The following is a 144,179-nucleotide window of genomic DNA, read 5'->3' on the forward strand; positions in this document are numbered from 1 at the left end:
CGGGTTGCGTAATTAAAAAAAGATTTTCTAAGCGATTGATTTTAAAAAGTAAACTTAGATGTAAAACGTTTTAAAAAAATGGCGAGTATTATTATTTTCAATTTCATGTTTTACTTTTAATGTTATTATCAATGTTGATTTATGATTCTGAACAACTGTTCAGTTTGTTTTAAATTTGTTTTGCTTCATAAAAACTTGCTTTTATCTGAGCATCCCCAGCAAGCACACAACGAGGAAACAACGTTGAAATAACGTTGATCAACGTTATTTCAACGTTGTGTGCTTGCTGGGTCTGATACTGAGAATAAATCTCTAACAAACCATTAATATATTACAGTAGTATATTTTATATATAACTAATATATTTTTTATTATCAAAAAAAGTAATTACTGATAAAAATTGGATATTATAGTTAGTTTATAGTGTTTTCGTTTTTTTAGAGTTATTATAAACATAAAGTTAACCTAAGATGTTTTGATTAATGTGGATAACAAAATATATAAACAATAATACATTCTTTGGGCAAAGTCAACTTTAATTAAATAAAAATTTGTTTCTATTGATAAAAAAAGTAATTTCTGTTAGAAAATAATTTATTTCTAGCTGAATAAAAAGTAGTTGCAAGAATAAAAATGTTTCTTAAAGGTTTGTTTGTTTTGATTTTATAGGGATTTTACTTTTTTAATGGCCTTCTATTTTTTCGGCAAAATTAAATTGCGGAATATTAGGCCGTATACTTTAAGTAGGCCATGGCTCATACTATGTCAGCGTATGAAAGATGACTATGAACAAGCTAAAGTACAGCATTTTTCTTGATTTGACTCCTATTACAGAGTAAATTTTTTTTTGTTTCTGTTTGATGGTTTTTCCATGATAAATGTTCATCAAGTAAAATTCCTAAAACGTTTGGATAATTTTCTCAAAGTATTACTTTTTATTGATAACAGTTTATTGGCCCTAAACCAGAGGTTTAGGGCCAATAAACATACAGGTATTGAAAGTTTAAATTATGTTGCGTACAGATTGGAAAATAGGGTGCAGACTCTTGGAGTGTATGTAGTTGACTCTAGAAGTTTCTAAGAGTAAAAAGCAAAACCTCCTTTAAACAATTAGGATTTTCTTTCATAAAGTTATCTTCTACAATACAATTTTGCTAATTCACAAACTTTTATCTCTTGATTTTGGTTGAATTTGGTTCTTAATTTTTCAACCAGATAAGTGAGAATCTTAAAAAGAAGATCAATTCAAATCTTGATTGAGTTTGTCGAATGAAATGATCAAGTATAACGTTGAAGATATTTATCGCAAATTATGGTTTCGGGCAATTCATTTGCAGCTTCATTGTGATATTGTTTTGCTCTCTTCTTCTGTTATGTCAGAAATTTTGTTTAAAAGTCAATAAGTTCTGGAACAGTTTTTGCTTTAGACAAAACATCGATCCAAGATGATCGAATGCGGTCGAAATCGCTAATTTACTGTTAAATGAAAGTAATTCATCATTGACTGTTTTTGAAGTTGACTAGAACAAACAACTTTCTTCGTCGATAACTTGGCGAATATTGCATCAAAAGGTTACAAACACAACAATTTCAAACAATTTTAAACTTTATTAAAGCTTGATTTTTTATATGTTATCTCCCATTTCATCTCCCATTTCTAAACAGAAAAAGTGAAACAATAATAATCATATTATATTTAAAAACTGGTGTTACTCCTTTGATCATAATTCTGTTTGAGTGACACCATCCTTATCAATCATTTAGTTATCATTATTAAATACTTATAATTAATTTACCCATTATTATATTATTTTATATTATTATTATTTATATATATATATATATATATATATATATATATATATATATATATATATATATATTTTATTAATCAATTATTTTTATTTACTACAATCAAAAGAATTATGATTTTTTTTATTTTTATTATTATTATTATTATTATTATTATTATTGTTATTATTATTATTACTATTATTATTATTATTATTATTATTATTTGCCGTATATTAAAATTTACAATGAAATAAATCGTGTTAATAAATAAAAGAGCTGGAGCAAGCAGAAGACAGAAACTGTCTTATCATCGAACCCCATTTACATTGAAAAAATTGTCAGTTTATATACAAAAAAGAATAGTAGCCAGGTACATAATAAGAATTTTACACATGTTAGTTACAATATAAATATTAATATAATATAAATATTAGTGTTGAAATATAACTCAATATATCAAAGATTAACAACAATATAAAAGTATCAAAGTTTTTTAACAAAAAAAAAAAAAAATTAAAAAAATTATTAAGTACTATCATAAAAAAATTTAAAGTATAGATAATATCTATATCCAGGAGCGGATCAAGTGTAGCAACTCCTACAGTCAGTTTTTTTTTCTCTTTTTTTTTTTTTTTTACATACATTTTTTTTTCATGCAAAAGAGAGAATAATTTAAATAGGATATGGAGGTTACAAGTAATCAAAATGCGGCGCTTCAAAAATTTATTCAAAACGTATCTGAGCCAAGTTGACTATGATACGGAAATATTTCATTTGGAAAAATGAAATGCTTCACTTAAAAACCCATGTTTTAACGGGTTTTGTCTCACATCCCCATAAATTTTTGAAAGAATCTCAAACAATTCGCATCGTATCAACTTGAATTGAACTGGGAGTTAAATAAAATGGCAAACCGGCTGTAGCAACTGCAAGAAAAGTCAATTTGTCATATTTTGAAACAACTCTATATATTAGGGCGAGTCAAATTTTTTTTTTTAAGAAGCAGCATATTGTGGGGGGTTCCCATATATGTGTATAGGATGTATACCAATTTTTAGGTCTGTGCTAGCCTCCGTAGGGGTCGCACACGAAATCTGATTTTTAAGCATTTTAAAGAAAAAGGGGGGTATAAGAAACTTTTATATATATTTATTTTATAATTATTTCACTTTATTTTATATAGTTGTAATGATTTAGATATACTACAAAAATGTTCTACTAAAATACTGTTTATGTATTTTATTAGAATAGGGGATTCAAGATGTTTACAAAGGATATAAGCTTTAAAATGCTTTCTGTTCATATATATTACCTTTTCTAAGCAAAATAACCAGCTACAAAAAAATGTATTTTTTTAAAAATGACTAATTTCCATTGCGCTTTCCAATCAAATTTAGGCATTTTTCCCCTAGACTCCAACAGGTTTATTACGCATTTGTGACGTTTTTTGTAGCCATATCTATTTTCTGATGACTCTGTGACTACTCCAACTATTCTTTCCATATTCTGACTATAACAAGGATACTTTGGGATACTTAATAAAGTGTCATTGGCTTTCAAAACATCTTCATTTGAATCGTCATACAGTAAAGGTGGTGAATGAACTTCCTCGATGTCCCAATTTATTAATTCACAGTAATCTATGGCTCAAGGGATTTAATGTTGTAGGAAGTTTGAAATGTCTATTGGATTCGCTAGTAAACCTGGATTTAAGTATCCTTTGAATGGCTGTAGTTCTAACTTGTTTTCTTTCATCACTTATCATCGCCAATAAAATGTTCTCTGGGTTAGCGAAATATGAGTTTTGCTTCAAAACTTGCTCCATTACCTCCTTATATTTTACATCAATAGTTATAATCAACAACTAGTTGAGCAATATACCAAATTTTGAGCACCATTGATTGCCAAATAATTTGATTTGATTTGGAACCATCCTGGTGCATAGCATTGCATAATTATTGTAACCAAGTCAATAAGTTCTTTTGCTGGCTTTTCTGTAGAAATGTATAAGCGTAGAATACGATTTGCACTTGTGAGCCACCGAGCATGATGAATGTTTCCGGGAAAATTTTCAGAGATTTTATTTGAAACATCTCCTGATTGAATAGATAAACAGATACTGTAAAGATATTTTTGATCTGAACTTAATTCACTAAAGATATTATCTGGAATTAAATGAAAAGAACCATTGATTTTTTTGAAAAGAACTACTTCTGAGTTAGTTAAGTATTCTGTTATTTTTTTACCAATTTCTCCTTTAAATGATCCAGAGCCAGAAGTTTTTCTATCAATCAACTCAAATACATGTTTAAAGGGAAGTTCAAATGTAGTTGACAAACGAGCCACTGCATTGGTCTATCGAGTTCTGTTTCAATTAATTTTATCACTCCTCTAAATTTTCCAGTATTTACTACAGTTGCATCACATAAGAGAGCATTTAAAGAACCACTGCTGCCAGTTTCAAATATTAAATGGAGAATTTCATTAGCAATGCATCGAGAAGTTCCATTATCAGGTGTTAGATGATCTATATAGCTGCTGCTTGGTTCTCTAACAATTGTAGTATATTCTTCTTTAATTATCCCTGCAGTTGTTTGTGTATTGTCTTTTCTTCCATCAAAACCAATACATTGTAATTTCAAATTTTCGCATTTTCTCTCATTTTCATTAATTTTTTCCAACACAAAGTCTTTCTCTTTCTACTTTTTTCCTATCAAGCATATTTGATTCATTTAGTATACCCATGTCTTTTAGAACAGCATTGACAATAGCAGCAGTTGCTCTGCAACTGACACGTTAACAACCTGCTATGATTGCTAGTTCATTGTAATGAAACCTATTTTGATTATATTTTTTTAAGACATTAGATTCTTATACCTTGTCATATTCATTATAAGGTTCATCTAATACGATATTATCCTCAGATTCATAAAAATTGTTATCGGTAATTTGTCTATCAGTGTCTTTCTCAACATTTGTATTTGTATTTAACTATTTTTTTTTTCTTTTTTCAGTTTTCTTTAAAGTAGATGTGTAGGCACGATCAAATAGTCCAAGTTGATTTGTGCGTTTCTTTTGCCCAACAAACTCATCCCATTCTTTTATTGGGACTTTAAAAGTACATCTGCATTTCTCTCTTTCTACTCCTAAGCCATAACAGTTACATGAACATATGTCAAACATGTTGTCAAAAGCTTTCAATTTGTCATAAAAATTAGCGTTTCTTCTAAGTCTTGAAGTTTTATTTAAATTGGATGCTTTTTCTATTAATCTACATACTTTTGAGAATACTCCCTCTGATTCGATTTTTGGAAAACTGAATTTATGCCAAATATTTTCAATTTCAGTGGTAACTAATCTGTAACATTCATGAGCAGAACTTGATCCTTTGCCTTTAGCATTTTCATTTCTACGAACATAGTAGCAATATTTCACAACATATCTTTTTGTAGAAATCATCGCAGTCGGAAATTTAGAACCTTGTCCAAATGTTAGGTTGTCAGTTTTACTGCGAGTATGAAATGTTGCCATGATACAATGTGTTGCTTAATATTAGTTATATTTTATTTTCAATTACTGAAAATAAAAAGTAGGCAAATATATATACAAACAATAAATATACTATGTATAGAGACCAAAATGCAACAAATAGAATAAACCAAAAAATTACATAGTAGCATAGCAAAAGTTCTTATGATGACATGATATCATATTTTGCTGACATGATATCATGTTTTGCTGACATGATATTATGTTTTAAAAGGTGATGAAGTTAAAAATTTTGAAATTGAAAATTTTTTTTGCCCAAAGTTTTTATGAAAATAGAAGGTATACCACAAAAAAAAAATTGGGGGGCAAAAACTAGGGTGTGTGGTGCAACCCCTAGGGGGTGTGTAAAATAAAATAAAATTAGTCTACATAGTTTTTTATACCAATTAAAAAACTCCACATGGTGCTGCTTGTCAAAATTAAAAAAAAAGTATGGTTTTGACCCGCCCTAATATATATATACCCTAAATAATTTTAAAATAATACCCCAAATATCGAACCTATTTAGTAAATAGTATTTACTTCCGATCTTTTTATTAACAAGGTGTTCTTACGTATGACTAAAAGTCATACGACATCAAGCGAGAGACTGGAGCAAAAAAAAAATTGTGTAGCCGAGACAGAAGTTCTGTTAATTATCCACTCTCCGCTTAAACTTTTTTCTATAATAAAATGGGTAGCAAACATTAAATGAAGAGGTTTTAAATTATAAAGACTAAATTAAATAGCACCGTCTGTTGGTTTCTTTATTTAGTCTGTTATGAAAATGGTGAAATTTGTTTATGTTTATGAAAAATAATGAAATGTGTTTATTGCTGTTCTACGACTTATTTATCATTAAAGAAGTCAAACGGTTTAATAACGTTTTAAAAAATTTATAGATTTCCCAGAGACAAAGAGAAGAAAACATGTTGCATAGAATGTTTACCTAATGCGAGTTTTAAAACGTCTAGCAAAACTTTATTATATGATTTGATTGACATCAAAACTTCAAAAAGATTAAACTAAAATAGCGTTTTGCACAATTTTCCTCTCAGATAGGTTATTAGTTTATTCTAAAATTGCAAGGAACTTTTCTACTACTTTTTTTTTATTTGGAAATTTCTACTAGGAACTATTATTTTGTGTAAGAAGGTGTATGTTACAAAAATGTTATTGTATCAGGAAATTGCTGTTTTTGGAAAACCAATGATATAAATTCTCTTTCGAAAATGATTATAATACCGATATAAATCAACATAATAAACATCTTTCCATGTTGTTGAATTTCCAATCAAGATGAAAAGTCGAGTATTAGAAGAATCTGCACGAATATCATAAATCTTCCAAAGTTAAAGGCTCAGCTCAAATTAAAAATTACAATACAGTTTCATTAGACGATTCCCATAGGAATTGTCTAATAAAACTGTATCAAAGGAATTTTCTACTACTTTTTTTTTTAACTTCTACTAGGAACTATTGTTCCCTGTTACAAGGCGTGTGTTACAAAAATGTTATTGTATCAGGAAGTTGCTGTTTTGGGACAACCATTGATATAAATTCTCTTTCGAAAAGTATTTTAGATGTTATGATAATTAGTAATAAAAGCTATGTTTGATGGTCCTAATGATGATGGTCCTAACTTTCTTTTGAAAATGTTGTGAAAACCTGTAAACATAAATTCCTAATTTTTATGTGATCAAATTCATTTAACTTTAGAATCAGTAAGAAAGTCAAATAGAAAAGCGAAGGCAATTATATGCGATAAAAATCTAACTCTAACATTTAATGGAAAGCCTTGGTTAACTACAGATGGAACTCTTTTGGTGTTTGACTTATCAAAAACATACAAAATAATGGGCTCAAAAAGCAAAACCTTTTTTGTCTGATAATACTTACAATGTTCTTCTTAATCACCCTAAAACCTCTACTATCTCAAGCGTTAACAAGACTAGTGATTTTATTAAACTTGCTGTCACATAATGGAAAACTTTTAATCTAAAAAGTGTGGGCATATATTTTAGGTCAATAATGATCAAAAACCTTTCTCAGAGATCTAGATGATAAACAAAGAAAGTTTGTTTTGGATTTTTGCAATACAGCATTATGCATGAAAAAAATCAGAAAATAGGCATAAAATATCAACACATGTCACAAGGTTTTTTGCAAATTATTCACGTGAAGAAATAGTCTAGCTGATTAAAATACTATTAAGAGAAACACTTTTGTTACAAATATGTTATGTTAGAAAAATTTGTTACAGATCTACTTGAAACAGAATTTTGAATTTTAAGAAAAGTATTTTTAGACATATTTTTCAAGTGTTCTTCGAAACCAAAGAAGTCTCTTGTTTACAATAACATGTATTTTAAAATTATGATTTGCTTAACGAATATGAAATTTTGACAGTATAATGTTTTATTTTTTTAAGCTTTGGTCAATATCCAAAATCATTTGAAGTAGGTGGATTAAAAAGTCCTTTGACAATACTGTTCAATGGCTTTTCTTCAATTTGATTAAAGATAAAGTTTGTTTAACTTCCATATTCAATAATTTTATCCTTTAATGCATTACTTAATTGAAATTGAGTGTTATCATCACAATATACTTTCCTATATTCATTTATAAAAAACTACTGAAAACATTCTACACCAAAATCAAACAAATAACTATGTTGTTTTAAACAAAGAACGACCATATTAAGTTTGTCTTGTTAGGTTGACATTTATTCATTGACACTTTTGTTTTTATTATTTGCTGACATTTTTTGATTGTTTCGTTGTTAATTGTTAATGCCTGAAGTTTGCTATTTTGGGATTTTAAAAGCATTCCTTATTTATTTAAAGTAACACATTTTTATTGAAACGTTTAGTTACTTTAGTTCTATTTTTTATTTGAATTGAAACCTGTATCTTTTTTCATTATTTGACAAAAAGTTTATTGTAATGAGGTAATGAAGTTTATTATTAAAAATATGAAAATATTTATAAATTGTTTTTATAAACTTATATAATTCGTTATAGTATTTATTTTAATTTTCAGATATTTTATAAAGTAAGCCATTAAATAAAGCATAATGTGTTTTAAAACAAATTTTGATTAAATTTGTCGTTTTCATTTTTAAATATAAATCTCCAATTTTTTTGCAGACCAAAACATTTTAACAATCACAAATATTTTGTTGATTTAAATATATATATAAATTTATATGATAATGTTTTGTGTATTATTTGGCATAAATACACGAATGGTGTGTGATACCCTCCCCCCACCCCCTATCAATGAACTTTATTTCATTATGTCTGCAAATTTAGCGCTTATAGACCAGCAAATCGGCATATGTAGATCATATAGTACAGTCGGCAAACTTGGACTTTTCGTACTTTCGGCAAATGTGAAAAGCGAGGACTTTTTTTTTTTTCTTTGACAAAAAAATATTTATGGCATTTTTGCTACAGTCAATAAAGATCCTGGATCCGCCCATGATATATATAGTGTATATATATATATATATATATATATATATATATATATATATATATATATATATATATATATATATATATATATAGTGTATACTTATATATATATATATATATATATATAAATATATATATATATATATATATATATATATATATATATATATATATATATATATATATATATATATAGTGTATACTTACCCGCAGTACCAGGAATTAGCTAATTGCTAATGTTTTTAATATAATTTAATATTGCAACTCTGAGTTTCATGTGTTACCACAATTATCAGGCAAGTAGTAAAGGTTTAATTTTGCTACCAACTTATACCAATCTTTTGGTAGCAAAATTAAACCTTTACTACTTGCCTGATGAGTATGGTAACACATGAAATTCAGAGTTGCAATATTAAATTATATTACTAATATTAGCATTTAGCTCTTTCCTGGTACTGCGGGTAACAGTAACATATATACTATATCGCTCTAGTTTATCTATTGAGCACTCTTTTAAGTACACAATATTATACAAGATAATATAATGATTTTTTCTTTATTCATATATATACATTTACGTATATATATATATATATATATATATATATATATATATATATATATATATATATATATATATATATATATATATTCTTTTTATGAATATCTTTGAAATTTAAATATATATAGCATTGCATGACCGTAAGTTAACCTTAATGTTATTGAGATTAAATTACTTCCTTAACTTTTATTAAAAATAACTTCGAAAGACTCTATTAAACTATTTTGCATTTTATATAAACTTCTTTGAAACATTTTGCTTTTTTCTCTCATTTTTAATTTTTAATTTTAGTTTCAACGTATTTATATAAATGACAAGAATAAACAAGAACTTGGTGATAAGCCAAACCTGTCTTCTTCTCGTCCTTGCCGTTTTTATATATATTATAAAACACTGAACTTGTAAATATTTGTATGGCTAAATAAGTGAGAAAAAAAAAGTTAGATTGCTCCTGTTATCGACTCCTGCTTCGATAGGTTGGATTATATTCGATTGATTTTCTGATAATTTAAATTGAAAGTTAGAACGAAGATAAAATGCGAAAACGCAACGTATTCTATCGAGCTTAAGATTTTTTTATTCAAAATTTTTTTTGGTATTAAAAATTAAACTAAAATATTTATCAAAATTTGCTTACAAACTGTAGTTTTTTTTTTTTTTTTTTTTTAGTATTGTATTTGCCGATTGAAAATAATTTACACTCGTAATTTATAAAAACAAATATTTACATGACTGGGGCTTGAAGAAGACAAAATTCATCTTATCATTAAGCCCCCCCTAAAAAAATGCATATTCATCAAATAAAATGTTTTAACAAAATGCAAAAAATAAAATATATAACGTTTAAAATATTTAGTAATTCAAAGAGTATTTATATTTAAGAACTGATTAGTAAAATAAGATGATATATAAGTATTAATATTACAAAAAGAATTTACAATAACTTTTTTTAATAAAAATTGAAATTATAAAATTTTACAATATTTTTAGTAATTAGTATTTCAAATAATAAAACTTAAAAAAATCGTTTGTAAATTCAAAACTTATAAGATAAGAAATACATTTACAATAGCAGACTATTGTTTAGAATATTAAATATAATATTAAAGAGTAATTAGTAGGTTAATTTTTGTTTTTGTTTGCTAGTTTAAAAAGCTTTTTAGAAGAACTTTAATTCATTTTCATGTATCATCAGTAATTGCTTAAGTTTTGTTTTAAACTGGTTTAAAGAATAATTAGATTTCAGCTCATTATTTAATATTGTATTCCACAGCTTAGGACCTCGGTTAGCAATTGAGAATTTGGTTGCTGAATAATGTATTTTGGATTGAATGTAATTGTTTTTTGAAAATCTGGTAGGGTATATGTGGTTTATTTTTTCAAAAAGTGAATTAAATAACATTGGTGATATTTTTTTATCAAGTTTAAACATGAAGATAAGAATATGGTAAAGGTTTAGTTTATATACATTTAGAATATTAAGTTTATTAAATAATGTTTGAGTGTGAGAGAAACGGTCTACGTTTGTAATTATCCTTATAGCCTGTTTTTGTTTACTAAACAGTTTTTTTACTTTTGTTGCGTTTGTGCTGCACCAAGCAACGTTTGCATAATTTAAGTAGCAATGAATTAAAGAAAAATATAAGTTTTTTAAACAAGATAGATTTAAAAACTGCTTGGCTTTATACAAAACACCTATATTTTTTGATATTTTATTTTCAATTAGACCTATGTGGTCCCTCCAGGTTAAATTTTCATCCAGAACCACACCTAAAAATTTTATTGATTGCTCTCTTTTTAATAATGCGTTATCAATAAAAAGATCAGGAAGTTTTAATGGAATATCTTGTTTTTTATGAAGACGATGGAACAAAGTGTATTTGGATTTATTGATGTTCAAAGATAGTTTGTTTGATTTGAACCATTGGGTTAATTTTTCAAGTTCTTTGTTTACTGTTTGAAATAATTTACTGATATCTTTACTAGAATAAAACAAGTTTGTATCATCTGCAAACAAAATTAAGTTTAAAATGTTAGAAAATTTATATAAGTCGTTAATATAAACGAGAAATAAAAGTGGTCCTAAAATTGATCCTTGAGGAACACCACAGGTGATTGACTTATATTCCGTTTTTCCGCTATCATATGACATAAACTGCTTTCTATTAGACAAGTAACTATCAAACCAGGACAAATTAGTATTTATTATACCATAACTTTTCAGTTTGGATAGAAGGATTTGATGATTGACAGTGTCAAAAGCTTTACTTAAATCGATAAATACACCTAGGGTATACTTGTCTTCATCAAACCCTTTAAGTATATCATGAACAAGGTGAGTGATTGCATGATCAGTTGAATGACCAGATTTAAATCCAAACTGTTTATGAAAAAGAATATTATTAACATTTAAAAAGGAATATAGTCTATTATACATAACCCGCTCTAATATTTTAGAAAAACAAGAAAGAATTGAGATTGGTCTATAATTCGTAACATCGGAAGGATCACCTGATTTTAACACTGGAATGACTTTTGCAATTTTTAGGTTATCTGGAAAAACGCCTTGTTTTAGAGATAAATTAAAAATATGTAGTAATGGAATTGTAATTTGTTTTATTGATTTGATAATGACATTACTACTTATATCATCAAATCCTAAGCTTTTATTGGGTTTTAATAAAGAGACTGCGTCTAGTAATTCTTTTTCTGTAAGTTTATAATTAGACATAACATTAAGGTTGGTTGAGGTTAAGTACGAACTAAAGTGTGATTGAGTAGTTGCTATATTAGATGATAAAGTAGGACCTATATTTACAAAAAACTGGTTAAGTGTTTCAGCGACTAAAGATTTATTTACAATTTGTTTGTTATTAAATTTAAGATTTAGAGGAAGTAAATTTCTGTATAAGCTTTTTTTTCCAATTACCTCCTTAATAATATGCCAAGTTTTTTTAGAATCATTTTTGTGCTTTATTAATTGTTCAGAATAGTAACGTTTCTTTGAGCGTTTTAAAATTGACTCAAATAGCCGTTTATAGTTTTTATAGGTAGTTTCATTTTTAAGAGTTCTTTTTTTAAGAAACTTGTTATATAAGCGTTGTTTTTTTTTTGAAGATTTAAGAATGCCCTTCGTGATCCAAGGGTTTAAAAGTGTTTTTGTTTTGATTACTTTAGTAACTTCTGGGAATGCCTTGTTATAAAGATTAAGAAACTCTGTTAGAAAAATATCATACGCTTTATTGGCGTTTAGATTTAGTTTTAGGGTGTCCCAGTTAACACAGGATAGAAGCTTATAAAAATGACTAATAGAAGTGTCGGTTATTAAACGTGTTTTAATTATTTTTTCCCGTTCATTTTGGGCATTATATATGCATTTTTGCGATAGGATAAAAATCGGAAAGTGATCAGACACGTCAGTTGTAAATATTCCTGTTCTTATATTTTCATTTATAAATTCATTTGTTATAATTTGATCTAGGGATGTTGAACTTTCCTTAGTTATTCGCGTTGGTTTATTGATTAGTGGAATATAGCTATTTTGAAAAATGGTGTTAAAAAAGTTTTTAATATATATATTATTTTCATAATCTAATATATTGAGATTGATATCACCAATAAAATATACAGCTTTATTTATAGACGATTTATTTTTAATTATTTTTTTAATGTGGTTTTCAAATACCTTAATGCTTCCTGAAGGCGGTCTGTATAAACCATGAATGACGATATTTTTTGAGGTTTTGTTAATAATTTCAATACATAACGATTCGTAATCGGTAGTAGTTGAACTTAAATTTGGTTTAACTTTGGTTTAATTTTTTTTTTAAATTTGGTTTGAAAGTGTTAGCTTAAACCTCTAGCTACGATAAATCTCCGTTACACATCCGATACACCTCGAATGCACACACATGCTACCCCATATACAGAGGACCTGATTAAGGCGTATTTCAGGCAACCTCTCCTTTGAGTCCGCAAAAAACAGGTTTTAGCAGTGCCATAGCTAATGGGTTGAAAGCCTCCTTCTCCTCAATTAAAAGGTATGGGTAGCCTACCCTCGGCACTGGGTTTTAGGCTTTGTTTTCAATATTACTGATCTCGCGTAAGACTCGTTTTTTACCAACTTACTTAAGAGGGGTGCCTGAAAAAAGTCCGCCTTAAGTATGGCTAATTTTTATTTAATTCGTCATTAAAACAAAAAAAACTACGTTATGACTTGACTGAGACACGATCTCCGATCTCCACCGTCGAAGTCTATAGCTTTAAACTTTCAGCCAAACGAACGCATACGTCAAATGTAATTAAACTTTATTAAATTAAATATTTGTATATATATATATATATATATTGGAAGACATTTATGTCTTTTAAATTGGGATCCTGTGCTGAAAGCAAGGGCTTAGGGGTCGTATAAAGTATCTAAGGTACCTTCAGCATCTTTTTTTTCAATAAACTTTTTTGTTAAAAAAAAAAAGAGTAGGTAGGAGGTATTTCAAAAGCGTACGTACTTTTTAAGGAGGAGGGGGAACTTAAAAGTACGCTTGGCAACAGGGAGGGGGTCAAATTTCAAAATTTCAGGGGGAGGGGATCAAATTTCAAAATTTTTGGTTTACATACTTTATGGACGACTCCTAATTATACAAAAGTGTATTCATTTTATAAAAGCTGAATGTTTAAGTTATAAAATGGTATATAATAATGTAATTTTTGAGAATGAATTTTTTTTTACTTTTGTCTACAACCTGACCCACTGTGCAATGACCCGTATTTTTACGGGTCGGGTCGGCTAGTTTTATGTAATATATACAAATCATATTGAAATAAATATTATCCGATATGTTTATTAAGTAAAAACTTCTTTTTATGGTTTTAACTAAGGTTGTTCACGAAAGCAAAAGTTGAATTTTCGATAAAAAAAAAAAAAGTTTTCGAAACTCTATTTTTTTTTCGGTAAGTTCGAAATAATTTCAAACTAATTAATTTTGTATTGAAACGATTTTTTCATTTCGAAATTGTAAAATTTGCTTCGAAACATTATTTTGATTTCGAAATTCTGAAAATATTACCGGAACAACTATTCACTTTCGAAGTTGTAAAATTTGTTTCGAAATATTTTTGCGATTTCGAAACTCTGAAAATATTACCGAAACAATTTTTCACCTTCGAAATTCTAGAATTTGCTTCGAAATAATTTTTCGATTTCGAAGTTCTAAAAATAACACCGAAACAATTTTTCACTTTCGGAATTCTAAAACTTGCTTCGAAATATTTTTGCAGGGATTAGAACCCTAACGGTTCTTCTGCAGGGATTAGAAACCTCAGGATAAGATAGGGGGTTGATATTTTGTGACATTTTGTGGAAAAGGGAGGAGGGGGATCTGAAAAGATTTTGCGTGACATAATTTGCAAATGACCCCTTACATCTACACGGTGAAATGTTTTATATAAAATATTAGCTCTCTCAAAATGAATAAAACCTACCTATAGCAAAAGCTACTTAAGTGTTTTTGTTTACAACTTAAATTGTAAATTTTGAAGGTATAATTTTTTTAATTTTTACTTATTCATGTTTTTACTTATTAATTATTGAATGAAAATGCTTTAAAGCATCTTCATTCAATATTAAATAAAAAAAATTTGAACTTCTATTTCAAAATAAAATTCAAAACTATATTTGGTTAAACTATATTTAAACTAGTGCACTAGTTACACTAATAACAGCACTAATAACAACTAGCACTAATAACATCACTATAGTGATGTTATTAAAAAGTTCGACTGTCGACTAATATATTTTCAAAAGTCAACCAAAGTCGACTTTTGAACGTATATTAAAATTTTTGAAATTATACTTTGAAATTATAGTTTGAACGACTAGCACTTTTTTGAAATCGACTAAGTCGAATAAAAGCCTATTTGGTCGAAATGAGAGGGGGGGGGGGGGAGAAGTAATAAAAGAAATCAAGTAATTTACGTCTGTTTTATATGTATCTAAATTATACAACTTAAATATTAATGAAACAAAACAATATGAACGCCACGCAGGATAAATTTTGCTAGGTCTAAATGATTTAATATTGTGGAAAAGTCCTTTTGATTTCTTGATAAATATAAAATAAATATAAGTCTAAAATAGTAAAATAAAAGTAAATATAATTTTTAAAATAAACTATTTAGATATGAAGGGTCTCACAATTTAATTATCTTTAGAGCCCTAGTTAAAGAACGGAACGGATCAGCACTGTATATCGTATCGATATTGTATGTAAATCTTTTTAATAATCACATGCAAAGACTGCTAAAAAAAACAACACATAACTATAAAGTTTTTTAATATAATAATTATTATCATATGTTATGAAGTTGTTTAATAATGCAGGGCCGTCAGGAAAAATCTTTGGACTATAAAAAGGCAGATGCCAAAAAGCATGCGGAAAAACCATTTTTTGGCGAGCCCTCGTTAAATGATCAGTCGTAAACCCAGAAATACAGAAATACAGAAAACTAACAATATTTTGGATTTAAATTAATTGGGATATCGAAAAAAAGAAATTTGTAATTTTGATTATTTATTATTTATAAAAATACTGAAGAAATGAAAAAATAATATAAATAAAATGTTAATATAGTAAAAATAGAGAAAAAGTATACAAAAATAGTGTTAGATGATAATAATATTATTTTTACAAACACACACCCAATGAATCTTTCCCAACCTCTTTTCAGGCCTGGTTGTTTGTATATTATTTTTTAGATACTATGTTAGAACTAAAATTCGGCAAGTTACTTACTGTTAACATTACGAATTGTTAACTTAGGCGGAATTTAATTCTAGTTACCATACATAATTACCTGAAGATGTTGTAAAACTACTTTCAGTGTATTATAAGTTACTCTTGAGTACTTTTAGTTGTTCTCAAGTGACCGCAGATACCGGTACCGGTAACTAAAAGTAATTTTTTTGGAAGTTGCTAAAATCCTCAAACCCTTAATAGAACTTCAACAGAGTAAACAAAAAACTTAGTGCTGGATTAGGAGAGAAGTCGTTGGGATGGAGGGAGATACTATATTTTAATTTTTTAATTTAATATGAAAGGAAGGGGGGCAAATATTATATTCCAGCTCTGAAAAAACTACATTCTATTCAACAGTCATATTTGCTTTTGATAAACAAAATAAAATTAAAAAGATTTATAATGTTCAATCAAATAAAAAGATATTAGAAATGCATGTATAAGTACTATTATTCGACTAAATCAACTTTTAGTCGACTAGTAGATAATCCAAAGTCGATTAGATCCATTATTAGATTTTTCAAAGTCGACTAATTTCGACTAGTAGACTTTTAATCGATTTAGTCAAAGTCGATAGCAACACTAGTTTAAACACTTTTTAATTTTAAATTTGCATAACGTAAGTTTAAACTTTAGATTTAGAATTTACATAAAAGTTCGTGCGCTTTTCCTAAATGATATAATTATGACGTTTAAAAGTTATAATGTGCAATTCCCTAAGGGCCTCTAACGTAAGTTATGAAATCATTGTTACAACGTAAACGGCTAATTACTCTCTAGTGGTTATTTAGATGAGATTTACGACGATTTCAAACAATTATATTTATACCTTAGCAATCTTTTTGTTACATAACTCTAAAATGTAACTAAAGTTATAATATTCTCCTTAATCGCTCGGTAACCTAAGTGAAGTAACATGTGTTACACATTTACTAATAACATAAGATACTAATATATTAATATTTGATGTATGCGTACGAGTAAAAAAACTACTTGCTTTTTAGTTTGAATAAACATGTCAAAAACAAATAAATCCATTATTAAAAAAGGAATAAGGAAACGAAGCTTCGTTTGGACATATTTTGAAAAAGACCAAAAGAATCAAACAAAATGCAGTATATGTTATAAGATTCTACCTTACAACAGTTCGACCAGTTCAATGCAATCCCATTTATCAATTGATCATTGCATTAATTCAAAAATATCTAAAAAATCAACAATTTTACTCAACGATGACGATATATCCGATATTGAGAGCGGTAATGAAAATAGTTTTGAAGAGACTGGTCATAAAAAATTAAATAAGTTGTTGATAAACTTTATTGTTGGTACTGATCAGCCGATTTCGATAGTACGTCATCCAGATTTTGTAAATTTAGTTAGTGAGTTAAACAAAAGCTACAAAATGCCATGCATAAATACGGTGAGCAAAAAATTAATTCCATCAATTACGGACAATCTAAGATCAATTTTAATGCTAGAATTGAAGGGATGTCATTTCATTACAATTACTTGTGATGTTTGGTCATCATTGAGTAAAAACAGCTACCTCGGTGTGACTTGTCATTTTATTGACAAAAATATGATTCTGGTTGACCAAAACCTGGATCTTAGGTTTATGTCTGAAGTGAAAACAGCTGAATATTTATTTAATACGTTAAACGAAATCTTCAGTGAATGGTCAATCAGTAATAAGATTTTTGCACTAGTTATTGACTCAGGTGCAAACATTTTCTCTGCAGTAAATAAATTTGATGATAATGTTCTTAAGATTCCATGTGCTGGTCATCGTTTGAATCTTGTGGTTAACGATCTTTTAAATACGAGAGATATAAAAGAAAAAAAATTAAAAAATAGTTCAAAGTGTTACAAAGTAAAGGATTACGACGGTAATGGAAAATTAATTAATAAAGAAATTACAGAAAGTGAAGTTAAAGAAATTAAAAGAATTAACGAAGGCAAATTGGAAATCGCCAAGGTAATTTCATCCTGTAGGCATATTGTTGGTTCATTTAAGCATTCGGAGATGTTACAAAAAAAGTTAAGAGAAGTTCAAGAAACACTTCGATATGAAACTAAAATAAAGTTAGTACAGGATATAGCTATTCGCTGGAATAGCCAATTCGATATGATTGAATCTATATTAACTAATAAAACTGCGTTGGATATGATAAGCATCGAATACCAAAATATAAAAGACTATCTTCCCACTGCTAATGAATTTAAGGTGCTGGAGGATTTATGTGATTTGTTACACCCAATTAAAGAGCTAACAAAACTTTTTAGCGGAAAGAAATATGTTACAGTAATATTTCTGTTTCCAACATTGTATTCTCTACTAAATGGAATACTTGAATCGCAACCCATTTTTACAGAACTAATTAAGACTTTTCAAAAGGAATTATTAAGGTCTCTAAAAGGGCGTTTTAAATACATTTTTGCTTATGATTTTTTCTTAACAGCTACTTTTCTTGATTTCAAATTTCGTAAATTTGAGTTTATCAAAAATGATATCGATAGATATGAATGCATTACAAAGGCAAAAATGTTTATAAAAATATTTTATGAAATGCATCTAAAAGAATCCGAGGAAATCGATATAACAATTGAACAAATTGTTTAAATAACACTTTAAACTCATCAAACAGCTCAACTGACAATACCATAATAGCATTTCAGCAATCGTCAACGCCACCGTTTGCAAATACTACTACTTTCGTTAACAACAAAAGACGAAAGCCAATCAACTTAATTGACCTTGTAACAGATAAATCATGTTGTCATTTAATTGAAAACAATGATAAACTGGAAAAAGAAATAAACGATTACAGTCTGCAATACTTTCAGAGCTACGAAAATAGTGCCATCGAATTTTTCCAAGCAAATCAAAAATTGTTCCCGGTTTTGACACAAATTGCACGGGTAATATTTTTAGTTCCAGCGACATCGGTACCATCAGAATGTTTATTTAGTTCAACCGGTTTAATAGATACGGAGCTACGGAACCGGTTGGTGCCGAGCTTATTGAAGCAGTTAGTTTTTGTTAAAGAAAACAAATAATGAAAAACATTTCTTTATCAAATAATGTTAAAAGAGTTTGAATTGAACTGAAATTTGTTTTCACTTATAATTCTTAGTAACTTAAAACACTTGTATTCTTTTTCGTTTATCTGATGAGCTTTTTTACAAACAGCTTAATTAATGACAAGTTGTTTTCTTTCCAGTCTTTCTTTTCTTTTCCTGTCTGGAAAAAACATCATTATTCAATCATTGAGCTGCCACCAGGCCAGGTGCTAGTAGGTGTCACGTGGTGGGGTGCAATTAAAATTTTTGCTAAGTAAAAAAAAAGGTCCTTATTTTTTGAAATTCGACGACTGACTGGTCTAAAAGGTCTACATTTGCCGGCTCATTTAAAAGGGTAAATTTTTCCGACTAAATGCACTAAAAATGCATTGAGGAGGAAAGGGGTGTGAACAATTTTAAATTTAAGTAATCTTTCCTCGTCGCTGAATGGTTTAGAATTTGTAACTAAAGAGACTAATTTCATAGCTTGCAACAGTAGCATTTACTGTTAAGATAGTGCGTCTTTTTAACAAATTTTGTTGTCCAACGAACTAATTATAAATTTGTTTTTTTGTTTTTTACCCTACCTCGTTAAGAAACTGGTTAATTTTTTTTAGATTTTTTTAATCATGGTGCCTCTTTAAATTATCTTCTTTGTACACTAAAACATATTCATTACATACTAAACATACTGGCACCAAATTAAATTTACCAAAATGGTATTATTTTGCTATATATACAGTATCGGATAAAACGAGTGCAACCAAATAATGCTAATTTAGTTTCTTTATATAAAAGTGCCGCATTTTTTCAATTTAGAGAAATAACTATGTAACTGTTTAGAGACAAAGTTCTTCAAGTTTTATTCATCACAAAGTTCATTATTTGCACACGAAAATTATTAAATTAATCAAAAGTATTAAAAAATGTTGATTTCCTTCTGGACAAAACAAGTGCATCTTGACAAAATGTTGACCAAGCTGTATTTCGCTATCAATATTTCGTGGCGAATTATTTGTTGTCGATCACAGCCTTGCATCTTCGAGGCATAGATTCAATCAGGTGATAAATGAAACATTGTGGAATCGCTGCCCAGGCCTTTTGGATTTGTTCAAACAGTTGATCCTTGTCACTAACACTTTTACGATTAATTCTGCGGTTGACGATCTCCCACAGGTTTTCGATAGGGTTGAGATCCGGAGATTGAGGCGGCCAATCCATCACCGATAGGTGGTTGTCTTGAAACCACTGCTTGACTACTTTTGCAGTGTGTTTCGGATCCTTGTCTTGCTGAAAAACCCATTTTATTGGCATATTCCATTCAGCACATAACATCTTTCAGGATATTTTTATACATGAAACGGTCCATTATTCCATCGTTTCGATATATTGGACCTAGAGCGTTAGCAGAAAAACACCCCCAGACCATTACATTGCCTCCACCATGCTTCACGGTCTTATGGCAGTAACGTAAATCGAGGCGTTTTCCGGCCTGTCGACGTACACGGCAAATGTCATTGCTCCCAATGATGTTGAACTTCGATTCTTCACTGAACAGGACAGTTCGCCATTTCTGCACATTCCAATGAATATGAGATGTAGCAAACAGGAGTCTTTTCTTCTGGTTTTTTAGTGAAATTAGCGGTTTCTTTGCAGGGGGTCGAGAAAACAATCCAGCTTCAACAGCACGTCGTCTGATTTTTCGGTCCATTACAGGCAGCTCTAATTGCTTTTGTATCTCAACTGATGATATCCAGGGAGCCTTCTTGATGGATCTGACGATCATAGAACCCTCTCTAGAAGTGGTGGAACGCAGTCTTCCGCCTTTGTTATCTGCTGCCAACTTCCCCGTAGAACGATATTTGGATAGTTTATAGATAGAACGATAGTTTTTTGTGACATTCCACTTACGTAATCGCCAATAATTTTCTTTCTTAGTTCCAATCCAAGACTGTCGGGAGCCATTTTTGCACTTGAAGTCATAAAAATAATAAAAATAAATAATCATGCTTCTTAAGGCTTACCGTGTTACATTTACCTTGTGATGATACAATAATGCTCTGCGGAACACAACGTCTTGGTTGGATGTAGACTGTATTGATGTAATGAAACACTTGTTGTATTTCACTTCTTGTATTGATGTTCTTCGATAAAACAGTTTGATAAAACTCACTTCGATAAACTGTCTTGATAATACTGACTGATTGACTTCCATATACTGACTGAATAATATGTCGATTTACATGTCTCTAATATAGTAAAATGAACCTGTGTGAACCTGTTCTGGAAGATTCTAGATGCTTCTTTTCGATGCTTCTGGAAGCTTCTGGATGCGTCTGGATGCTTTTGAATGTTTCTGGATACTTCTGGATGCTACTGGATGCTTCCAGATGCTTTTTCTGGAAACTTCTGGAAGCTTCTACATGATTCTGGAAACTTCTGGAAACTTCTGGATACTTCCTTTAATTATTAAAAAACTTCCGTGACGTTGACACGGACCAGAATTAAGAAAATGAAACAAACCGAAAAAGTTGCACTTGTTTTGTCCGCTGCAAAATGGCACTTGTCAACGAAATTCTGCCTGTGTGCTGTCACCTGTCAGCTGATTGCTCATGTCATGGCATGCTATGACTCCAGACTCCTGAACTGTTTGCTGTGGTAGTATAGTTTATTACGTTTTAAAGACATGTATAATTAGGAACACTTTTTAGCATTGTTCGATGTTGGTTGCAAATGTTTTGTCTAATACTATATATATATATATATATATATATATATATATATATATATATATATATATATATATATATATATATATATATATATATATATATATATATATATATATATATATATATATATATATATTTATATATATATATAAATATATATTTATATATATATATATATATAGAGAGAGAGAGAGAGAGAGCCGGAACCAGCTTTTTTTGGCCTTTGAGATAGCTAACTTCCAGACATGGAGCAAATTCCAAACATTTATATATTTATACTTATGTCAAATAAGGATGTTTTGCAAAAAATTGCGATGATTGGAGGCTGGGAACTAAAAAGCCCCAAAACTTGTGCCCTCCCTGCCCCAAACGTGAGAGCAACAAATTGATGAAATATTTTTTGTACTATTTTTAACTAGACTTTTATTCATCGATTAATTTTAAATTTCATAGTAAAATATTTTAGCTTTCAAAATTTATGACTGTATAGTTAGAACCCCCCTCAATTTGAGGGGATTGTAAAGTTTATATAGTCATTATTTTTGAACGCTCAAAGATAATACTATGAAACTTAAAATTTGTCAATGAATATAAGTCTAGTTGAGAATAGTACAAAAAATATTTCATCAACTTGTTGCTCTCACGTTTGGGGCAGGTGGGGCCACAAATTTTAGGACTTATTTATTCCCAGCCTCCAATAATCGCAATTTTTATAAATATAAATATATGTATATAAATATATTTGTATACATATATTTATATATATGTATATATATATATATATATATATATATATATATATATATATATATAAAAGGTCTACCTGCTGAAACACCCCGTGGTAAATTATTTAGGCGCCCGGGTTATATATATATATATATATATATATATATATATATATATATATATATATATATATATATACATATATATATATATATATATATATATATATATATATATATATATATATATATATATATACATATATATATATATATATATATATATATATATATATATATATATATATATATATATATACATATTTATATATATATATATATATATATATGTATATATATATATATATATATATATATATATAAATATGTATATATATATATATATATATATATATATATGTTTATATAAATATTTATATATATATATTTGTATACATATATTTATATATATTTATTTATATATTTATATATATATATGTATATATATTTTTATATATATATATATATATATATATTTATATATATATATTTATATATATATATATATATATATAAAAGGTCTACCTGCTGAAACACCCCGTGGTAAATTATTTAGGCGCCCGGTTATTTTAATATTATTATGCAAATAAAATATAATGTATTAAAATTAATTTTTGGAATAAATTTAACTTTCCAAAGTTCTTTTTTTTTTTGTCTTCCTGAAATTAAATAAACTTTTCAAAATCTAATTTTATTTTTGAAATGAATTTAGGTTATCAAATATTGTTTTGTTTTTTTCAAAATTAATTGCACATTTCGAAATTAATTTTACTTTTCGAAATCCACTTTTTTTTTCGAAGTTAATTTCGCATTTCGAAATTCTGATTTTTCTTTCGAAATTAATTTCAGTTTTCGAAATTAACTTTTTTTTTCGAAGTTAATTTCACCTTTCGAAATTCTATTTTTTCTTTCGAAATTAATTTAACATTTCGAAATTCCTTTTTTATTTCCGAAATTAATTTGGCTAGTTCGATTATTTTATAAGTTTTTATAGATTTCGAAAAAAAAAAAGTATTTCGGTACTGTTTTAATCGAAAATTTTCGAAATTTGCAATTTCGATAATGAACCCTAGTTTTAACTCTCATTAATAAAAAAAAACTTCTCACGTGTGAATTACGGGAACTTCTTACGAGGGAATTTAGTATATTTAGGATTGCTATTATTATCAGAAACAAATTTATAACTTAGAACAAATGATAAAAATAAATGAATACGACAATAAATGGGATAAAATGATAATGCTTACAAATGGTTAACGTCAAGTATAGAATTTGTATGAAATCTTTTTTTTATAAGAATAGAACAGTTTATGTTCAGTAAATTTATGTTTAAATTTTTGATAAATTGCAATATCCAAAACTTTATTTTGCAAATTTAATTTGTAATACAACTAAAACTATTACAAAAAAGTTTACTAGTTGAGGTGCAAGAATGAACATCAAAGGTATTGTTGAAATCTTTGGAACAAGCACGCAAAAAAAGTGAAAAGTGAGTTTTAAGTTTTTTCCGGTGGATGGTCTATGATGATAACAGCTATGATGTTCTAAGATGATGTTCAACTTCTAAACATTATGATCGCAAATGAAAGAATTTATAACTTAATAAGACTTCTTTAAACATTTGATATAAGTTACAATTTCTCATTTCCTTTATATGTTACATTTAAATTAATATTATATGTTTATAAAATTCTTTGATATATATAATACACGAGTCTTTACAACACTCTTCTAGTTTAAAAGTTATTATTTATACATGTTTATTACTGGTTACGTGATGCATTTCATGATAGTCGGACGTACATGGACACCCTTTTGTAATTAAATATTCAAATGAGAACTTAATTCAAGTTTGCGTACATAGTAGTAGCACCTACATTGGCATATTCAGTGTCAAGAAAACTGCACAAATCTTCAATAGGAGTAGGAGATCTACGTAGAAAACTTAGATTTTCGCCCGGAATTTGAAGAGAAGATTTAGTGGTAACTTGAGGAGGCGGATTGTTCGAATTTTGATACAAAGGAGTGAGTTCTGTGCTTTCACAGCCGTCGGCGTCATCATCAACTGTTGGTAAATCAATAAACTAAATTGAAAAAAAAAAAGAAATAAAAATCTCCAATTAAAAATATTAAAAAAAAAGGATTACATGAAAGAGAATATTTTAAATCTGCTCACTAAATTTCAAAGAATAACAAATTTCCTTAGAACTTCCATGTTGTTTTTGTCAATGCTAATAGTTTTGATGGTGCATCTAGAACTGTAGCTTACCTATTGTACTGTAGCTTACCTATTGTACTGTAGCTTACCTATTGTACTGTAGCTTACCTATTGTACTGTAGCTTACCTATTGTACTGTAGCTTACTTATTGTACTTTAAATTGCCCATGTTTATATTTACTTTATTAAATTTTATAGTTAAAAATTAATGTCAATTATTATGCTAAGATTCCAACTAACTGCCAGTTATGCCATGATTGTCAATTATAAGGTTAAAAATAATGCTTATTATTAAAGCCATGATAGGGTCTTTGATCTTGTTATTAAATTAATGTTTCAAAATAGACGACAAGAAAAAGTTCTGTTTGTCGATAATTTAATATTGCAAATTCAAACATCTAGTGCAATGTCTGTTCGCTTTCTCTATGTTGTCTTTCTAACTCGATTTCTTCTGAATTTTACTCTAATTTACTTCTATTCTTACACTCTTTCTTACACTCACTAACTCTTGGTCCGTCAAAGCCGGTTTAGATGCTCTTTAGTGAGCTGAACTTGTCTTTGCGGACTTAGTTATCTGGCCTCTATATGGCAATTAGCCGGAGGAGGAAAAGCCAGAATACTAGTGTTTCAAAATAGGCAATTTAAGTTTGAAGTTTTGTAAATTGCTTTATTGTCAAAAAAAATTTTATTAAATTTAATAAAATGCTTTAAAATAGACCGGATATTTGGGTAACAGGTTAAGATTGTTTTAATTCGTACCTTAATTATCAAACCAGATACTTTAAATCTTTTAGTCACTTTTTAAGAAAATGTCTAAAAATAAAAAATTAGCGCAACTGCTTTTTTCAACATTACCTTAATTAAATGAATATTTATTGAAAATTATTAAAAATAAAATCATTCATCAATTTAATTTTGTAACACCATATTTGGTTGTCGACTTTTGTACAACCTTGACATCATTTTTCTCTGACAATAACTATTAACAGTTAAGAGCGAAATGCTTGAAGCAAAGGAGCTTGTGTCATCAAGAGTAAAACCAAAATTTTTCTAATTTTGTAATAACCTCTTACATCTTGAAAAAGTCTCTGTATACACGCTTTATTTCTTTGTTTTTTTATAGCATAAAATAGGCTTCATTATTTTTCTCAGTTTTTTCCCAAATGGTTTCTGTGGTTCTAATCGAACTTTTTTCAGTTTTTTTGGTCTTCACTTTGTGATCAGATATTTTCGAAATTCAAGCCTTCTTCTTTGAAGTGTTACTTTGAGATATTCATCCACTTTTGGACTATCAGGACTTCAAATTTTTTTATCTCTCAAGTAGCTTTTATGATCTTGGAATCAAATTAGGCATTTATAATGCCAAGAATCAAGAACAGTTAATCTGTAACAACCTTCTCCCAATAAAGAAGTGTTTTGCTATAGACAATTAACTTTTTTCAATCTTTTGTCTTGTAAATTTATACAAACGCAATCTTAAATTTTTATTAGTTATATTTTATTTTTATTTTGTCAATAAGAAAAAAGGAACATTATTACTCAAAGACATGAGGAGGCAATAACTATTTTAAAAAATTTAAAAAACTAACAAGTTAATCAGTAGGGAGTGATTAGGTTTTGTTTTTGAGTCCATTTTGTCTAAATTTTTTTTTCTTTTTTTTTATACTGATTCATTCCCAACAACGCTGCAAGCAACCACTATTAAGTTGGGAGTTACTAGAAAGAATAGAGTTATAGAGCAAGGAAACGGTTGACAGAAGACTAAAAAAGTTGAAGATTGTATGAGTCAGGAAAACATGAAGATAGAAGAGAGTTCCAAAGGGTTGAAGTGCGGGTAAAAAAACTAGACAAATAAAAGTTTTTGGAGCATGCAGGGACAGATACAGTAAAAGAATGAGACTTTGATTAATGACGAGTCAAGCAAAAATGAGTTTTAGTTGATGGAACTAGAGACAGAAACTACTAGCATTTGTAGAAAAGAGAAAGAGATGCAACTTTACAACGATGGGTAAGAGGCACAAGCTTAGCAGATGGAGCAGGTCCAACTATGTTTACAATGCATTTTTGGACCTTGTCTAGAAGAGAAAGAGCATCATTAGAAGAACTAGCCCAAATATGATAACAGTATTCCATACAGGGACGAATAAGAGATTCGTAGAGGTAGAGAATGGAATCAGGAGAAAGAAAATGTCAAGCAAGCTTAGCAGATGCTAATTTAGCAATTGATTGTATATATGGTTTCCATCAAAGGTCAGTAGTAAAAGATATTCCAAGAAGACGTAAAGAAGAGGACTCAGTGAAGGGGTTGCAATTCATTAACATAGGAATGTTGACAGTACTGCAGTATTTGTTTGCAGTAAATAACTGAGTTTTGTTGGATTTAAAATTTACAAGCTACTGTGAGCCCCAATCTATTACAGAAGTGAAATCAGATTCAAGATCGGCTGCCTATTCTGAGCGATCAAAAAGAGAAGACTTTTTGTCAAGACAGGAGTATAAAGTTGAGTCATTAGCAAAAAGAGCTACTTTAGATGTAAGGTTGTTGGGAAGATCATTAATGTAGATAAGAAACAAAATAGTACCAAGGATAGAACCTTGAGGTACCCCAGAAGTTACTGGAAATAAAAGAGTGTTAGCCTTCAAAGATGACTTTAATAAAGCAGTTAGAAAGAAATGATTTGATAATCTCAAAAACTTTCCCAGATACACCATATGAAAGGAGCTTATGGAGAAGACCAACATGTCAAACTTTGTCGAAAGATATTTAGATATGTCAAGAACAATAGCCCTAGCCTCCATGCCTCCATCTAATGCACAATAAAATTATTTAGTCACAGCAGTTAGCAAGTCAGCCATAGAGCAAGAGGATTGAAAACCGTATTGATTGTCTGACAGCAAGTTATTTGACTCAAGATGGGATGCGAGAAATTTTTTCATCAAAAACTCAAAGACCTTGCTAATAACAGAAAGAAGACTGATTTGACGATAGTTGGAGGGGTCAGAATGTTCACTTGAGTTTTTGAACATTGGAACAACAGATGTCATTTTTCAGCAGGCAGAAAAATAAGACTCAGTCAAGCACTTATTAAATAGTTTAGAGAAAATTGAAGAGGGTTCTCAAGAACAACTTTGTAAGACTGTGACAGGAATGTTGTCTGGACCACAAGTTGTAGAAGAGTTTAATCGAGATATGACTTTACCAATGGAAGCTGGAGTTAATTGAATGTCTAACATGGGTTAACCTGTTTAATTGGAATGGAAGGAATAAAATGGCCATAAGATTTGAGTGTCGAATTAGAAGAAAATTTATTTGCAAATAGTTCAGCCTTATCCTTGGGAGAGGTAATAAAATCAGTCCCATGAATAAGGGATGGAATGTTAGACCTTCCTTTGTTAACAACGCTGATGAAGATTTTCTATTAGTCTCTAGAACCTAACTTCTGAGATAAGATAAGAGATTTAGTGAACTGAGAATAATGGAGCTTAGCATCTGACAACACCTTTACACCTTTGTTCTCAATAGAGTTGTTCTTTTGAAAAAGATGAAAAAAATGATTACGATTAGATATAGCAGCTGCACCAGAGGGTGAAAACCATGGAGTAGAATGAGGCTTGACTTGGAACCAACAAGAAGGAATAAAAGCATCCATTCCTGCCTGTATCCAGAAGGTTCATAGGAGGCGCATTTTTTAGCTGAGAGGGAAAAGACATAAGCCCAAGGACTGTCATGAAGAAAATTACCAAAAGAGTCCCAGTCAGCTTTAGGGTAGTAGTAAACAGTGCAATGATAGGGTGAGTCCGAAAATGAAGTACAAGATAAAAGATTTAAAGAGATCATTGTATGGTCAGAACCACCTAAGGTAGAAAAAAGAGAAACTGAACACAAGCTAGGATCAGAGACCAGAAATAAATCAAGGAGTGAAGGTAAATGATTAGGGTTGTCAGGAAAACAAGTCACAAAGTTAACTATCTGAGTAAAAGATTGAAAAATTCAGAAGTTAATGGCTATAGCGCCAGCAGGGTCAGTGGCATTAGAGCCAAGCCATTCAGTGTGATCAGCATTAAAGTCACCACTAACAAGAATATTGACAGAAGGGTAAAGAGTGAAAGCATGGTCAATTTGATCAGAAATTATATCTAAAAAAGTGCAGTTTTGGGAAGAAGGATAAAGATAAAGTACAAAGAGAAAGGTGATAGAGTGAAGAGGTGCTAAGTGGAAGCACATAAAGGAATGGTCAAAAGATTCGAACCTGATTTTACGACATATAGGTGAAATGATGCGTACGTATACCCCTAAGCCAAGCATGTGACTATTAAAGTCTTTGCAAATCAAAGGATGGTACCCATCAACACTGAGATCAGAAGAAAGAATAGCAGAATTTAAATTAGTCTCACTAAAAACAAGCAAGTCTGGTTAATTTTGCAAGATGTAAGATTCAACTGATGGAAGGTTGCTTCGCAGACCACGAATATTAGTAACTAAAACAGTTAGGTGGTGAGGATGGTTTTTTATGTTTAATATTTTCATTTACTTTTAGCATATTTAAGTTTAAATAGAACTTGACTCATTTATAGATATAGCACGGCCTCCTAAGCAATGAGCTGTGCAATTTTCTCAGCCCTGTCAATTAAGTCGTAACATAGGGCATTGACAGGGACACCATCCATGCGCAACATGACACTGTTAATACTCTGATATTTTGCAGCTGTTGATGGAATCAGCCTCTCTGAGAGCTAATACAGAGTTCAGAAAACCTTACTATCAACCAGTCTTAGAACCATTAAACTGAGTTTTAGAGCTGTACCCTCATTAGGATATAACAGGAAGAGTAGCCACTAAAAAGGAGGCACAAGCAAAAATCTATGAGAAAAGTCAAGAAATCCAGCATTCATCATCCTAGGCAGGAAACAATATAACACAGGTTTACATCTACGTCAGCCTAATAGATGAAGAAGGGGTTTGAGGCTGGTCAACAGAACTATTCTGCTTACCCCTAAAGTCTTTGCCTAGGAAGCCTCCTACAAGACAGTAGCTGGATGCAGTTAACATCTGCCCAAGATGAGTATTTTTATCAAGACACCATCTCTAGTCTTTACTTAACCAGGAGCCCCAAGGCAGGGAATTTTTAAGACGGTATTTGTTTCTCCTATATATAATACCCTATAATACGCCAAAGATATCTATTACTAGGGCTGACAACAAACTTTTCAATCAGCTAGTAGTTAAAAATATTTTTAAAATAAACTATATACTTAAATTAAGTTTATTATAAACATATAACATATAAAATATATATACTATAATACAAAATCAACTCACAACTTTAGCAGAATCAGCTTTTGTTTTGTCCACAGCTTTCTCGTATCCGTCACCAACTGTGATACTAGGTTTTTTTTGAGAAACATAGCGTTCACTTGGACTACGCAAAAAAACTTCATCGTCAGCTTCTTTTTCAGAATGAATACGAGGGTCCCCAAAAGATTGAAGATATGAAGGAGGAGGAGAAAAATTGTAAGAACCAGATGGCTGCCCATTAACAGATTGTACATTGTTGCAGTCAACAGGTAGTGATCCTTTAATATGACTCTTATCCAAGTAAAATGCTACATCCTAAGGTATAAATAAACTTTTTTGTAATTTTAGCGTATCATTATGTATTACTATACCTTTACTCATTGTTGGGCAGCAATGTTCTAATATCAACATCTAATATTTAATACGACAATATCAACTAACTGTTGGGCGACAATGTTCTTCTATAATATTAGCTACACGTGTTACAATATCAGCAAAAGCAGGACGTAATGTCCAATCTTCATTCCAACACTCTCTCATTAGGACATAACTATAAAAATATGCTTAAATGTATCAACAAAATCATAAAATCATGTAAAAAAAATCATAAAATCATGTAAAAAAAATCATAAAATCATGTAAAAAAAATCATAAAATCATGTAAAAATGTAATTTAAAAAAACATGAAAAAATATTATTTTTAATATCATTAGTTATTGAGATTGATTGGAACTGGTTGATTAAATCACATTTGCTCACATTTCATTCGGACAAAATTGGGGTTGTGCCATACGATGTCCTGCAATAAGATATTCAGTCAAGTCTTTAGTTGGAAGACCAGGATATGGAGAACCACCTAAAAATATTATTAAACAGCTGCATATCGCAAGTATAATTAAAATGTAAAAAACTTAATACTAAAAACAAACCTAGAGTCATAACTTCCCACATTAGTACACCATAAGACCAACTGCAATATAAAATTCAAAGCACTTTAAAATAAGAATTAAACAACAACAAAAAAAATTTAATTTACACAAAAAGAAATTTAACGAATTGAAACAAAAATTAACATACACATCAGACATGTGAGTAAAAACTCGCTCTAATATAGATTCAACAGCCATCCATTTTATTGGAAGCAAGCCCTGATAGGTAAATATATTTAAAAAATAAAAACAATTTTGTAAAAAAAAAAGAAGACAAAATTAGAAGAAAAAGTTACCCCCGAGACTTTAACATATCTTTCATCCTGGTGAACATCTCTGGCAAGTCCAAAATCTGCAACTTTCATTGTAAAGTTTTCTCCTACCAAAACATTTCTTGCCGCAACATCACGATGAACACACTATAGAATGCATAAAACTATAAAATGTATGATCAAATGACCAAAAAAGATTTAAAAAGTTGTATTTAAAAAAAAAAAAACTTTTTTTTAAATAACTTTTTAAAAAAAACTTAAATTAATTACTAAATATTTACTTTTCTTGATGCTAAAAATTCAAGTCCTTTTGCAACTTGATAGCATATAACAGCTAAATCAAATGTTGTAAACTCTTGCTCCATTCCAATAAACTGCTTGCTCCAGATTGGCTTGAACTCTTGTCGCCTATTTTTCATATAGGAAAGTAAATTTCCATGAGGACAGTATTCCAATAAAATATATGTTTCTTTCTCTACTCCTATTATATACAGATCAAAAAATCAACTCTTTTTTATTGAATACAAATGTACAAAAAATATGTGCAAAATAAAAAAAAAAAAACCTTTAGTACAAGCACCAAGGAGATTCACTATGTTTTCTTGTTTGCCAATATGAATTAATATTTTCATCTCTGATATCAGGTCTTTGTATTCAACCTGTGTTGCATTTTCTATACAAATAATAATAAAATTAAAAAACATATCCAAACATTCAATACAATATGTCTTCATTTCTTAAATGTTCACAATCAAAATATCACGATCAAGCATTATTATATCAATTAAAGTATTATTATATTTGTTTATATTAAAGAACACTCAAATATTTTTAATATTAAAGAACACTCAAATATAATTGATATTAAAGAACACTCATATATTTTTGATATTAAAGAACACTCAAATATAATTGATATTAACGAACACTCATATATTTTTAATATTAAAGAACACTCAAATATAATTGATATTAAAGAACACTCATGTATTTTTGATTGCTTCAAAAAGTCTTGATATTCCATGATCTTGAACATAACTTAATATCTTCGCTTTCAAAGCTTACTACTACCACGAATTTAATGTGTTAACCAATTACCACATTGCTTGTTAAGTGGCACCATACAGTTTATATCAGAAATGCCTTCATTAGTATGGAGTTTTTTCAAAGAGATGTTTTGAAACTTCTTTTTTAATTAGAACAAATTAAACACTTAATATAAATTTCAGTCAGAATAAATTTCAGTCTGAATCTTTGTGCAATCATGTGCATTGCATTGTTATTTCACTTGTTGTGACTGTTGTAAATTCACTTGTGAATAAAACACCAACAAACAATTGTGAATGATGTATTATTAACAAGTAACATTTATTTAAAGGTTTTTCAGTTGTTGCGTTTTTATTGCCTTTATTTTAGCTCAAAATACTTTGTAATTCCTGACTATTATATCACTATAATAGTCAGTACATTGAACTGATTATATGTTAAGAAGACTAGCATGTCATCAGTTGCTTAGTATCAAATAAACAAATAGATCTTTATTATACTTAAAACTGTATTTTTATAATTATAATTTAGGTTTTATATTTAAATTAATTTTCTTTTAAAAATAATTAAAACCGGCTATTAGATATTTGTGTCATTTTTATATTTTTTAAGTTTACTATCATTTTTTTCTCAGGTTTTAAAACTTTTTTAAATTTACTGCTTTTTCTTTTCTAACATCAAGTTTTAAAATGTTTTAACTGAAAATTTTATATATAAAATTTTTAGTTAAAACATTTAATGAAACCCTTTAACGAAGTTTTATTTTTAAACACAAATTTAAAAGATTTTCCAGCAAAAATATATTCTTAATATCTTTTCTTTTTTATGTTTTTTAATACCTTCTATTTTTAACATTTTGATTGAATATAATTAAAAAATAATATGAAAAATCTAGTGATAATGATAATGCTTAGGTACATCTAATAATTAGTTGGTAAGTTAGGTACAATTATGGTTATTTTGAGTCGGTTAGTTTTGGTACACCTGTGAGTAGTTTAGATAGAATTGTGGTTAGTTTGTTAATTTGTTTGGCTACAATTGTGGTTATTTTGAGTTTGTTAGTTTGTTTACACCTGTGGGTAGTTTGGATACGCCTGTGGATAGTTAAAGAATATTTGTGGCTAGGATGAGTCAATTAGGTTCTGGTTAGTTAGATAACTTAGTTACACATTTGATCATTTAAAAATAACCTTGCATACCTTTTAATCGCTTTACAGCAACAGGTTTAGGAACTTTATTTTTTCCGGATTTCGACAATTTACTTGAGTTTAAACTGTCATTTCTAACAAGTAGAGATTTTCTTAATGACAGCCTTCTGATAAAAGCTTTGTGTTTCATACTTATTTTATAGCGAGGATCAAAATCATCAATGCCATAAGCATCAGCTATGTAGACTTCACCAAAAGCTCCAGAACCAACACATGTTTCTGCAAGTTATTATTTATTATTTAAACATTTATTACTTTTGATACCTTATTTACTTTTTCTTTACATGTTTAAACTTTTATCAACATGTTTGTTTGTTTCATATTACATATAATAAAATAGAAAAATGGTAAAATAGAAAGCAAAAAAATATAAATTTTTTAGAAGTTCAAAACTGAAAAAATAAATCTTACTCAATGTTATTTTATTTCTTGGAAACTCCCACTCTGGAAAATATGGAAGTTTGTGAATTTGTTCAGCAATCGATTTTGTTGGATCAAGTTTTTTAAAATAATCAGGTGCAGGGGGTGCAGAGAGCAAATAAAATCCACCGTAAAGCCGTTTACGCTTAATCAACACTACAGCAATTACAATGAGTATGACAAATAATAATATACTAGCCACAAGAACACCAATTAAGTATACATGATGACTTTTCTTATTATCTTGATAAGCTGCACTCACTACAATTGGTTTTTCTGGACACATAAAAAAAATCTAGCTTAGACGAACAATTAATTACAAAGTAAAATGATTATAAAAACACCTCGAATAATTATAACTGTAAATTTAGTCTAACATCATACTTAGCATATAATTATATCATAATATCATATTATTATATCAATAAAATGTAATTTAATATAACAATAATGTAATGTAAAAAGTTAATATTGTTCATTTTAGCATAATAAAATGGACAGAGAAAAATCCATTTTATATATTCATAAAAAAAACAACCAACAAAAGCAACAAAAATCAAATTAATATTAAATGAAAAAAAGTATTTTATATAAATAAACATACTTATTGATATGCTATCATAAGTAAAACCGTAATCATTTCGGGCAACACATCTATAACTCCCATAGTGGTGGCTCTTTAAGACCGAAAAGTTTAAAAAACTAAAATAAAAAGTAAACTTTAGTAGAACTTTGTATATAGCCATTATGTTACATCATCAGTTTTATTGTATTGATAATGTAGCTAGAAAAAATAATGAAATCATAGTTAACAAAGCAACATCACAGGCCCATAGCAAGCGGGGGGCAGCAGTGGCATTCCCCCCCCCCCATAATTTTTCAAATAAATAATTTTGAAATTAGTTTTTAGAAAAAGCAAACGATTATAAATTAAGAAATCAAAAAGAAAAAAAAAAGAAAAGATCTAATTTTTTACTCGTACTTTCGGCGTCAATTCCGTTGACAATAATTTGAATTATTTATGTTTATGCATGAATACTTTTTAACAAATGAAGTAATCACCATTTACAACTTTACTAACACCAGGTTAAAGATTCATTGCATTGTTGTAAGAAATGAATATTGTAATAGAGTATTTAAGTTGGTTTAAGTGGGAAAGTAAAATTGTAAAATGGACAAGAAGTTAAAGCAGATAAAACTTGGTTTAAAAAAAGGTATGTGCTCATTTAATCAATATTTCTTTTATGTCGTTTAACTTCTTTTCTGTGCTGGTAGAAAGAATCCAAAAATCTGTAGTCAATATATTTGTCAACAAGGACGGTAAAGCAAAAAAACGAAAAGCAAGTTTAAATATAAAGCGTAGTTAAATTATTTTTTTTCCTACACTAGCACATTTTCTTCAAACAAAGCTTTTATGATAAATGAGAATGATAGCTCTAAAGTCTATGCTATTGAATCAAATAGTGCTTTAGAAGACAGATTGAATATATTAACTGATCCTTACCAGCCAACAGACTTAACATTTTCCAAAAGGAGAATTAATGGTGTAATACGTTGTTTCTCATCCACGTGGTTCCATGGCTCCATTATGACGTTTGTACTGATTCACCTTCATGCATCACATGCATTAAAGCTATTTGTTTAAATGCTATCTCTTCCTCTAAAAAGCAATCTGCATTCACCACAAAAGGATTCATTAATTGGAAAAATGCCACAAATAGATATAGCGCTCATAAGATTTCTCATTTGCATAAAGAGGCAACACTGCATGTTTTGAAGGCTCAACAGAGTACAGGAAAATTAGAGCTATCATTTCTAATGAATTTCATTCAGAACAGCTCAACAATAGAAAAGTGTTTTTATAAGTTCTTTCATACATTCGGTTCTTTGGTAGGTTCGTATCCATTATCATTCAATCGAATATTAATAAAATTTATTATTCATTGATTATGAAATATTCTTTTTGTATGCTTTTGCTAACTATAGAATTATTAAATTTGTTATGCAGCACATCAAGCGATTCTGCTAAGAAGTGACTGGGACAAAGAATCAGGATCAGAGTTAAATTCAAATTTTCATCAACTACTGATGATAAATTCTGATTATAAAGAAGAAAGTTTAATAAAATGGTTGAATCGCAAGCAAATATACTTCGCCTGAGGTACAAAATGAAATGATAGAGGTATTTTTTTTATCTCAGTACTGTGAATATATATACATATATACACACACACACACACATATATATATACATATATGTATACATATATATATATATATATATATATATATATATATATATATATATATATATATATATATATATATGCTATTTACATATTTACATTAATTATCAACATAAATTTTTCAGATAATGGCACAAAGGATATTGCGCAATATCTCATCAAAATTCCAGTTGGCAGGATTTTACACCATCATGGTAGATGAGACTTGTGATTCATCTAATCTTGAACAAATTGTTATCTGTTTTTGCTGGGTGGATGACAGTTTACAAATTCACCAAGATTTTATCAGCCTTTATTCAATAGAAATTTCTGATGCTAATTAAATCGTAAATATCATTCAGGTATTTATACTGCAATAAAATGCAAATTTAAAATTTTTATTACTATTTTGTGGGCTGTATGTTTTTATTATTTTATTGATTGAGATTTTTTATTTTTGCAGGAAATTTGTTGTTTAATTTCAACTTTAGGGTTAAAAACTCTTTTGTATTTACAGGATGTCATTTTATGAATAAGCCTCAAATTGGATAATGCTCGTGGACAATGTTACTATGGTGCAGGTGCTATGGCAGGTAAAAAAAAAAGGGATGCAAAAGTGATAAAAGCATTAAATCGAAAATGCCTCTAAACACATTGTTATGGGCAAGCCTTGAATCTTGCTATCAGAGATTCTATTGGAAATGTTAAACTATTGTCAGAAACCTTTGGAACAATAAAACCTTTGGAACAATAAAAGAACCTTAGGAAAAACCTTTGGAACAATAGAATCTTTGGAACAATAAAAGAAATTTGTAAACTTGTAAAAATCTCCAAAAAGAGAAACTCATCTAAAAGAACTCTGTGATTTAAGCGAAAATGAAAACCATAGTGTTCATTCATTTTGTCCAAATCGCTGGACTATTCGTGGAGAATCATGCCAAGTAATTATTGAAAATTACAATGAGCTGATGGATTTATGGGAGAAGTCATTGGAAAATGTAAAGGAAAATGACATGACAGCGCATGTCCCCAGTGTTATGATATACATGCAGCAATTCGATTTTCTTTTTGGTTGTCTTTTGGGGAAAATGATTTTAATACAAACAGATAACCTGTCAAAAACTTTACAGGAAAGCGCATCCACTGCTGTGGAAGGCCACCATTTTGCTTCTAGTACAGTTAAAACATTGATGTCAATTAAAAATGATCAGTTATTTGTGGGATTTTAAAAACTTGTCAAATCCTTGCAATTACGATTGCAGTTTGAAGATCCTTGTGTTCCAAGGAAGAAAAGACGCTCTGCTAAAATTGAAAGTTATTATACCGGTAACACCACTTACTATCCTGAAACAATGGAGGAGATATATCAAAAGATTTATTACGAAGCTCATGATAACATAGCTGAAACAATAACAACTCGTTTTGATCAGCCAGATTGGGTTGTTTATCAAAATATGCAACAAATTTTCGTGAATGTATTTAATGGCGAATCCTATGACAGAACTCGATGTCTATTTAGAAGTATTTGAAAATGGTTTTAGAAAAGAACTGATTGCTCAATTACAAAACTTAGGTTCTACTTGAAAGAAACAGTTGTAAATGCAAATGAATTAGTTTCATTTTTAAAAAACTTAAGTGCGGGTGAAAGGCACTTTATGCCTTAAGTGGTTATTTTGGCAAAGCTTTTCCTGGTTATGCCTGCAACTAATGCCATAAGCGAAAGATCATTTTCCGCTTTAAGACGCGTAAAAATGTATCATCAATCAACAACAACTAACTAATCCTTAAATCATATTATGTTATTAAGTATTCATAAAGATAGGACTGACGCAATCGATATGATTGAAGTTGTGAAAGAGTTCATTGATTTGAAAGAAACATGCTTAAAAGTTTTTGGATGTTTCTCTAAATATGATATTCAACGTGAATCTAAACATGTTAGCAAATTCACCTAACATAAAAATCTGTGGATTTACCTTTTCTGTCTTTTGAATCAATTAGAATATAAAACAAAGTTCCCTTTATTATACATTGCAATCAAAATCATAAGGTTTCTTTCTGATTCACCCTCAAAGTATTTTACCTACCCAGTAGTATTGCCTCCCCAATATAATTTTTGTTCCTACGGGCCTGATCATACTCAAAATGTTAAAATATAAAATATTAAAGTAGTAAAACCTTATTCCAGATGAAGAGTTTAAAGTAACAATATTAAAACGATTGCCAATTTCTTTTTCCCACCAAACATATGGCATGGGATTACCTATAGCTGTACAATTTCTTATAAACTCTTGGTTGAGCAGCGCATAATCACTCACTTGACTATGAATCATTTGTGGAGTGCCTAAATAGTTAAGAATGATTTAAAACAGATTTTGCTACTATTTTTATACAGAAAAATCTTTATTAACTTTTTAAAACAAATACCCACTGAAAACTTTAATTTCAGCAGTTTGAGAATCTACCCCTAGCTTGTTTTTGACTTCACATTTGTAATGGTCGTTGTTCACTTTCCAGTCGGAGTTGCATATCATAAGAGTATAATTATATAAACCATCTGGTTCTTTCATATTGCTAACTATTGTATAAAAACTTCCTTTTCTACTATTTTTGCAATCCTTTACATGACTTAATTTAGATATATCACTGATAACACTTCCGCTTTTATACCATTGCACTTCTGGCACAGGATGGGACTTCACAATGCATGATAAAAATGCTGTTGTTCCATCAAAAATAGATACACTTTCCATTAACTTTATTTCTGGCTTAAAAATACCTAAAACAATAAAAATACTTTGAAAACATAAGGTACTAAAAAATGTTGTCACACTTCTTTTGTTTTTTCTCTTTAATTTTCATTTTGACATAAGAACTCTATTATTTAAATGAGTACTTACTTCTGATTGTGACTTGTGATGTGAGTACAACATTTTTTCCTTCTCTTGCTGGTATCCCGATACAAAAATATTTACCAGAATCTATCGATTTTGGATTTTCAACTGTCAATACTGAAACTTTTGTTTCAAAAAAAGATCCTGTTTCTGTTACTGTTAAATCATCAGATGATGATATATTGAGTCCATTTTTTTGCCAAAGTAAAGCTAAAAATAGGCCGGCCTGTCCTGTACAAGTTAAGTTCAATAAACTATCTTCATCTACAGAAATACTTTTGGGTTCTATTTTTAAGTAACTTGATGCATCTAACAAAATAATAAACTTTACATAATATTTTTTAATGATATAACTTTATAAAATAATGAAATTAATGATTTTTCTTAAATAAAGAATTTTTTTTTAAATCAACAAAACTTACCACGCTGATCAACTATACCAACAACTTGATGAACGTCTTTACCATACTGATTTTGTGCAATGCATCTTATAAAAAACTTACGAACATCAGATTCAGGAACTTGGAAATAAGATTTTAATGTTGAATTTTTGTCCTCTAAAATCACATCAGCTTCTTCACCTACCTTCCAGTTAGCAGTAACAGGATCACAATCAGTATTATTTATAGGACAAGACCATGGCTGATACTCCCAGGTTATGTTTGGTTTTGGATTGTAACTAATAACAACACACCCAACTTTTAAATCTTTTGCATTAGGAACAAGAACATATTTTTCTGATTTGTCAATTGTGGGTAGAACTACAAATATTTATAAAAACTTTAACAAAAGAAAAACTTAAATTTTAAATTGTCATTATTTTTTTTAAAAAAGATTCAATAAAAAAATATTTTTTTGTTAATTAAAAAAAAAAATGATTGAAAACTATTTATTTTTGAAAATATTATTAAATATACCTATTACACTCAAAGTTGCATCAGCAACTACTTTACCAAACATGTTTTTAATAACACATTTATAGATTCCATCATCTTCAGGATAACGCACTTTATTTATAACTAACTTTTTGGACATAATAGTATATTGACCTCCAGTTATAATTTTATTATCATCTTTATAAAACTCTACTGAGGGACTTGGTATACCATTAACTTTGCATGTTAGTGACACTTTTGACGAAACACGAGCCATTACTGATTTAAATTCCTTAATTTGTGGTATTACAGGACCTGAAAATAAACATTAAATATTACTAAAGAAAAATTTTTATATAAAACGTTTTACAAAATAAAAAATTACCATTTACAAAAACCTTCAAATCTCTAAAACCCACGCGCTTATCAATTGAGCCTTTGCAAACATAATTACCAGCATCTTCTTTAGTTACCCGAGTTAACATCAAAGTCCATATCTTTTCAGTATTGCCTTGTTCAGTTTGACGAGATTGCATGGCAATTTTTTCAAAAGGCACAGGAATCAACTTTAATTGACCATTTGATTCTCTTTCTACCAACCATTCTAATTTAGTATTATATCCGTAGGTCTTGCAGGTAACATTTTTGCTGCCATAATAGCTTAAATTTAACTTATTTTGAGGTGATACAACAAGGTAAAATGGATCTGGATCAGCTAAAAAAAGTTAAAATAGAACAGATGAATTTTTTTTTTTTTAAATTGTTTATTTTTTAATATTTCAGTTTAATAAATAAAAATTGAAAACCTACATGAATCAATCAAAAGTTGAAGATTTTTATCCTCAATTTTTTCAGAACGACATACATAAATCCCAAAATCATCTGATGAAACTTTTTGAATAGCAAGCTCCTGATTATTAATCAATCTATACTTTGAATCAGTAATTTGAATTTCCTTTAACAACCCTCCACTTACGTATTTAAGAAACTTCACTTTCTTAGCTGGATGAGACATTAAACATGAAATAATAGCATCAGAACCAAGTGAAGTGACAATGGCATTCTTTAAATCAGATTTATTTTCCAACCAATTCAGATTTCGAGCTAAATAATAATAAGTTAATTTAATAGTCATAAAAAAAATTTTGATCAATAACAAACAAAACAATAACAAGTCAGCACAAGTCAGTACAAGTCAATTTAACAAACATTCAAGACAAATAAAAACTTTGATTATATTTAAAATAAAAGTAATATAATAAAAAATAATAAAAAATGCATTTAAAAATTACCATTCACAATAACCTTTGCTCCAGTATTTGCTGTTTTTGTTCTATCAAAACGGGAAGAAGAGAGACAAGTGTATGTGCCTTTATCATTCAAATTGACATCATTAATAACCAGTACACTTTCAGTAACTATTTTACCATCTCTGAAATAAGGTTTAATTTTAAGTATATTGTTGTCAGCTACTTTGTCTGTATTTTTTAGCCATGATAACTTTGCAAAACTTGCTGTAGTGCTGCATTTGATTTCAAGAATGCCTCCTTCGTCAATTTGAATGAAAGGATTCGTTATAGCTGGTTCAGTGATTTTGTCAGAAACTATAACATATGATGATTATTTATATTATTCATACAAAATCTTTCGATTTAAAAAACTTATCCAATTGCATATATCATATGCAATATATCATATGTTTTATCTCATATTATTATTATAAAAATTCCAATTTTATTATAAATATAAAAATAGAAACTTATAATAAGTAAAGATAAACGATATTAAAAAGATAATTTTCAAAATAACTAGAGCACTTAATAAATAATCTCCATATTAAAATTTAAAAACAACTTGTTTATAAAGGTTTTTTTGTTCATTTTTTTTTTACTGAATTTACCTTCCCAGGGCTGAGGGGCCATTACAGTCAAAGAGACTAAAATATTTTTTTTCTTTCTAAATTGCTTTTATAACCCTCTCTTAACTCTTTAACTCCAAAACAAAATGGCCTTGTTTGTCCTTGACAAACAAGGCCATTGCACAAAAAAAAAAGTTGAGAGTGATACTACCAGGGATGTGGTGGGGATCAAACTCAGAACTTCTTTTTCTTTTTTCATTTAAAACAAAAAAATTGAATTTTATATGAAAAAATTAAAAAAAAAAACATAAGACAAGTGTAATCATCGCACTTATTTTATGTCTTTTTTAAAACAGCATCTTAAAACATAATAATAAAAATATACAAACATAATAAATAATGACATTTCTCTTAGAAAATAACTAATATCGGGTTTTTAGTTGGTCAACATTATCAGAGTCAACATACTCAAAGATATTATTAAAGATTAATAAGCTCTAGCTCTCTACTTATTTATACTATATATATATATATATATATATATATATATATATATATATATATATATATATATATATATATATATATATATATATAGATCTATAGTTTGTTGGCTTTGGGAAGAGCGGAAGGAAAAAAGTGATTCTTACGCCAACACATACGTCACTTTTAATTACTTTTGACTTTCGTCCAACATTTTCGTGTTGGACGAAAGTCAAAACCATTAATTTAATTACAAATTAATTGGTATATAAAAAAACCACAAAAACGCAAATGTAATTGACCAGAATGTTTTTAAAAACATTCTGAATGTTTTTAAAACATTCTGAATGTTTTTAACAATATAAACAATGTTTTTATTTTTATTTTTTTTAATAAAATGTTTTTATTTTTATTTTTTTTAATCAAATGTTTTTATTTTTATTTTTTTTACTGTAAATCATGCGCGGAGTGTTGCTACATCGACTATCTTATAGCCTGACTCGCAAGGGAGTGCTGCTACATCGACTGACAAATAGCCTGACTCGCAAGGGAGTGCTGCCACATAAACTGACAAATAGCCTGACTTGCAAGGGAGTGCTGCTACATCGACTGACAAATAGCCTGACCCGCAAGGGAGTGCTGCTACATCGACTGAGGGTTTGGTTGGGGCAGGCAGTCTATTATTATTAAAAAAAAAAAATTCCGGTCTTGCATTTTAATTTTTACTTTTTGTCAACAAAATATGGAAAAAACTTTCGGACAACATCTAAGGGTTCTATATATATATATATATATATATACATATATATATATATATATATATATATATATATATATATATATATATATATCTTATATTTATACTATATATATCTATAATATACTCCAGCTCTCTACTACAGTCCAGCTCTCTACTTCTTTAAGAATTTATAATACCTAAAAAACCTCAATAAGATAAGCTTCTGGCACATTTGTTGGGGTAATGTCTTTTGGTACTAAACTAGTACTACAAGATACATGGTCATATGATCAACAATAAAATTGGAATTTTTATATTTTTGTAATGCACCTACATTGCGAACAAGATTTAATTTGTTTATTGAAAGTTTTGTTCTGTTTTTTGTTTGTTTGTTTGTTTATAGCATAAAATCAACTTCATAATATTTACCAATATTTCTCTGAACAGTTTTGAAGCTATAATTGAACTTTTTTTTTCAGCTTTTTTTTAACAAAGTCTTTGTGATATTTGACCCTTTGTTTACAAGAAAAACTTTAATAGAAGTGATAAACTACTTCTTTTTTATCTCACAAGTGATTTTTGTGTTTAAGGGATTGGATATGTTATAATATATTGATCTTGAGTAACCAGATCAACTTTTATCAAATTATCTTTAGACTTTTTATGCTAAAAACAATTTTAACTTTGTTGATATTCTTATCATAATATTTGTACACAAAATTTAAATGTTGACTAACTTTTCTTTTTCTTTTTTTTTTTGTCAATAAAAATAGTGGAAAAATAAAAGCATTAATTCAAAATTAATAAATTGATGAGTTAGCTAGTGAGCTAACTCATTATAGTGATAATTTATTTTTTGACAATTTTTTTGTTGCATAACTTGTCAAACTTGTTTTTCAAAAAATGTCATTGACTTGGTTTTTCTTTTGGATTTATGTTATATCTTTTTTTTAAATGCATCCATTTGTAAACCTTTGTGGAATCCTTTTTTAACATATGAGTGAAAAAGGTTTAAACAATAAATTTCAATGTAATATAAAATACCCTAAAGTTTTATACAAAAACTACAAAATTAAAAGTTAATGAAATTTTGGGTTATTAGTTAATAAAAGTTTAGAGAAATTTGAATTGAATAAAAAAATTTTTTCTCTCATATCTCTTTTTTTCTCGTGTACCACTTTTTTATTTTTACCAATTAAAATAAGCCTTAGAATTTAAACAACTTACTAACCTGTTCCAACAACAAATATGGTAACACTTTTTTCAATTTTTTGACCAATTTCTTCTGCCAAACAAACATATTCACCATCATTTTCTTTTCCTGATATTAACAAATTGAACTTTTGATTTACCAATTTCAGAGTTGAATTATCAGGCTGAAAGTCATCAAAACATCATTATGACATCATTTAAAAATTATTACAATAATGAATATTACATAATGAAAGAGTTAAGGCATTTTTTTACAAATAGATCCTCTTCCTGGAGTTAACCTAATATGCGAGATCAAGTTATTTTATTGTGATATTACAATTAGGAGAATTACCGCCAAAAGTACAAACATTTTTAACTACAGCTAAAATGGGGGTTTTAAATCAGAATTTTTCTTCTCCTGAGTTGCCTTCAACACAATTATGAAATCTCACCTGGCTTATATTAGCATCAGTTTATTGTCATAATCAGGATTATTTCATCAGAGGTTTTATCAATTTTATCACTTATATCACTAAAAATCATCATTAAAATTAAAAGCATGAAGATTTAATAAAAAAAACTTTTTCTTTAAATGCTTTAGCACAAAAACGTTCACATTTCACTTTTACTTTTAAACAAAAAAAAAAATTAACATGTTAACATGACTTCATTAAGTACTTGATTATCTAACCGTGCTAGCTATGAAACCTCATCTGACTTAAATTAGGATCAGTTTAACATCATAATAGGTACTGTCAATAGGAGACTTACAGCAGTAGTAATAGCTCAAATAAGAAATGCTAAATAATTTTGCTAAAAGAAAAGAAAATTAAAGTTTAAAAGAAAAGAAAAAAAATAACTTTAAAAGATCAAAAAGGGGTTGTGCAAGAACTTCCTTTTTTTACACATTTATGCTTAGTAAAGACCTGCTATTTTAAGGAGTCTAACTAAATACAAATTTTATTATTTGAAATAATAAAATTTTGGCTTTATAATTTGAAAAATAGATATTAGTGTGCTAATGTTTTAATTTGCAAAGAGTAAAGTGCAGGAATTAAGTACGGAAATAGGTTTAGGGGGTTATGGGCTTTAGTACAAACATCAATGTATTTAGGGAGATCATTTAAAAGAGTGTTGTCGCATCTATTGAGGATGAGCTACTTATCAAAAAATAGTAGTTTGCAATTAAATTTTTAGAATTAACTCTTTAAAATTAACTCTTTAAAATCTCTAGAGTTACTGATATTCACCGCTTTAGAGTTACTTAGAGTCACCACTGATTTTCATCAGCTTAAATTATTTGAAAATAAAACTTTTTGTAGCACTTAATTTCTCCAATGTCTACTTCATTTATCTAATGTTTTTGATTTGATTTAGCACTTCATTTCTCTAATGTCTTTGATTGGACATTACTAATATAATAACAATTGTATAAAGATATACTTTATTTACGGCTGATTAGGATGAAATAATTAAAATACATTGATACACTATGAATATAATTTGACCAAATAAAAACTTTAGATTTTTTTATTTGAAAAATAGGTATTAGCTATCACTACTTGTTGTCAATGCCAAAGGCAATAAAATTATTGATTCAATTAACAGAATATTGTGTTATCAAAATAAGTTGGTACAAATCTTTCTTAACTTTCTTCTTTAATTGGACTTTGTGTCTACTTTTATTTACATATTGTTTTAAATAAATACATTAAAAATAATATACACATATATTATTATTATTATTATTATTATTATTATTATTATTATTATTATTATTATTATTATTATTATTATTATTATTATTGTTATTATTATTATTATTATTATTATTATTATTATTATTATTATTATTATTATTATTATTATTATTATTATTATTATTATTATTATTATTATTACTATTATATATAAAATAAAAATATAATTTCTGATAACTTATCAATAACTTCATTTGTGGTATTATTGTTAAATATTATCTTAAGTATTCAATTTGTTTTTTGTTCCTCTGTTTCTTTTTTTTATACATGTTCTTCGCTTTTTTTAATTTTTTACTTAATATTTACCTGTAAAATTTGCTCTGAACCACTATTCTTATCTTTTTTTATCAACATTAAACTTATTGAGGAACTATCAGTCACACAATTGATCTCAACTGTCTCTCCAACAAAAGCAGGACGTAACAAATCTGTATTGATATCTTTAAATGTAAGTTCATCTAAAAAAAATATAATTCAAACCATTTATTAAACTTAAAATTATTACCATTATTATTAATAAGTTGGATATTAAAAACTAGGTTAGTTAAATAATGTAAAAAGTTAAATTATAATATTTTATTAAAATTATCATTTTTAATAATATCAAAAGAACAAAGAGGCCTTAACAATACGTCACCCTAGAATTGGTTTGCTCAATGTCCACTTTTTACTGAAAATGAGTTACTGTTACAGAATTTCATTTAACCAAGTAATCTACAGAGAAGAATGAAGATAGTTTAACTATATCTAAATCTTTGATTTCAACAACAGAAAGTAAAGGAACATTAACTAAAAAAAGAAAAAGGACACCAGAAAATTGGCAAAAAAATATAAGGAAAACAAAAAGAGAGAGTGGAGAAGAGTAAGTTGATATTAAACGACAAATTCATCCTGCAAAAAAAGTTAAAGGAGGCTGTAAACCAAAATGCAGTCATAAATGCAGTGATAATTTTTCCAATGAAGAAAGAAACCAAATAATGAAACAATTTTATAAATTGTTGGATGAGAAAATCTACATTTTTATAGTAAGTACACCATTAGGGGTGAACCGTTTCGGAAGCAAACATACAAAGAAAAGAGCAGAAAATTACATGTATACAAGTATAATAAGTGTGCAAGTTTGTAAAGAATTTTTTTGTGGCACACTGAGCATCATTCAACAACGCATATATTACTTTCATAAAAAAAATCAAAATTCAACAACTTCTGTACCAAGATCACCACTTAAAGGTCGAAATGTCAAAAAACATACATCAGACGAAAAACTAGAAATGGTTAGAAATCACATTAAATTGCTTCCTGTTGTCAAATCACATTACTGTAGTGCCAAAAGCAATAAGCAATATTTAGATGCAAAGAGTATAAAATCCTTAAACAACCATCAGAGAAAAGAAATCAGCAAGAACTGCACATCCAAAGAAAAATAGAAGGATTTGAGGAAAGAATGAAGGATCGACAGATAATTGACGGTATAACAGTTGTAGTTTTTCATCTTTGATCTTGAAAATGTTTTTAATCTGTCAAAAGTTAATGTGTCAAGCTTTTATTATTTTAGTAAACTCAATGTTTACAATTTAACTGGTCATTGTAATATTAACAAAAGGGTATACAACAGCATATGGTCCGAATACTTAAGCAGGAGATCTGGCAATGATATTGCTAGTGCAGTTGTGAAAATAATAAAAAATATAGTAAAAGACATTCCTTGTATAAGTAAAATCATTTCTGGTCAGACAGTTACGTTCCACAAAATAAAAAATCAATAATGATTTAGCATTACTTAATTTTTTAATGTCAGAAGAGAGCGGCAAGATTGAAATTATAGAACAAAAATTTTCAGAGCCAGGACACGGTAACTTACAAGAGATTGATGCAGCACACAGTCTTATAGAGTGTTACACTATAAATTTAGAATTATACAGTTGAATCTGTCTGATAAAAGTATTAAAAAACATGCCTATAAAATCAAATAATTTTAAAATCCTCCAGATGATTACCACAGATTTTCTGGACTATCAAAAACCAGCAACCTCTCTATTTTCTAAAATTCCTTACACGAAAATAAAAAAAATTCTGAACAATAAAGATACAATTTTAAAAGCCAATTTTAGATTATCTTTCAATAAAGACTTTAAATGTGTTAGAATTGGATATTAACGAAGTACAAGGAAACTAAAATCTACTGAATTACTGCAATTGCCAAAAGTTATGGCCCTAAAAACTGAGCAATTTTCACTATCGGAAAATAAAAAGAGAGATTTAGCCAAAATGCTGAAGTATATTCCCCATGAAATTGACAAACAATATTATGAATTGATTTAAAAAACTAAAAAACCCATAAAACAAAACCAAAAAACAAAGAAGACTGCTTATAAGACTCTATGAAACCATAGTATTATAATTATAATACTATAAGATATCCTACAAAATATCCTATAAAAATATCAAAGATTTTGAACTCAGTGCAGTTTTGTGTGCCCAATGTCCAAATAAGATATGCTAATATCGTCTTAATTTTAGGTAAACAAGCTTTATATTTCAATTTATCAATAATTTTAAAGTAAAGATAGTGCATTAAAACATCTATACTAGCTATAAATAAAATACGAGAGCAGTAATAACCTTCTAATCTTTACCCGCGTTTTACCAACAATTTGTAAATTAGTCTGTTGAACAAACCAATTCTAGGGTGACAAATAATATCAATTTAAAATTTAATAAAATGATTGTTATTTTATTATGAATTATTTAACTTCTAGCTTTGAATTGTCTCAAACAACCATTGATTGTGGTGTACAGACTGTATTAATAGTTTTTCAAAATGGACATAAACTTTTAATATTTATAAAAAAATATTTTGAACAATTTCTTTAAACTTCTAACCAATTTGATAATTTTAGGATCAAAACTTTTTTCAAAAGCATTTTAGGATCAAAACTTGTAAAAATCTGGCCAGGTATCTAGCAAATAAATCACAAAAATGGATTTCCTCAATCTCAATACCATCTTTTTTTTTTGTTTCGCCTTATTTTATATTATCTGTATTTACTAACTGACCTATTTGGTTATCTCATCTAAAACCTAATGATAGGGGAGGTAGGGGAGCATTGGGCAGTCGGGAGGTTTGGGCACCCCTCATTACTCACAATCTATTCTAGACATTTTCTACCACATAGCACAATAGTTTTATAACTGGCAACACCGCTCATTAAAAGTGTCAGCTGTCATTTCCACTTGGTTGTCAAGTTACATGGGCTTGACGGTTTGTTGCGTACAAAAGTAAATATTTTGTTTGTGATTTGAAGAAAGATAATAAAGAAATCTGCAAGAAAGTGTAAGTAATTGTGTTAACTTCTTCAATTGCATTTAATGAACATTATATACCTGGCAATTAGGATTCAACATTTGATAAAAATAAACTTATTCAAATCTATTTGAAAAGTGAGGTTATGGGGAGCATTAGGCACACAGGTAGGACGGAGGTTTGGGCATGCCCAATGCTCCTTTTTCAGTGTGTTTTGGTGTCATATGTTTGTGCTTTTTTGCTGTGCCTATTTAATTGAATGGTTAATCATTTCTTTTCAGGACAATGCCGTTTTCATTTAAAAAGTAAAATAAACGATGTGAAATCCCTAAAGATGTTATTTTGCACGCATTGTATAAGGTTTCTAAAGGAGGAAAAATTAAAACTACTGCAATTAAATATGATATACCAAGGTCTAACCTTCAAAGAAATATAAAGCAGGGTGGCGTTGTGAAAGATATTTCTTCTAAATTTATATCATCCCAAATATTCACGAAAGATGAAGAAGAAAAAATTTCAGAATATCTTGTAGCATTGTTTAGACTAAACCATGGAATGTCAAAACTGAAGGCTCGCGAATTTGTTTACGAATACGCCACTGCCATTAATGAAAAAATACCAGACAACTGGACAGAGAAAAAATTTTCATCCAAAGATTGGCTAAGGGGATTTTTTAAAAGACCTCAGCTTTCAATAAGGAGACCAGAAGCTACCAGTCTCTCACGTGCCACAAGTTTCAATAAGAAAAATGTTGGAGATTTTTTTGAAAATCTTAAAACTGTATATGAACGGCATCGCTTCGGCCCTCAGTCTATTTACAATATAGACGAAACTGGATTATCAACAGTACAACGAACCCAGAAAGTGATTGCTCTCAGAGGCACTAAGCAAGTTGGGCAAGCAACGTCAGCTAAAAGAGCGACACTTGTAACGGTTTGCTGCGGTATTAATGCATTGGGTAACTCGATACCACTCTTTTTCATACTCCCACGGGTTAATTTCAAAACATATATGCTAAATGATGCACCTGTTGGTTCAGATGGAGCAGCACATTCTTCAAGGTGGATGACAGCACCATGTTTTTTAAAATATATATACCATTTCGCAAAACACGCAAAACCAACGCCTTCTTCGCCAGTTCTATTGCTGCCGGACAATCACGAGAGTCATATTTCAATACCAGTTCTCGATTTTTGTAAAGTATCAGGCATTGTTTTAATGACTTACCCAACGCACTGCAGCCATAAACTGCAACCCCTAGACATGACTGTCTATGGACCACTCAAAACTTATTATAACACTGTTGTAACAGTTTGGATGATAAACAGTCCTGGCAAAACGGTGATAGTTTATGAAATCCCAAAATTAGTAGCAAAAGCCATCTCACTTGCATTCAAGTTGTAAAATATTCAAACGGGATTTAAAAAACCTGGTATTTGGCAATTCAATTCAAACATTTTCTCTGATGAAGATTTCGTTTGTTCTTCTATAACTGATCGCTGCTTGCCGGAAAAGAATAATATTGCTCCAGAAAAATCGATTTCAGACCAACCTATGATGGAATAGCCTGTCAATGTAACACCTGATTTAGTAAGACCATATCCGAAAACCTGCCCCAGGAAATTGGATGGCATGAAACGGAAGAAAGGAAAAACTAGAATATTGACAGACACACCCGAGAAAAGACTTATAGAAATGGAAGAAAAAGAAAAACAAAGTAAAAATAAGATCAATGAGCTCAGAAAAAATCGAAAATGCTCTAAAAACGAGAAAGCAGAAAGATTAGCTGTAATGATGAAATAGAAAATGTTTCCGTTTCTGACAAAGCCCTTGTTGAAATCGATTCATCGGAAAAAGATTTTGATGTAGACGATGTGATTGCTCTGGATAGAAATTTCCAGGTCAATAACTTTGTGTTGGTTATATTTGACACCAAAAAGACTGTTTATAACATGAATAAAACGTGGCAACCTAAAATATAAATTTGACAAGCCTCTTTGGGTCATACCAAAAGTTAAGATAAGTCTTATTAAGTCCAACATCGTGCAGTATTGATTCCAAGTGACATTGTTTAATTTTTTGTTAGGTCTATGATAAGAAAAAATGTTTGTATTACAATTTTTTATAAACAAACATTACAAATATTTAAGCATAGTAGTATATTAAAACAATATCGTGGATATTAAATACAGTGCCCAAACCTCCTCACAGGAGCGCCCAAACCTCCCAACAACCGGGAGGTTTGGGCACTTTGGATATGTGTTACAAAATCTTTTGTAACTTTGCGACTAATTATAATACTAAAACTCTTCTTAGCAATAATTACTGATAAGTACGTGTGCTAGATATATTTGAAAAAAATTTTTGATTATAATAAGAAATAACAGTTTTATTAGCATTTATGTAAAAAGTGCCCAATCCTCCCCTACCTCCCCTTCTATCTGATTTTTTTTTTAACATTTATTTATGGGTCAGATGGGATCAACACCATCAAAGCCACCAAGAAAAACATTCTTAGTGAAGACCTCTCTAAATGATCAATCAAATACCCAGAACAGCTAAAGCAGGCTCAAGCCTCTGAAAACTAAATCTTTTGGCTTTGTATGAAGTAATTTGTAATTCTAATAAAATAAAACTTCCAATGACATCTCTCGGTATAAAATATTATAAATCAAAATGAGAGAGTAAATTGTTGTGGCTCAAGATGAGATGTTAAAAGTTTGTTAAATAAAAATTCAAAGACGTTTTTAGTAATAGGAAGAAGCCTGATTGGACAAAAATTGGAATAGTCAGAATAGAATTTTTTAAGATTGGAACAACATAGGCCATTTTCCCACAAGTAAGAAAACAATATTCAGGTAAGCACTTGTTAAATAGTTTAGAGTGGATTGAAAAGAGTTTTAGAGAACTCTTTTTAAGGAGTATGAGAGGAATGTTCTCTGCAACATGTGTGAAAAGAGTTCTAGAGAACACTTTTTAAGGATTAATATGAGAGGAATGTTATCTGCAACATGTGTGAAAAGAGTTCTAGAGAACACTTTTTAAGGAGTACATCAGGTATGTTATCGGCACCATGTGTGAAAAAAAATGAAGCAACAAAAGCAGAAGTAATTGGGATGTTTATAAATAGATTAAATTGTTTCTCTGTGATGACAAGAATTGGTGGTCATTAGATTTAGGAGTCAAATTAGAAAAAAAGTTATTTATAAGTAGGTCTACCTTGTCCTTAAGAGAGGTAATAAGATCAGATCTGTAAATTAGAGATGGAATATTAATTGTCCTTTGTTGGTGACACTGTTAAAGATTTTTAAAAAGTCTTTTGAGCCTTACCTCTGAGATAAAATAGTTTAGTACTCTGAAATAACCAAGCTTAGCATCAGAAAGCACTTTTTTGCAATAATTTCCTGTAATGATAAAGCCGTTTATATCTAAGATTGTTGATCATGTAAAAAAAATGAAAAAAACAATCAGAAATAGATGCTGCACAAAAAGGTGAAATCTGTAGTCATGAAGAAAATTGTGAAACCCCCATATAAAATTACCGGTGTTGTTTAAACCAAGTCTTTTAGAGTCAAAGGATATTCTTGAGCAGGTGGACATTTTTCGTATCAAAGTGGCAAAAAATCTTTACAAAGTTAAGCGTCCAGTTAAAAAGTTCCTCAATCTTCAGGGGATGGTGTTATAGCCCCCATAATTCAGGACAGGTTTAAACTTTCTCTCCTTAGTTTTTAAATGATAAATACATTTAGGCAAAAAACTTGTTAAAAAGAAATAACTATCATGCCAACTATTTTCATTTCAAACAACCCCTTTCTGAGTCTCCCGTGGGTGTATACGCCTTTCGCTAACTGCCTTGTTTGAGCTTTGTATAAATTCCAGACCTTTCAAATGGATGGTCAGAGAGTGAACATTTTTGAGGCAGTTTGATTCATTGAATGTTTATTATAGATAAAACTATCATGGACCCGAACTAGAGATGGTTTTAATCATGGGCGGAAATCTATTATTGATATTTTCAAACTTTACAGGGAAGAAATACTTAAAACCGCGCAATCAAATATATCGGCAAACCAAATGTTAGTGCTTTAAAGTTTTACTTTTTTGCATTACTTTTGTACAAGTTCCTGTCAAAGTTATTGTAAAATATAAGTAAATTTATTTACTTACTTTATATAAATTACTTTTAATTTAAGGCATGCTATCAGAAAAATCTGCCCACCTTTCTTGATCAAAAAAGGATGTAAGAAAGCTTAAATGTATTTAAATCAATATATTTCTGAAAAATTAAGACTGTAAAAATTACATATTAATAGGGAAAAAACAAAAAAAAATTAAGTTTTACAGAAAATTCTGACTTTCCTTTTTGATGCCTCTCATAAGTTTCTGGAGAGAGTGATTTTTGTAAGTTTTAGCAGCGTAATCCCATTTTTTCTTCAAATCTGTAGCTGATTTTACTGTTTTTCCACTTAATTTCAATTTCTTTTTTATGATGGCCCAATATTTTTCAATAGGACGTAATTCGGGGCAGTTTGGAGGATTCATCTTTTTCGGAACCAACATCACTCCATTATCATCGTAAAACTTTTAAGCATCTTTTGAGTAATGTATTGTGGCTAAATCAGGCCAAAACAATATTGAAGTACTTCTATGAGCTTTAATTAGTCGTTTTATACGAGAAAGATAACATTTCACGTATTCCAAAGATTTCATTGTGCCCAAACAAACATGAATTGGCGATTTTTTGCCGCAAGAGCAAAGTGCCTGCCAAATCATCAGTTTTTTTGAAAGTTTATCAGTCATTACTTGTATTTATCACTCACATTTCCTCTTATTTTAGAAGCATAGTAGCACTGCCCAGGAATTTGTTTAAAATCCATTTTAACATAAGTTTCGTCATCCATCAAAATGCATCCATTATGTTTTGTTAACAAGTTGTCATACAACTTTCGAGCTCGACTCTTGGCGGTTTAATTTTGTTTATCGTTTCGATTTGGCATTTTAGCTACTTTAAAACATTGATATCCAAGTCTCTGTCGCCATTTGTGTACAAAAAAATTGGAAACCTTCAGTTTTTTCGCTCGATATCTATCAGACCAATCAGGATGTTCTTCCAATGAAGTCTCCAACCGTTCGAGAGCTCTAGGATTTGTTGTGCGTTTTTTTCGACCACTTCCTTGTTTTCTCTGAATAGTTTTCTGTTCTGTAAACCGTTTAAGAACATTATCTACAGTTCTTGATATTTGTAATGATTTCGCCAACTTTCTATTCGATAAAGTTGGATTTTTAAGTGTTTGTCCACAATCAAAAAATTTTTTTTTATTTTGCTCGGTTGACATTTTGAAACTAAATAATATTTTTAATTATTTTTTCCTGCCAAAATGTTCTATTATACAAACACTACCACACACAAAAAAATAATTTCAAAAAACGTTAACTAGCTTTACCACATCGCAAAAGGTGGGCAGATTTTTCCGATAGCATGCCTTACTTTACAAGTTATATAAAATGCAAGCTTATGTAATTTAAATTTTATTTATATAATTCATTTTTAATAAAGATTTGTTATTACTTTTAATATAAAAAATTCCTATTTATAAAATATTATTTTATTTGTAAATTCAATTTACATTTGGTAGCATATTACTTTTATGTAATTTACTTTCATATGCAAGTTACTTTTTAATAAAATTTTTTTAAATGAGTTACTTTAAAAGGTAAATGTAAATTACAGTTTGAGGAACTTTTATATTATAAAATGTAATGTAATTTTCAAAAGTAATTTATAAATGTAAGTATATAAGTAACTTATAAATGTAAAAGTAAACAGCTTTTTCATGTCGCTTACTTTTAAATGTAAAAGTAAATTACTTTTTGATGTAATCTACTTTTACATAACTTACTTTTGAAAGTAAATAAACTTACCTTATAAAGTAAATCGTTTCAAAAAAATTACTTATACGGAAATGTAAATTTACATAAAACGTTTAAAATTACTTATGTAATTTACTCTTGATAAAAATTAACTCGTGTAAGTAAAAAAAACAGTAAGTAAAAAAGCCATCCCTAAACATTACCGTATAAGAAAACATAAAGCTAAACATTAACCTATAAATGACCATGTCGGAAAGTTACTTAAACGTTTCAAAAAAGTATCTGTGCCTTTGAGATTATTAAAAGCATTTTTTAATTGCTATTCTAATAATTTATAAATATTTTTAAAAACTAATAATAGCTGCATTATTTTTTCTTTTAGTTTTTTGTCTATTTTGTAAGGAAATTGTCAAATTTGTTTCATTTACTAGAACTTTTATATTGTCACGTCTGCGTCACCAATTGATATTGCAATGATTGTTTAATTATTTTAGTTAAAAAAAAAATTCAAAACAGTTTGTTGATCAATTAAATATCTTTTACAAATATATAAATGCGTATAGTGACTGTATTTTCGGTTTTTCTGTAGTATAACGCATTTTAGCGCTGCGCTTTTCCAGGACAATAGTCACCCAATTAACGTGTAAATGATTAGTTATTGAGAATGATTATAAGATTTGTTTTACTTATTTCTCATAGCACTAGTATTTTACTTAATTGCTTGGCAAGTTTTAAGCAAATCCTAAACGCGTTTAAACGAAATTCTTATATTGATAAATCTAAAAATTTTTAAGTATTTGATGGTTGTTTACATAACAATCAGATTTTTTTTTTTTTTTTTGTAATTTTAAGTGCCCCAAGAAGACCTAACGGACTTGTCACAGAGCACCGCGGAAGTGCATCTAACCAGGAAGTTCACGCCTCCTTCCTTACCGTGACGTGAAAGTATGTTCAAAGATTGTTTCGAACCTGGATCTCCTGCTTATTAAGCAAGCGCTCTATCCACTCTAACCACTCTAACCGCTCTAACCACTGTGCCACGGCCGCAAAAATTATTAGATTAATAACAATGTTTTGTATAAGAGGTCTTCTATAAATTACGCCATGCAATTTTCGACAATTTTGACCCCCCTCCCCCTCGTACAACTTTTTAGGTCTTTAGGAACAAGTTCCGTTTGAGTCGTCATAAAACACAAACCTTTCCCCCCTTCCCTCGAGCGTGACGTAATTTATGGACGACCCCTAAAACAATTTTAGGTATTTTATCATTTATATCGTTCATTAATATTTACATATTATTGAAAAGTTCTTTACTTAAAATATCAATAAAATTATTTTTCCAAGAAATAATAGTTCACATAATACTCTAATTTTCGTTTTATTGCAGAAGTTCAATCATTCTTTAACCTTTTCATTTTTTTTTAACTTGTTTAAAGTTTGTTGAAAAGCTGAAATAAAATGTCTTTCATGCAATGCAAATGCGTTATTTACTCGCATTGCATAAGATCAAACAAAACCCTAACATCTAAGAACCACCAAAAAATTAATAATAATAAAGTACTAATTACAATAACAAAATGCATAAATAAAAAATTTACTTGAAGGGTCAAAATGCAGTCTATGGTTGCCTTATCAATAAGCAATATTGGTACACATCAATTTTGAAATTGCTTTTTTTTTATTGCTTAGGTGAAGGTCCAACGATTAATGTCTAAGGATGTTACAGATAAAATGACAGCTCTTCGGACAGAAAGCTTGTCAACAGCATTCTTTTTTTATGACTCCCTTGATGTACTCAATGTAGATAAAATTGATTTGGTTTTATTTAAGCACTTCCAACAAAAAGTATGCTTTTGAAATGTGATTATTGAGGTGGAGAGTTGTATGATTCGGCTAACAGGTGTGGAGAAAAAAATCTCAATGTTTGGTAATTGGAAATCAAAAAAAAAACCATTTCTTTAAGGGAACTAGAAGCGCTCCGTACCGTTATCGAATACAAAAAAAAACTGGATGAACTTCAAACTATTTGAAGAGTGGATCTGAAAATACAACAGAAAATTTGAATTTGAAGACCGTGTGGTACCAATAGTTATTGATAATTACCCCGTCCATCCAAATGTTAAGAATCTAAAATCAATCTCACTCTACTTTTTCTCCTATATAACTTCTTGTTACAGCCTATGGATCAAAGAGTCATTCGATTGTTGAAGTGCAAGTACCGCACTTTCTTTATTTACAAAATCATAAATACTAATGACAACGGAAAACAAATGTCTTTAATCTCTATAGTTGAAGCTATGAAAAACATTTTTTATACATGGAATGAAGTTTCTAAAATAACTATTATTAACTGCTTCCACAAAGCAAGATTTAAGAAAGGAGCATCTGACAAAGATGATGACTATATCTCTGCCTTAAATAACTCAATCAATACAAGTTATGATGAGAACCTTGCTTGTAACGAATTTACCTACAAAAATACATTAACGTTTGTTTATTTCGGTTTTTTGGATTTTTTCTTCTGTATATAGTAGTGATTATATACTATAAAGCATATCTAGTATATTTAACATATATTATAGTATATACATATTATATTTAACATAAGGTTATATATATATATATATATATATATATATATATATATATATATATATATATATATATATATATATATATACATATATATATATATATATATATATATATATATATATATATATATATATATATATATATATATATATATATATATATATATATGTATATATATATATATATATATATATATATATATATATATATATATATATATATATATATATATATATATATATACACACATATGTACACATATGTTTCAATACTGTTTTTAAAACACATTTTAAAAACCACAAAGTACTTGTGCGTATTTTCCATTTAAAGAAAAATTGTTTTAATAAACGTTATGATTCATGGTTCAATTATTGCACCACAACTATTCAGTTTATTTATACAATGATTACAAAATGTTTTCGTAACTATTGTATAAATAAAATAACATAATATTATATATTGCCAAAATAATAGTCGTGAAAAACCATAACCATCACTTTTTACCTATTCAAAATTTTTACCACTCAAAAAAATTCTGCTGTAAATTGGAGAAGTAAAAATTAAGGGTATTTGGACTAAGACTATTAATAGATTTAATCTGAGACGGTTTCAATTGATCCTGATTCAGAATAGTTTTTCTGAAACAGAATTTAGCTTTAGACCCGCCTTAATAAACCATATCTAACAAGAGATCTAAATTTTTGAGTTGGCTTGCAAATAGAGAGTGACTGCAGACCAAAAAAGGGCGAGTGGCTCTCATTTACAATGCAGCTTAAATATTTTGATTTTTCATTAAAAGACTAACTTTTTATTTTGTATAAAACAATCTAGTTTAAATATTTTCACATATTCTTTTGAGATTTCATAGTAGAAAAATCTACAGAAAAAAGTATTCTTTCTTAATACAAGACCTGTATAAAAATTTCATTTTAAAGCCGATTCCCAAATGAAAAATTCCATCAACATAGATATTAGTAATATATAATGAAATAAAGTTCTTTTAAAATTTTTGTTTTGCAATTTTAGTTTATTTTGTAGATTGTTTTGATTACGAAAAAAATTGCTTTTAAAAAAAGTATTGAAAGAGTTCCACAAATCTTTAAAAACAAAATAAATTCCTTATCTTTTATTCTTATCTTTATCTTTATAAATTCCTTTATCTTTTAAACTACTGTTATGTTTTACTTTATAACAAAATAAATTCCTTATCTTTTATTCTTATCTTTATCTTTATAAATTCCTTTATCTTTTAAACTTTAAATGTTTTACTTTATATATATTAATCAGGTTGATATTAAAGCTTAATTTGAATTTATCAAACTCTTTAAAAAGATGTGTCTTTAAATAAACAACGTTTTAAAATATTTCTGTTTAGCAAAGTGTTTTGATATAAAAAGTCTTTTAATTTATTAAAAAACTAACTTTTATATTACAATTAGGGTTAGCAGTTTTACTTCATCTACTATTTAAGTTGATTTTAACTTTAAAAATGTGCTTTGATCAGCAAAGCCAAATCTAATATGTTTAAATAGACAAATTTAATATTTTATAACATAAAATTTTAAATTCTTAAAGAAAATCAAGTCCCATGACAATAAACCACTTGAACTCCAACACACTGAACGGCCAATGAAACCTGCTATCTGAAAAAATATATAATTTAATTTTTTGGAATTGATATTTTAAAATTAGGAATTGAGATTCTGCAGCCTACCATGAACAAAGATTCACAAACGCAAATTGTTATTTTTTTACCATTGTCTGCCATTATGTATAATATGTTTGTTTAAGAGATCTCATTAAGAAATATTACAGTTAAACTAGACTTTGTAAGGACTGAGCAGAACCCAAAAATCACAAAAATATTTTACAATTAAAGTCCACCACAAAGTTTTTAGAATTTTAATATTTTTTAGCAGGACTATAAAATAATAATAAAAGAAACTTTTTTAAACATGCAAAAACGATTGAAAACTGTTAACAATTATTGTGTCGCCGTTTATTAAGTCAACATTTGCTTCAACGCTTATTATGCTGATATTAAGCAAACATTTATCAGATTAGCGTTTATTAGGTCAAAGTAACCTTAAACAACAAAATTAAGTAACTACTAATATTACAAGGGAAATGTTACCAGGTAACAACTTTGAAAATAAGAGAAACTCGGTTTCATCAAATATTTTTCAGACACTATTTGAGTTAATTTGAATTCTTTTTTACTAAAAACAAAAATGTTTAAAATCAATTTTAATCCAAAGAAAACTTAAAAAGATTTGTATTATTGTCACGATTGAAAAAATGTGCCAACGGGTGGGATGATACGGCGGGAACTTAGTTTTAAATTCTTTACTTTACATATTTCTTTGATAAGTTAGATGTATAACGACTATCGGTAGCATAAATAAATTTAACTTTAACAGATCAGGTCAGTATTCATTCGATTCTAACTTGAGACTTGAGTATATAAACTTTTATTGTGTGTTAAAAACACTTTATTGCGTTGATTGTTTTTGCCTAAACATTATTTTTTATTCCAAGATAAATAAGAATAATAAAAAAAATGCTTGCCTGATATTTGGATAACTTGTGCCCAGTAAACTAAAACTAGAAAGTATTGTAACATTCTTCACTGTATGTAACAAACAGTTTAAATTTTCTCTCATTGATAACAATCTTTGGTTTCACACGCAGTTTCACAAACCCATTCACAAAACTATTAAATGAGTAATTCAAAAATATTTTGTAGTGGTAAAGTTAACATGTTTTGTCGTATGTCGTCAATTTCACACTCTTCATACGAACGCCTTTTATATTACAAACCATTTTTTTTTTGCCAAAAGAAATTATGTGTTTGTTTTATAAACAAATAAAAGTATGTCAGAATAAACCTTGACATTTTTTTGACAGATGCTTTCGCTGTTAGAAACATGAACAAATTCATTTTGTAGCTAGTGGACGATAAAGCTCAACTATAACTGTGTTACGCGTTTTTCTAGTGAAAAAGAGACCGTTCATATATTTAGGCCCAAAAGTTATTTGTTTGTTAAAAGTATGATCAGACAAATAATGATTTACGAGTTTGTATTAGTTCATAATAATTCAATTATAGTTGAGTTTTTTTATTATAATATATAACTTTAGTTTTCAAAGTATTAGTGATAAAAAAAATGTAATTTTATGACGTGACATTTCCTGAATTAGTGAATAAAAAACATTTATAACTGACAATATCTTTACAAAAATACTATGTTGTAAATAAAATTTTGTAAATTTTTGGGTGTTGGGTTTTTTTTAAATCTAGAATGTCAGTAGCATTTTTAGAATATGGTGAATATCACAATTGTTAAAAATTGTGTTGTTTTAATGCTGCATTTTTACCACTTTAAAACTCGCATGCGTAGAAGTGCATGCGCAAATATATACATATACGGGTCTGCAGGAACAAAAGTTATACTGGGTGGGCAGTACTACCCCGAAATAGTTTTAAGGACCTTTTTTTATTGTTTTTTTTTTAGTCGTTTTCTTCAAAATTATTTATTTGAAAAATTACTGGGGGGGGGGGGCAAATACCCCTGCTTTCTATTTATATATATATATATATATATATATATATATATATATATATATATATATATATATATATATATATATATATATACATACATACATCCCAATATATTATATGTAACCGACAACACCGGTTTTGAAATGTGTGTATGGGGGGATAGAGAAGGAGCACAATTGTCAATTTCTATAAAAAAAAAAGGGCTTTGAGAAAAAAAGATGTGTGTATGAGGGGAGGGGAGGGAATGCCGTGCTTCTGGCTCTCTACTCCTCCCCTCCCTACACCCCGCCCTCCGGTTGCGTTGGTATATATATATTTATATATGTACATATATATATATATATATATATATATATATATATATATATATATATATATATATATATTAAAAAAATTTTTGAACTGTTCAACGGCCCAAAAAATCTTAGGCCTAATCTCAGCCTAATCTTGGTTCTTTGTAGCTTTATTTTTTTAATTATTTAGTAAAATATTTTAAATGATAGTCTCTGTAAATAATTCTCAAAGATTTCTCTTTGATTCGATTCATGCACTTAGTTTTTTACTGTGAAACACCCAAATAAAAAGACAGAATGAGAAGTTTAATGTTATAAAAAAAAGAAAGTATCAGTTTATTTTGATAGAAAGATATACGATGGAATTCTTGAAAAACAACCTGGAGTACATGTTATTAATGAAGTACATTTTATATAAATCATAATCTTTATAATGACAAAAGAAAAACAAACAAAAATAGCCCTGTCTTTTTGTCTAAGTTGCTTTAGTAAACTTCCGAATGTTGAGGAAGTTTATCAATAACAACCCATAAAACATCAGAAAAAACTTTGCATTACGCGATTTTTAGTTATATATCATTTTTGAAAAATAAAGGTTTTTAAAATAGCTACTTCATGTTATTGTACTTTTAAATTTCTGAATAGTTTTATATAAAATCTAACAAGATTCCTGAAATGAGTCATAAGTAATAGTAAATATTTAATATTACGTTCATATATGTTAAAATATATAGGTTTTAATTGATCTCCAATGTCTCATTTAATTACTGAAGAAGTATGGTTAGTATTTGGTTAAGATAACTATAAAGAATAAAAATTTTCTCACGACTACTGGATTGATTTCGGAGAATTGCCAATGAAACAGGGTGAAACACTGTCTAATTTCATATTTAGTTATATAATTAACTTTTTCGTAAAAAAGCTTGTGTTTGTGTTTATGAAAGGATTTTAAGGTTGACTTTATGTTAACGTTAAATGTTTATATTATGTTAATGTGCTCTTTATTATAAAAAAAAAGTAGTATAGAATAAATTAAAAAAAAAACGACTTTTCAAACAAAGTGACACTTAAGACAATATTTAATTTTGCATGATAAATTACAATAATTATGCGTTTTGGTATTTACATTATGACTAGAATGAAAAGAATAAGTTACTCCGACTTTTTTTTTCAACTTGTCCTATTTCATCCCAATTTATGTCCCATTTCACCACAACAAAGAGTGACATGGGAGAAATAGGATTACATTAAAACCAATGCCATGATCTTAATTCAATAATTAAGAAATGAGTTTTTTAATGATTTAGCAACAATAAATTTTTAACAATATTAGTTTTAATGGTATTGATCTTTTAATTGGAAATCAAGAAAACAACTTTACTTCAAAGTTTTCCGGTTTTTTTAAATAAAACGCATTTATTAATATATGATAAATTTTTATTAAGCAGCTAAAATGTGGTACTAAAAAAAATTTAAAAAGCTCTGTGGCGCATAAGTATGTTTTTGGTTGAACAACATTATTATATATATAATGATTATTTTTAATTATCATTATTATATATGTAATAATTATTTTAAAAAGTTAAAACAATAAACCATTTACATCTTTTTTTTTTTCTAACATGATTGGCGTTTTTTGACTTTTCCATTTACTCATGTCTTACTAAAAAATCAGAAGTAAAACATGAGAAAGTTTTGATAACATTTTTATATTAAATAACGAAATTCTTTAATAACATTCAATAAATGGTGTGTTAGTTAAGATGACCCGTAAAACAATGTTAACGAATAATCACATTAAAAAATTACCAAAAGAGTGTTTTTTAAGTGTTAACTAAACAGTCATTTATCTGTCTAACAATTCCTTTTAAAAAGCGCTGGCTCAGTTCCACCATTGCAAACTGGCTGGTTTTATCTTTTACAACTTTTCTAGTTAAAGAAACAACTTGTTTGTTGTTATTTTGTCTATTTTGCTTTTCTATCTTTTTCTACTTTTGCAAAACAAACTTTAACTCCAAAATATCCCTAGTTTATTGCGAAATCGTAATGTTTATTTGTATTAATCTGTCACAACTTGTTCTTTGCAAATTGTAGAAGCGTGAGATTTTCGATATCTAAAATATCATTTATTTAAAAAAATTAAATATTTCAGTTTTAAATATTCTTGAGCACTTTGTGACGCATTGAACTTTGCCCAGTGGGTCAGAATACTGGTTTTTGAGACAAAATTCATAACTTTTTACCTAATAGTCATATGTTCACCAAACTTAGCATGTGTACTAACATAAGGTCTGCGCTTCTTATGAAGGTAATGATTTTGCTGTTTCGTTGCTATAGATACCTCATTTGCATAGCAACCAGGTTTTTTGGTAATGATAAAGTCAGTTTGAGACTAAACTATTATTGTTTTAAACCATTAACAGTATTGTAACAAATTTTGGTATACATATTAAAAGGATGATGCGATTTCTAAAGATGTTGTTTTTATAAATTGTTTTGTTGCTTTATACACCAAATTTGCATAGCAACGATAACATTATGCTTTGATGTAATAGTTACTGATGGATCATTTTCATTGATCAGGTTTAGCGGGAAAAGACAAGTTAGAATGAGACTTTCTTCAGAAGCTAGATATCATGGAAGATCAGATGATTTAGTCTGCTTATTAATCGATTGACCAGCTGAACTATCGAATTAATTTTGTATTGCAAATCAGTCTTTGAAAAGGCCTGGATTTAAATACTTCAATTTGAAGAATACATATGCACTGTGTAGTATGATCAACAAAGCTTTGTAAATTAACTTCAGCATTCTTCTTTGGCCATAAATATAGAACTATATGGAGAATAGGGGAAATTGGGGCACAGTGGATTGGATTTCTTTATTTTTTAAATTGAACAAAAGTTAAAATATGTATTTTATTTTTTTCAAGGCGAAAGGATTGTGAATAGGGACATAGCCAAATAACTTTGAGGCTTAGGGAGTAAAGACACTGTACACTATACTTTTGGGATACTTTTATCAATTAGATTAGTATAAAATCTGAAAAATAAATAGATTGAAAATTAAGAAGAAAAAAAAATTTTTTATTGATAACAAAACTTATAAAAAAACAAAAAAATTAACAAGTTATTCAAATATTATTATTCCTAACTAAAAGCTAATAAATTCATTTATATGTAGTTTGTTTGTTAAAAATGCATGAATTTAATCTTTAAGATCATTAATGCTTGTAGGACGAATTTGAAATTTATAGAGAGAAAGGATAGAATTCTGTGTAAGAAAGTGGCAAGCACAAAAAGAGATGCAATCTTAGATGCTAATTTTATAATCGATTTTATATTTGATTACCAAGATAGATCGGAAGTAAGGGTTTATCCTAGAAGACAAAGGACAGATGACTATTCGAGTATATTACCGTCTATAAATATAGGAAGATCTAGATTGTTGCAATAACAATAAGCTGAAAATAGTTGAGTTTTATCTGACTTAAAGTTCACTAGCTACTGAGAATCCAATGCTGTTGCAGAAGTGAGATTGTTATCAACCTCATATGCCCCCTCCAAACAATCAGAGAGTGTTGGCTTTTTATCAAGACAAGAATAAAAGGTAGTATCATCAGCAAACAATGCTACCTTAGATGTGAGAATTTTGGGCAGATTGTTCATGTAAATTAAGGTAGTATAGGACCAAGGATAGAACCTTGGCTTACAGGAAATGAAGAAGATTGCTGTCCATTGAGGACAACTTTGATACTACAATTGGTAAGGTAGGATTCAATAACCCTAAAGATGTTACCTGATACACCGTAAGAAGAGAGCTTATGGAGAAGACCAGCATGTCAAACTTTATCAAAGACTTAAGAAATGTCAAGAGCGATAAACTTAACCTCTCTACTTCAATCCGAATGAACGATAAAACCTATCAGTTATTACCGTTAACAAATCAGCAGAACGAGGAAATTGAAATTTATATTAATGACCAGAAAGAAAGTTAGATTCAAGATAAGAGATTAAGTGTTTGTTAATTAAAGATTCAAAAACCTTTCTTATGGTTAGAAAAATATTAATAGAAAGGTAGTTAGACGAGTCAGATCGCTCTCCAGAATTTTAGAAAATCGGAATAGCAGATGCTGCATTCCAGCAGACTGAAAAACTAGACTTTGATAGACACTTGTTAAATAGTTTTGAAAGTATAGAAGACAGCTTCAGAGAACACTTCTGCAAGACTATCACAGGTTTATTGTCTGGACCATAAGCTGTAGAAGATTCTAAGCAGGAAATCACTTTAGATACAGAAGCTAGAGCGATACAAATGTCAAGCAATGGATAAACCAGTTTGTCGGCTTTATTAGAAAGGATATGATTAGTGGAATTAAGAGATGAGATTGATAAAAAATTTTTAGCAAACAATTCAGCTTTGTCTTTAGGCATGGTGACAAAATCTAAACCATGCAAGAGAGGTGGAATAACAGATTTGCTTTTATTGTAGACACAGTTAAAGATACTCGAGAAGTCTCTGAAGCCTTTTTTTTGTGAAGAAATACGAGAATTTGTGACCAGAGAATAGCGGGTTTTGGCGTTACACAAAGCTTTTTTACGATGGTTTCTAGCAGTAGTAAACAAACGCACAGTGAGAGGAAAACCATGGAGAAGAGAGAGGCTTAACTTAATCGTTAAGAGGGAATAAAAGATTCCATGCTAGCTAAAATCCAAGATGTTATGTAAAAAGCAAATTTATCAGTAGGAAACGAAAGATTTCTTCCCAAGGACCATCACGAAGAAAATCAGGGAAGGAGTCCCAGTCAGATTTAAGGTGTTGTAGAAGGTACATTGATAGGGGGATTCTGATAGGGGGATAAAGAAGAATGAGATAATATTTTAAGAGATCAAAAGCACCAAAGGGTAAATGTGAAGAAAATGAGCACTGGCTAGGATCAGAAACTATAGCCAAGCCATTTAGCGTGATGAGCATTAAATTCACCAACAACAACAATACTGACTGAAGGATTAAGAGAAAAATCTTGATCAAAATGATCAGAAATAACATCGGAAAGAGTGCAGTCTTGAGATAAAAGAGAGCGATATTGAACATAGAGAAAGGCGATAGAGTAAAGTGGTGCTGAACGAAAGCACATAAAAGAATAGTCTCTGGATTCAAACCTAGTTTCTCAACGAATAGGTCTTCAAGCCTAGTTTCCTGACATAGTGCTTCAAAAAGAAAAGTGAAGAAAGTAATAGTACCAAGTAGAAACTCAAAATGTATCAGTGGCTACAGATTTATTGATATAAAAAAAACTCTTTAAAATTTTGTTGTTGATAAAATTGGGATTTCAGATTGTCAGCAACCATCTCTGAAGTCGTTTAGTGAAAATAAAAAGTCTAGTGAAGTAAAAATCAAATTTATCTTTATGTTGCATTTTTAGTTTTAACTTTGGCACATCAAAATATGTACCAGGGTATGATATAAATAAAAGAGTGGTGTATGTTTTGAAAACACCCAATCAAGCCTAATAACGACGATAATTTCTCTAAGAACGATGATAATTTTTCTAATAACGATGATAATTTCTCTAATAACGATGATAATTTCTCTAATAACGATGATAATTTCTCTAATAACGATGATAATTTCTCTAATAACGATGATAATTTCTCTAATAACGATAATAATTTCTCTAATAACGATGATAATTTCTCTAAGAACTATGATAATTTCTCTAAGAACTATGATAATAAACTAAAAAAAAAAAAAAAACTAAAACAGTTAAAATGTTAAAATATTAAATTCAAAGTAAATACAAAAAAAATTTAAAGTTCACGAAAAATAAAAACAAACGATTTCTATAGGTAGCGCCATTAAGCACTTACAAGTAAAAGCTTTATGCCGCTATTTATGAGTAAGAACAAAACTTTGTTCACGTATTTTTGAGCAATTACTTTGCTACGAGCATTTGCTTTTTAGGTTTTTAGAAAAATTTTTAGAAAAAATTTTCAGAAAATATCCTAATGAGGTAGCAAATGCTGAAGTTTCTGTCGATGGAACATGGAGAAAAAGAAGATATAGTTAGCAGGGTGACCGCAGAATTGTCCATCGCTAATGGGAAGTTTTTAAACGTTGAAGCATTATCTCGGTAATATAAAATATGTGACAAAAACCAACCGTTAATTCAAAGACACCGTTAATTCTAAGCAGCAGCAAGCCTAAGCAGAAAAAAAGCCAAACATTTACAATAAAAACTATGACGCCAATGGGATGGAGATTTTTATTATAGAATTAAAGCCTATTTTTCTTATATTTAAAAGGCCTAATATGATACCAGGACAGCATACTACTTCTAATTGCAATTATTAGAATTACCATTTCAGAGTATAAAAATAAAGACACCATCAAAAAACAAAGAAAGATTTTAAGAAACCGTAAAAACAGAAAGAAGGAAATATGTGCGAGGCTGGAGTTTACGAATAAAACATATTAACAATATGCTTTTCTTATATGATATTTTGCTGTTTTATAATATTTTCCATCTCAATTTTAACTTATTTGGCATTGTTCTCGCTTGGCGTGTTTTTTATCTCCCAAGAAGAATTTTGAAAATCGCTTGACCAATTTGTATGATATTTTTAGGAAGTATTCCTTTCATAAAGTTGTAAGCAATAAACACATTTGAAAAAACTTTATTAAAAAATTTTTTAAACTAAAGAAAGTATAGAAATTGTTTTTGTTCTTTTTTATTTCTTATTGTTTACCTTGATTGGTAAAATTAAATTTTACCAGCTGACTGAAGTTGTTAGCAAAAAATATGCATATCACAAAGGTCTATTTTTCTACTATAAGTCGGAGAAAAATTAGCTAAAATTATTATTCTAATTGACTGCAATTTTTTCCAAAGAGAGGGAGTTTGTTTGAAATTTCTTTTCATTTATAATGTTGTCATGACGATGGAGTGCCATTATTTATGGTTATTGTATTAACCCTTGGTCTACTTTTATTAAGAACTTGCATAACTTTTTTGATGCTTTACTTAAAAAATAAATTTATAAGGAGTTTTCTCTTGTAAAATCAGTTAAAATTCACACAGTTTTTAAAAAGAGGCGATTCTTTTTATTTTTTTTTATTTTGCCGTTTGTTAAAAATTACAAAAAAAAAAGTTACAATAATAGAAAACCCTGGCCGGAGCAAGAAGAAGACAGACTTGTCTTATCACCGAGCCCCGTTACAATGTTATTTTCAAACGTATTTACATTACTAACAAGTGATAAAATAAAACAGTATAAGTACCTACAAGACTTCAGAAATAAAAATAATTTTTGCTGACAATCTTGCGGCGGAATAATTTAAAAGTAAAAAATAAATTATACAAAAGTGAGATAGTCGTGAAAGTTATTAATCAAAAAAAATTGCGTTTAATTTTATTAAAAATATTCCAATATAAATAAGTAATTAGGGCTGATTAATAGATATCAACAAAAACTTTCAACAAAAAAGGAAAACAGTAAAAAAAAAATCTAAACTAAATTGAACCTAAAAAGATATTTGAAATCTAATTTGTCGAACTCCATGTTTAGTAAATGCCGTTTTGAATCAGCCTTAAAACTTTCCAAAATGCAGCTTAAAACAAAGTCTTGTTTTTCATTAAAAATATGAAGAAAGTTTTTCCAAACAAAAGGTCCCCGATATTAAATTTGGTACGAGCCTAATTTAAGATGGTTTATGGGAATGACAAAGTTGTTCACTGAAAATTTGGTAAAATATTTATGAAAGATTTCATTAAAGTAAGATGTTACAGGAGATAAACCTGCTTTAAACATAAATAACAATATGCTTTAAACATAAATAACAATACTTGATGAATATTATTCTTATAAACATTTAAAGCTCCAAGCTGACTTAAGAGCGGTTCGCATTGTGCATTCCTGCTTGCCCCAAATATTTTCCTGCAAGCATGTTTTTGTTTGCTCAAAAATTTTTTGAATTTAGTGTGATTAGTGCTACCCCAGGCAACGTTACAGTAAGAAAGATAGCTGTGTATGAACAAAAAAAATTTATTTTAAGGATTGATTATTAAGATATAACATGGAAATACTTTTTGAGATCTTACTTTCTATATATGTAAAATGGTATTTTCATGGCAATTTTTCATCTAAAAACACTCCTAGAAATTTTATAGTTAATTCCCTTTTAATTATCATGTTATTGATTAAAAGATCGGGAAATTTAAGAGGAATATTATCGGCTTTACTAGGTTTATGGAATAGGATAAACTTTGTTTTATCAACGTTTAATGAAAGTCAGTTACTTTTAAACCACTCGTTGATCATATATAATTCTTCGTTAAAAATTTTAAAAAGAACAATAATATCTTTGTGAGAATAAAATAAATTAGTGTCATCTGTCATCAAAAATATTAAACACTATCTTATTTGCATATTAAAAAAATCAAAAAATTTAAATAACAACCAAATAACTTGTGGGGTATCCCAAGGTTCTATTTTAAAAATAGAACCCTGGGGTACCCCACAAGTTATTTGGTTGTTATTTGAATTTTTTGATTCTTTAAGTATAAATTGTTTTCTATTAGTTATGATTTAAATATGATTTAAACCGAAGTAAGCTTACGTTTTTAACATCGCAATTTTCGCTTTGGATAAATCAATAAAAAACCCAATTGTAGAGTAATTACTATTAAATCCATTTGATATATGTTTAACAAATTCAATTATTGCATGTTCAGTAGAATGGTTTTTTTAAAATCATACTGATTACAGTATAAAATCTTAATTTCAGTCAAATATTTATAAAGTCTGTTGTACATGATCCGTTCAATTAGTTTAGAAAAGCAGGGCAAGACTGAAATAGGTCTGTAGTTTGAAATACTAGTCTCATCACCAGATTTGTAAATAGGTATTATTTTTGCAGTTTTTAGTTTGTCAGGAATATGACCTGATTTAAATGAGAGATTAAAAATATGGAATAATGAGGGTTCGATAATATTAAAAACAGATTTAATTACATTAACATTAGTTTGATCAATGTACTTTTATTTTTTTTAAGACTATTAAAAGCATTATGCAATTCATTTGTTTTCAAAATTGGTTCGTCCATAATTATATCAATTGTTGTAAGAAATGAATCAAATTCTTTTTGATGAAATTTTCGCTACTAAGCTTGGATTAACATCAAGGAAAAAAAGCTGTTCAGTTTCTCAATAATATCTTCTTTATGGTAGATGAGTTTTCCTTCAATAAAAAGTTTAAAAGGTAAGTTATTTTTTGCAATTTTTTTCTTTCCAATTAATTCTCTAATAACATTCCACGTTTTTCGAGTGTTTTCTTTGTTAATTTCAAGCAATTTAGCATAATAATTAACTTTTGATCATTTTTTAATTTTTTCAAATAAATTTTTATAGTTTTTATAATTAATTTCATTTTTATAAGTTTTATGTTTTAAATATTTTTCATACAGATTTTTTTTTTCCTTGATGATTTTATTAGTCCTTTGGTCATCCATGGGGATAGAAATGACTTAAAATTTATTACTTTTAAAGGAAATGCCAAATCTACATTTTACAAAATTAGTTCAGAAATAAATCATAAGCATTAACCACATCATGAGCATGAGATTGTAAAATAAGATTCCAATTGACGGATTTATTTAATAATTTTTTAAATTGGCTTATGGAACTTTCATTGATTTGCCTCATGAATATTGTTGATTCGAGGGTAGCATTATTAGGGGTTACGCTATCAGTAATAAGGAATATAGGGAAATGATCAGTTAAGTCAGTCTTGATTATACTCGTTTTATAACGGGTATTATGAAAATTGTTAGTTAATATATTATCTAGTAATGTTGATGATATTTTAGTTACAATTGTTGCTTTGTTTTATAGTTGGAATAAGATTATATTCGAGAAGAATATCAATAAAAGATTTTGCATCACTATCTAAAGCATGGTTGAGTAAGCCGATGTTCATATCTCCAACTACGTAAACAAGTTTCCGCAATATATTTTTTTTGTGTTTAAAAATGTGCGCAAATAAGTTTTGAATCTTTTTAAACTACCAGCTGGCTGTCTGTAAATAGACGTAGATAAATGTAGATAGACTTTAAATAGCTTCGATGACAACATTTTTTGTAAATTTGATTATCTCAATACATAACGACTCACAATCTGTATTGTTTACATTGAGGTCGTTACTTTAAAAAAATCAATAGAATTGTGGATGTAAATACTTACGCCACCACCTACGCAAAAGTCGTGCATTTATTTTTATTTTTTATTTTTTTATTTTTTTTATAATTCACCTCCCCAAGGCCGTGAAGGCCACTACAGATGAGGAGGCTACTTGTGGTTATAACCCTCTCTCGACTCTATAACTTCGAAACACGGGCCTTGACGAACAAGGCTGCTGCGCGGAGAAACAAGTTGAGTGCGTTGCTACCAGGGGCGTGGTGGGAATCGAACTCGGAACCTCTCGCTTTATAAGCGAGAGGTTCACCAATTTTGGTGTGAGAGGTTCACCAGTTTTGAAAAATCACCACTACACCACTACCACATTTGTTTCACAGAATATATAATATTACTTTACTTTTGGAGACCAATCACGAACGATAAACTTATCGCATGATATATAAGCAAATTTCCCGCTTTCTCTTTTTTCATTTCCATCCGCAATTCCTTTCTAATTTGTACCGTCTCTGCACAATAATCCTCGTTGGTTTAAATGTTTTTTTCTTTCAATTTTGGTGAATTCTTTAAGGTGTCTACCTTCCCTTTGTAATTAAGCAATTTTAATACAACTTTCTATCTTAATTTCTTTCAACCCAAGTGTTTCTTCAAACAACTTTAATACTTTTGCTTCACTATCACTCCAACTTTCATTTTCATTTTCTTTTAAGCCGTCGATCCTCAGGTTGTTCCTTTCCGAACTGTCTTCAATTTCTCTCAGTTTGCTTTTTACCTTTAACAACTCACTGTTATCTTTTAACTCTTTAGTTTAATCTCTTTAGTTTTCTTTTAACTTAGAGTTTATCTCTTTAGTTTTCTTTTAACTTAGAGTTTATCTTTTTAGTTTTCAATTTTACTAGCTCAAATTTTTCAGAAGCAATATGATCACTTGTCTTTATAAATTTCTTTAGCTCCGAAAAGTCAGCCTCAAGAGAGATGTTTTTTTTAGTTGTTGTATCTAATTTATTAATTAATTGTTAATTTTTATTTGGTTATCAATATTAACTTTCTCATGCTCGTTCAGTCTTTCTGTGAACATTTTAAAGTTTGCAGCAGTTAATGACAGCTTTTTTCTTGTTTTTTTTTAAAGGTTTTCTTGTTTCTTTTAAGTTTGCGTTACTATAATTCTCGAGTATACCAGCAATAATTCTTTCAATACTTTTAATATCCATATTATTATCAAAATTTTATTAAAATTTGATTATTATTAAATTGTTAATATAATAATAAAAACAAAATAAGTTCTACAAATACACGTCCGCTCACAGAAGATGAGTAGAATATGAATGTTTTACTATCTCTAAGTATTTTAGAGATTGTAAAGGAATCGAAGTAAGATATATTTTAAAACTATATGTTTTGTTTCCCTTTATCTTGTATATTCAAAAATATTTGAAAGGGTAATTTATAATAGTTAATTTAGAAATAAAATATCCTCTTCATTTATTCAAGGTAAATTAGTACTAGAAATATTTATCGATCTCTCCAAAGCGTTCAATACTGTTGATGACTGTATCTTACTTTTAAAAATCAAATTTTACGAGATTCAAAATCAGATTTATTAGTAAATACAAATCTATCATTATTATTTTTAATACACATCATATGAATTAAAAATAATAGTGGCCCAAGGATTAATCCCTGTGAGAGCTCCAGATACTTCCACCATTACATACTCTTTTCTGTAACAAAGATTTGAATCCACTAATAAGTTAGATCTTGAACCCCGTAAAAGTTTATTTTTGATATGAAACTTTATGCATGCCAGTGATATGCAGTTTCATATCAAAAGTATTATAAATTATTATAAATTTATAATCAATACGGACAATACTAAGTTTGTGAATTAACAACTTTGATTAATTACAGAAACACATTTTGTAAGTTTTTATTAATGTTTTTAAAAACTGTTAGTCGTCCATAAGTCGAGCGCTTTTATTTAGAACCCCCTTCCCTCCCCCCAGCTTTTCGCCATGCGTTTTTTTTGGGTACCCTCAACCTCCCTAAAGTACATACGCTTTTGACTTACCTACCCAAAATTTTATGAATTTTTTTAATTTAGAGTCTCTTTACTTTTTTATTTAATTGACCCACTACCTCCCATCTCATATACGCCATTTGCAGACCCCATCCGAGCGTATGTACTTTATTAAAAAGCAGGTCATGGTATATATTTGATATAACTTTTGAGAAAGTTTCTTCTAAGGATTCTATGAAAAGGATGTGAAAGTTTTATCTTTTTTTTTTTTTTACCGCTTTTTGTTTATATTATTTAAAATGCGACGTTTATATGAAAATCTCAGATAAAATTTACTGTATAATCAGAAAAATATGATTAAAACCGATTCAAATCCTTTTGATAAAAAAGATAAGTTGATAAAAACGATTCATCCTTTTAATTTTCTCTGATGATAGTTTACCTTGGCTATTGTTTTCGTATAAAACTTTATAAGGTTAAGGTGCAAGGAGAGGAAGTAAAATATCATCTTAATTTTTTTTGTTTGTAACAACGATCTTGATTAAGAATAGATTCAAACCTAACTAACTTCCACCTTCTTAAAAGAAAAAATTTTGTTATTGAAGTATTTCATTTTTTTCCAAAAAGTGAATTTTTGCAGTTCAATCAGACAAATTTTTTTGTGACTCACCTATCACTTTATCCTTTTTTTGTTGATATTACTCCATGATTTCTATAGTACTTTTTGATATTCGTTCAATACACTATTTTTTTGATGACAAATTAAATACTTTTTTCAAACTTGCAAAAGAAGATTTCAACTTTCTTTATGATTGAAAAAATCTTTAATTTAACTTTTTCTGATTGTAATTGATTTTAAAAGAGACATTTTTATTTTCGTCGCAATAACCAAAACAGTTTTGAAATGATTTACTACAAAAAACAAAATGTCGGGAGACATTAAAGTTATTTCTGACATTAAAGTTATTTCTGACCGCATGCGCCAATTTAAAGTATTAAAAACGATGCTGAAACTATTTATATTTTTGTTTTAAGAAAGTAGTCTTAGATATTTATGATTTAGATGAAAAAATAAACTATATTTACAAAAATGTACAATAATAATGCCAAGATAAAAATATTAAAAAAAAAATCAAATAAATGAAATGGCCTTCCAAATATAATTAAGTTAAATAATATACAAATATATTTTATACAAAATCTCTAAAAAATAAATATAGAAAAAAGCTCCATTAATAAAAAGATACTGACAATATTAAATTTAGCCACATATGATAGCATCAAATTTTTTTTAGTACAAACAAGAATATTTATAGCTTGTGTAACTAAAAATAGAGTAACCAATTAAATTCTGTTTGAATACACTAGAGGGCACGGAATGTTTTATTTTCAAATGTGAAAAGGATACATAAATACATACATACATACATACATACATACATACATACATACATACATACATACCTACATAAACACACATATAAACAATAAAATAAAAGATTACTAACGTTTTGTACCCTATGTTTACATCATCATAATTACTTTAAAAATTGTTATTATTAAAATAAAAATGATATAAACAAACTCAATAATATGGGCCATCGAAGTGAATTCAAACTAATACTACTGGATTCTAAAACAATTCTCTGAAGAGCAATTTTCACGCGGTTAACGTCATTTGTAATAAAACGTGTGAGTCCATTATCCGTTATAGACCTTATGAACTTAAAGTCATCTTCTGGTGAATATAACGCAGACTTATCAGAGAATACTCCAAACAACCCAATACTAGTTCCTTGACCGTAACTACTTTGCAATATTGGAACAATATTTGTCTCAGTTATTTTGTTAGAAAAGTAAGTCATATTGCTATATATCTCTAAAGGTAAATCAATAAACGTGCTATTTATTGATTTCGCTAACATACCAGATGTTAAAAGATACTTAGCAAACAGAAACCCATTTTCAGTACCATCAAAACAATTTGACTCGTATATCACAGGTATATCGTTGTATTCTTCTTTCATTTTATAAGCAGTAATATTATCAAACATTTTAACATCAGGCCACCATCCAAACTGAAGTTGTGGATGATAGTAGCTAAGAGCATAAATTTTAAATGGATCCTTTGAAACAATAAAAACATCATTTTCGAGTTGTAATTGCTTAACTAAATCCCCAACTAACTTTGCAACTTCGACTGCTCTGTGTCTATCCAAAGGATTTTGAGGAGGTATATGATTAGGAACAAGCTGGAAAAAATAAAAAGTATAACAGATGAAACATTTAGATTATCACAAGTAGTGTGAATCATTTTACTAAAAATTAATAGCGTAATTAATATTCTGTAAAAACACATCAATTACCTCAATATAAATTAACTTATTATTTCCTTTAATGGAATTTAAAACAGCCGATAATAATGGAACTTTTACGGTACTGCCATATATTTTTTTAACCGTTGTAGAATCTAGATTTAAAAAATATTTTGATTTTAAGTATTAAAAAAATACAATTTTTTAATGTGTGATTCTAACATTTTGCTACCTCATTTGTTCAACTTAAATTAATTTGTTCCATTAAAGACGATTGTTTCGGTTATGAACTAGTTAAAGTTAGATGTTTCTGCTGTTTCCTGTATTCGTTCTAACAAAAGTTTTAATAAAAAATAAAAGTTGTAAAAGATTGTAACAGTAATATAAAGGTAAAGTAAAGAGTGACATAAAATAAATTTAAAAAAATTCAAAATTAGTAAACTGGGAGGAAGAAGTGCGACCGCACGTCTTTATATGACCACGCATGTAACACTTTTGTTTTGCTAACTTGGCCACGACTTTTAAATAGTTAAATAATTTTTGCTTATTTTAAAAATGGCACTTAAAAATGAGAGCAAACTAAATAAAAATGATAACAAAAACCATAAACTGAAAAGAAAAAAATAACTTAACGTAAGAGAAAATTTAGAAGCGTTTCGTTTAATAGACTTGCATAAAGATCAAAGTTTCAGTTAATTATTTCAAACTGATTTATAAACAATGTTTTTAATACTTTTATTGCAGTAAGTTATAACAGCAATGAATAGGCTGGTGTGGGGTTTATAGCACACCATTTTATGTAAAAATTCAATGCCATTTTATATAAGCCACTTAGTAAAAATTTAAGATTTATTTGTTCTTTTTTTTTACTGTTTTTGTTTTCTTATTTTTAGGATAACTGTTATTTCCATTAACGAAATTTGATACAAGAAAGGAAACAAAACAGATTATAAACTTTAAAAAAAATTTAAACAAAAATAAAACATCTACAACATGCAATATATTTGAGAATTATATACACTAATATAAAGAAAGAACAACTTTTTTATTCAATTTAAAGTTGTAAAGTCCTTATAACTTAAATTATATTTTAAACATTATTTTTTATAAAATGTGACTAGATGAATAATGGGTTTAAAAAAAATATTTACATGAATTATCGATAACTCTATAATAAAATATGCCTAGGGCTGCCAAATATCTGAAACAGGGTCTATGTCTAAAGCCACCAAATATCTAGAACCGGGATTGCATGGTTCTATGCCTCATTCTAGGTCTTTTATCTGAAAGAATAGCGGTCAGTGTGGTGGATTATTTTTTAACGGCAGAGCAGACGACACCCGGGGCCAAAGGGCACAAGATTCCCCACTTTTTTATGAAGGACCTTGTTATTTATTTTAAGAAATTGACGATTTTTTGAAATAAAGGAGCGTATTTCCATAATAACTTTTAGGCAAGCTAACTTTGAATTAATATGTTTTTACCATAATATATTTTTAAACTAATTTTTATTGTAAAATAAAAAAAAGTCATTTATACTAATTTTTAATTATCTTTTTTTCTTTGTTTTATAACTTGTTATTAATTTAAAGAATAACAATGTTATGAAACAAGTAATGACCTAAGTCATAAAGTTGATTATGCCGACTGGATAATGAAAATTTCAATTACATTGAAATTTAAACAAAATTCATCCAAAACAGAAATTAACATCACAGAAAATCAAATAAATATCAATGAATCTCCCATTGAGACAGTTGAAAGTGACAATAGTATATCAGATAGTGAACTATTGGGTTCAGAAGAAGAATATATTGAAAATGACGATTGGTCCAATGAGAATAGTGAATCTACCAAAATGCAATTATTGGATAATGAATCATCAGATTCAGATGAACAAGTAGAAGTTGTTAGCAAAAAAGATGAATAATCTAATAATTTAAAAATTGTTCTTTCTTTATATTGACGTATATAAACAACGCATCCTAAAAATAAGAAAACAAAAATAGTAATAAAAAAAACGCTTTTAAACTTAAAAGAGAAAAATTTGGTTTATACTTTTTTACTTTTGTTTATTTTCTCTTAGGTAAGATTTCCTTTCTTTTTACAGTTTCTGGTTTTTGTTTTCATTTTTATTTAATTTATTTTATTTTTTAGCGCCAAAACTATCAAACTATATAAAAGCTGTGGCCAAGTCAGCAAAAATTGTACATGCGTGATCATATAGACATGCGATCACACGCTTTCCTGTGAAACACTGTATATAAACACACTTTTGCGGATTTAGGTTGAAATTATCCTAATATATTTTGCACACTTCAAGTAAGTAAAAAAAAAAACAGCAAAAAGTGTACATTATTTATTATGAACTTCTATTATAAAATTGACTAAAAAATCTGCAATGTTATTTTTAAGAACTATAAAATTGCAAAATAATAAAAATTGTTTACTAACTACAAAAAGTATGACATTGTTTAGAAGTATTATTTTAAAGTAAATAACGTAATGTAGCAATAATATACAAGCTACATGACATGATAAATGAAATTATCAAATCAAAAGCAAAATTTTTAATTCTTCAGTAGCAATTTAAAGTAAAAAGTAAACAAAAAAAAAATTTTAAGTAGCAATTTAAAGTAAAAAGTAAACAAAAAAAAATTTTAAATGCTAAGTAGGTACAGCAATTTTTGGTATTAAGCTGGAGTGGATAGTTTAGAAGAAAATAAGAGTTAACTCAAAAATAAAAAAATCTAAAGTTAATTTGTTGCTATATTATTTGAAAAACAAGTTTGAAAAATCAACATAAATAAACCGCCTTAAAGGCGGCATTTTTTTGTAGAATTACAAAAAAATTTATTAAAGATAAGTAAACGTAAACAAAACAAAAACTTTCTAACAGTTTCTTTATTTTTTTTCTGCATTAAGTTTTCAAGTTAAAAAGTTAAATTTTTTTTAAACCCAAAGAAATTGCACCCATGTTTTTTTTTTAAATTTTGATTTAGATAAAATCATCAAATTATATGGCTTTTATGTGAAACTACCCATTTTACAGGACCCAAACATATATAAAAATTATAAAAAATAAATAATAAATTACTTACATTTCATTATACATAAAAAGATGCGGGAAAATGTTTTACACCAACATTCATTTAAAAAATTCATTAATTTTAACTCACTTTAGTTTACGTTTCATAATAAATTAAATGAAAAAAATTAAAATTAAAATAAGATAGAATTGGAAAGACTTGCAACTTTCAAATTTTGCACATTATAGTTTTTTTCTCATTAAGGTATTCCCACTTGAAGCAATTAATTTTTCTAAAAAAATGTTGAAAATCACAGGTGCTTAATGCCAAGTCATGTATAATTTTTAAGTACAAATACTTATAACGCATCAAATATATAAAACATAAAATTAAATATTTAATAAGATAATATTGTTTCCATATAATATTTACCTGTTTTTTTTTTTTTTTTTAAATAAAAACATCAATAAATGCAATTACAATGTTATCTAGTTTATCTTTTAAGACAAACTATCTTCCACATTTTGAAAAATTTACGCCTATTAACTTTTGGACAAAACATAATTATCGGTGACCAAAGGAAAGCTAATTTTTATATTAAAATATTTTTAACATGTGACTTCATTACAGTTTTATATAAAACTTAACCACTGTTTGATTATAATAACACATCACAATTTTTTCAATGCTTTTTTAAGAATATATTTTTGTATTTTTTAATCCATTAAACTATAAATATTTACCTGAAAGTTTATACTCAATTTCTTTCTGTATGTTCATTTTAACTATCTCAGAATAAGGAAGATTTTCAACTAAGAAATCTTCCTTGGTCAGTCTCTAAAAAAAAGATATTTAGAAAGTCAACAACAAAACGTAAATATTAAAAAAAAAATGAAAATATTTGTTAACTGTGTGGTATTAGACAAATGTCTTACCTCGCAATTGAGAATACAAACAAATTTCTATGTTTTTTTATGTTATAAGAATTTAACAACTGGAGTTAAAGCGTTTTTTCATATATTAACAAATAATCTAATATTTGAATTCATAAAAAATATCAACTTTTTATATCTATAGAATTAAAATTATGTAAAATATATTTACACAACTGAATTTTTCTAAATTAAAATGTAAAACATATAATATTAAAAACACTTTTAAAACTGCTGCAACAACAAAGATGCTTTTGTATTTTATAAGTTGTTTGATTTATTTTAAAAATTCTCATTTTGAGAATTTTTAAAATAAGCTGTTTAAAATTGTATGCTTCAAAACCCATGAAACTTGTTCCTAGCTTTAAACATATGAAACCTAAATATTGTTGTCCTTTAGATCTCACTAATTATTATAGTATCCAAAGCAACCTTATCCAGTACTACAAGATATGACACTGCATCAATCAATTAATCAAGCAAATTAAATGGATCAAGCTACTGCACTCATACTCACTGCTTTCACAACCTAGACTAGCTAGTAGTTTTTCTCATCATATTCAAGAACCTGGAGTCATAACATGTACAGGTTGAAGAAATTTTCTTTTCAACCCTGGAACAGTCAATTAGAGTGCTCATCAGTATTAACGCATGAGCCAGAATCATTAATATTATTACTTTCTAAAGTGTGTTTAACAAATTCTGTTTTTTCCTTCAACAAATGAAATTTGATTTACTTTTATGTTTAACATTGATAGACAACTATACTGTCTAACTTTTCAGGTTTAGGTGCTTTATTCATTTTGTTAAGTTTTGCTTTATTTAGGTTTGTTAAGTCTTCTTTTCATTGATAAGTAATTACAAAGACCAGTTACTTTGAAGAATTGATTGTTACAAGAAAAATTTCAGTTAAAATTAATGAACTGCAAGGTTAATAAAAAGTTATTTTTTTAAATGATTCCTTTTATGAATAACTTTTAATTTTATGGAAAAAACATATTTTTACAAATTTAGTCATTATATTCTTGTAGCAGAAAACGTAGAAGCTTGTTATTTTTAGGTTACAATATAATAAATTCTTAAAAGTCTTACATAAAAGTTGTCATCACCAAATAAAATCAGTTGGTTATCTTTTGTGAGTTGAACCTGCATATGCATACCATCTGCATTAATTTGAATCAAGTTTATCATACCTTCTAACGAATTTTCTTGAAAGCGAATAATATTACCTAAATAGCCAATAACAAGTGGCTTTTTTAACTTATTGTATAAATGATTTGGTGGAATAGACTTGAACTTGACACCAGAATAACATTGCTGGTTGCTTTCTTCTAAAAATTAGGCACTTATTATATTACAGCTTAAGTAAACAACTTGAACAACATGCTGATATATTTTAACTACAAGTCATTTTACGTACCAGCTAATAACAACAGCAATGAAATATAAAAAAAAAAAAAATTCATTTTCTATACATCAGCTACCTAAACAAAAATATTAGATAAATATATTTTAAATACACATATTACATTGTGTTATCAAACTTTTCAATTGTAATAAAATCTATTCTATGTGTTCCATCAAAAATGTACAAAAATTATTTTGTTTTAAAACTAAATAACCTATTAAATTGTAACTGTAAACAATAAAAAATAAAAAAACAAAATGAAAATTTTTTTTTGTATACAAATGATAATCTGTCTTTAACAATTAAAAAAATTTACAATATGTAAAAATCCGAAATAAAAAAACCATAAAATATGTGAGAAATAAATAAAAGACACTAATGTATACAATAAATGTATACAAAAACTTAATGCAATCACTTTCATTTTCAAAACTGCACAATAAAGTAAATAGAAACTGAGCGTGGATTGCTAAAAAAACTTTAATCACAAAAATATTTTTATCTTATAAATAAGGAATAAATTATAAACTGATACCGTTTCAAAAGTATAAAAATATTAAAAATTGACTAATTCCTAACTGATTCAACAAAAACTTAAAATTTGCTTGTTAAATAATTATTCGATATGTTTGAGTCATTTTCTTCATCACTTTCAAGTTCAGTTATAAGTACATTGGCTTCACCATCTGTTAAGTTTTTTGATATTGTAACAGATCCATACAGATCTTGAAAAGAAAATTTTATATCTTTAAAAGCATGTAATAAGAAAACACCAATTATTATAGTTAAAAAACCACAGACTGATCCTAAAGCGTCTTTTGCATTTAACTTGGCCCATTCCTTATAAAGAATGGCAGATGCTATTATAGCAAATGTTGTAAACATCACATAATAAATAGGTGATACAATTGAAGTGTTGAATATATCTAATGCTTTATTAAGAAAATTCATTTGAACCATGATGCATAAAGCTCCACCAATGAGCAACATCCAAGCAATTGGGTTAGAAACTTGACTGTTATGTGCCAGGGTTTCTTTTATAGCTATGCCTAACCCTTTACAAGCAGAAACTGTTAATGAACCAAAAAGTGAACATATTGCAATATAAACTAGAATGTTTGTTTTTCCATATTTTGGTGAAACGTAAATAATAAGAAATATTGAAATAAGCAACACCAGCAGTGTATAACCAATGAACACTAAAATGTTAAAAAAAATTATTCAACCTTTGTTTGAACACAATTTTATTTAACTTTTTGTGTCACATGAAAACATGTGTCACACGAAAAAAAAACTCTTATTCAAACAATTTTCATATAAAAAAACTTTTAATAAAAGATTTCTTAAATTCTTATTAAATTGCAATGCTCTAAACAAAAAGTTAAATTTTGTTTAATTGCTAAAAATAAAAGAACTAAAACTTTTTTCAGCTAGTTTAATAAAATTTACTGCCTAATTTATGTTTGTGCTATATACTATGCCATTTATATTAGTATTTAGCCTGATAACATACAAAAAATTCTTACTATAAAATCACTATTTGAAAACAAAATTGAAACAAATTCAAAAAATTTTTTAACATAACAATAAGTTTTTTTTCAACCGTAAAAAAATGTTGCTTTGTCTTAACTTTATTTAGTATCTGATTTGCATTTTTAACTTTAATAATTTGTTAACCTTAATTTCATGACAACTTTGAAAATTTGTTGATATGAGAAAAAAAATTTAACAAGTTTCAGTAACTGTGTTAATATGCATCAGCAATGCAAATGTTTCGTATTAAAATATTTATTGCTCCTAACTGTATAGTATTTCATATATAAAAGTTGGAAAGAAAAATGCCTAAAAAGAAAAGTGTACATTTACATTTTTTCATCTTATTTAAACAACTCATGTTTTCTTTATTTTATACATAAAAAAAACCTGTTTTCTTATAAATTATAATAACTAAGTTTATTTTGATTTTTTTATTAATTTGTTATAAGATTTAAAAAATCTTTTGTGTAATCAACCTTTTGATTTAAAAGTATCAACTCAAAATTGTGCTATATTTTTTAAAGTAAAATAATTTTTTATAAATTTCCAAATATAAGCATATACATAAAAAAAAGCAATAATAAAAAAAAGCAATCTTCAAGATAATAGTTTAATCGAAATGAATATATATATAAGTATCACATATATATATAAGCAAATTTTTCCACTAAAAATTTTGACATAATGTTAAAACAAACAATAATTAAATAAAAAAAATTTTATCAAGTAATTTAATATTGCTCAACTTTTTTCAAAAAAGTTATTATATATAACAATTTATAAAAGGAAATAGATCTATATCAGTAATATATTCAAATACTTTAAATGTGGATATTTATGATATTTTAAAAACAATACAATGTTAATATATCAGTGAAACTAATTCTTCAATATACAAAAATGCAATATACAAAAATTGTATATTTATTGTGAAAAATATATTTTAGCAAACAGTAAACTCATACATTTTTTAATACAATAAAATATTTCAAAGTGTTTTAATAAATTAAAACACTTTGTTATGTTTTTTTAACCATCAATTGAGATTTATTGTTGATTAAAAAGATTTAAAAAACAAAACAAATTGTGTATAATAAAGAAACTAATTGTTTATAAATTATCTCACAAGGATCTCTTAACTTTGCAGAAAGTTCTTCCATATCATTAACATTTTCTTCTGGAGGGGCATGAATAACTAACACTGTTGAACCAATCACACACAAAAAACAGCCAACTTTACCATGTAAATTTAATCTTTCTTTTAACATAATTGAAGCAAGAACAGCCCTGCTAATTTATATATGTATTTGTATGTATATATATATATATATATATATATATATATATATATATATATGTATATTTATTTATATATATATATATATATATATATATATATATGTATGTATGTATATAAATAAAATACTAAATATTTATATTATGGTGGTCCACATACCATTGACAAAAAAGTTTTAACTAGTTAAGTGCTCTTAGTTTTTTGTGTTCCTTTATGTCAATAGCTTTCAACAGCTTCGGGAAAATTTGGATCAAAGCAAAATACCAACAACTGAACTAAGAAATACTATTTGGAGATTTTAAAACTCATTAGGTAGTCACTAGAACATTTGTCGCAATTAAAAGAAGAGTTGCTGCACAAATAGTTAAAATTTGGGCAACATATCAAAGTTTTATTTGATATTAGTCACCATGCATAAATTCAATTAAAACTAAAAAAAAATACCATGGATGGGTTGAAGAAGATATGTTAATAGTTTGCATGAATTTGTTTAAATTGACTTAAATTTGATTTTTTTTTAATTGAAGTTAAAATATGCCATGGGTGGTTTGGATACCAACTTGTCCAAAAAAGAGAGAAAAACAAAGAGTGTCTAAGGAGGTAAAACAACAAGCCAATAAAGTAGAAAGAAAGAACGAATCTGCAATTACACCAGAAGCTAGTCTCTTCAGCAATTCCGAAGCTAAAACATCTCAAGATAAGGCATTTGGGGAAAAACACACACCATCTTCAATAAGGCTCTAAAACATGGAAAATTAAAAGTAGTATAAGTAGAGCTAAGCATATTTAATACAGGTTGCAGCAATGCTGATTTTTTGCTGAACGAAAAGTTCAGCAAGCTGTCAACATAAAGGTTTTCTCTGTGGTGGACAAGAGAAAGACAATTGTATTGCAATTCTGGTAACAGGTTGTCACAAAAAGATATTTTGATATTGCTATCAATGAATAAGAGATATTGCTAACCCTGAATTGGACAGGGAACAGGAGAACAGTTGGCACAATTAACAATTGCAAATTTACCGTAGGGGAATCTGATAAACAGATTGCTGGAAAATCATTTTATACCACAGAAAGTAGCACATTTCATATAAATGATTCTTGTATTTTACTTGAGAAAATTTACAACTGTGGATCTGTCCACAACTGTTACAACTGTGTCCAGCCTGTCTGTGTAGTTAATTAAAAATATATTTTCATTTTATTTATTACTACATTTCAATAGAAAAAATTGAACAATAATGAAACTTTCTGATCTTTGAGGCAGTTCTAAAATAAACACTACACCAAAAGTATTTTCTATGACATATTTTGTAAGCAAAAGGAACACAAAAAAATATGAGCGCAAAGGTTTTGACATGATTCATTATTTTAACCACTCTAATATATATATATATATATATATATATATATATATATATATATATATATATATATATATATATATATATATATATATATATATACATATATATATATATATATATATATATACATATATATATATATATATATATATATATATATATATATATATATATATATATATATATATATAATATATATATATATATTTTATATATATATATATAAAATATATATATTCAAAGGATATAGTTGATCTACTGTACCGAAGCCCCTGGTCTGCTGCCAGGGGCTTCGGTACAGTAGATCAATTATTTTACTACTGAGGGATAGGGAAGCAATTTTTTCTTTCATTATTCTTTGTGTTTTTCTTGCCTATGCTATAAAGATAATCAAAATTAGTAAGCAATTGCTGATCTATATATATATATATATATATATATATATATATATATATATATATATATATATATATATATATATATATATATATATATATATATATATATATATATATATATATATATATATACATACACACATATATACACACATATATCCCTTCATGCAAGCACAAATTAGGTGCTTTCCAATGTCACTTTCAATGAGTGATTTTATCAAACAAGTAAGAAAATGGACCAGGACAACTTCATTTTGAAGCATTGTTCATCCCTATAGCCAAAACGTGTTAAAGGTGAATCAAATAGGAAAAGAGAATTTACTGTAAAATATTTTGTTACAAAGGCTGTCTCTTCCTCTATAAGAATACCAGTTTGAAGGAGAACATTTTTAGGAATATTAGGCATAAAAAAACATGGACTGCTTGGAGTTATCAGTAGATATCACAAATCTGGTATTTCAGCCAAAGAAAGTAGAGGTGGAGACAGGAAAGCAAAGAAATTTGTTGAGAAAAAAGAGAAAGTAAATAAATTCATAGAATCATTTTAAGTTAGTGAAAAGCACTGCAGATCACACTTAAAATGTAGGCAGTACTTACCAGCTGAACTCTCAACTGCTGCAATGTGGAGGATGTATAACAAAAAGTGTGATAGTCAATTAAAAGTTACCAAATGGTTTTTTACTAATATTTCAATACAGAGTGTAATCTAGGTTTTGGGACCCCTAGAGTTGACACCTGCTCTGCTTGTTCTGAACTTAAAACTAGAATCAAAAATATAAAAGATCTCCAAGCCAGAGAAAAAATAATTTTAAAATTAAACATCCATTGCCAAAGAGCTGATGCTTATTTTGACAAGCTGAGGGAAGAAAGTGATGACCTTGTTACCCTCTCATTTGATTGTGAGAAGAACCAAGCCTTACCTAAACTATCAGATCAAGCTGCATATTATAAGAGGCAGCTCAATTTTTGTAATTTTACAATTGTAAAAGGGAGCTCTCTTAATACACTATTGGATAGAGGGGAGCTATCTAAGGGATCAAATGAAATTGCATCTGCTCTTTATTTTTCTCTGAATAATTTAAGCATGTCTAGCAACATAAAAAGAGTCAGATTGTGCTGTGATGAATGCCCTGGGCAAAATAAGAATACAGTAATGATTGGTATGATCAGTTATTGACAATAACTGATCATACCAATCATTACTGTATTCTTATTTTGACTCTACAATAAAGCTCCTCCTCATATTCAAACAGTGGAACTGGATTTCCCAGTGACAGGTCACTCCTTTATCCCATCAGATAGGGTGTTTGGCACCATTGAAAAGGTCATCAATAAGAAAGAGATCATTGTTAGCCCCAAAGAGTATGTGGAGGTTATTGAAAAACATTCTGCAGTTTTCCACTTAGTAGAAAATTATGAAACTTTTGATTGGAAAAGTTATTTGAAAACAATTTAAAGAAATAATGTTTCTTGGCATTTCAAAATAGTTAGTTGTAAAAGAACCATTGCGTTAAAAAGACCAAGAATTATTTACGTGAGAGGTGAACCTTTTTATACAGTAGAAGTTAATGCTTTTAAGTCATTGACCAAGAAAGGTAAAAATTTTAATTCAATTAATTTACCAATCATTCATTCACAAATTAAAATTAACCCAAAGAAAATAAAGGATGTAGAAAAGTTATAGAACTCTCATTATGGTGTTGATTGGAGACAAGAATAAAATTTTGAGTTTTACAATAAAATCATACCTAATGAAGAAATAGATGGCATTGACTCTGATCAGAACAGTGAATCAGAAGAAAATAATGAGCTGTGCTGTGGTGAAGATGGATCATCTGATGTTGATGATGTTGATGTTAGGATTTAGTAATTTAAATTTTGTGAATTTGAAACTATTTTATTGTAAAGAAATTTTTATTATGAAAATGACTTGCCTTTTTAATGTGTTTTTTAAGGTGCATATAAAAAAAAAAAACTATATAATTTTTGTCTTGCTAATTATTATATAAGTAAATTTAATCTTTTAAATGTTGTTCACACATGTATTTGTGGCCTATACATGTCAAGCAGAAATTTTATGTACACCATAAACTTATTTAATAACACCTGCCGGCTGAATGCACCATATATTATATTGAAACTTTATAATAAAACATATTGCAAGAACCATAATAAATTTCTCATTAAAAATTTTTTAGTGTTTTGTTCTTCTACTATAAAACCCAGGTAGTTAAAAGTTATATGACATGTGATGCAGGCATTTCTTCAATTTTTATGACCACTAATAATTAGTTACGCTATTGCATTTTAATAGAAATTTAATGCATGGCAAAAATTATTTCAAAATATATTTAACTTTTTGAAAACATTAGCGGGCTATACTGTTAAAAAATGGGGGAGAGAGTTTTCTAAAACTGTTCATAGATGGCGTAAATATACTAAAAAGCGTTCCAACAAAATTAATCACAAAACAATTAAAACTTTGTCAAAATGTGCAGTGGCTGGATCAAAACCGGCTCTTTTTTTAAAAAAATGCCCTTTAATTAAATATTTCTATTCAATGATAATCACAATTACTGATATTCACATAGAAAACCATTCATTAGTGACTAAACATGAGATGTATATGTTTTTTTTAACTTTTTTATTTGCACAAAAAAAAAAAGGTGTATCCAGTAAAATTTGCTTTAGTGCAAAGGGCCGGTTTTGAAGCTGACGGTCTCATATATATATATATATATATATATATATATATATATATATATATATATATATATATATATATATATATATATATATATATATATATATATATATATATATATATATACATACATATATTTTTCCTGATGAACCTACTGATGGTGAAACACAGTGTTAAAGTAATCAAAAATTAGATAAGTATTTTTACTAATTGTTATATATATATATATATATATATATATATATATATATATATATATATATATATATATATATATATATATATATATATATATATATATATATACATATATATATATATATATATATATATATATATATATATATATATATATATATATATATATATATATACATACTTATAAACTATACATTTTGAAAGTATTTATATATATTATATATACATACTTTCAAAATGTAAGTTCAGTTGCAAATTTCAAAAAAAAAAATTGATAAGCAAAGCAAGGGTTTCCACAAGGCATCAATAATCATTGATGGGGGTAGCATGCAATGTCTTTAAAGCAGAAAATGTGACCTGCAGCACAATGTGACTACAACTACTAATACTGCTACTACTACTACTATAAATACTACTACTCCTGCTGTTGTGATAACTTAAAAAAAAATCTATATAACAAATACCTATGTCAATAATTTTTTTGATAAATAAATTACAAACCTATTTAATTACTTCTAAAAATAACTACTTAGCTAGAGTTGTGAAGCCACTATTAATGGTTCCACAACCATTGACTCCAAAAAGTAAAATCTAATTTATTATTATTTATCATATTAACTAAAATTAAATTTATTTGATATTGGGTCATTCCATGTCAAACCAACCCAAAAAAAAATTTTTTGGCACCATACCATTTCAGATTTTGATGATTTTAGGAATACAAGCTTATATTAATGAAAGAAAACTTCACTCTAAATTTTAGGGTCTGACTCCTTACGGTTTCAGAGATATTGATACTCAGTCCCAATCTCTTTTTTGATTATATTTTTCGGAGCTGTTTTCTTTTTTTTTAGTTAATTACATAACACAATTAGCTTTAACTTATAAAATACTTGCTCAAAAGTGTTGAAAATTTGTACCAAACTATTTTTTAGAGAGAAGAACTCAAAAATGATACCTAAAACACTAAAAAATTAAAGCTTCTTTATGAAAATTTAATTTCAAAATGGTGTAACACTTTTATAAGTGTTTTGATGCCCTGTACAAAAAAAAGTATATCTTGAGATGCATAAAAGATACGATTCTGAAATTTTTTCCTATGGTTCTATATATAACAAACTCCTTATTACAAAAAAACTGCAGCGTTTTTTTTTTTTAATCAGATTTATTTGCATTGAAAGTTTTATAAAAAAATTTTGAAAAATTGTTATTTAATAATGAAAAAAAATTGTATACATGTATTTTTGCATTTTAGAATCTCAGGTACAGTTTTAATATATAAACTTGTTTGCATTTCACATAAAAGATCTTTACTTTATACAACCTTTATGCTTAATGAAGGATTAATGTCTATTTACAACATTATTTTAGGGAGAGGAACTCGAAAATGATGGCTAAAACACTAAAAAATTAAAGCTTCTATATGAAAATTTAGTTTCAAAATAATGTAAAGTTTTTTGATGCCCCGCACGAAATGTGTTTATCTTGAGATGCCTGAAAGACATGATTATAATTTTTTTTTTTAATGTTCTATATATAACAAATGCCATAAAACAAAAAAACTACAAGGGTAATCTTTTTTAAATCAGATTTATTTGCATTTAAAATTTTATATTTCTAAACCCTAAATATATTGAAATTCCAAAATAAACCATGGAAATAATTGTAATAAAAAAAATTAAAATAAGGCAATAAGAATTAACAATTTTTAACAGTTTCATAAAAAATTAGTTCTCTGGTTTAAAGTTTACACAGCTTACACTTCTTTAATGCTTTGATGATCAATTTCACTGATTTTGTATTGTCTTCCTGTGACAATTGTTGGAATATTAATCATTAAAAATAAGTTTGCTGATGGAACCCAGCACACACCATCTCTAGAAGGCTGGCAATATGACCTTGAAGGGTAAAATGGATGCATGAATCTAATCTGAAAGTCTTTAATTTCAAGATCAATATCTTCCACTAGTCCAATCTATGGGTTGTTATTATAAATCAAACATCCAAACATTTCAATGCTTATATTAGGCAAACAATATTTAATAATCTCATCAGTTTGAAAATTAAAAACAAATGACTAATCTTTTTGTTCAGAAACAACTTTAGTTCCAATTTTTGTGTTACTTGTTGGAATGAAATTGTGATAGCTGTGGGTGCTTGGTAACGTTTTTGTTGGAAATCTTTGAAAAAAATTTCAATTTGAGTTATCATGTTTGACTCCTTAGATGCGTATCAAAAACTAATTCCTATGATTTCATTTTGGTAAAAAAAAAACATTCCAGATGCTGTAAGTATGACTTGTTGTTGCTCAATGAAGGCTAGCAATTGAAGTTAGTCTTTCAACAGTCCCACCAAAACTATTATAGGGTGATTTACCATGAGTTGTTGCAAAGAAAAATTATAGACATTTCATAGCAAAATCTTGCCCATGGTGGCATATATTCATGAAGTGTTCGAAATTTTGTACTGGCCAGCACACCCATCTGAAAAGTAATGAAAAGTTTCTATTTGATGAGAAATATTGCTTTTAATATGTTCCATTGATAACTTCATCGCATGATATACCATATCTACATCGTGCAGTAAATCATCTGAGATTAAACATTGAATCAAATTTAAGGACATTATTTACTTTATAATAAACAACTGTAGTAGTATATATTTGTTACAACAAAAGTAAAAATAATTGACAAAATACAAATCATAGATTGTCAGATTACAGTTAGTTTTTGTGAAGCTCATATTGCAACTTTCACTAAAGAAAGCTTTAAAACTGTTGACAGTTGGAGATTACTTTATCTGGTAACATGTTCCATGCACTGGCAATGTGATTGTTAAAAAAGTGGAAACAAGCTAAATTATTGTGGTACTTTTCACGGTGAAGTCTTTCTCTGTGATTTGCTCTTTGGTGGAATTGTGATGAGAGGAAAGTGCCGGTTGACTATGTCGATGTTTTTAATAATTTTATATTTTTGGATGAGGCCACCTCGTTTACGACGTTCAACAAGAGAAGACAGGCCAAGTTGTAAACATCTAGACTATTAGTCTAACTTTTTCAGTTTGTCTGGTATTTTTGTGGCACTGCGCTGTATTAATGCAATAGTTTGTTCATCCTTCACAAAATGAGGGTTCCAAGCTGGAATTGCAAACTAATGTAAAGGATGGATGTAGGTGGAATAGAGTTGTTTCCATAAAGAAGTATCACGAGATTAGAAAGTGTGTTTTAGGATGTCTAGCATTTGATTTGCTTTAGATGAGGCAATGATGGATTGGGTTTCTACTTTAAGATCATTGGTAATTTGAATTCCCAAGTCACGCTCAGAGGTGGTTGCTTCCAATGTAGTTCGAGGTGTTATTGAACAAGGGCCTAATTCCTCCATTAAGTACTTGAAAGGAGTTTTTGTTTTGGCCAAAGTGCATGACCTTGCATTACTTTGCGTTTAGCTCCATGAGCCAAGATTTAGTCCAATGAACAATTTGGTCAATATCTGATTGGAGTTAAAGTTGAGCAGCAAGTGAGTTGAAAATGCTTAGGATTTTAGTGTCATCGGCGTAGATCTTACAACTGTTTTCTTTGCTTATTACATCCGGCAGATCATTGATGAAAATGACAAATAAAATTGGACCCAAGACTGATCATTGCGGAACTCCACTTGTCACAGGTAACCAATTTGATTGAGTATCGCCAAGGATGACTCGTTGAGACCTGTTGAGTAGAAAAACTTTTATCCAATTGAGAAAATTGCCTTCGATTCCATAAATTTTTAATTTGTAAAGCATTCGTTGATGTGGGACTTTGTCAAAAGCTTTAGCAAAATCCAGAAATATGATGTCAACTGGTAGCTTTCTGGCAATATTTCCAGTCAAGAAGTCCATTGTTTCAAAGGAGATTTGTAATGCAGGCTTTTTTCTCTAAAAATCCATGTTGACTATTTGATAAAAGATTGTTTGATTTCAGATGCAGCACGATTGCCTTTTTTAACTAATTTCTCCATTATTTTACATGGAATCGAGGTGAGGGATATTGGTCTGTAATTTGATAGGTCGATTCTGGAACCCTTCTTAAATAAAGGTGTTACATTTGCTTTAAACCATGAGCTTGGAATTTCACCATTGTCAAATGACTTTTGAAAGATGAGAGTAAGTGGAGAAGACATTGAGGTAGAACAAAAGTGTAAAACATTATCTACACCAAGTGATTTAGATATATCTAGTGCTGAGAGTTCCATTAGAGTTTTGAAAGATATGCTATTGAGGATTGTGTTAGTTCTACGATCAAAATGGGGAAGATTGTCATTGGATGGCTCTTTGCTGAAAACTGAGTGAAATTGATTGTTAAGTGAGTTGGCTATTGTAATTTTGTCAGAGCTGATGATCTCACTGGAACTGGTGATTCGCATAAATGAGATCTGATTTATTACAGAGCGTTTACTATCTATGTATGAAAACAGTCTTTTAGGGTTACGCTTATCATTGGCAAGGGAAATTTCGAAGGATTTCAGAGAAGAACGACATAATTTTTTAACAAACTTTCTAGTTTTTCTATATTCCCCAACCAGGGATGTGATTTTCCATTTTGAACTAATGTTACGAGCCCAGAGCAATTTTTTAAGACGAATAAGAGATAATAATTCTTTTGTCTTCCATGGTTATTTTTTGGGGGATGGTTTGTTCGGCATACGAGGGATGAATTGAAGACAACATTCATTGTATTTGTTGAGCCAAAGTTGGTAACATTGTTCTACATTTCAGTCTTTAAAAATAGATGACCAATCAACCTTATTGAATTCTTTGTTGATTTTTTTGTAGTTATCAAGCTTGTATATAAATTTAGAGCTGTTGAAATGTATGCTGGAAGCCAGTTTATAATGTCAGAGGATAGATACTGATCAGACAAACCAATTGGGCAATGATACTGATCAGACAAACCAATTGGGGGACCGATTTTGATTTTGCTAGCACGATATGGAGATTCACATATGATGAGATCAAGAGTGTTTGTCTTAGGGCGATTAGCAGGTTTGAAAGTAGGGACAGTGACGATTTGGTGAAGATGACAATCTTGAAAAAGAGAGACAAATGAGGAACTGAGACCAATTTTACTAATAAGTTTTAGTAGTCCAAGTAATCTCTGGGAAATTGAAGTCACCGGCAATGATGATACCATTGTATTTTTTAGTCGATATTAAAGTTTTGGCATGGAAAATAGCACTTGAAATCTCTGAGAATGCCGGAGGCTTCGATGCCGGAGGATGGAGGTCTATAAATGCAGCATAGGAGCAGAGTTTAATTCAGAAGCATTATTTCAACCCATAATTTTTCACATTGTAGTAGGGACTCCTCTATTTGGTTTGAGATGATTTTACTGTTTGTGTATATAGCTACATCTCCTTTTTTGGATGTGTCAATGCATTTGATTTTTTTGCTGCCGATGACAAATCGATGACAAATCGAAAGGGTTTGTCAATTAAACCTTTTGCCAATAATTCTGCATTTTCTGTAGCATGCTTTTTGTTTAAGTTGTTGAATGTTTCTTGTTCAAGAGGTGTACGGTTTGGATGAATGTAGACAGATTTTAATTCGTCTATTGAGGCAAGTTGCTTTGCATTAAATAAGAGATCATTGTGGTGCTCATTCGAGTCAAACTCAATGATGATCAATTCATTTGGTTCAGCTGCTATTGTAGTTAAACTATTGTTATTGTTGATCTTTTTTGTGAAATGCCCAACAATTTTAAAAGCAACATTATAGTTAAGTTTTTTGAACATACTTTGAACTGAAAATAGCCTCGGATTATTGTCAGAGGATTTTGGAAGACCTGCAACTATAGGTCTTTTTGATTTCATTTATACAATTTTGGCATTTTTGTTGACTGGTGTGATAATTGCTTTATTGGCTTCTGAACCATGTTTGACTGTGCTTGCCCAGTTAAGAGTTATGGTTAAGCTCGGAGATGCTGACTTTGGCTGTTGAAAAAGATTTGCTTTTAGAGTAATTTGTCAGTTTCAAAAACAGATACACAGGTGAGAAGTATGCTGACTGTGGCTATTAGTTTTGATATTGTAGCATCAAACTTTTGAGAAGCAGCAGGGTAGGGTGTAATGTTGTAGGGTGTAATGTTGTAGGGTGTAATGTTGTTTGTAGGGTGCAATGTTGCTTGAATTTTGTTCCAATGAAAAATTTTTACTTCGTCCTGTACAACAAACTCATAACTTTCTGAAAAATCACAAAGGACAATGACCTCAGTACTACTTAACTCATTTTTTAATTTCTATAAAAAATCAGTTTGGAAGCTTTGCAATGTAAGAATGAACAGTAAGTTTTTGTAACTTATTTATTAAAGTATTAATTAAGCTACTTGATTTCTGTTAGTCTTACTAGCACAGATTGGTCTGTTGTCTTCCATTGTTTGTAATCTATACAATAACCATGATCTTCATCATTATCTTCTTGAGAGTAGAATTCATTTTCAAGATAATGTCTTAATATAGAATCTTCTGGACACAAAGGGCAACAATGTTACATGCAATTCTTGTTAGCCCTACTAAAAATAAATCAATAAGTTCATGATAAACCTTGGATAATTCAACCGCACTAATTATTAATCAGCTCACACTGTAATGCACCATATTGGACGATTTGAGCAACAGAGAGAAAAACAAGTTTTTATATCAGGATAACTAATTTTAAACTTAGCATACAGTAAATACACATAAGTACAAATGAGATATTTTATTTTTATTTTTTCAGGGAAAGATAAAACACCATTTTTCAGCAGCAGTTTGCATGATATCTGCACCATATAATTAGTAGCACTAAATTCTTTTTCTATACATTTGTTAGGCCAAGGTATTGGAACCAGTAGTATTTAAATTTTCTGCTTCCATTTGAAAGTTAACATTTTTTCTTTAATTTTTCCTGAAAGTATATCCATATCATTAGCTTTTCATTTGACTTCCTCATATAACTTATTGAAGTAATCTTCTTGGCTTAACTGATCAGGATCTTTATTTAAAGTCCTTGCAATACCTAACTTTACTGTATTTTCAACATGTAACATTTCTTTTTACCGAGAGCAACTCTTGAGTGACTATTCACAGCATGCGTTTTGAGAGAACTTATGTTCATAGCCATCAAAAAAGAATTTTAAAAGAGATTTAAGAAATTCATTATCTTCATCTTCATAAATCTGGCTGCTAGTCAGTTCTCCTGGTCCATCATCCTTAAATGACATCAATTTAATTATACATTATGGACATCTTTTCTTTATTATATAATTTTATTTATTTATTAATTCAATTGAACATATTTCTTTATCATTAATATTTTTATATTATTTTTTAGTTCTGTAAGAAATATTTTTAAAATAATTATTTGAAGATTCTTAAATAGGAAATCCTTCATTAAACTTGAAGATTATGCAAAGTGAAGATCTTTAATGTGAAATGCAAACAAGTTTATATATTAGAACTGTACCTGAGGTTCTAAAATCTTTTTAAAACAATGCAAAAATTAATGTATATAATTTTTTTTCATTATTAAATATCAATTTTTCTTATTTTTTTTATAAATCTTTCAATGCAAATAAACCAGATTCAAAAAAGAAAACCTCTGCAGTTATTTTGTAATAAAGAATTTTGTTATATATAGAACCATATGAAAAAATTTCAGAATCATATCTTTTAGGCATCTCAAGATATACTTTTTTTTGTACAGGGCATCAAAAAACTTATAAAAGTGTTACACCATTTTGAAATTAAATTTTTATAAAGAAGCTTTAATTTTTTAGTGTTTTAGGTATCATTTTTGAGTTCTTCTCTCTAAAAAGTAGTTTGGTACAAATTTTCAACACTATTGAGCAAGTATTTCATAAGTTAAAGCTAATTGTGTTATGTAATTAACTAAAAAAAAGAAAACAGCTCTGAAAAATATAATCAAAAAAGAGATTGGGACTGAGTATCAATATCTCTGAAACCGTAAGGAGTCAGACACTAAAATTTGGAGTGAAGTTTTCTTTCATCAATATGAGCTTGTATTGCAAAAATCATCAAAAGTAACATAAATTGAATTGAGCTGGAATGACCCTATTATATCCAAAATTAATATAATATTAAGCTTTAAGAAGACCATTAATTTTACAAGTAAATGAGACATTACCTTACAATAACACTAATAGCTCCTAACGGAGTAACAAGTATGGCAGGAGCAAATGCATAAGCAGTAAAGTTAGCAGCCTCACCAACAACCACTAAAAAGATAAGCAGTTAAGTTAGCAGCCTCTCCAGCAACCATTAAAAGGATAACCAGATAAGCTAGCCAACAATAAAATATAAAAAAATATATATTTACAGATTAATATATTTACAGACTAAATGTCTAGCTGTAGTAAAATGAAAATAAAATTATTTACATAGTGCTCTGGTAAAACATTTCTGAAATCACTACCAAAACAACATACAGATACAAAAAATAGTGATTAATGATAGGACACCAAAGGATACTGGACCCCAATAGTAATAGCAGCAAAAAGACAAAACAAACTACCTAACAAGAAAACTTTATGAGTGCTACAATTAGCAGTAAATGAAAAAGACATGTGGTTACAATAATTACTTAAGTGATATACACACTACACATGGCCCACTTTAACACTATCTTGCTAAATTAGATGGGCTATCATTTAATGCCACATATGTAGCACATTAAATTTGCTTGTTGATTAGCATAGTTTGAAAAAAAATCTATTTTAAATCCTGCACATATATATATATATAAATATCTTCTATTCCTATATAAAACTATTTAAATTTATTAGTTAGATTGAAACGATGTTAAAAATATTAAAAAATAAATACATACATATACATATATATATATATATATATATATATATATATATATATATATATATATATATATATATATATATATATATATATATATATATATATATATATATATATAAATATATAATGAATGCTTCTATAATAAAAAACTTTATTGACTTGTAATAAGACCAATCCACCACATCCATTCTTTTAGATATGCATATCCACCTTCCCCTACAAAAAATAGATACTTAGCAATTTAATGAAAATAATTTATTCAAAAATCAAAATCTTGCACTTGTAAATACAAAATTTATTATTTAATTAGCTCTTTTTATTAATATAACAAATGATTGCTTCCACTTTAAAGGTCTATATGATCAGAGCATTAAAAAATGTTTGTCATTGCACACAGGGCATGATGGGATTAGGCTAAAGCTTTTATATTATATTGATTACCATGTCTAATGCTGCATTAATACATGTATTTATCTATTTTTAAACATCTTCACTTCCAAAAAAGCTGCAAACAACCACTATTACAGATGAAATTTACCAAACTGGAACTGCAAATTTGAGATGATATCAAATTTGCAGTTCCAGTTTGGTCTTCTAATGTGAAAGGAGATGGTAATGCAATTAATAGAGTACAACATAGAGCATTTTTCCTTTTTTTATCTACTAGTCTTAAATGTGAAGATTAGTTGAATTAGACTTGACAGCTCTGAAATAAGAAAAGGTCAGGTTCAGTATCACCATGATACTGAACCTTTCGTCACCTTGCTACTGGTTACGTAATTCTATACAGCCTGCTCTATGTCCTACTGCCATATAAGATTCACTTTTCTAGACAAAGACTATAAGAAGTCAACTCTGGAGAAGTTAATACTGGTGTCTAGGGGCTCTTAGTTAAATAACGGATCTTTAATCTTTACTCAACCTCAGCCTCTGCAAACCAGGGCATAGTCTCAGCTTATGCTTTTTTTGTATGCTGTTAGTATCTTATAAGGAGCCCTTAGTTATGATATTAGATTAATTAGCAGGACTGAGGAAACAGCATATCTCATATCAATGATCAAGTCAAGTTCACTTATAACTTAAAACATAACTAATTTTATTCAAGTTAATAATTTATTAGATATATCAAAGATGCTTATTGGATTTAATCAATTTTTATTTGTTCAAAACAATTTTTAATGCATTAACAAAGTGCGCACAAATTAATGATAATTAATATGCAATGATCCAATGATTGCAAACTGTTATCTATTGATACAAAATAGTGAATCTTTTTTAATTTAGTTCATTACATATATTTACTTATAAAAAAATGTATTAACTTGAAGAAATTAAATCATATTATTGGTGTTGTTAAATGCACAATAAAAAATGAAAACTATAATAAACATAGAAATTAGATTATATATATTTTAGCAAAACTTAAAAATTCTTTTCAAAGCTTTTAAGTGTTTTTAATATGCAAATAAACATTAAGGAAAATTTAACTTTATATTACTTTAAGGAAACTTCACTTGAAGGAAAATTAAAAATTAAAAAAAAAGGAATGCTTTTGAAGAAACCAATCATGTTTAAGCATGGTTTCTTTGAATATAATTGCAAATGCATTCATTTGAAAAAAAAAATTGAATGCTTTTGTAAACGCATGCAAAAACCATGCTAAAACATAATTACTTTCTTCAATAGTGTACATAGTTTATTTACTTAAAAGCAATGCTATTGAAAAAAAAAAGTATGATTTTTTTTTTAAAGTCTTAAAAAATGAATTTTTAAAATTTTAGTAACTAATTGTTTGTTATTTTAAATGTGTTTTTTAAAATAAGTGTAAAACTATCAATCGCATAATTATTTGGAAAAAAAATATGCTGAAGTAACGCCTTCGTTTTGAAAATTTTTAAGTAAACTCCAACGTTTGCTAAAGCTATAGTAAAGATACATACTACCTCAAATAGTGGTTGCTTACACTAATTTACTCCCAACGTTTGCTAAAGCTAAAGTAAAGATACATACTACTTCAAATAGTGGTTGCTTGCACTACAAAAAAATATGCTGAAGTAACGCCTTCGTTTTGAAAATTTTTAAGTAAACTCCAACATTTGCTAAAGCTAAAGTAAAGATATATACTACCTCAAATAGTGGTTGCTTACACTAAATTACTCCCAACGTTTGCTAAAGCTAAAGTAAAGATTCATACTACCTCAAATGGAGCCTTGTTGGGAGTAAATTAGTAAAAAAAAAAATACTTGATCTAATGAGGCAAACTTATGAATTATATCAAAGTGATAAATAGTTCAAAATATTTTCCACTTGTTAAAAACAGTTTAACAGGTCAATGCTTTAAATGTTATTAAAAATTTGCCAAATATTGTTCAGAGAAACATTTCTTTTTAAATAGAATTGCGGATTCACAAAAATAAACTTTTTATTAAAGTCATAACAGCAAAAAGTGTTATTTGTTATTATTAGCTTTTGATTGTTGGTTGTGTAGCAATCAAGTATTACTGCTGTCATGTGTGTAACAGCACACTCACTGTTGTCCATTATATCATGAATTGCTATTACTATTACAATAAAAATGTACAAAAAACAGAAAGGAACTGACATAATGAATACAGTCACCCAAAAATAATTTCCAGAAAAATTAGTCAATACAATATTATTGCATGTTAAAACATTTGTATTAAAGTGTTATCTTTTTGTAATTTTGAACATAATAAAAGCTAATGTTTCTACTGAAAGTAACTTTTAATATTACAAATATATAATTAGTCTTTAGGAAACAGTTTAAAATCATGAGCTACACTAGAGAGCAAAAGATATTAAAGAAGAAATTTTCATATTGGAGAATAATAATTTATTTATTTAGAAATTTATATTAACCGTTTTCACAGCAATTCAAATATGTAACAACACACTACTCTCAAAATACTTTTTAAAATTTTTTTAAAAAATAAATTTTAAGAATCTTTTTTAAATATAAAAAAAAAATTTGGTTAAAAAATTACAAAATTTTACTAAACTTTAAATTAAATTCATAAAAGATTTGGCATTAAAAAAAAAATAGTGGTGACATTATTTGACCTGACTATATTTCTTTTTTCAACATAGCCAGGTTATATATTGAGCATTATATTTAATAAACTTGTCATTTTTATTTAGAACTTATGTCACATGATATTAACCTGACCTAATTGATTTTGTGGTTTCAAAATATTACTATGGTGGCTCTAATCTTTTATTGTTCTTTATTTTTCTTTTAATCATTTTATATTGTCATTTAAAGTTCTAGATCTTCCCACTTTACAATTTCTTTTTATACTACACATAAACTATTGTGTCAGCCATAATTTTAAGATGCAGCTACAGCATAATAATGCAATAATAGTTACCATAATGATCGTCATCATGATAATGATTGTTATCATCATAATTAGGATTATAACTATCATCATAACCATACTAATAATAAAAAAATAAAAAAAACATCGCTTACCTGCCCTTGAACCAGATGTACGAACTCGAAGCAATCCTTTTTTTTTAACAATAAAACTTGTACCAATAAATACACATGAACTAAGTGCTAATGCAAGTCCTTTATAATAATCTCCATAATTAATTTGTGATGTAGCCATCATATTGATGGTAGATAATGAAGTATTGGCTATAAATATAAGCTAAACAATATATATAGGAAAATTATTTTAATGCTCTTGTTTCTTTATTTTTAAAATAAGAAAACACAATTACTGTGAGTAATAAGTTAAAAACTGAATATATGCATATTTGAATTAACTCTACATTTTCTAATAAGAGTTTATTAAAAGGACCTTAAGCACCCTTGACAAATATTTATTCAATAAATTTTAAAAATATTTTGATGCTACTCCTGATTTTTACTAAGGTTTTCTTTTTCATCTACAAAATCATAAAATGAGCATAATTCTGTGAAAAAATATGGACTTTTTTATAATTTCAAAACCTTTTTAAAAAAGAATAATAATAGAATGAAAAAGCAACTGTCTAAGCAAAAAAAAAAATTTATTTGATTTTTTTGCTGATCCTCATAAATAATCATCTGCTTAACTAATGTTACTAAAGTTATTTTTTAGAAACTGCGTTTAAAATTACATAAACACAGCAATTTTTAGAAAAATTGGTTGTCTATGTAAAAAAAAAAGAGCATAAAAAGGTAAAGTAAATTGTGAAACATAGTAAATAAGATGTGTTTAATCCAAAATTAGGATTTTGTTTTAATGATAATGCCATCATTTTGTGATCATATATCTGCTACATTTATTTATACTCACTAACAAATACTTTTGATAAAAGATTATTAAAAAAACAACTTTTCTATTTCGCTAGTAAAAGTAAGTTTACTTATTTTGCTATCTATATGATCTCCACATAGTTGAGATCATTTAAAAAATTAAAGTTTATTTTCAGATTATTAATATTTATGCTTTTTTGCTATTTATGCTCCAAAATTATTTTTGCCATATATGCTCCAATAAATCAGACTCAAATTTATTTTGTTGTGTTTTGGCACAATAAATTGGGGCAAATACTGAGTTGTTTAGTTGTCAATAAATCGCTACTTTGTTTTCTCAATTTTCGATGTGGTTTTTTATTATATTTTATACATAATTACCAAAAGTAAACGCCAAAATTATAGTTACAGCAGGCCTTCCCAGGAGAAGCGGTCGGTCGGTCGCTTTGAGTGACCACGCATATATATATATTTTTTGAGAGTTTGGCCACGGTTTTTTAGCATATATTAATGACGCATTTTTAAAAAGGCGCTGAAAAAACCTAACTAAATTGTCGTATTATTTTATTATTTTTATTCATAATTTATTCCTATTATTAATATAAAAATATGAACATAAAAATGAAATATATATATTTATACTTATTTATAAAAAAAAAATTTTTCTCATTACAATTTTTTTTTTTATGTCTAGTAAACATTAAAAAAAAAAATTATTTATTTATATTTATTTTTTATTTATTTATATTATAATTATTTATAATATATTTTTAGTTATTGATTTTTTCAGCAACGATATTTGAGACAAGTCGAAAAAATAAACAGAAAATGTGACCGAAAACTTTTTTAATCAATTTTGAAAAATATGCTCTGCCGACGCGGGATGCGAACCCGGGTCTCCGCAGCGCTTTTTAATGTCTTAACCGAATGAGCTAAACATTCATATACTTATCAAGAACCTTGTAGATAATAATTCTTCTAGAACTTAGAAGTTATTTTTTGTAGAAAGACATACTTATGCGAAAAAATTTAAAATTCAAAAAAAAAAATGTAAAATAAAAAAATAAAAATTTGTTATAAGAAAAAAAAATTCAAAAAAAAAATATATATATATATTATTTTTATGTTATTATTTCCTTATTAATGAAAAGAATAAATTATTAAAAAAATTACAAAATAATACAACGAATTTAATTTGATTTTTTCAGCGTCTTTTTAAAAATGCGTTATTTTTAATATATGCTAAAAAAGCGTGGCCGAGTTATCCAAAAAAAAATAAATATCCGTGTTCACTCAAGGCGTGCGACCGCACACCTCTCCTGGGAAGGTCTGTACAGTATTTTTTTTTTTTTATATGTTGATCCAAGGTATTAGAAATTAATAGGATATTAGAAAGTTATCTGACTTATATATATGTTACAATTATATAAGGACTGATCTTTCTTATACAAAGACACAGTTAAAGGCTTAACAATTTTTGGGGCCACAAAATGGGTTCAAAAAATGTTTAAATTCGCTCGGGTTTTTAGATATTTATTATTAAAAAACATTACTTTCATGATTGTAACAAATGCTTTTCCCAATTATACAATTCTCAAAAATACAATTCCCTTTTGGACAATTATTAACATTTTGTAAAGTTCTATTTGCACAATCATTACTGCACTATAACATTCTCAGAGATTAATTCTCCATGAAGGAATTCTAGAATGAATGTATATACAGGCCTTGTTTTAAAGCTTAAACTGATTATATAAAAAAGATTGCATAAAAATTACATTTAATATTCATGCATTTACAAATGTAACTAGTTAAGTAAAAACAAAGAAAATTTTATTTTTATTATTCTGACTTTTCCATCAAAAAATGTTCACCAAAAGAAAAAAAAAAATGTTCACCAAAAGAAAAAAAAAAATGTTAACACTTAAAAAGAAATGTTAACACTTAAAAAAAAATGTTAACACTTAAAAAATAAAATCATAAATGAAACATTAAAAAAAAGTTTATTTATCATCTTCTAAGAGGCAAGAATATTTATTTAGACAATTTCTTATAATTAACAATAAAAAAAATAATTGAAGAACTAAAAAAATAAAATGAAAAAAATAGTACACGTTAAATTTTGTTTATATTAGTGCCACTTTTGATATTTTAAATTTTGTTTGTTTTGTAATAATGATTATTCATTCAAAAAAATGAAAAAACAATAATTATTAATTTATTATTAAAAAATTTTTATTATTAAAAAAAAAAACTTCTTTTGTGAATATAACTCTTTTTTTTTGTTTTATAATTATTTTTTTGCTTGAATTTACGCTTGAAACAATATAGCACTTGCAATGTCTTTGTTTATATTATTTTATTTTACGAAAAATAATAGCTTAGAAAAATAATATTTTATAATAGCTACACCAGCTTTATATAATTAACGGATTGTGCGATATCAAAAAAGTAAAAACAGAAATTTCCGTATAATTTAGAAAGAATTTTGATTAAAAAAGTTATTTGAATTTAAAAAACTTTTTTTTTTCCTCTGCTTTTCTTCGTCCTTTTTTATTTTTTTCAAAAAAAATTAAATTCCTTGCAAACATGTTATAACCTATAACACTGCATCAAAAATATTCATAAAGTTTTTTTTTGTCTTCAGCCTTAAGATAAAAAAAGTTGCGCTTTTACTTGTCTTGAATAAAGGCAAGTGAAAGCGCAACAGTATATATTTTTAATAAATAATACTATGAAACTTAAATCTTTGTTAGTCACAAAAAAAAAGCACTGGTTAAGTAATAAACTTGAGTTTTTTTCTTGCAGCAAGTAATATTTTTTGTTTGTTAATAACTTTTTAAAAGTAAAAAATCCTTATGTGAGAAGCCAAAATTTTGTAAATCTGGCTCTGGCTATAGCCACTATTTAGTTTTTTAAAATCCTAATCTTTAGGAAAATTTCAAAGTGAAATAAATATAAAAACTTGTTCATAATTTAAAATTTTTGCTTTTGAAACCATTCATTGCATTGTATAAACCTTTTATTGTTTTGTTTTGTATTGCCTTATCTTTATTTTTTTTTTAATATGAAATTTGAAAACCGGTTTTTCAAAAAGTTGATTTTTGTACAAATCCTATATGGATTGGACTTAAAAAGCACTTTAATTAGTTTAGACGCTCTTCAATGTCTAAAAATATCAATGCAAATATTTGCTAAAACTTATTTGATTGCATTTATTTTATGTTTAAAGATTTTTTTCACTAGCCAACATAACATTTAATTTATTTTTTAAATAATGCATGTAAATCTGATCTTAACAGAACCTTTTTCTTTGTTCCAATTTAGTGCCACGCTTTTTTCTGTATTTTTAAGAGGGGCATGAACAATTCTTTAGTTTTCAATTACCATAGAACAATTCTTTAGTTTTTAAATATTTTATAACAACTCTTAACAAGATGACTAAAAACTATTTTCAAAAACTAAAAAGAGTGCATATTATACAATATTTGATGTATATATATATATATATATATATATATATATATATATATATATATATATATATATATATATATATATATATATATCTGTGTGTGTTCAGACAAAGTTTTACTAAAATAAGATATATATTAATAATATATACCTTATTTTAGTAAAACTTACACAGATATATATATATATATATATATATATATATATATATATATATATATATATATATATATATATATATATATATATATATAGAGAGAGAGAGAGAGAGAGAGAGAGAGAGAGATACATATATATATAAATATATAAATAGATATATATATATATATATATATATATACATATATATATATATATATGTATATATATACATATATATATGTATATATATACATATATATATATATATGTATATATATACATATATATATAATATATATATAAGAAATACATATATATATAAATATATATATATATATATGTATGTATATATATATACATATATATATAATATATATATATATATATATAAGAAGTACATATAATATATACATATACATATATATTGCATTTCTTTAATTTTAGACTATTAGTATAGCAAACTGGTGGCATTTTTGTTTTTAAAATGTGTCGCAATGCTTTATTAGTGCTATAATGATAGAGCAACCATACATGATTATGCAAGCAACATTCTTGAACAAATAGATGCTGATAAATCTATGGTGTTCATCATTCAACATTTTTTTATAAATTAGAATTTTTATTTTTTATAGAACTTTTAATTTGAGACACAGTTTTATGATACTAAATATAATCACTATTGTTAAAACTTACATGTAGTCATGGTTGAGAAATGCCTACATCTCCAAAATATTTCCGTTAATCGTTAATTTATTTCGGATAAAACATTCCTAAACACTCGTACTCGCTTTGTACTAGAATTGTATGCATTTTTAATTTATCCGGTATGAATGCTAACTAGAGTAAACCAAGCTACCGTAAATTTTTACTTAAAGTTTTGGAACTTTAAGTTTAGACAGAATAATTATAAAATTTAGTTTTGACTGTTTTAAAAATTTCTTGATATTTCTCATTTCTTTTCTGACAAGTATGTAATTTTTGACAGACAAGTATGTAATTTTGTTATTGTCATTAATTTTATCTGGTACCTTATTTTTTAAAAAAGGTGTCTGTGTTCAAAGTAACCCCTATGACAGTGAAACAGATCTATTTTGGACAAACAAAGTCTATTGAATACTCAAGCAGACTTCATCTAAGTTTTGCTTAAAAGAGTTCTGCTTAAATGTTTTGCTTGTTTAATAAATTTTTTGTTAACAACTGAATTGTTCGATTGAACAGAAGAGTTCGTTTGAAGACTACTGGTGTCCTATAGATAATCTTATTATAACAATGAGCAGTGCTCGAAGTGGGGCGGGATGCGGTGGGATGCTATCCCGTCATCTTTTTATAAAGTATAAACCATCCCGCCACCTTTATATAACAATGATTAGGTAGGATGGTATTTATAATTTACCGAATACCATCCCATAACCTTTTTTCTCCACTTCGAACACTAACAATGAGTATTCATCTGAATTATCCCAGGACAGAGATATTGTATATCAAAGGTAGAGATTAGCTTTTAAATCTCTAATAAGGAACAAAACTAATGCTGCTGAGTAAATAAGTAACAAGATGTATTAAAAATATTTAAATAATACAATATCATTAAAAATTTCTATGAATTCAACACCATTTTAATCTTATTTAAAAAATTACGATAAAGTTATGGATGAACCTAATTTAAAACTAATTGAGTTACAAACCGCCTTTTTTTATCTTAAATCTAATAAAAGTGCTGGATTTGATAAAACTAACGTTAATGCTGTGAAATCGGTATATAATATAATAAAACCCTCGTTATTTCACATATTTAATCTTTCATTTAAAACAGGTATTGTCCCTGAAAAGCTAAAAATTGCACAAATCACGCCGATATTTAAGTCCGGAGATGACTAAAAAATCTCTAATTAAAGACCTATTTTTATTTAACCTTGTTTTTTAAAATTACTTGAGAGAATAATGTATAATAGGCTTTTTAATCACTTATCAGAAAACGACATGTTGTATTGAAAACAACTTGGTTTCAAAAAAAAATTTAACGGAACATGCAATGGTTGAACTAGTCAATCAAATATCAAGTGCATTCAGAAGATAGAAATTAATTTTTTAATCATCCTGACTTTGTTTGAAACTATGAATATTGAACTCGAAAATTTCAACCTCTGGTTCATAGCAAATAAATTATCCCTAAATTGTAAAAAAACTAGCTTTACTTTATTTCATAAAAAAAAGAAATCATTTAATCTTCCGTTAAAGCTGCCTAAACTTTTTATTAATAAAAATCAAATTAAACGTGACAAATGCACAAAATTTTTGGGAGTACTTTTTGATGAAAATTTGTCACGGAGAAACCATATTGGTCTTCTTGAAACAAAGGTGTCCTCTGTAATAGGTGTTTTGTATAAGTCAAGACCTTTTCTCGATAGTAAATCACCTAATATGCTTTACTTTAGTCTTGTAGATTGTCAGCTTTTGTACGCAAATGATGTATGGGCCAGCACCCATAAAACCAAATTGCTAAAATTGCAAAGTCTGCAAAACCATGCATGCAAAGCAATTAATAATTTAAATAGGTTAGTAAACCCGGCCCTAGTGATGAAAAGCATGATGGTTCTAGATATTGAGAAACTTAACACATTACAGATATTAATTTTTATGTATAAATATAAAAACAATCTTCTACCAAGCGTTTTTTCAGATAATTTTCTTATATCATTTTCTGAAAAATATAATCTGCGTTCAAATACCAGGAACGACTATCAACTAGGAAAAATTAAATCACAGCAATCAAGTTTTCTAATTACAAACCGAGGTCCATCCATATGGAATCGTTTCCAAAATAAAAATATTAAAGACCTAAAAAGCATTTCATCGTTTAAACAACAAACTAAAATGCATCTCCTTAAATCCTGAAATATATATTATAGTTTACAGTATTTGTTTTCAGATTTTTTGTATTTTTTCTTTTTATTTCTTTTTTCTTTTTTTTCTTCTTATGTGTTTTAATTTTATTAAATTTTTTATTTTTCTTTAAAAATTAAAGTGTTTTTTTATTTTTATTTCAATAGTGACTAAAGGGGCTCTATGAAAAGGTTGTGATGATAAACGCATCATCCTTACCTTCTTTGAGTCCCTGACTGATTATAACAGTATATATATATATATTATAAATTAAAAAGATTAAAAACGTTTTTTATAAAGGTTTTTTATGTTTACGATGTTATTTTTTTTATATGAAAAATTATAATATTGTTTAATCAGCAAAATAAAAGTTAAAAAAAAAAAAAAAAAAAAGTAACTACTTTACCTTAGGAATTTTCATTGATCTTTCAAAAGCTTTCGATACCATTAATCATAATATAATAATAAAAAAACTTGAACGCTATGGAGTAAAAAATAACAATTTAATTTGGTTCAAAAGTTATTTGACCGATTTATAGTATAGAAAACAAGTTATAGTGAATGAACAAAAACAAACATTCCCGTCTGCTGTAACTTGTGGGGTTCCTCAGGGTTCTATTTTAGGACCACTATTGTTCCTAATGTACATTAATGATTTAAATTTAGCAACAGACCTTTTAAATTGTATTCTTTTTGCAGATGACTCCAATCTTTTTTATTCCCACAGACATAATAATACACTATTTGAAACAACAAACAAACAATTATCGAAAGTTAATGAGTGGTTTATAAGTAATAAACCTTCTCTAAATGTGGATAAAACCAAATTTGTTTTATTCCAAAAAGTGAATAAATAAAAAAACATTTCCATCAAATTGTCTTATCTAATAATCAATAACACTAACATTAAAAGAAAAAACTCAGTAAACTTTCTAAGCGTAATCTTAGATGAACATTTACGTTGGAGTTTACATATAAAAAGTATTGAAAATAAAATATCGAAAAGTTTAGCAATGATATAAAATACTAAACCATTTTTAAACAATAATTCTTTAAAAAGTTTATACTTCTCTTTTATTCATTGTTATTTAATTTACTGCAATATTGCATGAGCAAGTACAAACCATACAAAATTTAAAAAATTGTACTGTAAACAAAAACACGCGTGCAGAACAATTTTTGGAGCTGATAGAACTATACCTTGTGTATATTCTTGGAGCATTAAACATTTACAAAATCAACTTACACCAAGTTTTAATGTTCATGTATAAACAACTTTAGGATTATCTCCTAAAATATTTCAATCCTATTTTGTTCATAAATATCCAACTAAATTTTCAAATAACAACTTAGTTGTCCCAAAATATAATTCAAAACTAACTTCATATTCAGTTCTTTATCGTGGACCTTGTGAAAAATGTTTCCCATGATTGTAAATACATATAAAACTAGTATAAAGCAGTTTAAAAATGAATCAAAACATTCTTACTTATGAATTTTAAATGTTTTTTTTTTAATTAAAACTCAAATACAAAAAATAATAAATACAAAAATTATGTCAATGAGTGTATCAACATTTTTTTTTTCATTACCTTAATTATGGTATTACCTGGAAAAAAAATGTAAATATAAACAGTATGCTAATATGGTTTCAAATTTATTTATCAAATAGAAAACAATTTGTTACCCCTAACGATGGCCTTTAAAGTGACTATGTTGAGAAAAAAGCACCAGTGGTGTTCCACAAGGCTCTATTCTAGGTTCTCTTACGTTTTTAATTTATATTAATGATTTAAGTAAAGCAGGTAATCTTCGGAGTATTATGTTTGCTGATAATACGAAATATAGATAAAAAAACTTTAATGCGTATCTGAGTGGTTTAAATGTAACAAATTGACCGTAAACTTTGATAAAACAATATAGATTCTGTTTCACCCTATATCTACAAAAGTTTTTTTTACCAACAACCTTGCCAAAAAATCTTATTGATGAATTTGAAATAAAAAACGAAACTTTTACTTGTTTTCTTGGCATTTATCTTGATGAGAATGTTACATGGAAACCCCATATTGATTACATTTGTACTAAAGTCTCTAAAAAAAGAAATAACAGATTATGTAGATGTTAGCAAAGATAGTAAAAGTAAATCTGTCAAAAATATTGATGATGAGTTGAATGCAAAATAATTTTGAAGGTGCTAACATAATCTGCGAACTAGAAGAAGACATCAAAATCATAGATCTTACTGAAGATTTTCAAGAAATTATTAAAAACCTCAGAAGAATTATAAAAATGATAAAATTTTCTTCAGTCGAAAACAACATTTTACAAAGATATGTTAATGAACAAGAAGGCATAACATTGGAGTTGATGTTAGGTGTCAAAACTTGATAGAACTCATTGGTAACCATGCTCAAACAATTCCTTCAAATAAAGGGTCCTCAAAACTTTAAATGAATTAACAACAAAAGATCTAAGAGGAGAATATATTAACTTTAAAAGAACTTTTAAAAGAAACAGGCATTGTTTCCAGTTTAGCATGTTGAATGCTGGATCTTTTTGACTCAATGCATGTGTTCTGCTTGTGTCTCTGTTTTTATGACAAGACAACTCAATTTATTATCTCCTAATGAGGGTACAGCTCTAAAACTCAGTTTTATGGTTCTGAGGCCGGCTGGTAGTCAGGTTTCCTAAAATCTGTGAAAGCTCTCAGAGAAGCTGATTCCATCAACCGCTGTAAAATATCAGAGTACTAACAGTGCCATGTTGCCCATGGATGGTGTCTTTGTTCTTACTTTTGGTGTACATTTTTGAGGCCACATTTGGAGCCGTTTGTTCCAGTTCAGGGTTTATAAATAGTAATGAAGCAATTGCTTGGACTTTTAAAAAGTGTACTGAGTACTACCTGTGCTTTGAGTCAAGTTCTTCAGCAAATTAAATAATGACTAAAGTACCAAAAACTATAAAACACAAAAAACCATATTTATCACCAAGTTCTCTAAATCTATCATTAACTAATATACGTGGTCTTCGAAGTAATTTTGCTTCTATTGAGTTTTATCTCTTGCAAAGTTCACCAAACCTACTTGCTCTTTGTGAGACTTTTTAAGTTCAGCTGTCTAATTCGGTGATCTTAGAGTTGATGGTTATCTTTCTTCAATTTGTAAAGACTCCAATAGTCACATGCTTAGCATGGGCATTTACATTCGTAATAATTCATCCATTTGTGGAGAAACTAGGTTTGAATCCATAGACTATTCTTTTATGTGCTTTCGTTTAGCACCACTTCACTCTATCGCCTTTTTCTTTGTTCTATATTGCTCTCAATCATCTCAAGACTGCACTTTTTTGATGTTATTTCTAATCAAATTGACCTAGCCCTTTCTTTTTTATCCTTAACCCAATATCGTTGTTGTTGGTAAATTTAATGCTCATCACATTGAATGGCTTGGCTCTAGTGTCAGTGACTCTGCAGGTGTTAAGGTCCACCACTTTTGCCCTTTTCAATCTTTAACACAAATAGTCAACTTTCCAAATTGTTTTCCAGACAATCCGAATCATTTAAAAGATTGATTAAGTTTATTGTTGTTGAATTGGAAACATTTTTCAATTACATTAGATAAATACTTACTTTCAAAACAGAAAGTATTTAAATATAAAAATTCATAGGAAAACAAAAATTGGAATCTTAAAAACGTATTTCTGGGTCTTTTTCCGAATGACCCAAAGTTTGAGAGCAAAATTTACAATTTTGATGAAAAAATATTCCTGAAAGTTGAAATGATAATGACTGTGAAAAAAGCAATGAAAATGAATAAAAATTCAGAGCTCATTGATATTTATATTAAAAAAAGCGTTCCTTAACAAAGGTCAAAGTTCATCTTCAGTTTATTATCAACAAAGTTTAAAAATAAACCAAAAGTAATGTGCTCAAAATCAATATTAAATTAGAATTGTTCTTGCTGACATTTTTTCAAACTAAGGACCGGCGAATATTTGTAAAAATTCGGAATACGAAATTTACTGAATGGCAAAGTTGACTTCGGCTTCGATAACAAATTTGAAATAAAAATTTCAGTTAAATTTGGTAGCAATTGCATAATTTCATTTAACTTTCAGTTAAATTCGAAAGTTTCAGTTAAATACGAAAGTATTAAATTTTTTCAATTCAAAAAAACAAAAATTATAAATTATATTACATGCTTTATGTATATTAACCTATTTCAACGCGCGACGCATTGTTAGTCAAGTTTCGTGTTTTGGAGTTAAAGAGTTAAGAGAGGGTTGTAATCATAGTTAAAAAAAAAAATTGATAACCTCACCTACTAAAGTTGGCCCTCTCGGCCTTGGAAACATAAAAAAAATAATAGGAAAACATATTAGAAATAGATTTGGCTTACAGAGTCAATAACCGAAAAGTCTTTTTTAGGCTCACAGTCTATTCATCACTTATTAAATCCTATTTATCGCTTTCAAAATCCTAAAAAAAAAAACTGTTTTTTTCCTTTATAAAACTGATATTCAAAAATTTTCAAAATTGTTAATGTTTTTTGCTCATGTTCGTTTAAAAACATTAAGAGTTGTAAAGATTCCAAAATTACTAAAAATAAAACTACTTTAGAATAAAAAATTACTTTGTTTCACTTGTGTTTTGTCAGATTTCGAAATATGGTTAATTACGAGCTAAAAAATAATAATTTTAGTTTCTAAAAAATGATTAGTAAAAAATTAGGTTTTGCTATCTTTGTAAAATTACTCTTTCAACTAAATGTGTTTTTAAAATCTGAATTCGGCCTTCAGGTAAATTCGGTTCAAAGTTCCAATTTCATCCTGCAATTAATGAGGTAGAGGAGAACGGGGTTGGTTGTCACACTTTTTACATTTTAGACTGCTCAGCTTTTATATTTTATCAAATCAATGCCAAACTTTGCACAAAAGAAAATTAACTATTTCCGGTAATTATTACAATATTTTTATGACATAGAGTAAAATATTTTTTGCTGTAAAACCACTTATCAAAGACCTCTTCCGTGTGACAACCAACCCCATCAGCGGGGTTGGTTGTCACATAGAGTGGGGTTGGTTGTCATTTCTTGGTATGTTTGGATTATAACCAGTTTATGTAAAACGAGTGCCAATAAATAATTTTGTTTATATAATATTAAGAACAATCTGAAAAAGAAAAAAAAAAGAAAAGGCTATATGCTAAAAAAAAAGAAAACACTGTATATCGAAAAAATAATCCTTTTTAATATAACACTATGAACACATTTAGTTTAGAAAGTATTTTTAAAAACTATGTTTTTATAAATTGTTGAATGGAAAACATAATTCTCAAATAAACTGTTGTAAGCCTGATGTGCATTCTTCATGTGCCCATTTTTGGCAAACCTGGCAATGAATGTACTGTTCTCTTGATCTGCTGTTAACAAATGATTCAAAGCAATAGATGCATAGATACTCTTCATCTTCAGATGAATTTAACACTGTAGAAGTTTTTTTTTTGGCAAGATTTGATTTTATCAATTCATTTTTACTTCCAATCATAAATGATTTACGATACTTCTTAATATTTTTTTTATTAGTTTTTTTCTTTTTATTATTAGCAAGCCATGACAACTATGATTCTTACTGACTCACCTTGACAGGTGAGTCAGTAAGAAGCATAGTTGAACGTTTTTTCTTACCTCTTTTTGATGCTAACCTTGGACCTGCTTTAGGCAGAGGCCTAATACTCTCAAGTGGTATGATAAAATTTTTAAAAACCAATGAGGTGTTTGGTTCCTGGCTTTGTTTGATACAACTGGATCTTCTATTGTTATGTCTACCTAATTATCTGGTATCTAAATAGATTCATTAAACCTTTTATTTGTTGGTTCTGGTTGCATTGAATAAGGTTTGCAGTCATTTTTATTTGAGTCAGCCTGTGAACAAGGTGGGTCTGGGCGATCAGTTACATAGTTAGGACAATAATCAATTTCAGTAAAATTATCTGGATTTAATGGGTAAATACCTGTCGCAGCAAAACCACTTAAAATATTGTGGGGAGAAACAGCCTTTGGAAATGCAATGTTTACTATTTTTGGAATATCATATATTGTAACGGTTTTTCCAGGATTCATTACCAACCATGAAGTCATAGCAGTATTTATATAGTTTTTGAAGGGACCATAAACTGCCTTATCCAAGGACTGCAACTTATGTGTGCAGTGTGGTGGGAAGGTAGGCATTACTATTCCATTAATTTTTGCCAAATCTATATTTCCATTAATACTAAGATGGGTTTCATGATTGTCAAGCAACAATAAACAAGATTTTTCTTTAGTGCTATTTGTTTTGTCTAAAAAAGTTTCAGATATTTTACAAAGTTTTCTTCTTTCATCCAACCATTTGCATTGACATCTCCGTTGGTGCTCCTACTAAAACCTTTAAGAAATGATCTTAAAAGTTTTTACGAGGAAAAATAAAAAAAGGTGGAATGCCACTTCCAATAGCATTTATTGTGCATGCTAATGTTATACGAGTTTCTCTTTCAGCTGATGTGATGGCTCCTACTTGTTTTAATCCTTTTTTGGCAATAACCTTTTTAGGTCTTTGTACAGTAGTTACAGCTGTTTCATCCATGTTTCAAATGTCATTTGGTGAGAACAAGTATTTTTACATACAGTGCTGCAAATTGCTAAAAAATAATGCAACGTTCTGCTTATTGAAACTTGTCGCTCGACTTAAACTATTAGCTTCAGGTTGTCTAATGGAAATAATTGAATGGCGCTTTATAAATCCTGTAAACCAATCCTTACCAGCTTGTTCCTTTACAACCCAAGAATTGGGAACTTTTATATTATTTTTAATTGCAAGCTGGAAAGCAAGCTTTTTTACTTCAGTAGGAGTTAAACCAAAATAAATTTCTTCTGCTTGCAACTGGTACAAGTTTTTTTTCTATTTGTCTGGCAATATCTTTCGATTTTTGTATCCTATAATATTATTGCAGGTGGAGTTTTGATTTTTGTCAATTAGATCTGGTGTAGAGCCTTGTGATGGGTTAGTAATGATAATTTTTTTACAATAACGTGTTGATGTTCTGTAATTAATTTCATTGTTTTTTGTTACTAATCCAATAGAAATGATAAAGATGTAAATTGATCTTTACATCTTTAACAGCACGCATAATGACATCTTCAGAAGTGAAACCTCTATTAGATTTTGTTATAAAATTTCGTACCATTTTTTACAAAGAAAAGAAAAATATTTGCAAATAATGAATACACAAAACATTATGTATGTATATATATATATATATATATATATATATATATATATATATATATATATATATATATACATATGTATATATATATATATATATATATTATATATATATATATATATATATATATATATATATATATATATATATATATATATATATGTACATACATATATATATGTACATATACATATATATATATATACATATATATATATGTACATATACAAATATATATATATGTACATATACATATATATATATATATACATATATATATATATATATGTACATATACATATATATATATATATATATATGTATATGTATATATATATATATATATATATATATATATATATATATATATATTTATATATATATATATATATATATATATTTATATATATATATATATATATATATATATATATATATATATATATATATATATATATATATATATATTTATATATATATATACATCTCTACCCCACTATTATTTACCCCATAATTCGAATTTATACACATTAAAATAAAAATTTATAAAATAAAAAATAAAAATCTAGATTACAAATATTTAGTTTAACCAATAATATCCTAAACATTCAAATATTTCTCAATGAATGCGGACAACCATCCCATATTTTGTGACAAGCAACCCCTTTTATGTAAGTTGTAAGGCACCTGTAAATTTACCTAAAAGCGTGTAAATTTCATGAGAATTTTTGGTGGATTAAGTTACTCAAAATAATAAAAAAACTTTAAAAATTTGCATTCAAAACACAATAAAATAATATTCGTTTGGTAAAAGAAAAGTTCTAAGTGAGCGAAATTTAACTTTTTCATATCGAAAACCTATAAAAACAAATACATTTTTTTCTACACGCTAGAAAAAACTCAAAATTTCAGTGAAAATGCTTTTAATTTATAAGATTTCCATTGCATAATTTTAAAGCTTTACAACTTATCTATATTTCCTGTAGTAAACTTTGTGACAACTGACCCGCGTGACAACCAACCCCGCTCGCATATTATGAAACCCTATACAGTAGGGTGGAGCGATTTTGAAAATTTTTGAAATTTGATTTGCCTGAGCAGCAAAACAATATCTTTTGGTGAAAAAAGAACCTTACTCTTTTTTTTTTTAGTTTAGATGAGTTCTTGAGGTTCCTCTTTGGATTCTAAATTTTTGATGGGTCCTAATATTGTTTAAATTTTTTTTTCCTAAACTATATCAACTTGATACTTAAAAGAAGCAAAATAATATGCTTATTTTGAAAATAATATTTGTTTTTATTAAAAAATTAAAAGTAGAGTAGTTTTTTTCATTAAAAACCCCCGTCCTCAACAAAACGGGAGTTTTAAGGCCTTTCTTTGCAAGTATTTTTTTCACCAAAAATTTTTTTCAATAAAATTATTATTTATGAAACAAGCATTTTTTTCTGCTTTTTTTGAGTCCAAGGTTGATATGGTTTAGAAAAAAAAAATTCAAAAATATTAGGACCTGTCAAGAATTTAAATTCCAAAGAGGACCCTCAAGATCTCATCAAAATCAAAAAATATTTTTTTACTTTTATCTTATAATTAATAGTCATTGATTCGTGTCTCAGTAATATTGGTTTTTAAAATCTTTTTTTTTTGCTATGAAAATTGCTCCACCCTACTATACAGGCTCAGAATAGGCAGAAAAATGAGCAATCTGATTTTGAAAGAGTGGCAAGTGCGATTTTGTTAAAAAATATAATGAAAATCAAAACAAACAGATTGTTGAAATAAATTTCAAAGTAATAATATACACAGGAAATTCATTTTATTTTAGTACTCTTCAGAGTATTTAAAATGTATCAAAATCTATTTGTACAAGAGAATTTTCACTCGTAAAAATTTCAATAAAGTTTATCTTGGTGATGAAGACTTTATCTATTGTTTAATTTTAAGAAACGAAAATAAAAAATGTGTTGAAGTAAATTTGAAAAAATCTACAAATGTGTTTCTCTTAAAATATGCTCTTGGCCTTAAAGCATTCTCAAATACATAGTTTATATAAGTATGTTGTACGAGACTAATAGTGAAGCACTTTTGCATACAAAGTTTATATGCAGTTTTACGTGACTACTGGTGAAGAACTTTATTTATAAACTGATTTACATGTTTATTATAAAGAGTTGAAAATTAGAGTTTTTTAAAAAAGAAAATTTGTACTAATTGCAAAACTAGCTTACATGTTCTATGTCAATATATGAGCTCTGAGGAGGTTTTGTTTTCATGCTTTGTTTCAACCATAGTTTGGAGGAGGCTGATATATTTTTTTATTACGTAACTTTAATAAAACATCGTGTTAAACCATTAAAAACTTTTTTAAAACTTTTAAAAATTTTGGCAGGCTGCATTAAGTTATAAAATCATTGAAAATTTAACAAAAGAAGTGATATTTATGTTTGTCTACAGAACAGTAATTTTTGTACAGTTACATATAAACACTGACATTAAAAGCAAGAAAAAGTATTGAAGTCAAATAAGTTAACCAAATAAAAGTGGATTATGGCATAAACAAAAGTGGCTTATGGCAAATGATTGTGGCATTTTTTTTATTGCAGTAATTGAAAAATAAAATGATTTAAAAAACCAAACTAAGTGGTTAAAATCAATTGTTTTAATGAAAAAAGAGTAATAAAAAAAAGAAAAGAAAATTATCAAAAAAAGAACAAAATAAGTTGTCATGCTATGAATATTTTTGCTATTATAAAATGTGTTTTGTATGTATAAACTCTTGAAATATTTCACTTGAATTTGCATGTGTGCAATTTCTAAATGTGTTTCTTATCAAATATAATGTCCGTGTTCTATAAAGCATGCTCGATACAAAGTTTATATGCAATTGCACCAGACTACTGGTAAAGTACTTAAAATATGCAAAGTATAAATTTTAACCTGAGGTAGAGGTTGTTCTAAGCTCGTTACTGCATCTTTATACCAGCTTGTTAATTATAAACAGTTTAACATTTAAAATTTTGGAAAAAGAAAATTTTTACAGATGTTTTGCCAAACTAGCTTACATGCTCCATTTAAATCTACGAACCCTGAAGAAGTTACTGTTCAACCTAAATTTTGAGAAGGCTGATAAGGCATACATCAATATTTTTCTTTATATATTATATAGGATAAAAATTGGATATTAATCTAATGGAAATAATTTGAATAATAAATTGGATAATAATCTATTGGAAAATTTAACAAAAAAAGTGATATTTGTTTTTTCACTGAACATTAAAACTTTTCTGAGTATTAAATTCAAAAAATTTAACTAAATAAAGTTGAATTATGGCAATTTTTGTAATAAAAAAAACTTCATCAAAATTAGCTTTTACATTTGAAGAAGCAAGTTTTCAAAAAAATTGTTAATATTAGATCAAAATAAAACATAACGCATCTCTGTTTTTATATTAATAAACAAGAGATATTCACTGAAATTTGAAAAAAGAACACTTGTTTTTATGGTTATATTAAAAATTACATAATAAAACCATAAATAAAATTTGTAAATATGGAGTAAATTTTATTTAAGATTTTTTTTCTAATTTTTTAGAGCAGACATATTTTCTTTTTCTTCTGGAGTATATAATGTAAAACAAATTAGTAGCATTATAAGTATATAAAATTTATCAAAGTTTGCTGCTTTATTTAATATTATTTACCATCAGTTGCTGTTAAAGGATACACATTTTATATTAATTATAGAACACAATGACAAGTATTTTGTTCAGGTTAAAAGCTATATATCAACAAAAATGTATTGAGTTTTGAAATTGAAATAAACAACAACATGAACTTGCATGTTTGCAATCTTTCTGGTTTCTACCTTTTTACACTTAGTTAAAGGTGTGGTAAGTTGAGAGTTATTGCTTTTGGTAATCAGTTTCCTATATCAAAACCCACTTGTGGACATCAGGTTATAGATTTTTTCTAACAGCTTACAATGCTTTGTGATTTTTTATTACTATACATTACCAAAGGATATCTAAATTTGCTCTTGCTGACAATTGCTTTTAATTTAAGAGTGTTGCAAATCATCTGGGCTAGCTATAACAACCAATAAGCAATATTCTCAAATTTTTTTAGTGTTGTATATAATTTATATATGGGAGTAATAAGTGTAAAGTTCTAAAAAGAAATTAGGCTATTGTTTCAAAATACTTTTCTTGCCAAATGATTGGATAAATGGGAACTTAATTTGAAAAAAATTATACCAAGTTAATTATAGTCTATTGATATTAGTAGATAAATTTTAAAATTGTTTTAAAAAATCTATTGTATCATACAATAGATTTTTTAAAACAATTTTAAAATTTATTTACTAATATCAATAGACTATAATTAACTTGGTATAATTTATCATACAATTTGTATGAGAATCACAGCATAGTTAAGTTTCACCATCTGGTTTATAGTTTGTTACAATGGTTGTCTTTTTTATATCTTAGAATTATAAAAACAATTAGAAAAACAAACTAATTTTTTAAAATCTTTATTTTTAAGAAAAAATTCTGAAAATCACGGATGTTTTGAGTTGTGAGGGTTTGTATAAGTATTTGTACTATATTGCACAAAATTGGATAAAAAAGTCATAATTTTTTTTTTGCTATTATTATTTGGTTTTTTATGAAATTACTCAAATTCACTTTTATTATTCAATGCTTTTTTTGACATTTGTTTTGATTTAAACATACACGCAAAAGCCTCTCTTTCAAAATCAGCGAATCAGATTGCGCATATCTTTGCTTATTCTGACTCTGTATAGGGTTTCAAAATATGGACCCCACTCCACAACGAGTCCGCCGTAGTGTAAAAAAAAAAATTCGTAAAAATGAAAAAATGATTCCCACAATCTTTTAGGCACTATCCAGCTAAGAAAATATGAAAGTTTCAAAAAATTTGGATCGTCAAAAAAATTTATCACGTTCTGAAATTTTACCTTATAAAATGGCTTAGAAAGGCCAAAAAAGACAGTTTTTCTGTATTATCTCGAAAAGTAGCTGAAATATATATAACACGATGTATTACTAAGTTGAAAAAGAGTGAACGCTCTACAAAGCGGTATATCTGAATTTTTTGGTACGTTTCAAAACAGAGATGCCACTGTAATTTAAACAACAAGTTTATCAACTACATCATTAAGAAATAAGAAACATCGAAATCGATTGTCAAAAATATTACAAAATTAGACCGGAATCCGATAACAAAACATCAATACACATCCATTTTAGGGCATTCTTCAACCGATTTTCTCTGAACAACTTATGCCGAGTCATTTCGTTCGATAATTTATTGTGAAAACTTTCTATTCCTTCTTCAGATCCTGCTCCGATAAACTTATTTTTGTACACAAAAAATCCGAGATGCATCACCATCATGTGAATTAAAGGGTTTGTCCCAAAACCGCCAACCGCTTCAAGACCAGGGGCTAGGGTAGCTGCCAAACAACAATCTCTAGAAGCAGAATGAACTTCTTTGCATGCAATTACAGCAGCTTCCTCAGAAAAAATATTCATTTTTGTTGAAGAAACAACTTTTGACCACTTATCAAAATCTCTCAATACTGCAAGTATTTGTTTAGAGTGATCAGAAAGTGGAATTGTGCCGAAATCGGGAAGAGACTCACACAATCTCTCATAAAATCCCATAAAATTTCGAGTAGACAATATCCTCAGCCTTCCTATCCACGTTAAGGTTCCATCTTTGCACTATTTCTTGAAAGAATTTCGAATCTTTCTCGTTATCTTGGAACTTTTCAAATAACACATTCCCAATTTTTATTTTGCCATGTAGAATTGGAGGAAGAATTAACTCCTTTGAGACATCAATCAATGGGCTTTTCCTCGCAACAAGCTTTCGATTCTTAACAAAAACTTCAAAAGTTTCATCCCGAGCTGGATACTTTGTAAAATCGATCAAACCAGGGCAACTTTGACTTCCCTTTTCAAATGGTTTCAAAAAAATGTTGAACCATAAAGTTAAACAACTGAAAATCTTAAATTTTTATTCAATGCTCTTGAAAAAATAAGAGCGCGTACTTTCAGCTGCTGGACTATTTGTTACATAAATTTGATCAAGATTAAGGGAAAACCTTAATCTTGATCAATTTTAAAAAAGTAGTCGTAGTAGTAGTAGTAGTAGTAGTAGTAGTAGTAGTAGTAGTAGTAGTAGTAGTAGTAGTAGTAGTAATAGTAGTAGTAGTAGTAGTAGTAGGGGAGAACGGGGTGAGATGAGACATGGGGTGAGTAGGGACTTAGCAATATCTCAGTGAAAAAATTTGATAAAGCAAAAGTTGTTTCTATATGTTATAAGTTTGCAATAGCTTCTTCATATTATTGTGTTTTTTAAGTTTCAGAAGTTGTTTTTTTTCGGATTATTTGCGAATATGTAAAAATCTAATAATTTTCTTGGATTTTGAAGACATCATTAATATTAAATATTTTTGTGTTGTTTGCATATATTTTTCTGTTTATATTTTTTAATTATTCACTATTGTTTTATTTAACTACTGAAGAAATATGATTAGCATATGGCTACGAGAACTATATAAAATAAAGGTTTTCTCACACCTACTAGTGATGGGGTGACTTGGGACAGGAGAATTGGGGTGAAATGGGACACTGTTCAATTTTATCATTTTTTTAATTTACTGTACTTTAACTTTTATAATCAATATTTTTGTAAAAAAGCAAATTAACAGAAAATTATGTTTATGTTTATGATAAGATTTCAATGTTACTTTATAGTAAAGTGTTTTTTATCATAGAAAATAATAATAATTATATTGGATTTCTTTGTTACTTGGTCCTGAAGACATCTTTCACAGTAAGTATTGTTTTAATGCCAATCATTTTTGTATTTTAAATTCAGTTTAAATAAAGTTCTTCACTATTAGCTTTATTAAATTTAATCACATTATAAGTTTTATAGGGTTGTGATACTATTTTATTTTCGTTAATATAAATTTAAGATTTATAGCCTAATCTGGATTTTGGTTAATGCAATTAAAATGAGCATAATTTTTTTTAATAATGGAGTGAGTAATATGAGTAATAATTTTTCAGATGCCAAGAAAGTACAAACGAGTGATAAGTTGGTTAAAGCCTGATGCTCATACAATAAAAGCTGCTGTGATGGCTGTCGAATCTGGCAGTTTATCACTACGAGCAGCTGCACAAGAGTATACAATTTCAAAATCAAGTTTACAGCGGAAAATAAAGGTTAATAAAGAAACTTCTTACAGTAACTTATACTTTGATGAACAACATAAATATATTTTTAATAAGACACAAGAAGATGAACTTTCTATATATTTTTGTCAAGCATCTAATACGCATTATGGACTTGATGTTAGAGAAACAAAGCAACTTGCATATCAATATGCAATTAAAAATGACATTAAAATACCAGAAAACTGGAAAAAGAGTGAAACAGCTGGAACTAAATGATTTTATTTATTCTTAAATCGTATAAATTATCTATTCGTACGCCAGAAGCTACCAGCCTCAGTCGAACAACTAGTTTCAATCGCACAAATGTAGATACTTTCTTCAAAAACCTTGACAGTGTGCAGAAGCGCTATAACTTTTCTGCTGATTGCATTTACAATATTGACGAAACAGGTCTGACAACTGTTCATAAGCCAGTGAAAGTGATTGCTGGTAAAGGAGTAAAGCAAGTAGGACAGGTAACTTCTGCTGAATGGGGAACCCTAGTTACAATGGTGGGTTGCATTAATGCCCTTGGAAATTTTATTCCACCGTTTTTGATATTTCCTCTTGTCCACTTTTGTAGCCATTCGCTTAAAGGGGCACCAACAGGTACAAAAGGTGATGCTAATCCTAGTGGATGGATAAATACAGAAATTTTTTTGAAATGGTTTGATCATTTTGTGGAGTATGGACATCCTAGCAAGGATCATCCATTACTTTTAATAATGGACAACCACAAAACTCATATATCGATTGAACTGATGGATAAAGCTAAGGAAAGCAATGTTGTGCTCTTGACATTGCCACCCCATTGCAGCAACAAATGCCCCCATTGGGCCATTAAAGAAATTTTACAATTCAGCATGTGATTCATGGTTAAAGGCACATCCAAATACTCCTATGACGATATATGACATTTCTGAAAATTTAGGAATAGCTTATACTAGAGCCTTTACTTCCCAAAACATTCAAAATGGTTTTAAAGCAGCTGGCATTTTCCCGTACGATCCATATGTTTTCAGTGATGTCGACTTTTTATGTTCTTATGTATCTGATCCACCAATTTCAGCAAATGACAATTCCGACAAACAAACAATTCCGACATCACTGTGTATTGTATCTGAAGTTATTAATGAAAAGAAATAGCAAATCAGCACTTCTGCCTACCATTGGACAGCAGAAGATATGAGGCCATTTCCAAAAGCGGGTGAAAGGGTGGCAAAGAGAAAGAGTGCAAAAAGAAAATGTTCTAGTCTCTGGAAGTTCATTTCTTGTTGAACACACCAACAAGAAATGAACTAGTTGAAAGTTTATCAGAATGTAAAAGAAAAAAAGAAGTTAAAGATAAGAAAAAGAAAAAAATTTACCCCTCAGACATCAACGTAATTTTGACTCAATTTAAACATCAAGCAACCTGTTGAATAAAGTTACAAATGAATTTAGAATGGTATTTTATTTTTGTTAAACATAAATAAATTTTGTGTATTGTTGTTTTATAAGGAGTAGAATAAACAATAAAATAATGCTTAAAATTATTTGTTTCTATTTTTGTCCCATTTCAACCCAACCATTGTCCCATTTCACCCCAATATGGGGTGACATGGGACAAACAGTGTCGCTTTAAAAAACCAAGCCCTTGAACTTAATTTGATAGTTAAATAATGGGTTTTGCAATAATTTAACATGACAATTCATTGGACTATAGCTTTAAACCAATTTTTATGGTTTTTGTGGAAAATTTAAAGCGCAGCACGCAAGAAATTTTTTTTGTTTATCTCACCCCGTTCTCCCCTAGTAGTAGTAGTAGTAGTAGTAGTAGTAGTAGTAGTAGTAGTAGTAGTAGTAGTAGTAGTAGTAGTAGTAGTAGTAGTAGTAGTAGTAGTAGTAGTAGTAGTAGTAGTAGTAGTAGTAGTAGTAGTAGTAGTAGTAGTAGTAGTAGTAGTAGTAGTAGTAGTAGTAGTAGTAGTAGTAGTAGTAGTAGTAGTAGTAGTAGTAAGTCTGAATGTCTAAAAGTTTGAAAGTGTAAAGTTGAGTTTGCGAGTGGTATATGGTACAATCGTGTTTAATCTCTCTATAAAGTGAGAAATCTTTGAAATTTCATTTTTACAAAGAGAAGTCTTTTTTGCTATATATAGTTTTTGCGAGAAATATGTTAAGTTTGAAAAATTGAAAAATGTATTTATGGCAAGGGGTGGAATTAAACCCTCGGAAACGACACTCAGGACAGCGCACTAAACTACTTAGCTATCGAAGATATTGCATAGCATATGGAAATAATATAATAATAAAAAAAAAATGTTACATGCAAATTGAAAAAATCCCCTTTAATAACGTTATGTACAAACGTGTCTAAGTGTAAGGGTGAGTATGTTATGTTAATTTTGCGGGTCGTGTATGGAACGATCGTGTATAATATAATTTTTTTAAATCTTTTAAAAATTATAAGTCTTTTTTGCTTAAACTGTTTTTTTTTTTGTATTTGAAAAAACGGCAAAATTGAAAAAATTAAAAAAAATATTTTGTGCTTGATGGTGGATTTGAATCAACGTAATTTTCATGAAGTTGGTATAATTGACAGCGCATTAAACAACCAAACTACCAAAGACGTACGTTTTAAAGAAAAAGTAAGCATTTTATAGCCATCTTATATTAATTAAAATAATTCAACACGTTTTTTTTAAGCGCATACTCTAAATAAGTGCAACTATATTGCATAGCAGCATTATATTGAAATTTATAAAAAAAAATATTTAAAAACAGTATTTTATCCACAAAAAAAAAAAAAAAAGCATTTAGGGGAGAGTTGCCATAATTGGAACAGCGCCTTAATTGGAACGCTTGCATTTGTTTCTGAATATATTTTGCATTTTTTTAGTAAAACACCTTATTTTCAACGTTTTGACACATTTTGAAAGTTATTCCTCAAAAATTGCAAGTGCACCATTGATTTAAAGTTTTTTTAGGTCATTTTTTTTTCGGTGATCTAATTTTGTATCCACAGTGTGGATACAAATTTAGATCTAAAGTTTCTTTGATTGAAACTATAAAGTTTTAAACTATTAAGTTTTTCCTTACGGCAATAAAATCAAAGGGTTGTAGAAATAGTTTAAGCGCAACTTAAAAAAACTTAGTAACAACCAGAAACCTTAAAAATAATAATTTATTTAGTGATTTTTAATCAATAATTAAGAGAACGTCATAACAGTTGAGGCTTTTATTTTTTTTTAGTTTGTAGACTTTCAGTTTGTCAGGGTTTTATTAATGCTTTTATAAGTTTTGAAAGAACTGTTTAAATTTCTACTGTAAAGATAAAAATCATTTTTAACCAAATTTTGTTGACTTTACTGTTTTTTTTTTAAAAAAAAGCAACCTGTTCTAATTAAGGTGGTTTACCAGGAAATAAAGTTTATATTTTTCAAATTTTCAGTTTAGATTGTTTAAAGATAATTAATTATCCCTGAATTCATTTCTGAAATCTGTTTTTCAGAAAAATAAACACAAAAGGTTTATTTTAAGATTTAAACGAAGTGGTTAAAATAATTTTCCATAGCAATGGCCCCTATCAACACACTTTTCTTTCTTGTTTTGGACTAATTTTTGTATACTTGGCATACTTTTCAAAAAATTGAATTTAGTGTGATGGTTAAGTCTGTTCTATACCGTAGATTAAAAAAAAATAAACAAACTACATTTACTTTCAGTGTTATATAAGAGATGAATAAATGACAAAACTTTATATTTATGTTTACCTTTACTAATGAAGTTGTTTATGGAATTTAGTTTTTTTATTATTTAAATATAGCTAATATAAAAAGTAATGGAAAATAAATAAAATCATTTAAGAAAAGTGATGAGGACATTCGCTGGGAACAAGTTCCGAAAAGCAAGTAAAACCGAAATAGTAACAACAACTTTACTAAAAAAATCATGTAGTGCTAAAAAGCTTAGCAAATCTAAATTGAATGAAAAACAGTGTTCAGATGATTTTAATTTAATTATGTATTTTTCTATTCTCAAAGAAATATTAATGCAAGTTGATAGCTGCCCAGGTTGTCAAAATGGAGTAACCATACAAAATGATGATTCAAAGAGAATGGGATTTTCACACCGTTTGAAAATCGAATGCACATCATGTTCATATGAATGGTGCACTTTTAAAAGTAATACTGCGGACAAAAGCACACAAAGTAAAGGCAGTAGTGCATTTGATATTAACTTAAGAATGATTATTGCTTTTCATGAGATTGGTCAAGGGCATGAACCTATGAGTCGTTTCGCTTATATTACAAATATAACTCGCATGAATGTAAATGCTTTTTCAACGTAATCATAAATTGATTCAAGCTGCTTATGATTCTGCTGCTAAAGATTGTATGGAGTTTGCTGCAAATAAAATTAAAGCAAATGCTGTTGAAAAATCCACTACCGGTATTCCATTAAACCAGGTTTCTCTTGATGGTACTTGGCAGAAACGAGGACATTCTTCTCTTAATGGTGTAGTTACTGCTATAAGTAGCGGTCGATGTGTTGATGCAGATGTATTAGGCAAGTATTGCAGAGGGTGTCAAATTTGGTTCAACAGAAAACAAAATTCTAAATATGAAAACTGGAAAACAAATCACAATTGTTATTTAAACCACACAAACTTGTCAGGGGTAATGGAAAGGATTGGTGCACTTAATATCTTTCAACGCTCATTGGAATTGTATGGACTCATATATAAGTACTATCTTGGAGATGGGGACTCCTCTTCTTTTAATTATGTAGTACCAAGTGATCCTTATGCTGAGTATGATATCAAACCAGAAAAGTTAGAGTGCATTGGACACATTCAGAAAAGAATTGGAAGCCGTCTCCGTATTCGTCGTAAAGAGAAACATGGAGGGCTAAAGTTAACTGGAAAAAATAATCAGAAAGGGCAGTAAATATCATCCAGAACTATTTTGGAATAGCTATTCGCTAAACTGCTAAAAATTGCAAATTAAAAGATACACAAAAGATATACCAAATGAAAAAGAACATTAGAGCAGTACTTTTTCACTGTACCAGTTTCAACAGTCAATCACAACGCCATGTTTTATGTTCTGTAGGACCTGAAAGTTGGTGTAAGTGGAAAAAATCAGAAGATGACCAGGGAAATGACAATTATAAACCAAAAGTTAATCTAACTATATGGGTTCATGATATTATATTAAGTGATTTCAATGATTTAAGTGATGACCAATTATTGAAAAAGTGTGTTCATGGAGAAACACAAAATTGCAATGAAGGGATCAATAATGTAATCTGGTCTAGGTGTCCCAAAAATATGTTGGTGAAGAAAGCTACCCTTGAAATTGGAGTGAATTCAGCTATATTGAGTTTTAATGAAGGAACATCTGGTCTTAAACGCGTTTTTGAGTATCTAAATATACCACACAGTGGTAAGACTGTAACCGGTTCATTGAAAAAGGACAAGCGTCGTGTTAGTAATATGGAGAGAAAAGAAAAAACTTTTATTAAAAAAAGAAGAATTTAATTAAGGGGATTATCTAAAGGCTGGTTTGATAAAGAACAAGAACTTGAAGCTAAAAAATCGTATGCTTCTGGAAGTTTTTAGACTGTTTTTTATCTTTATATTTTTAGAATGCTGTTTTCTCAATATGTCATTTTTTGCTATTTACCTTTACAAGATATTTCCAGATCGGTTTAAGATATGGAGCTGAAATTTTCAGCATTTGGAGTTATAACTTAGATCTGGAGACTGAACTAAAATCAAGACATAAGGTGCTCTATTTACAGTGTTATTACTCATTGTTCATAATTTTTTCATGTAGACCCCCTGAAAAGTGGTATAAGTTATAGCAAATTTTAATATTTGGCCTTTCTACTTGTGCAATGAACTTCATTTTAGTTCAGGAACTAGATAATATAAGCAAGATTATTTGTGCAAAATTTCGAAAAAAAAAGATAATTTATCTTTGAGTTTTCTTGTTTCATCCATGTGTACAGTTTAATGCCTTTTTCGGCTAAATTTGATGTTTTTTATAAAAAATTTAAGAAATTCAAATTTTTTTTCATAACTAGTAACTTAATTTCGCTATTGGAACTATTTTATTTAATATTCTGAAAAAAAAAAATTCAATTTGACAAAAAAAATTTGTTTCCTGGTAAACCACCTTAAAGAATAAAAGTGCTTCAATTTAGGGAATCAGTTGCCTTGATTGGAATAAAATAGTATCTTTGCAAAAACAAATTTGTTTCCAATAGCAACACAGTCGATTAAGTTAAATTATGGTTAAAAATAAAGTAGAGTTGTCTGTTTGTATTAATCAAATCGAAGACCTGTATTTTTTTGGGTCCGGTTAGCTAGTTTACTATTATTTTACAGGTAAACATTTATCAATTTACCGGTAAATTTAAAGCCCGTAAAAGTTTCAAAGCCGTTTCGCAATGATATGATTATCTAGTTAAAATGATTATCTAGTTAAAATGCAATAGATTTATTTAATAATATTCAAAAATATATAGTCCATTGCATTAGCAACATCACAACCATCTAACAATTCTGCAACTTAAAGATGGAAACTAATGGGAGGTTTATTATTGAAAGAAAGTTTTACATTCATCATGTTTGAAGAGAGAGAAACTTCATCAAGTAATCTTCTAAAGAAAAAATCAACATGTGTATCTTTAGTTATCAAAAAGCAACAAATGCGAAGCAGAAAATGCTGTTAACACTATATATTACTAGGTACGTAGAATTACGCGTTTTACGGATCCGATATTTGTGCTAAAATTCTGTGCCACGTTTTTTGAAGTTTGCTTTTCGCTATCGAGGGAGAAACGTATTTTGAGGATTTTTATTTAGAGTTACATATTAGTATAGATATTTTTTAAAAACTAGAGTAATTAAACTTTATAAATTTGTACCTTTTGATTACAATAAAAACTTTTTAAAGTAGATTTTTAAATGACAAAAACTTAGTTATACTTTGTGCATTCAGTAAATGTTGAAGAAATGCTTGTTTTTTTTGCAATACTATTCTCGATGTTAAGTTTACACAATTTCATTGCACCTGCCAAATTTCATTGATTTATTTCATGCAGCACATACTCTATTTTGTGCAGCACTTTTGGTACTTAAATTTTTATTTTCCGTTTTTATTTTGAGACATGGGGAGGGGGAGGGGCGGATGAAGAGAAACTTCAATCTGCTTTTAAAATTATAATAATTAGCTCATATTTAACTAAAAAGAAAAATGAATAAAAACAAAAAAATAAAAATTTTTGTGTTAATCAAACTTTTTTATGTATTTAGAATATATCATATATTAGTAATATACTAATATTTGTCTAAAAATATATAGACATATATAATATATTTATAGTATATTAAATTTAATATACTATTTAAAGTATATTATATTTATAATATATTATATATTTAATATATACTATAACATATACTATATTATAGTATATATTAAATATATACTATAATATAATATATACTTAATACACACTATATCAATAATAATTATGAATGATATGATTCCGATACAGCAATGACAGTCTTGCACAATAGCAAGTAGAAAAACTTAAAAAAAACACAGAAAAGCTATTACTATTTCTTACTGGACTAGAAAAGATAATGATTCTGAAGCTGTTGATTATTATATGAAAAAGTTCCAGCTAGTTGCTGACATTGTATCCTGTGAGCTGATGTTTTCCTAATGTGAATATTTAAATGTAATTAAAATAATAAACTTTAATATAAAAACATCTTTTACCAAAACTCAAAATACATCACATAATGCTTAGTTTAGTTATAGATGGTTCCCCCTCTGACGTGAAAAAAAGTTTCAAAAACAAAAAATGTTTAATAATATTATTTTAATTAGTTTACATCTTGGCTTTTAGTTAATGATTAAGATATTAAATTCCATTAATGAAACTATATATTAATCATTGTTAACAATAGACACGACGTGAATGTTGCCAATTATTTTTTGATAATTGGACATGCATTTTATTATCTTACTACATGATTTTACTATTTTTTGACTATATATATATATATATATATATATATATATATATATATATATATATATATATATATATATATATATTATATATATATATATAATGTGCAGCAAGTAGTGGAACTTGTAAAAAAAATTACAGAGAGTAGTGGAACTTGCAAAAAAAATGTACAGCGAGTAGTGGAACTTGCAAAAAAAATGTACAGCGAGTAGTGGAACTTGCAAAAAAAATTTACAGCGAGTTGTGGAACTTGCAAAAAATATGTACAGCGAGTTGTGGAACTTGCAAAAAATATGTACAGCAAGTAGTGGAACTTGCAAAAAAAATTTACATCGAGTTGTGGAACTTGCAAAAAGTATGTACAGCGAGTAGTGGAACTTGCAAAAAAAATTTACAGCGAGTTGTGGAACTTGCAAAAAAAAAATTACTTCGAGTAGTGGAACTTTGCAAAAAAATATGTACAGCGAGTAGTGGAACTTGCACAAAAAAAATTACAGCGAGTAGTGGAACTTGCAAAAATATAAAGCGAGTAGTGGAACTTGCAATATTTTTTTCATGTTGTGTCTATTGTTAACAATGAATAATAAATAGTTTCATTAAAGGAATTTAATATCTTAATCATTAACTAAAAGCCAAGATGTAAACTAATTAAAATAATATTATAAAACATTTTTTGTTTTTAAATTTTTTTCAGGTCAGAGGGGGAACCATCTATAACTAAAACTAAGCATTATGTGATGTATTTTGAATTTTGGTAAAAGATGTTTTTGTATTAAAGTTTATTATTTTAATTACATTTAAATATTTTTTCGAATCTCATTAAAATTTTTTTATTTTTAGGTTGTAAAAGTGGAGGGTAAGGGGGGGGGGGGTGATGACACGCCCCCTTTCCCATCTATACCACTTGAAACAAAGGGTGCGCTGCTAGTGATGTTGTAAAGTAGTAAAATATAATTTTTGATTTGATACTAGATTTCTTTTTAATTATAAAGATAAATATTTATAAAAAAAAAAGAGTCATTTTTGATATTAGGGTGTTTGAAACCATCACCCTTACATCCACCCAAAGACAATGATGAAACTTCTATATTTGACTGAGGTCTGATAGCTAATTACAAAACATCTTGTATATAAAAATTTACATTTTCATTAAAAAAACACTTTTATATATATAATATAGTTAGTCTTTATTGCCGGTATGAATGGTGGTTTTGTGCCCCCTCTTGCCCCCGGATGGTCCTGTAATCTATAGACCTTTATAAATTTGTAGATAACTCTTGTATCTATCTTTTGATACCAAGATATAAACTTTTGGATAAGAATTGATTAAGTTATAATAGTTTTAGTTTATAAAAACTTTATTTTGACCACAGTTTCTTCAACAAATCCTAATATCAAAAAATCGGTACTTAAAACGTCATAACTTTTTGTAGGGTGGTTCGATTTTAAAAATTTTTTCACTTTTGGAATATTGAGATGAAGCTCTTTTTAATAATATATAACAACCCTGAATTTGATGAATTTAAAAATTTCATTTAACATACCTAATATTACTTAAAAAAAAATTTTTTAATGTAATTAATTTGACACCTTTCAGTTTCTTGGTTATACGTTTGTTCTTCAAACCATTTCGTCGGCAGAGCTTCATCAGCTATTCAAAGTGATAAATCAAATATCTTACTTATCTTTGGCTTGTTTACTTAAACCATCAATATTGTGTTAACTTCATGCTTTGGAAACAAGATGGATGATTTGAAACAAAAACAAGCTTCGACTCTCCAATAAATCTTATATTGGAGTCTACAAACTGAGAAATTCATGTGAAAAATGTTTATGTTGTTAAAACAAAGCTAAACATGTATTAGCCAACATCAAAAGCATACATTAGAAGAAAAGTGATTGATATTTGTTTGAGTTGTTATTTTGGTTCATCCAATTCATATAACCTGATATTTGTATTTAGCTTTGAATTTAAATTGTATGAAATAAAAAGAATGTATGACAACTTATGTAATGTACGACAACATATGTTGTTGTACATTGCATTAATGTATGACAACTTATGTATTATGAATGTATGACAACTTATGTAATGATGCTTAAATTTTTGAAATAGAAAGAAATAATGTGCTCAACTTCCAAAGCAGATGAGAGGAAATCTTGGGAAATTTAGCTGCAAGTTTGCCTTTTTTTCTTTTACAAACTATTTTTGTAAACCTTCTCATAAAAACTCAGTATGTGGAAGTATGCTTTTGATTTATTATTTTGTTTCTGATTACTATTATCTTTTTTAAGGTTTGGATTTTTTCTAATTCTGATGTGTATATATTATTTACACTTATGCCACCTCAAGGGTTATGTTCACGATGGTTAAAAAACTGCTTGATTGCAACCAGGCACTAAAGTAACTTTTTCAAATATTTATCTTTTCATTATATGATAGCAGATTTTATTTTGAAAGTAGGTTTAGTAGTTTTAAATTGAAAAAAAAAAAAACTTGATCTTATTTAAAATCCTCAACAATATTGGAAAATAGAGAATCATTATGCCTGGTAGTCTTTTTTTAAGGTGATTAAAACCATCCTGATTTAACTGTTTTTTTAAGGTAAATTAAACTGTCATTTTGAGGGTCTTATTATAAGGAATAACAGTTTCATTTTTGAAAAAATAACATGTTTGATATTACAGTTATTTAGAGATCTGGTGTTTTACTTTTAAAAATACAGGTTTCAGGTAATATGTGTATTACTTTACTTTTATATTGTTTTTTTAAAGATATTTCCGCAGATTTTTAATTAACTATGCTTTTTTTTTTTTAAACTAGGTATTAACGTTAACATTATATTGGTTTTTACATTTTGTTGAATGTAGATACACTCATGCCGTAGAGTTACTTGCTATCAACTTGATATAAGCCCTTCAAAAGGTGTCTTTAAAGACTGAAAAGGTTAGTTTATTATGTTTATTCTAGTATCTCTTAACTGGTTAATTTCTATATTTCAATTAATATATCAGTGTCTTCTTTCAGGACTACATTAAAAGTCTGCAAACCGCTACGTGAAGCTATTTTCGTTTAACATTATTGTTTTTCTACTATATGTATTATCTGAATAAAGTATGAAATGTTTTTTTTTATATTGAAAAGATTTCAAACATAGAGTTGCCAAACACAATTTAAACATTAATTTATTGAGATTATACATAACGCTTTGAATAATAATTTTATCATGATTGTAATATGTAAATTGTACTTGTAAATCTCATTCTTGAATTAATTTCTATTATTATTTTAGGTTGTTCTTTATTCATATTTTACGTAGGCATATGCTATTTGATTTACCATATGTGTTTGAGCTAGTAATGTTATTTAACAAATTTGAAAAAGTTTAAAATGTGTCATCTATGCATTGTTTTGGATGAGGTTATGTAATAAAAGTAATAAACAATTTCGCTAAAGATAAGTGTCTAAATTCAAGGAAAAGTACAAAAATAATATTAGGAAGATTCATGCCTCGAAATTGAAGCACAATTTACAGAAGGTCCTATATTGAAGCACTGTCGCTCCAACATTGGCTTGCCGCCAATGGACCACTGTTGGTCTATTGGCAGCAAGCTAATGGACCAACAGTGTTTCATTGGTCTGCTGTTGAACTGCCTAAAGCTTGCTGCTAACGGTCCGATGTAAATACAATGTGCAAGCCAAGGTGGCAACACAGCGGGTGGCCGATGTTGGCATGGCATAAGTGCTGACAAAGTTGTAGATTAATAAGTATTATTTTTCTTTTATTAGTAACCCCTTGTTCTTCCTCAGATTTTACTTCAGCAATGCTTACAATGTTAGTGTCAACACCAACTGCAATAGCAGCACCAATAACTGCCAGTGATGGATTAATTGTAAAGGTACAGGTAATGTAGCAAAAGTTAGTTATATATAATTCATATTTTAAGTCTATGTCATAGAATTAGATTTATGTATATTTATAAAATTAACTCATAAATAACAGTTTCATGTAGAGTTATGCAAAAGAAGAGTTAATAAGTAACTACACAAAAGGAGGATTGAAAATATTTAAAAGCTGAGACAAGGTATCTATTACACAAAAGTAGTGTGTGTTTTAAACTTTATAGTTGTAAAAAAATATCTTATAAAAAGTTGTTTAATGTAAGTAAGCCTAGAACTAAATTAAAAGAAAAAAAATTATTTTTAAGTTTGCAAATATTATGTTTTAGTGTTAAATGTTTAGATTTTTAGCCCAAACGGTCCCAGCTTAAAAGAATTGATAATTATGGCAATGAGCATTGTCATGAAGTTTCCAGCTCTTTCTTGCAAAATTGCAGCAAACGGATATATAAACATTAATTGGTATAATTTTGAATTTGTAACACAATTGTAATACAAAAAGTTGTAAAATTTAGCATTAGCTTTATTTAAAGGAAGACTGTGCAAAAATTGCCACTAGATATTTTGCCCAATAGGTGCAACAAAAGTATCATAGAGACTTGTTTATAAAAAAGCATTGGATTGTAAGAAAAAAAAGGTTTAAATTGAATTTTTATATTACTTTTTTGTTACAAAAATGTACATGTATGGCTTCATTAAATTTTGTAGAGTTCCAAATTGTAATACTTTACCAAACATTGATGACAATAAGCCAACAACAAACTTATCGAGTTTTCTGTAGATCTAAGATTTAATGTAAATAAGTTTTTTTCATTCTTAAACTAAATCTATAAATATAAAAAAAAAAAAAAGTTAATTTAATTTTGTACTTAACAAATAATATATGTTGTCCTAGTTTAACATAAAATTTCATGGACTGTTTAAAATAAATTTTAGAAAAGTTTATTACTAAAGTATAAAAAAAGAAATTTCTGAAATTTCTTTTTTTACTTTTTCACTTTAATATTTTTGATACCATTATTTTTAGAGAAACTGTTTTAGATAAACAAAGAGTTTGCAGCAATTACAAGCGAATTTCTCTCTATCTCTTTAGGAAATGCTTGTTTGTATTTTTGTCAACAGATGCTGCTCTACTCTGAATACATAACTGTGCAACAAATGTTCAGAATGTATCTTTACTTACAACGGTAGGCAAGTTTCAAGAGTTATTATACAACATTAAACAAAATTTAATTTTTTTATCTTTTGTTAATAAAAAAACTGAGTTATCATTTTCATTGTTGGCCTACCTATTGATACCACAACTGCAAAAAGGTTTAAAAGTTCATAAAGCTGGAAAGGATTTAGTATCTAATCTGATGTTTGTTTTTGTTGATATGAATAAGGTAATTTTAAATTGTTCAAAAGTGTATTGTCACGCAATATTTTAAAAGTTTTTTAAATGATAAATTTATTTTTTTTTCATACTGAAACAGACAAATATCCCTAAAGCTGTTGCTTCTTTACAAAAAAAAAACGTATGGGTAAGATAACCTTCTACCTCTACTTTTTCGCCTTAATAACATTATTACATCAAATTGGATGCTCGGACCATCGAAGTTCGTGATGCAACTGGTTTTTGTTATGCGATAAAGTTTTTGTTAAAACACTTTTATGTATTAAATTTAACGACATCATATTTGTATGTGGTATTCAATTTTAATATTAATTAGTAAAAGTGTAGCGTTTAAAAGCAGAATTTTAAAAAATTCAGTTTTTTGCTTATTTGGCAAAAGCGCAGTATTTAAAGGCAGAATTAAAAAAAATTGCTGTTTTCGCTAAAGTAATTTTTCTCAACATTTGTGTTGTCAAAATGCAAAACTAAATTTTGATTTAATTTACGCAACATTTAATGTTGAAAGTTGTCATCAATGTGAGTCAAATACCGAAATTGAATATTGCGCGGTAATCAACGTTATTATTGTGTTTTCGCAACATCTGTTTTCTGTGTGCTCAAGAGAGGTGTACAATAGTTTAGACGCGTTTGTCTAAGTTTTTAAATGAATGCTTTATTATTCCTAACATTTTTTTTAGCTTTACCAGACATAATTAACTTGAGTAGACCATTTTAAGTTGTTTGAAATCATAATTCCTAAATCTTTTTCAATTTTCTGGTAGTTCAACTCTATTTCACACTAAATCATACATTGTGTATATATGCTTAGTATTTTTGCAACCTATATGCATGCGTTTACATTTGCCAACATTAAATTTTAATAGCCATAATTTTGACCATGTCATTAATTTGTTTAGATCTGTTTGAGTCTTTTCTACATCAGATTATGTTAATTAGTTTAATACCATCAGTATACATTTTACACTTAGTTGATAACTCACTTGGTAAGTCGTTTATGTAAACATAAACAGACCCATGACAGAGCCTTGCGGTACTCCACTTGTTAATGGAGACCAATTTGAAAATTCACCGTTGCAGACGACACGTTGCACTCTGTTACATAAAAAGTTTTTGCATTAAGCAACGGAAGTGCAGCAACGGTTGTTTGTTACAAAATGGTTATCACTTGGACCTCCTTAAAAAATTCTCTTAGATAATTCTAAGTCATTTAAATCTCAGTTTATGAAAACCATGGCGTCGAAATGGGAAATAAAATTTATCTATCGACCTGTTGAAAAACCATCAGGAAATGGAACTGCTGAAATAGTTCATTGTATGGTAAAAAGAGCAAATGCGAGAGCAAAAAATGGTATACCGATGTCTGTATTCTTAATCAACAACGTTCCATCAAAACACGGTACACCATTTGAAATCTTTTTCCATCATTCTGAAATCGATAAAGTCGAATTAACACAAAATTTTTTGACTGAGTTTCATGGATGGAAAATTGGCGATAAAGTGTGTGTGAAACCCAAGAATATGACGCCGTGTAAATGAATGCTTTATTATCCATCACAGAGATGGTTGAAAGGATGTGTAGTAGCACTGCATAATAATTTATCTGCTAAAGTTGAAGCTAACGGACATGCGTTACCACAAGATTTCTTTCATTTTCAGCATCGTTGTGTAGACAAAAAAGAAAAAAGGTCTAAAAGCTGACGATTACGATTTGACACTATTCAAACCTTCCGAAACGAACTTAAAACACGATAACAAAAACAGTCAAAATTTTCAAATAAATCCTCTTGATGATGGCAAAGCTGACAATAGTATAAGTAGCGTTGATCATTACTATCTAACAAATAGTAAGAAAGAGTTACAGCCTGTTCAATTCACTCGCTGTGGGAGGAAAGTGCTTCCAAGCCAAAAGTATCACGATTATGATATGAAAGTTGTCACCAACTTATATATTTTTACTAAACAAACGAAAAAAATAAAATAAATAAAAGTTAGGTAAATAGTACAATTTGTATTGAATTAAACAACAAACAAAAGAACATCTATTTCTGCTCAGGAGAAAGTTTATTTCATTATTTTAAAATACTAAAGAAACTTTTTTATAGTTTAAATACGTTGTATACATATTATATTACACTACATACATTTACTAGTTTACTTAACTATTTAATATAGATTCTTGTAGGTTCCCTAAACAATGTGACACTTTTTGGTACAAAATAAAATAAAATTACATAAAGTTTGAAGGTATCATGTTATATTTTTAAAAAAATATAATATAATACCTTATAAAATAATTATAATGTATTTTCAAAATAGTTGTAGCATGCCATTTACTTTTATCAGAAAATGTTGCTAGATGTTAACTTTTGGCATTGCATACTTTGTGTCTATTTTGTGTCATCTTTAGAGACAGAAATGTAATTGGCAACAACAACATTAAACTCAAACCGGCTAAGTAATTTGACATAAAAAAAAAATTGCATTACAAAGGCTTTTTATAAGTATATATTATAATAGAGATACTTATTAAAATAAAAATCCCATTTTATCAAATCTATCAGAAAATAATATACTTGACGTAAATGTAATTTATTGTCTGCAGCCAGCTAAGAGCAAAGCTCAACACTTTTGGTTAAAACAACTTTATTTTTTGTAAATAATTCTTTTGGATTAACATATCGGGTAACATTATTAATTAATTTTAAGTAAAGTTTAGATTTGTAAATATTGCAGTTAATTGTAATTACTTTATTGTATGACTATTAATGGTCAAACTATACATAATTTACTATACACATGATCGACGACACGGGTTTCAAAGTGGAGGGGCAAAATCGTCAATTTTTTTAAATCGTCAAATTTTAGTTTCTACTTGTCATGAACAAAGAAACTGTAAAAAAAAAACTTTTTGTGTAAACCGGTCTAAAAAACTAGAAAATGTAAACTCCTTTATAAAAATAAAAATTCCCAACCACTCGTTTATCAGATTTGGACAAAAATTCATACCCACCCTTTTATTACTACCCCACCTCGTATTAAGCACCTGAGAGTATTCTTTTTGATAGTCAGAAAAAAAAGTGCAGGAAGAGATAAAAATAGTGATAATGGAACTTTAAATCTGTTTTTGTTTTTATCAAACCATTATTTTTCATATTTTAATCTCTTACATTTGGTCGTATTTAAAAATAAAGAGAAACAGGTTCTATAAAGATTTAAAAAATTGATATACAAAAAATAATTTTAGATTATTTCCAGGATTTTAAATAGTGCTTGATCCTGAAAACTTTTTCATTTTCAGAATCAAGCACTATTCAATTAAAGTATAATCTAAATGCTACAGATTTTATGAATTATATTTTCTTTTCAAATATGCTTTACCTGTTTAAAAAAAATCATACCAGATTACAAAAGTATTGTTGAGTCCATTTTATCTACGAGTCGACCAAATATTTGTTGGTTATTTTATTCAGTTAATTACTCTTTGGTGCCTAATAGACGTCCCCCCCCCACCCGCTAATTAATTTTTCAAAAATTTTCCACCCAGGACATTCTTATTCCAACCACCCCGGCTATTAAATTTTAGAAAAAATTCCATTCAAGACAAGACAACTTTTTATAAAAATTTTCTTTTTCACTACTTACTTAGGTTACGTAATATCATTTATTCAAAAAACTTTGTTTCAAAAAAAAGAACGTTCTATTTTCTTCTTTCTATCTTTACGTCATTATTCATTAAAAAAGAAATTTTCTTCTTTCTATCGTCAATTCTTCCAATACCATTCCATCACTGACAAATGTTTCAGATGATCCATTGGTTAATAAGGACGCAACGTTTTTAGATGCACTGCAGAAGATGTTTGAGGAAAATGAAACTGGTATTATTTTTAAGCCACATCTAAAAAAAATGAAATCAGCTTTTTACGAGGCTCGAAAAAGCGTCAAGAAACGAATAAAAGAGGCTCATGATAATACCGATGTTGAGCAAGAGGACGAGGGTAACATATTTGACATTTTACAAAATATGTAAAGAGAGAAACTCTTTTGAACTGGACTTCTGTTGATATTTCTTCTTTGGACTTTAGTACTTCTTTATTATATATTTACTTGTTTTCAGACACTAATATATATGTTAATAATTAACAAAAACATTACTTAGTTATTGCTTTAAGCATTTAAAAAAACTCGAAACTTTCCAACCCCCCGCTCATTCCAGCCTCCCTGTTTTTTAAGTTTTTGGTTTATTTCCAACCCCCCCCCCCCCCGCTTATTTTCAACCCCCCTTCCTCCTTCTATTAGGCACCAAAGTGTACTTTTTTATTTAAATATGTATAAATATTTTAGAGTTTGTTAATTATTATCTAAATATTAAATTTAAATATTTTAGTTTAGTTCGATACTTTTTATTTAAATATTTGTCATATATTCATTTATCTATACTATTACTAGCAATGTATTACAACTATTTACTTTAGATTAACTATTCCTAAAACTCTCCAAACATATTTATAATTAAAAAAAAATAAATAAAATAACTGCTCTACTGCAAAATTAAGACTTAATCATTATACTACCCTGCAAATCAAGAACACCTTAGGTGCAAAAATTGAATTTTTTTAAGTTACATGTTGAATATGATTCATTATAAGATTTAGCATCTACAAAAAAATCAAGTAAGCCTTGTATAAAGGATATTTGGTTCTAAAGTCAAAATGAACATATTAATATATTAACACATTGGCAGAATATTAAACAGTTTTTGGCAAATATCTCAAAATCAATTTTTCTGCAATTAGGGTGTTTTGATTGGCAAGAACAGTATAACATTAATGATGGCAGGGCAGTATAACATTAATGACTATATTATTGTCATTTAAAACACATTGATTTAGACCATCATTTGCCTTAGATTTTAGGTATATTTTGCTATAACGTAATTAAAATTTCTTTTGCATTGTTATGAAAAATGAAACACAACATTAAACTTAAAATACTTAAAAAAAAATGATAGTTTTTAATTTTAATAAGGTCTGTCACAGTTCAATATCCATTCGCTTACAGATTAAGAAGTATGAATAAAAATATCAGTGCAACATTTTATTGAGTTCATGTAAATTCAGAAGTTTTTTTAGAAGCACTTAAGTTTAGAAACTTACTTTCAAAACTCTGAATCAGATGTTAAGGTTTTGCAAGTTTCAAAAAGAAAAAAAAAATAGAGATTGTGCACTAGTCCAATTCAAGAATTTGAATTGGTTTCGGTTATTTAAAAAGTATTTATTTTGAAAAAGTGTTTTTTTTTACAATAACTAAACCAATTCAAATTCTAAAGTTGGATTAGCGCACCATCTTTAAAAATTTTTTCTTTTTGAAACTTGCATAACCCTCATTTCAACTATACATATTGAAAGTAATTCAAGTACTAAAAAAAATTACTTTAACAGAATGAAAAAGGCCATGTGTAATAATTTCTACCACTGTGATTTCATTGATCAAAAAGTATGCAAATCCCATTTATGGTGTGCGAGTAAATTTCTATTGATGAAAAGCAAGAGTTTTTAATACTAAATCTCCACTTTATACTTACATCAAGTTAACAAATTCTTCATAAAATTCAGAAAACAGACAACAATCTAATTTTATTTACCAACTAGTTTTACCAACTAGATAATTTTATAACATGAACAAAAACATTGACAGTCTACCCAAAAAAACTTGTTCTGTACAATGTTCTTCAAAACTCTAATTTTTGTGGTTAGATATATGGGTGAGAAGGCAATTGAGTTTATTAAAATCAAATAAACTATTGTTTACAAGATAATGGACAACTAATATATGATAACTACATTACCATGTTAGTACTATGTTTGCATTTTCGTATGGTATATATTTTACCAGCAAAGTTAAACAAAATGAAGAAAGCATTATCTCTATACGAGCAGTTAACTATTTTTAAACAAATAAAAAAACTTTTTTCTTTTTTTAAATAAAAGCAATTGTAATTCAAGAATTCTATTCTTACCTTATTGGTCTTATGGTAAAGAAACTTTAAAATAAAAAAATAATTGGTTTTATAACAATCACATTAATATGTGAATTTTATGAAACTATTGTTATAAAAATAGTAAAACATTTTTATTTATTCAAAAAAATGAAACTTTGTTGAATCGATACTTGGTATTTGAAAAATTGTTACCAATGATTGAATTTGTTGTACAAAAATGATTGAATTTGTTGGATTGTAATAACTTTTAGAATTTCAAAAAACTTCTATGCTAACTAAGTAAGTTCCTCATAGAATTCATGAACTTTTGTTTTAAATATGTTGGTGAATACTTAATTAAGAACATCTGCTCCCAATCTATTTAAAACGAGAACGTAGAAACGACTTTTGTTTTTATCATATTTTCGTGAGTTGTTTTGTTTCAAATTCCTTTATTTGAAATAAAGGAAGTCCGCATAAAACAATTTAGGTTAAAGTTAATATTTAGGGGACAACAAATCTTTAATTTAAATATAATCTATTTATTTATTGTAATTATTTTTAAAAAAATTATTAAAAAAAAAAAAAAAAAAAATTAAATTAAATTATTTTATTTATTTACAAAAAAATGAAGAAATGAATTTATATTATAACTAAATTAAACTTAATAATTTACCCCTGAATTTTGTTTAATTTTTATACAGATCAGCGGTTTTAAAGTATGTGTTACCGCTGTCGTTTGAGTTAAAGACTGTGGGCAATGGAAAAAAAGGATTCAGGTTTGAATGAGATTTCTATATTCTTGTCGGGATCAAAGAGGCAAATAATTTCGGACTTTAATACGCCACTATTTTGTAAAATAATTATTTGGTTTTGCAAATTTCATGTAAATAACTTATAAGTACGATGTTTTGAAAAAGCAAACGAGAGTATGAAAATATATAGGGATATATTGTAAACAAGTTACATTATTTAATAGAACTTTAAAATTTGTCAAAACTTTAATAAGAAAGCCGCTTAGGAGCGTGATCCTGACCGTCTTCGCGAAGCGCGAAAATCTAATTATCATGGCACGTGCTATTCCACCTAGGTTAGTTTCGATTGCACGATGATGATCCTCATAGTTCTGCGTGGTTTTCATTAAATAATCTTTGGTTTATAGACTCTGTTTACTTTTAAGTGTTGTTATTTTCTCAAAATAAAAACTTTTAGGAAAAGTCTCTGTTTGGGTTATCCGGATGTGTTTAGTATTCTTTAAAAACTCTAGCTTAATTATCTTGAAAGTAAGCTAAGGTGATTAGGGAGTTTACTATATAATTGTGTGAAGCAAAAAGAAAGAAAATACTAAGAATAAATTATATTATTTAGATGTTTGTCAAAATGAAGAGAAAAGCTGTCTTCAGGTGTATATGATGTTTTTTTTTTAATTGTCTATTTAAGTGTTAAGAAAATACTTTAATAAATAAATATCTGCAAATACAATTGTTTAAACATGAAAGTATGCTGTTTTTTTTAATTCAATGAATTTAGGTTTCAATATAAAATTAAATTTTTTTCTTCTATAGAACACAGAGACCAA

The 144,179-nt window shown here is 27.8% G+C and overlaps 6 protein-coding genes and 1 long non-coding RNA gene across 19 annotated transcripts in view; 4 read left to right on the forward strand and 3 right to left on the reverse strand.

The window, feature by feature from the left end:
- The first annotated feature begins 17,172 nt into the window (after positions 1–17,172).
- Positions 17,173–18,780, forward strand: LOC136088215 (zinc finger BED domain-containing protein 4-like). The gene has a single exon (XM_065811897.1). The coding sequence runs from the start codon at positions 17,173–17,175 to the stop codon at positions 18,778–18,780; it is 1,608 nt and encodes a 535-aa protein (XP_065667969.1).
- A 5,548-nt stretch (positions 18,781–24,328) lies between these two features.
- LOC100214305 (vascular endothelial growth factor receptor kdr-like) lies at positions 24,329–60,871 on the reverse strand. 3 transcript variants are annotated; one of them, XM_065813763.1, is made up of 23 exons: positions 60,494–60,871; positions 46,462–46,613; positions 44,433–44,577; positions 41,414–41,725; positions 40,932–41,225; positions 40,507–40,836; positions 40,164–40,436; positions 39,669–40,007; positions 39,253–39,555; positions 38,784–39,131; positions 38,531–38,696; positions 34,732–34,829; positions 34,119–34,403; positions 33,699–33,926; positions 32,018–32,125; positions 31,734–31,933; positions 31,477–31,599; positions 31,329–31,399; positions 31,181–31,221; positions 31,011–31,107; positions 30,693–30,801; positions 30,276–30,566; positions 24,329–24,821 (listed from the first exon to the last, which is right to left on the reverse strand). In XM_065813763.1, exons 1-23 carry the CDS (start codon positions 60,546–60,548, stop codon positions 24,579–24,581), a joined length of 4,611 nt encoding a protein of 1,536 aa, XP_065669835.1. In that variant the 5' UTR covers positions 60,549–60,871; the 3' UTR covers positions 24,329–24,578. The 3 variants fall into 3 exon arrangements, with proteins under 3 accessions (XP_065669835.1, XP_065669836.1, XP_065669837.1); XM_065813764.1 differs by lacking the exon at positions 60,494–60,871 and adding an exon at positions 50,487–50,627; XM_065813765.1 differs by lacking the exon at positions 60,494–60,871 and adding an exon at positions 49,880–50,592.
- Positions 60,872–75,133: 14,262 nt separating this feature from the next.
- LOC100208300 (uncharacterized) lies at positions 75,134–81,835 on the reverse strand. Its single transcript, XM_065813766.1, has 5 exons — positions 81,689–81,835; positions 81,361–81,599; positions 80,080–80,173; positions 76,359–76,462; positions 75,134–76,244 (listed from the first exon to the last, which is right to left on the reverse strand). Exons 1-5 carry the CDS (start codon positions 81,732–81,734, stop codon positions 75,552–75,554), a joined length of 1,176 nt encoding a protein of 391 aa, XP_065669838.1. The 5' UTR covers positions 81,735–81,835; the 3' UTR covers positions 75,134–75,551.
- A 311-nt stretch (positions 81,836–82,146) lies between these two features.
- On the reverse strand, positions 82,147–106,700 carry LOC100204756 (magnesium transporter NIPA2). Of its 2 annotated transcripts, none has more exons than XM_065813767.1 (6): positions 106,595–106,700; positions 101,513–101,680; positions 98,179–98,235; positions 97,331–97,421; positions 84,339–84,499; positions 82,147–82,875 (listed from the first exon to the last, which is right to left on the reverse strand). In XM_065813767.1, exons 1-6 carry the CDS (start codon positions 106,602–106,604, stop codon positions 82,271–82,273), a joined length of 1,092 nt encoding a protein of 363 aa, XP_065669839.1. In that variant the 5' UTR covers positions 106,605–106,700; the 3' UTR covers positions 82,147–82,270. The 2 variants fall into 2 exon arrangements, with proteins under 2 accessions (XP_065669839.1, XP_065669840.1); XM_065813768.1 differs by having other exon boundaries at positions 101,513–101,693; positions 106,595–106,668.
- A 16,831-nt stretch (positions 106,701–123,531) lies between these two features.
- Positions 123,532–124,167, forward strand: LOC124819023 (uncharacterized). The gene has a single exon (XM_065811898.1). The coding sequence runs from the start codon at positions 123,532–123,534 to the stop codon at positions 124,165–124,167; it is 636 nt and encodes a 211-aa protein (XP_065667970.1).
- A 6,674-nt stretch (positions 124,168–130,841) lies between these two features.
- On the forward strand, positions 130,842–136,905 carry LOC136088845 (uncharacterized). 3 transcript variants are annotated; one of them, XR_010642544.1, is made up of 9 exons: positions 130,842–130,994; positions 132,167–134,273; positions 134,355–134,441; positions 135,117–135,232; positions 135,341–135,412; positions 135,571–135,689; positions 135,936–136,022; positions 136,321–136,612; positions 136,703–136,905. It is a non-coding gene; the product is annotated as an uncharacterized LOC136088845 (long non-coding RNA). The 3 variants fall into 3 exon arrangements; XR_010642543.1 differs by lacking the exon at positions 135,936–136,022 and having other exon boundaries at positions 135,138–135,232; XR_010642545.1 differs by lacking the exon at positions 135,936–136,022 and having other exon boundaries at positions 134,198–134,273.
- A 6,404-nt stretch (positions 136,906–143,309) lies between these two features.
- LOC100211839 (zinc finger protein ZFP2) overlaps positions 143,310–144,179 on the forward strand; it is a 65,553-nt gene continuing 64,683 nt past the window's right edge. For 2 of the 8 annotated variants that reach the window (XM_065813774.1, XM_065813776.1), the window contains exons 1-3: positions 143,312–143,379; positions 143,969–144,003; positions 144,166–144,179. The exon at positions 144,166–144,179 is cut by the window's right edge and continues 476 nt beyond it. In XM_065813774.1, coding sequence (XP_065669846.1) covers positions 143,361–143,379; positions 143,969–144,003; positions 144,166–144,179 — 68 coding nt within the window. In that variant the 5' untranslated portion in view covers positions 143,312–143,360. The other 6 variants (XM_065813769.1, XM_065813770.1, XM_065813771.1 and 3 more) reach the window with 6 other exon arrangements.

This window comes from Hydra vulgaris, chromosome 12 (genome assembly GCF_038396675.1).
Source record: "Hydra vulgaris chromosome 12, alternate assembly HydraT2T_AEP".
In the NCBI taxonomy this organism is placed as follows: Eukaryota; Metazoa; Cnidaria; class Hydrozoa; order Anthoathecata; family Hydridae; genus Hydra; species Hydra vulgaris.

Excerpts from the sequence above, each read along its gene's own strand:
- LOC136088215 (XM_065811897.1), top strand. The coding sequence starts at position 17,173 with ATGTCAAAAACAAATAAATCCATTATTAAAAAAGGAATAAGGAAACGA.
- LOC100214305 (XM_065813763.1), bottom strand. The coding sequence starts at position 60,548 with ATGTTACAATACTTTCTAGTTTTAGTTTACTGGGCACAAGTTATCCAA. Across the intron at positions 39,132-39,252 it reads ATCACAAGTCACAATCAGAA|GTATTTTTAAGCCAGAAATA; the intron begins GTAAGTACTCAT and ends TTATTGTTTTAG. Across the intron at positions 34,830-38,530 it reads AACTCTTCATCTGGAATAAG|TTTTTTAAACTTTTCGGTCT; the intron begins GTTTTACTACTT and ends TTTTTATTTTAG.
- LOC100208300 (XM_065813766.1), bottom strand. The coding sequence starts at position 81,734 with ATGAATTTTTTTTTTTTTTATATTTCATTGCTGTTGTTATTAGCTG. Across the intron at positions 76,463-80,079 it reads AATTGAGTATAAACTTTCAG|ATTCTACAACGGTTAAAAAA; the intron begins GTAAATATTTAT and ends TTTTAAATCTAG. Across the intron at positions 76,245-76,358 it reads ATAAGTTAATTTATATTGAG|CTTGTTCCTAATCATATACC; the intron begins GTAATTGATGTG and ends TATTTTTTCCAG.
- LOC100204756 (XM_065813767.1), bottom strand. Across the intron at positions 98,236-101,512 it reads TACATCTGGTTCAAGGGCAG|GGGAAGGTGGATATGCATAT; the intron begins GTAAGCGATGTT and ends TATTTTTTGTAG. Across the intron at positions 97,422-98,178 it reads GTGGATTGGTCTTATTACAA|TGGTTGTTGGTGAGGCTGCT; the intron begins GTCAATAAAGTT and ends TTATCTTTTTAG.
- LOC124819023 (XM_065811898.1), top strand. The coding sequence starts at position 123,532 with ATGATTTTATTTATTCTTAAATCGTATAAATTATCTATTCGTACGCCA.